This window comes from Propithecus coquereli, unplaced genomic scaffold (genome assembly GCF_000956105.1).
Source record: "Propithecus coquereli isolate 6110/MARCELLA unplaced genomic scaffold, Pcoq_1.0 Scaffold137, whole genome shotgun sequence".
Classification (NCBI taxonomy): Eukaryota; Metazoa; Chordata; class Mammalia; order Primates; family Indriidae; genus Propithecus; species Propithecus coquereli.
Window position 1 is genome coordinate 6,964,027 of NW_012137969.1, and position 137,199 is coordinate 7,101,225.

Here is a 137,199-nt window from a genome sequence, read left to right on the forward strand (position 1 = left end):
GATCGGCATCGCTGGCAGGCCCTGGGGAGGGGTTGCAGGGGGACTGCCAGAGCTTGGGCGGGAGTGGCCAGACCGGTGTGTGGAGCCCCGTGAAATGGGCCCCATGGAGTCCGGGGTGGGTCTGGCAGGAGCCTCTGTGTAGGGCTCACCCCCTCCGACCCCCGCAGCCTTTGTCATTTACAGCTTCCTGAGCCTCTGTTTCCAGTACCTGGGGGGCGAGAGTGCCATCATGGCTGAGATCCGGGGAAAGCCCATCAAGTAAGCCCCTCGCCCCAGGGCCCCCACCAATGCCTTGCACACCCAGGACGGGGCGGCCAGGCTGGCGCCGGGACCACGTCCTCCACGCCCTGCCTCAGGGACTGCCCCACCCTCAGGTCCAGCTGCTTCTACGGCACCTGCTGCCTCCAGGGCATGTCCTACTCCATTGGGTTCCTGCGATTCTGCAAGCAGGTAAGTGGGGCCACCCGCCAGGCCTTCCAGCCCCACCACCCACCAGGGCGGATGGCCACACCTTTGCCCGCCTGCCCAGCGTGCACCGTGCCTGCCCTCACTCCTGCCCCCCATCCCCCAGGCCACGCTGCAGTTCTGCGTTGTGAAGCCCGTCATGGCCTTGGTCACCATCTGCCTCCAGGCATTCGGCAAATACAGTGATGGGGACTTCAGGTAAGGCCGGGTGCAGGAGGAGGGGCCTAGCGGGCCACCCAAGGCGGGGCACAGGCTCCAGCTGAGCAAGGGACCAAGTCCTAATGACAAGGACCCCAATGTCAGCAAAGGCCAAGACCCTGGGCCTCCCCCTCCTCCGGGGAAACTTCAGGGTGAGGCCCTGTCCCAGCGAGCGTGCCAAGGACCCCAGGGCTGCACAGCCCAGGCAGTGACGGCCCCAGACCCCCATGCAGTGGACCCCGAGGAGAACAGGGGTTGGATTTCAGGGTGCACAGCCCAGAGGGCCAAGGTCCACCCTGACCTGCTGGCCGAGCAGGTGGGCAGTGCCCCTGCACAGGAAGGAGCCCTGCACCAGGTGTACACTCTCACACACACACCTGCAGGCATCACACACGCGCATTCATACACATGCACACACGCGTGTGACAGAGGTTGGGGCCGGCTTTCTGACAGGGTGACAGGGGTCACTCCTTAGAGAGGACAGGGTCCTGGCACAAGGAGGGAGAGGGCCGCACAGGGCTCAGCGAGGGCTCCCTGAGGCCCACCTGTGCCCACCTAGCCCCTCAGCCGCTCCCTTGCAGGCCCTGGGGAAGGTCCTGGCTCAGCTGCAGAGGGGCCCAGGCTCAGCGGCTCTGGGGCGAGCAGGGAGCAGAAGGCGCAGGGACACCGGCCACCTGACCACGGCCCCTCCCTGGCCCAGTGTCCACAGCGGCTACCTGTACGTGACCCTCGTCTACAACGCCTCAGTCAGCCTGGCCCTCTACGCCCTGTTCCTCTTCTACTTCGCCACCAGGGAACTCCTGCAGCCCTTCGAGCCCCTCCTGAAGTTCCTCACCATCAAAGCCGTCATCTTCCTGTCTTTCTGGCAGGGTGTGTGGGGCCAGGTGGGGGGGCGGGCCTGCCAAAGCAGGGGCTGGAGTCCAGAGAACCTGCATCCCCAGTTCCTGCGTGCCTTGGTTTCCCCAGCTGTAGTAACACGGCCTTCTCAGTGTGAAGCCAGCAAAGTGCCCGGGCGCAGGGGAAGTGGGGAGGTCCCAACCAGGTTGCGTGGCCCCACAGTCAGTGGAGAGAGGTGCAGAGGGCCACGCCAGCGTCTCCTGAGTCCTCGTCCCCACCAGGCCATGGGCAGCTGGCCCCCATTTGCAGAGGAGGACGACCTCCAGCCGGGAGCTGGGGCCCCCGACTGGGGTCGAGCACAGCCAAGACCCTGCCTGTGGGGATGCCTGCCCTCTGCGCCTCTTCCTCCCCTGCAAACCCCCAAGCCAGCCTTGGTGGAGGCCTTGGTGGGGGTCGGCTCAGCCCAGCCTCCTGTCCAGAGCTGGTGCCTGAGTGGCCACCACTATCCTCAGGGATGCTGCTGGCCATCCTGGAGAGGTGCGGGGTCTTCGCCGAGGTCCAGACCTTGGACGGGAGCACGGTGGGGACCGGCACGCTGGCCGCTGGCTACCAGAACTTCATCATCTGCATCGAGATGCTTTTTGCCTCCATCGCCTTGCGCTACGCCTTCACCTGCCAGGTGTACTCGGAGAAGAAGGAGAACTCACCAGGTATGCTGGGCCCTCCAGCAGGGGCACCTGGAACATCACAGCCCTGCCCTCGGTACCAGGGCTGTGTCCCTCCCACACAGGAGGCCCCGGAATGTCACCGGGCTGGGCAGGGAGACATCCAAGGGCGTTTGGCTCAGGACGGGCACTTCATCTGTGTGTGGCCCAGGCCAGCTAGCAGGGGCCGGGCGGGCAGAGGCTTGAGCCCTGAGTGAGCTGGAGCTCTGGTGGGACAGAGGCCCGAGGGCCCCTCCAGTGGCAGGGGATCAGTGCCCCCAGCTGGGCGTGCCCTGCCCCACACTGACACTGGGACCAGCCCCAGTGGCAGGCAGAGTCTGGTATCCCAGTGATGGACCTTTTGGGGTGGCTGAAGGTTTGCAGGGCTCACCCCGCCCAGCCCAAGGCCCCTTTCTAGCACCTCAGCAACTCCAGGGGGACATGGCCACTGGCAGGGGTCTGGGCAGGGACAGGCCCCAGGGCTAGGGTGGGCGAGATGAGCTGAGGACCACCCTCTGCTGACCTCGGCCAGACCTGGACATGCAGGAGCTGCAGCCCAAGGCCAGTGGGGGCAGATGCACCACGCAGACTGGGGAGACGGGGCCAAGGGGCCATGCCGTGGGATGGGGTGTAGGGGGGTGTTCACATGCTGCCCCCCACCCCAGGCCCCCCAGCGCCCATGCAGAGCATCTCCAGCAGCCTCAGGGAGACCATCAGCCCCCAGGACATCGTGCAAGATGCCATCCACAACTTTTCACCCGCCTACCAGCACTACACGCAGCAGGCCACGCACGAGACTCCCAGGCCCAGCCAGGGTGGGCACCCCTCACCTGGCACCCACCCGGACTCGGCTGGCGGCTCTGGCGGGGGCAGGAAGAGCCGAAACATAGAGAAGCGGATGCTGATCCCCTCAGAGGACCTATAGGAGCCTCAGGGTTGCTGGCACCCAGCTGAGGACCCAGTCTGCCCCCGCCTCTCCCCCAACCCTCCTGCCAAAGGTCAGGCCTCTCCTGAGAGCCCTGCTGGCGAGGCCCATGGAGCTGCTCCCCATCCTACCTCCAGCCTGTGGTCAGGGCGCTCGGTGGCCCTGCCAGGCATCCAGGGTCCACAGCATCCCTGGTGGGCCCGCCGCCCCGGGAGAGGCCCCTGAGCAAAGCGTCAGCTCCAGGTGGCACACCGGCCTCAGGGAGCTGCAGGGCCGCCTGGTTCCATGCGGCTTGAGCAGGCAGACGAAGGACAGACCCCAGCTGTGCAGCTGTGGGGAGGACGGCGGGGCAGAGCTGGGCAGCCCGGTGCAAGGCAGCACACAGTTTGGGCACCGCAGGCTGGGGGTCCACACAGGCTGGCCGGGGCAGGGGTGATGCCAGCTGAGCCTTGGTGTGATCGTGGGCTTGCGGGAGGAGCCCACGCTGCCCACCCCACTCCAGCTGAGGGATAGCCCTGCAAGGCCCCCCTGGGGAGGTGTGCCTGGTGCGGGTCGGGAGGTATGTACCAGGCCTGCCAGCACTCGCTGCCTCCCAGGAGTTGCTCTTATTTATATAAACACCTTGGATTTTCTAATGATTTGCTTGGCTTCCGACCCTGCAGGGCCAGTGCCCTGGGCAGTGGACCACAGTGGGCCACCGGGGAGTGGTCAGAGAAGGCCCCCTGACCTGAGTGGGGCTGGGGGAGGCCAGCTGTTGCTCTGAGCTGCACAGGACACAGAGCTGGGACTTCGAGACCCGATGCCCGAGGCTGTGCCACCCACGAGGCCAGAGCAGCCGCCTCTTGTCTTCAGAGCCTCAGCTTCCTCGTAACATGGGCCTCACGCCAGCCCCACGCGGCAGGTGGACAAGACCACGTGGGCACAGCCCAGAGAGCCAGGGGCACAGAGGGGCACCTGCCCTCTTCCCTTCCTCCTCTTCTTCCTCCGTGTGCCCAGCAGGTCTAGGTTCTGGGAGGGCTGAGTGGGGACAGGCCCTGCCTCAGGAGGCCGGCGGGCAGGGAGCAGCCCGGGGGTGCAGGGCTTCCTGGAGGAACGTGGCTGGGCCCAGGGGTGGAGGCCACTGGGGGGAGGGGGCGTCAGCTCATGTGGTGTCCCCGTGTGCATCTTGGCAGTCCTGCGTGTCTGGCTGCAACACGGTGGTGGGGCTGGGGCTGGGGCAGGTGCAGACACAGGGCCTGGGGCTTTGGGGCTAGGTGTGGGGAGCGGCCCACCAGCCAGCAGGCACAGCAGACAGGAAGGCCGGGCAGGCACCATATGGCCGCAGCTCCCTCCCCTGATACCTGGCCGCCCACTCCCATGGTCCCAGGAAAGGCAGAAAGGAACCCAGGATCTCTGAGAGGCAGTGTGGGCCACTCCCTGGCCTGAGGACACAGGGCACTAGAGTCTGTGGCCTCTGCAGGGCCCAGCTCGGGTGTCTGATAAGACAGGCCAAGCCCCTCCCCATGCTGGGGTGGGAAGACTGCCACCCGCCTTATCGGGCCCTCTGCAGCTGGCGGAGATATAGGGGCCCCATGGCCAGGCCCGAGTCTCCGAGTCTCCGCTCATCAGCGGGTTTGGGACTGGGTGCTCCGTGAGACCTGCTGAGGAGGAGGTGTTCTGGAGGCTGTGGGGGAGCAGGAGGCCGGGCTGCGCTCCTGAGCTAGGGGATGGGGGCCTGGCCAAACCCCGGGCCTGCTCTTTCTCTGCCCTGGAGAGGGCCACCCCTTTGGGGCCTGAGCTGCCTAGAGGGCAAGAACACAAAGGCCCTTCTGGAAGCCCGGATGCCACGTGGGCTCCAGGCTGCAGGGACTGAGATGCCACAGGACAGCCTCATTTGTAGGATGGTGCCTCAGGCCCGTGCTTTGGGGAGGGGAGAAGTTGGCATCGACTGACTGTCCACTGTGTGCGCCGAGGACCGAGCCAGGAACCCGACATGCGCTCGGCTCTCAGGGCAGCCGGGAAGGTGGCCTAGCTGAGAGGTCCAGCAAGTTGCCTGAGGTCACAGCCCAGGGACTTCGACACCACAGGGGGCGGGGAGGGGCTGTCTCCACAGGCCCACTCTCTCCACCCTGCCAGACACCTGTGCCCTGTGGACAAGGCCTTGCTGCCTTCTTTCTAACATTACACCAAAGCTGTGCAGGCTGAGTGCGACACCCAATGCTCCTGCCATGTGCGGATAGAATACGGCTGCGGGGCGGTCCAGGCTGCCGCCTCGCCTCCCCCAGGGGCTGTGGGTGCATGCGAGAGAGGAGGGCTGGAGAGCACAGCTGATGAGGAAGGAGCTCCCCAGGCTCCACCCACGGGCTGAGGAGCAGGCTCCGTGCTCCTGCCAAGTGGTGTAACCTCTCTTGGCCTCGTCTGTGAAATGGCCCAGCAGAAAATCCCCGGCAATCCACACACAAGGGCAAAAGCCCTGAGGGGCCCCAGCCGGAACTTGCGGCAGCTGGGTAGCTGGCCAGGGCAGGGTCTCCTGCAACACGCCCCTGCCTGCCCACAGCCTCCAGGAGCCCAAGGCCGGGCAGGGGTTCTGTGCCCACAGCTCCCCTCAAAGGGCAGGCTGGGACCAGGTCCCCAGGGTTGGCTGCAGGGACGTCTGGCTTAGCTGCGAAAACACCTGTCATTGCCATTGCTGGTGTCACAAGCTCGGGGCACAGCGGCCCCAGCACAGACTCAAACCCCACTCTGCCGAGACGCCTTTTTGTGCACATCACTGCTCACGCAGATGGGAACTTGTGGCTCAGAGAGGAAAGGAACCGGCCCAAGGTCATGCACAGAGTTGGATTTCAGCCCAAGTGGTCTGGCACCAAAGTGCATTCCTGCCCCGGTGAACCCAGGTCTGAGGACAGGGACAGTGGGGTGGGGGTGCTCACCATGAGGGCTAGCAGGGACAGCACGGGTCAAGACAGGCCCTGGCTTTTCAGAAGGGGCCACCACTTAGGCCACTGTTCGAAGCTCTGCTCTCTGCTCCCCAACATACTGTGTCTCTCACTTCCTGAGGGCTCACCTCAGAGCCCCCCAGACAAAGCAGTCAGGGGATGCCGGCCCCCACATCTGCCCGGGAAACCCAGCGGGAAAGGAGAGGCCACATCAGTGGACAGGAGGCTTCTGGATAGAGCAGGTAGGGACACTCAGGAACCCGCTGCCGTGCAAAGTGAGCCCAGGATGCGGAGGCGGCAACAGCCACCTGCGTCTTGCCCGGCCGACCCCGCTCCCACGGCTATCCCGGCATCACAGTCACAAGTGCTGGAAACCCACCCTGAGCCGCCTCTCCAGGTGACATAAGGGGACATGCAGGGGCCCAGCACACCCCAGCAGCCCCCAAGACGGGGGTTCTTAGCCCGAGAAAGCCCCAGCCCAAAGGACCAACATTGCAACGAGAAGGATCTGAAACCAGAAAAATCTTTATTGCAAAGGTACAAAAGCAGTCACAGCAGCAAGATGTACAGCAGTAAATCAGGTGGCAGCCGCGACATGGGGACAGGGCAGGGTTGCGAGTGGGGGCCTGCGCCAGGCGAGGGTCCACACATGTGATCTCTCCTCAATAATTTATATCACGTAAAAAGCAGCACAAAAATAAATATTGAAATGAAACCGCCGAGTAGCACAGAGGCAGGAGAAACTGGGTGAAGATGCGGGAAACGGAGGGTCCCGACCACCTTGGGAGAAGCAAAGACCTGCCTTCTTTGGAAGCCTGAGGCACAGAGACAGAAAACAAACCCACACGACAAAGAGGTCCTTGTCTTTTTTCTTAAATAAAAAAAAAAAATCCATATATTAAATCATGACAATGAAATCTCAATGATCAGAAAAGAGCAGAACGCGTCATCTCAAGTGGGCGGAGCCGAGGGTGGGGCGTCTGCTCCCCAGCCCATGGCCGATGGTCCCCCACCTGCCCACATCCCACAAGACAGGGACACCAAGAACCCCAAGACTGGAGAGAACCTGCAACCCACTGCGGCTCCGAGCACGACACCTGCCGGTGCGGGGCCGGTGCAGCCGCGGAGGACGAGGGGAGGCAGCGGGCACCGGCCTCCCTCTGAGAAGCCAGGAGGGAGGCGACCCGCCCCCGCTCCCGCCGGTCCAACGTCCACCTCAGCTCTGCTCTAATAAAGATTTACAGTATCAAACTGGAAAAGGAAAATCGCTACGAAAAATCTATACGATAAAATGTGTATATAATTTTATATATATATATATATTTTATCTTTCTCTCTTTAAATATTCCCCATGGTCCGTATCGATATCCAATATGGATTACCTGCCATGGCTGTGGCGTCACCACCTTTTATCTGAACACTGGCCTTCTGCACCAGCAGGGCCCAGTGTGCCCTGGCGCCGGCTGGGCCTGCGGCTTCCTGGTCACTCTAACAGCAGACAGAATCGTGTCGCAGCCCTGGGGCTGCCCGTCCTCTGCCCTCCTGCCCAGCTCACACCCCACGGGGGGCGGTGCCACTTGCTGGGGTCTCCCTGGGTGGGCGTGGCTCAGAGGGAACCAGGGGCCGGGTCCTGGCATCACCTCGGCTTCTGGCTAGTGGCTGGGGCGCCATCTCGCCGGCTCACTCCAGGCGGGGGCCCCAGGCCCACCACCCGCTCGCATGCACAGGCACAGGAGCCCTCAGGGCTCCCTGGGAAAGGAAGCCCAAGGACGGCCGAGACACAGCCACTGCGAGCTCCAGGAAGAAGGCACAAGGTGGCAGAACCTGCCTCCTGCCAGAGCTGCCAAGGCACTCCTGGCCCAGTGTCCGGCCCCTCCCCTCCCTTCACGCCCTTGGACCCTCCCTGCGTCCCAAGCCCACCTCTCATGTTCCTGGACACTGCTCCCACCTCCTCCCCCACTCCACACAGGACGTCCCCCTGCCACCTCTACATCCACCGGCATCCCTCAGGCCACAGCCCCCACCTGGGCCGCAGCAGCCCTGCCCCCCTAGGCCACAGAAAGACCCTCATACTCTCCCCTGTGCCCACCACAGCTGGCAAGAGGCAGCTCCAGGGAAAACGGCCTGAGACCTGCCTGTCTGCACTGAGACCCAGGAATGGCCCACGGGGTCGTGACCGAGTGGGCTGGCTCCTGTGGGCAGGTGGCTACTGCACCTACACAGGCGACACAGGACGACAACATACATACACCTCCCCCGCCCACGTACCCATAGGCCCTCCCCACGTGACCAGCTGCTCTTCCAAGCCCCCCCGAGCTGCCGGCACACGGGTGCAGTGTAGCAGGCAGGCCTGTACACATACATGCAGGTGCACACGTGTGCACCTGTGCATACACACATACACACACACCAGCCCGCGCGGGCAGCCCTCCCATCCGTGCCAGAGTGGCAGAGGCCGCGTGCTCAGGGCTGAAGTATGTCACAGTGCATCTCAACAGGGATGGCTGGAAGACCAATGGGCCAATCGCCTTCCATCCACTCCCCTCTCGGGGCAGCCAGAGCTCGGTCAGGGCAGCGGGGCGGCCCACAGGGCGTGGAAGACAAGCCCCCACCAGCTAGGCCGCAGGGGCAGCTGCTGCTTCTGGCAGCCCCTGCAGGGGACATCAGCACCTTCCTTCCCAGGACTTTCCCGCCGTACATCCTAACTCCCGTGGGTGCAAGACACCAACTCCCAAAACCAGACACATACGCCGGGGAGAAGGTGCAGGGCGTGTGAGTGTGTGTGCACGCGTGTGCGCATGAGTGTGGGTGGCATGTGGCAGGGGGTCCCCAGAGCCTGCTCCACATCCTGCACCTGCAACCTCGACCTGGCGCGAGCTGCCGTGAACTTGGGCGGGGGGGTGGGGGGGACCACACTTTGACTTGGATGTTGACAGTCTGGGTTCCAAGGACCCTCTGACAGGCACGCGGGAGGCGCCTGCCCACTGCCCCCCACACAGCCCCAGCAGGCACTAGGACGCGGCAGAGAAGGGCACGGAGGGGGCGATCTCCGCGGACTTCACGATGGTGATGACGCTGGTGGTGGCCACCTTGGTGGGCGCGACGGGCCCGCGGGCCACGGTGCGTGCGAAGGTCTGCAGGGCCTCGTACTTGGAGCGCAGGGCGTCCAGCTCCAGCCGCATGCTGCTGTTCTCGCGCGCCAGCTTCTCCACCTCCTGCTGCAGCTCCACGCGCTGCCGCTCCAGCTCCTCCTTCTGCGTCACCCGCTTGATGCGGCAGCTAGCCGCGTAGCCGCGGTTCTTGAGCGTGCGCCGGCGCTGCTTCAGGCGGGTCACCTCCTCCTTGGTGAGGCCCCGCAGGTGCTGGTTCAGCTCGCGCACCGACATGGACACCAGCTCATCATCGCTGAGCACCGGGGCGTTCTCGCCCGCCTCCTTCTTGACCTGCGGGCCAGAGAGCTGGTTACCACGGGGAGGGCCAGGTCTGGGGATGGCTCACCAGCCGTGGGGACGCCCAACACGGTAGTCAGGAGCCCGGCGTCCAGGGCAGAAAGCCTTGGCTTTGACCTTCTGCACGCTGCCTGACATCATGCCCCAGGTGGCCCCTGGGACATCTGCCACCATCACACGACCCTCTTGGAACAGGGTAGACTTTAGGGCTGTCCCCGTAGGAGGGCGGCAGTGATGTCGGTCAACCCTGGTTACTGTCCACAAGTGTGTCCTGTGCTGCCAGCAACACCGACAGGGCCAGGAGGCAGCAAGCACCAGCACAGACAGAACCAGAGAGCCCCAGTCACCAGAGGCCACACTGCCACCCAATGCCAGGTAACAAGGTTGGGCAGAAACAGGGCCTGGGGACTCGCGGATGCAGCCCCAGCAGGCAGGCACCCAACCTGCCACCCCTCCAGCCTGTCATCTCCCTGGACGTCAGGGCCAGGGTCTCCCAGGGCCAGAGTTCTCACTTCTGTCACCCCCCTCTCCCACTGACACCTCCTAGCCGAAAGTGCCTCCCAGTCCTGGTGACAGGGAGGCCCTTGTCACACCCTGAGGGCAGCCTGGGAAGGAAGCGGCTCCAGGGTTGGGAGAACCTTTCCCAGGCCTGTGTCTGGGACAGTGACAGCTCTGCCCAGAGCAGCCGCCCAGCGCCTTACCTTTAATGCCTTGTTCGGTTTGGGATTAGTCGTCATAACCTGGATACGGTCACCAGGACGGAACTGCTTGGAAATCGTAACTAGAAAGACACAAAAGAGCACACGGAAGCGAGCGCGGTTAGGTACTGGCAGGCTGGGGACCGGTGGCTCCTCTCTCAGCAGGGATGCCACAAGGAGACTCAGCGCCTCAGCCGGTGCCGTCCGGTCACAGCACCCGGAAAACAAGACAGGGCATTGCCATACCGCAGCCCTGCGAGGGGCTCCTGGACACACCTCACTCCAGCATCAGCGTGGGCCCACAAAGCAGCTCGGCCCCCGCCCAGGGCCTGGCAGCCACACGCTGCCCCTTGCTGCCCTCCTCCATGCTGGAGCTGCAAGGGCTGCAGGGTGGACGCCAGGTGTCAGCAATTGTTGCTTCCTCCTGTGAGTCCCCTCCTGAACTCAGATGAGACACCTGTACCCGAGAGGCTCAAGGTGCTCTGTCCTGGATATCCAAGCGTCCAGCAGCGAGGCCTCCCAGGAACAGCCTGCTCAGCACCTAGGGGCACAGCTGGCCCTGCTGGATGGTGGCCCTGCCTGGCAGAGTGCCTGTCACTCCACACCCAGCTGGCTTCTGAGAGGGGAGCCCCTGCCCTCACAGAGCCTCACCCCCAAAGATCGGGCAGAGCACCTGCCGCCCCCCAGCCCCACCCTCTCTGCAGCCCGAGGGACACCTACCACGGCCAAGGGCACTGCAGCTGTGACATCACCACCTCCACGAAAGCAGCCCCCGCACCAGGACCCTGCGGCCTGAGGGGTGGGCGGGGGCTCCTGGGGGACAGGAGGTCTAGAGGCCGTGGCCAGAGGTGGGGAGCCGCCACCGCCTCACCAGCTAACGGGCTATCTGGCGGGAGCTGTCCCCGCCACCCCCGCCCGCGGCGCCCGCCCTGCCCAGTCTCCGTCTGCATTGTGTCACACATTCTAATCATTCATGAAAAACCCAGCCAAACCATCCCAAGCATGATTCCCCTCTGATAGTTGCCATGGCGACCTTGGGAAGTGGCCAGCCCCCCCACGGTCGTCATGGAAACGGAGAAGCCCAAAAGCAATGAGGACTTTGGGTCAGGCCTGTTCGCAGACATCACCAGGCATCAGGCAGTAAACAAACACAGGTGCCCCCGCTCACGGGGAAGGGGCTGCAGAGGACACCAGATGGTCGTGGGTGGGTCCACACCACCCCCACCGCCCACTTCCCACACTCCAAATGCAGGACGAGATGAGCCAAGCAGAGGGGACATCAGAGAAACACGCGGAGAGGGGTCCTCAGGTCCGGAAGGCAGCCCTCAGCGAAGCGTCTCCCCCAGCGCAACTGCACCCGCTGCACACCCAGGACCCAGGGCCTGCGCTGGTGAGCACTAGCCTGGACCTCCCCGCCCTCTGGCCCTGCCTCTGCTGGGGGCCCCTGGGCTGTGTCCCCAAAGCCCTCTCACTGCCCACGACCAAAGGACTACAAACGAAGACAGGGTCCCTGCCCTCTCGCGGCACTGGCGGCAGAGCAGGACTCCGGGGAAGGCCTCTGGTGGGCTCTGGGCTCCTGGGCAGGAGGGACCGGGCACTCTCCACAGGGACCCTGAGGGGCAGCAAGCAGTGGTCTGGGGTGACCCTCACAGGGAGGGAGAGAGCTGCAGTGAACCCCGTCATTTGGGAGGGACCCAACAAGCAAGTGCCCCATGGGCCTGACCCTCCCACCCTAGGCTGGGGTGAAGCCGACACTTGGGGGGCTGGGCCTTGGCCGGCTCCTGACACCCGCGAAGGCCTGGCGAGGCAGGCCTCGGAGCAGCAGAAGGTCTCTGTGTCGGAAAGGGAGGGCCGTGGGCTCTTCCAGCTCACACTCAGAGCACGTCAGTGCACAGGGCCCAGCGGCCAGTGACATAGCTATGCGGTGAGTCACCAGCTGTTTACAGAGCCGGAGCTCACATTCCCACACACCCCAGGCCCCTCCCACCCAGCGAGGACCCGCTCCCTGGGGCCCATGGGGCCACCGCCTGCCTTGCAAAGCTGAGCGGAAAAGGGAGGTCCAGTGAAGGGGCCCGCTGGCCGGACCCACGGGTGACATCCTGAGCTTGGCTGGACACCCAGGGCAAAGTTCAGTGCAGGGATCTTTTCATTAAGGATGTGGGACACCGAGGTGACCAGGAAGCTAGGACAGGGCTCAGGCCCCCCAGGTGACCCCATTGAGGGTCAGCTGACCACTTTCACGAGCTTAAGGTCACTGGGCACTTGGGGCTGCTGGACGATGCCTGCGCTCCCCCATGCCCCCAGTGCCCAGGTGCACCTGCACCACAGCCCGAGAACCAGACACCTGTAAGCTCAGAAAGGTGAGGCAGGACGGCCCCAGCCAAGTTGGGGCCCAGATGTCCCAGACCAGGGTCCCACCCTTCAGGCTGGTGCCAGCTGCAGAGGGCAGGCCGGGCACGGTGCTGCTTCTGTGAACTCAGTGCGTGGAAAGGTGGACACGGGCACTAACCTCTACCCAAAACACACAACATGAACCCACGTGGTCCTGACCTAAAGTCGCTTCCAATACCAAAGGCAAGAAAAATGATAGCTTGCTTTTGGAAAGAGATTCAGAGAAGAGTTTTGCATATGTGAGAAAGTTTGTAAAGCAACTCATTTAAAAACAGCTGCTTTAAAAGGAGTTTTATAAATCGCCAGACATCCGGCAACCTCGATGCCACCAGAGTGCCCACAAAGGACCCTGCTCCAAGCTGAGCTGGAGAAGCAGCCTTAGAAGGCCGAGGGCAGCAGCGCACACCTCTGTCACAGAACACCCGAGAAGGTGCCTCCCAGCTCCTGTGCGCCCAGAGAGCACTGCTGCCCTGGCAGCCAGTCGGCTCCACAGAGCCCACTTGGCACACGCCTCACCCATCAATGAACAGAGCTCAGCGAGGCCTTTCATGGGACCCAATGCCCTATGAGGTCCCCTGAATTTCAGTAAAGTCACCAGAGAGGTTTAGCGGCCAGTGCCAAGGCTGGGATCCTGCAATAGCTGGTCTGAATCTCTGCGGTGCACAGTCACCGATCTGCATGAGACAACAGCGTCATGTCCCGCATCCCTGAACACACGCTGCCCCGGAGTGGCCTCAGTCAGCACCTGTAACTTGGAACACCCACTAAGTGACTGTTTTTCTAATTGAAGACATAGGGTTTTCAGCCCAAAGCCAGAAACGTCAATGGGATGTCCCTCTAAACAAGGCTCAATAAGAAAACCATTTCCTCTAGAACAGGCAGCACACACACCAGCAGCCTCATGGAGTCAACTCTGCATCCGCCGTGTGGGAGAAACCTGGGAGCCGGTGCTGCCGGGGCCCACAAGGCGCAGGGCCCATGAGGCACAGGGCAGGGCTGCTCTGCCCAGGGAGGGCGTGGCAGGAACTCAGAATCCGGTGCCTGGGCACCCCGGAGGGCAGGGCATGTAGCTGGCGTCAACAATCCAGAAATCGCCCTTTCACAAGGCAGGTGAGCCAGAGGCTTGTTTTTCCCTTTTTAAATCCCACCAAATATTCCCTGTCACCTGCTGTTCTGACTGAGCTCATTGGGGCGTTTACAGCCTCCAACATCTCTCCATGTGCTGGCACACAACAAGAAAGACCCTTCTGGGCCCAGGAGGGGACCTCTTCTGCACAAAGACAGGTGCGGAGCTGGCCAGAGCCCACGTGGATGCTGCAGGGATGGATTACCCAGGAGAGAGGAGATCTCACAGTTTCAAAGGGCTCTAATTCCCTCCTAGGTAAGTGACTGACCCAGACCACCCATCCCATCCTCTGAAGCTAGCACAGGTGGGCTCCCCTTGAGGCACCAGTTCTTGGGGACTGTGACGCCACATCCCCACCACCTCTAGCCCTCCCGGGAGCACCCCTTCCCACTCCTGTTCCCACAGGTGACGTCAGATACGGGAAAATGGAGCAGTGGTGGGAGGAAGACGGAAGTTCTGTCCAACAGGAGCAGGTTCAAAAATCCAGGCAGCGGCCGGGCGCGGTGGCTCACGCCTGTAATCCTAGCACTCTGGGAGGCTGAGGCGGGCGGATTGTTTGAGCTCAGGAGTTCGAAACCAGCCTGAGCAAGAGCGAGACCCCGTCTCTACTAAAAATAGAAAGAAATTAATCGGACAACTAAAAACATATAGAAAAAAATTAGCCGGGCATGGTGGCGCATGCCTGTAGTCCCAGCTACTCGGGAGGCTGAGGCAGGAGGATTGCTTGAGCCCAGGACTTTGAGGTTGCTGTGAGCTAGGCTGACGCCATGGCACTCACTCTAGCCCGGGCAAAAGAGTGACACTCTGTCTCAAAAAAAAAAAAAAAATCCAGGTAGCGAGGCAGCAACTGCCCTCCTCGCAGCAACTCCTGTCACGGATGCAAATCCACAAAACCAGAAACCGCCAAGGACATGGCTGCTTCTGCTGGGAGGCTTTTGACAAGGGACACAAACCAGGTGCCCCTCCTTTGGGCCCGGAAGGTGGGTGGGGCCGAGGTGGCACTGGTACCCAGAGGGCACTCCCAAACTGGTCCCCAAGAAGGGCCGATGACTCATCCTACTGAGGAGATGTCCCAGACCAGGAAGGCTCCCCACCGCCCCTCCCACCCCTGGATGTGGCCCCTCAGTGTGCAGGATGCATCCTACAGCACCCCACTGGACACCCCCCAGCCCGGGCCACACCAGCCTGCAGCCTGGCCCTGGCCAGCCACCCTCCGGGAAGCTACAACTGTCTGCCCTGCTTGGAGGACGTCTGGTCACCTTGCATTTGCAGTCCGAGGAAGCTGTGTCATCCCAGCTACATCCAGAGGTGACTCAGGCAGCTGCTGTGGCTGACAGCAAGCTGCAGATCACACCCCGCAACTCCCAGCACCCCACCCTGGTTCTTCCACCCCACCCCTCCCCATGCCCCAGCTCGCTAAGTGGTCCCTCTGCCTGAGGCTCCCATCAGGGCTAAGGGCTCTGTTCTACCCCCAGCTCCAGCCTCCACATCCAGCAGGGACATCCCCTGGAAAAGCCCAGAGACCCAGACACTCCCCATCCTTCCCTCTGAGTCTGGAACTCAGGTGACCATCACCTCCCGCTACACCACTCACGCACCATCACCCCAAGCCCTCATCTCTCCGTCTCGTCCACTCATCCAGCTTCTCCTGTCTGGACCACAGCTTTGGCCGAACCAGATGCCCTCACTCTGGTCTTGGTGCCTCAATCTTGGCCCCACAGGTGGGCGGAAGTCTCAGTCCCTCCTGAGCCACTCTTCCCTGCCCCCTGTTGCCATTCCAGGCTTCTATGCTGGGCATGTCCTTCTTGTGGAAAGCAAGTGCCCTCTACCAAGACCTGATTCTAGATCCTTCTGTGGACAGGTGGCACCTCACTGCATGGTGAGCTCCTGGCAAGCAGGGAATGTGTCTTCCCTACACCGGCTCCTGCTGCCTAACACAGAAGCCAGTCCAGCACTGGGGTGGGGGAAGCTGGGTGGGGGGCGGGAGAGCCACTCCCACCCCAGCACCTCGCTAGACGGCAGGCGCTGGGCCAGACCCTGACTTCCAGCCACTACCTCTGCAACCTCAGGCCTGGTGAGTGAACCCTTAGGACCTCAGTTTCCCCACGTAACACGGGCAGTCAGGGTGGACTGTGTGACCACTCAGGTTTTCCACCTGCTCTGAAATTCTACGATTTTAAGGTGACACTTTCAATTCCCTGAAACTGTAAGAAAGCGGAAACATGACAAGTCTGTGACTTATAAAAAGCAAAAGTAAATACCGGAGCGACGCATCTTCCACTCGCAGGGAACAGGGAGGGTGGGGAGCAGAGCGGTGAGTCACTGTTTACTGCTCCGAGGAGCCACACAGAGAATTCTCCCAGCTGGCCGGATTTCCATTTCCCGTGTGGACTGGACCCGAAACCCAGAAAGTCCACTCCTGAAACCTTTAGACTCAGAAACGACTGGGACAGAAACAGGCATAACTTCTTCTAGGGCCGGATGGCAAACAGCTCTGAGACTGTAAACAAACCCTCCGGGACCGTCACGGATTCCCGAGACCGAAAGCACACACCTCAGAGGACAAGGAATGGCCAGGCAAACGTCTTACTCAACAGCGGCCTCTCGGGGGCTGGAGAAAGGGCTGGACCCTCGTAGGAGCCGCCTTCCACAAGTCCCCTCTTCCAACTCCTGATTCTAGCAACCACCTGGGGAGTAAACAGTACTAAACTTGGAACCAGTCCCTCCAAGCCCAGGCTAAGTTCAAGTACAAATGGTAACTGTGCTCCAGAGAAGCTGGGTTTGGTTTTCGCTTTAATAAATGTTTTATTCTGGAATAATGAGAGGTCTCATTTTAAGTTATAAAAGTTGACTCCCTCTAAAAGGTCAAACTCCCAGACATTCCTATTGGGTTACCTAAGGAGGGAAGTTCTCATAAATAGTGTTGGATGCCCACAACGTAATGGGCTGTAGCTGTGTCCGACGCACCTGCACAGCCCACCTACACCTTTCCAGACCCCACCCACCTGCTTAGACTAACACCTTTTCTAAAGTTCCACGTCCGTGGAAACACTGGGCTTGCTGAGCACAGCTCCAGAGGCACCGCAGCCCAGGCCTGCACGGTATGGAGATAGCTTTGCAGCGCTGCTGTCACAGCAAAGCCTCCCCAGTCGAGAGATTCCCAAAGCCCAAACTGGTCAACCAAAGGGGAGGGGAGAGCTAAGCCTAAGCCAGAGCCCACCAATTTCTATCAGGCATGTCATGTGGCAGTTTCATGCCTCTGGAGCATCCTGCAGCCAGGGGCCTGGCAGAACGGAGGGGTTGTCTGTCGGTCCATCGCAGAATGAATGGTTAGTGGATCCGATTCTGCCTGGGCTACAAGAGTGCGTGGAGAGTAAGCACCACCCTAATCATTAACAGAGACACAAAGAGGCTGCTCCACGGACTGGGGGAGTCTGGCAGTTCTCAGAAGACCCTGCGACACGTGGGCAGGGCAGGACCACCTCCTTCTCCCAAAGTGGACTCAAGTCAGAGCCAGGAGCACGAGTGGTCCCTCCCCTGGCTCCAGAGACTGTGCAGAAACACACCTCGCGCGTTTCCTGAACTTGACAGAGCTCAGAGAAACGACACGGTCAGAGCTGGAGGAGCCCTCACCCTGGCCGCACGTGAGCCAAGTGACACGGACCGCCAAGACTGTCACCTGCCGCCTCCCCACCCACGGCTTCCGGTGCCCGCGCAGCTCGGCCCCGCGGGACGCAGGACCCTGACCCCGGCCCCTCGCCTCCGAGGAGGCCGCGCGAACCCGCTCGTCCCGTGGCGCACCGTGGACCCTGCCCTCGGCGGGAGCGGCGCCCGTCACGGCGGGACGCAGGAGGGCAGGCCCGGCTCCGCCGCGGAAACGCGGGGCGGAAGCGGCGAGGTGCAGATGGCCCGAGCTCCTTCGCGCTCCCCGCACGTGGCGCCGCGCCCCGCACTCCCAGCCGCGGGTCTGGGGTGGGTGGCTGGCGGGCCGCGCCGCACGTTCAGGGGCGGGGCGAGAGAACCCCGGCGCGGCCCACCTGGGCAGGTACGCGGCGGGGGGCGGGGGTCCCAGGCGGGCCGACCCCGCCCGGCCCCGCGCCCAGGCGGCCGTGACTCAGCGGCCCCGCGGCCCCGGCCCAGGCGGACCGCTGCTCACCTGGCGTCGCGCGTGGGGCGCGGGCGCGCGCGGCGGCTCCTCGCGGGCACTCGCTTTCCTCGCGCTCGCGCTCACCTTCGCGCTACTCCTGGGCCGCCGCCGCCGCCTGGCGCTCGGGCTCCGACTTCGCGAAGAACAACAAGTCCCCCCGCCCGCCAGCGCGCCCGCCGGGCTCCCCAGCATCTGACTCCGCTTCCGGGATCGCGTCGGCGCGCGTCACGCCGGCCCCGCCCCCGCCCCCGGCAACGCCACGCCCACGCCTGGGGCCACGCCCTCACCGCCGGCCCGTCACGCCCACGCCGCCAGCCATGCCCCGCCCCCGGTCCACGCCCCGCCCACCCGGCAGGCCATGTCGGTCACGCCCCCTCCCCGCCTCCGCCGCGCCCGTCCCACCGCCGCCGGCCACGCCCTCTGTGCGGTCTCGCCCCCGCCCCGCCCCTCGGCTGGGCTCCGCCCCTTCCCGGCCGGGCGGGGCCGGTGCCCGCCGCGCGCACCTGTAAAGACGCGAAACCTGCACCTGGGCTTGGGACTACGCAGGTGTCGGGAGGGGCCGCGTGCTGGGCTCACCGGGGGCACCCGTGCCTGCGCCCCACGCTGCGCGGGCCACACGCCAGCCGAGGCCGCGTCTTCCGCGGCGATCCCAGGGTGTCTGCTGGGACAGACATTTTGGAGATGGAAATTGGTGATGGTTGTACAACAATATGAATGTGCTAAATGCCACTGAACCAGACACTTAAAAATGATTAAAATGGTAAATTTTACATTATGTGTATTTTACCACAATAAAAAATAAAATTTATGGCCAAGCACAGTGGCTCATGCCTGAATCTTAGCACTCTGGGAGGCTGAGGCAGGAGGATCTCTTGAGCCCAGGAGTTTGAGGTTACAGTGAGCTATGATTGTGCCACTGTACTCCAGCCTGGGTGACAGAGCAAGACCTTATCTCTAAAAAAAGTAGGTTTTGACACAGCCTCTTTCCCCATCCCGCCACGTGAGGGTTCAGTAAGAAGGTGCAACCTACAAAAAACAGGCCCTTACCCGGCAACAAATCTGCTGGCACCTTGATCTTGGACTTCCCAGCCTCCAGGACTGTAAGCAATAAACTTCTTTTGTTTATAAATTACCCAGTTTAAAGTACTTTGTTACAGCAGCCTGGATGCCCGAGATACCCTCCACCCCGGGGTGGTGTCTGGTCACCCCAGCCTGCCTTCAGCAAGGGTCCTGTTAGGTCAGTTCAGCCAGAACTCCACCTGGCCCCAGATGTTTCCTCTTGGCCATTTTCCATCCACTGCTCCCCACCTGCTCCTAGGCTGTGAATTCTACTTGCTCATGCTGTGTTCGGGGTAGAGTTGAGCCTGATCTCTCCCCCTCACTACAAAACCCCACTGCATTAGTCCCCTGTGTACCTACTGAGATAGACCCCCCCCTGAGTGAAGTCTGCCTTCCCATCTTTAACGAGCATCATTGAATAATTTTTATTTTCTTTGCAGGGAGTTGCTACCGGCATGTGGTAGTAGGTGGAGGCCAGGGATGCGGCTGAACACAGTGCAATGCCCAGGACAGCCCCAACAACAAAGAACTGCCCAATCAAGTGCTGTGGTTGAAACACCTACTCCAGGAAAATGCAAGTCACAGTGTGACAGCCATCCTGCCCCTCATCCCCAACAACAGCAGCCTGGAGACTAATAGCGGCCAACATTGCGTTGCTTTTCTGTGCCGGTCACTGGGTCAGTGCTTCACACGCGTTCATTAGACTCCCGTGGAGCACTCAGTGACAGCTTTGTCTCCTTGTTAAGGGGGATGAGAGAACCAAAACAATGGCCTGCATCTGTGTACGCAGGTGACATCAGGTCTAAATGAAAGACGTGTACACAAATATTTACTCTGGCCTCATTCATAATCACCCCAAACTGAAACAGCCCATATGTCCAGCAGCTGGTTATGGGGCTTGTCCCCAGATGTCTGTGGTCCAGAGTCTGGCTGTAGCCAAGTCACCATTTCACGATGGCAGCACGTCACGTTTTCCAGAGATGGTTGTAATAGTCTCTCTGTCCCTCCTGTCCTCACTGCAGTGTGACCTCACCACGCCTCCAAGGGCGGGGTCTGGGTCCTCTCCCTGTGAACCTGGGCAGACCTTTATGGCAGCCTTGGCCAACAGAGGACAATAAAAGTGATGTCATGGGACGTCCACGCCAGGTCATGAAAGGCAATTGCTTGGTTTTTCCAAACACCAACAGTATTCGTCAGAGTTCTCCAGGAAAACAGAAGCAGTAGGATGTATAGAGAAGTATATGGGGAGGTTCACTAGGAGGAATTGACTCACAGGATTAGGCAGCTCGCCCTTCTGCAGGCGGGAGACCCAGGAAGGCTGGTGGGTGGCTCAGCTGAGTCCGAGCCTGAGAAGCAGCGGAGCTGATGGTGGAGACCTCAGCCTTGGGCTGGAGCCTGAGATCTGGGAGGACGTGGAGGGGACACTGGTGCAAGTCCTGGAATCCAGAGGCCTGAGAACTGGCAGCTGTAACGTCCATGGGCAGGGAGGGTGGACGTCCCAGCTCAAGGAGAGAGAAAACACTCACCCTTCTGCTGCATTTGTTCCAGGCGGGCCCACCATGGATGGGACGCTGCCCACCACAGGGGGAGGGCAGATCTTCTTCACTAAGTCCACCAATTCACGCGTTAATCTCTTCCAGAAACACCTTCACAGATGCACCCAGACATAATAGTTGACCATCTATCTGAGTATCCCTTAGCCCAGGCAAGTTGACACATAAAATTAACTATCACAGCAACCAATTCTCCAAGTCTCAGACACCAACTGGGTGTCCTGTGATTCAATTCTGACACTAACTTCCCAGAGTCGGTGTAGAACCCCCAGGTTGAGAGCTTGGTCCCACAAGATTGTCCTCACTTTGGATGCCAGCCACAAATGGGGTCCCCAGGTACTCAGGATGTGGCACCTAGATAGCTTCGGGATGGGGGCTGACGACCGATGTGGGCTTCCCACGGCCTGCCCACGCAGGTTTGACAATTCACTATGATAGAATAGTTCGCAGACATTCCCTGTGCCAGGAACCCAGGACAAAGACCACATGTGTATGTATTTATTGTTTGTGTTACACAGCAGTACGGCTTCTGCCCAGCTCTGTCTCCCAGGCCTCTTGCTCTGGTACCCCAGCACCATGTAGTAAGGAAGTCCACACCATGCATGGACCCTCGCTGAGGTCCAGCCTGCAGGCAGCACTAAGCACAGTGTGAGGCAGGAAGCCTGGAGGCACTGCCAGCCCCGCCACATCTGTCTGCAGCTGCACAGTAGAGCCCCCCTAGAACAGATTTGCCCTTGATGTCAAAACACCAGGAGAGTCGACTCTCTTCTCCCTCTCTGGTCTTTCCTCAGCCTGAGAAAGTCACACTGGACCAACCCAACCTGGGAGAATTTGTCCCTGAGTAATTTCTGAGCCAAGGGTCAGGATATGTGGTCTGGTGTGAGTTTGTGGCAGGACTTCTCAGTGAAAGAAACACCATCTGGGAACTTTGTTGCGATTGGGATATGGGTTGGAATTTCTGGGACATTTCTTTGCTTTTCTTGTTGTTTTTTTTTAAAAAAAAATTTCATGAGGTTATTTTTCTCATTGCAAACATAGTATATGCTCTTTGCAGAAAACTTGAACAAGCCCAAACCAGGGCACAAAATCCTGTGTAACGCCCTGACAGCATTTGGGACATTTTGATGATTTGGGAGACAGAGACAGAGAGCGTAGAATCAGGACTGCCCTGGACAGGGCACTCAGGATGAGGTGCCCCCCCAACTAGCACCCTGCCCAGGCTCCCCGTGGCCCCCACAGTCTCCCCAGGCCCCTCCCAGCCCCCTCCTAGCCCCACCCCAGAACACCCAGCCCCCTCCAGCCCCCACCAGCCCTAAGCGGGGTGGAGCTAAGGCTCTTGCCCTTTGTCCCCAGAGGAAACGCTATGCCTGGCACCCTGTGTTGGCTGTGACCCATGGGCCACCCAGGCCACACCCTTGACCTCTGCCCTCCTCTGTCCAGCAAAGCCAACTGATCACAAGGTGCCTTGGGGCTTCCACCTGCCACCAAAACAGAAAACAGCCTCTCCTCTTGGCTACGGCTCAGCCTTTCCAGGGAGACCCTTGGAATCTGGAAGAGGTGCCAGGCCTGTGGGATCGGGACGCAGGATTCCCTGCTCCTCAGTCCTCTCTGCTCTGTCCTGGTTCTCAGACTATGTTCCCTGGAACTCTGGGTTCTGTGGAGGTGGGCTGGGCAGGGGGTCTGGGTCCCGCATTCCAGGAGCACCCAGCTTTGATCTGCCCCGCACTTTGTGATTGATGAAAATGTTCGGCACCTTCGTGATTTTTCAAAGATGGGGAAATGTTAGAACAAGGTTGAATGCATTTTTCTTCTCCCCTAAAGTCCATGCATGGGCAGCGCAAACGTAGCCTCGGCCCAGCCGGAAGCAACACCAAGCCTGGGTCCTAGAGGTGTCGCACTCAGTGTAGGGGTCTTCAGTGCGGGGACTGCTCTTCTTTTTTAGAGACACGGTCTAGCTCCGTCTTGCAGGCTGGAGTGTGGCGAAACAGTCACAGCTCACTGCAGCTCGAACTCCTGGGTTTGAGTGATCCTCCTGGCTGGGACCACAGTCGTACCTGTCCCAGAGCGGGAATCCTGGACACCAGAACATGGCAGGCCTCCCAGAGCAGCTTGCCTGACCCCCATAAAACACACAGGGAAACTGAGGCCTAGAGAGGGGAACCATTGTTGGATGGGACCAGAATGTCTCCCCCCGGCCAGTCCTTTGCCCAACACACCCAAGGCCTGGGGAGGAGGCCCTCTTCCCCAGCAGCCACTTCCTCCTGGTGGCTCGCTTGGAACAAGGTGCCTGCACCCGCCCTACCTTCTCGGCGACATCCCCAGAAACATGGGATGCCAGGGGCTGGGAGACTGGTGCACTCGGGGCCTCTCAGGTCAGAGGCCTTGGATCCCCTCCCTGCCTGACACTCTTCCCTCTTGTATGCCCCCTCCCCGTGACGGGGACTCATTTCCTCGTGAGCCCGCCGTTCTATTTTCAGACAATTGTTGGAAAGCGCTTCCCTGTCTCCAGCCAGAGGCGGCCTCCCTGGAGCTTCCACTCACTGGCCAGGGTTTGCCCGGGCTGGGAGGCTCAAATATCAGCCCCCAACAGGCCGCTCAGGCCCTGGGCCACAGGAGTGCCAGCTCGATGGCCCTGGCCAATGGGGGCCACTTGTCACCTCCTCCGGAGCCGCTGGTGGGCCTCTCTGGAATGCTGGCAGGGTCTGTACAGGGATGTCCTTATGCAGAGGAAGTTCTCGAAGCCTCCACTGGAGCATAAACAGGGTTCTAAGCTGCCCCCTCCGCACGGGCACCTCAGTCCTAATAATGCTGACTCACGGCTTTGAGCCAGTCACCAGGCTGGTGGGGCTTCCAGTGTGGGTGGAGCAGTTGCTAAATTTAGTGGGCAGGGTAGTAGGGAAGTGGCCAGCCCCCAGGGCACCCTGTGGTCCCTCCATGGAGTAGCTAATCTCTGTATCCCTGGCTCTCACCCACAGCGATGGTGGCAGGCGCTTCCTTGGCCATGCCAGGACCGAACGAAGTTCACGTGCAGCTTGCATTAAGGCCCCTCAGGAGCCCCAGCAGCCAGGACCTCTGTGTGTCCATTTTCCAGATACGTAAACCAAGGCTCTAAGAGGGAGCCTGCCTGACATCCCACAGCCCATAAAGTGTGAGCAGAACTCAAAACCCAGTATCCCTGGGCCTCTCCACTGCATCACACGAGCCCTGAGGGCCAGACCCCATCCTGGTTAACTCCTTGGCACTGGGCATAGCCATCCCCCCACTGCCTGAGTTTCCTCACTTGCAAAATGTAAAAAGAGCCGGGCTGTGGCAAGGTTAGCATGTGCCTTGAAGGGCCCAGTGGCAGCGTGGACCAGGATGCACAGGGAGGGCTGCCCAGATCGAGTGGCAGGACAGAGTGGAGAAACTTGACCAACCTGCCATGGTGGGGAGGAGGCTGACCCTGGACAGGCGTGGTTCAGGCCAGACCCCTGCCACACAAGGATGGCGCCTATGTGCCCAGCTTGCAGTCCTAGATGGGAGTGGGAAGCCGTGAGAGGAGCAGGCGCGAGTGCAGCTTCACTCTTATCCAGTTTCACGTTCCTTGCGTTGTCCCAGATGAGGGTCAGGCAGCAGCTGGACGCAGAGTCTGAGCTCAGAGAGGCCTCGGCTGAGACATGACACCGGGTGTCAGAGAAGGTGGCTGCAGTAACAGTTCGGACTGAGGCCACTTGGGAGAGGACAGGCTCCAGAGGGACTCAGGCCACTGAGGGCCACCAAGTTCAAGGGCCAGAAAGAAGAGGAAGCCAGCGAGGGGGATGAGCCAGGAGGAGGGGTAGAGCTGTTTAAATACTCCTCCCCAGGGTCTGCTGCCCTGACTTGGGGCACTCTGGACCGGCTCATGACCTGCTTGCAGCAACAGGTGCAGCTCAGGTGATGCCGTGAGTCTTCTGGGGCTGGGCAGGGGACGATGCTGGTGCCCTGAGGCCACCATGCTCTGAGCAAGCCCAAGCTGCGGGGAGAGGCCAGGCCAGGCCTAGGCGCTCTGGCAGGCGGCTCCAGACATGCGAGCAAAAACACCTCTCCCTGATTCCAGCTGCCAGCCGTGGCCCAGGCATCACGGAGAAGAGACAGTGATGGCCGGGACCAGAGTCAGGCAGCCAGGTGCGCAGGGTGCAGAATGAAGGAGGCGTCCCTCTCAGCTTGAGCTAGTGCAGGGTCAGCCCTCAGACAGGGGCTTCCTCAGACTCGGCGCCTGGTGCCCACTCGCCCCACCCAGGTCCCCAGGGCAAGTAGTCAGCTGGTTGTTACACACCAACTTCTGTTTCCCTGCAGGAGGTGCCTGGATCAGCCGCGTTGTGGAAACCAAAGGCCCAAAGCGCTGGAGGCATCAGTGTGGCCCCCAGGACCAGACACTCCAAAGGTAAAGTGAGGCCACCTGCCCATAGCTGCTGGCTTTGAGCCTGGTGGTCACCGGCATCCTTAGGTCAGTCTCCGGAGCCGCGGATGGTGGGGAGGCAGAGACCACCCAGAGACGATCCCTGGGGCGTTGGACACTGGAGGGAAGCTGCAGTGGGGGAGGCGTGTTTGTGTTATAGGGGAGACTCGAGTGGGCCCCAGCGGCTGCGAAGGCAAGACCAGAGGAGGAGATGGAAGGCAGAGGTGTGAGCAGGGGGCTCCTGAGGACAGAGGAGGGCGGGGTCCTCCACAGGAGAGACAGTGAGGGGCCAAGGTCTGTAGCAGGGCCTGGGGACATTATTGGGGTTTGGGCACCCTGGCTTTCTCTGACATCTCACCTCACCGTGAGCAGCCTGGAGCAAGGGGGGGCCGGGGCTGGTCCCACCCTGGAAGCCAAAGGATCTGGGACCCCCCAGCTGCACCAGCTGTCCCAAGTCTTGGCACAGTGACCTGTTCTTGGCCTGTTCTGGCCTCCAATGGCATGGGGACGTGGTCTGCCCGTGGCACCCCGCCATCTGTGAGCCCCATGCAGGGTTAGGGTTTCCAGCCAGGGATGGTAGAGACAGTGAGTGCCAGGTCCCCAGGAGGGGGGCTGGCCCTGGGGGTCAGGAAGGAGGGCTGGGGGGGCTTCGGCCGGGCTCCAGGATGGGGGAACTCGAGGAAAATGACAGATGCCCCAAAAGGGCCCTGTGAGTGACGGGAAGCGCCAGGCCTGGTCTTCACCCTAGGGGAGACCCTGAGTCCCCGGGAGACTCTGCCCAGTCCAGGCGCAGGCTGCACGGATGGTGGCAGCTGCTTCCTGGCACAGAGGCAGTTAAACCACAGGCGGCTCAGGCCTGCTCGCTGCTGGTGGTCTGGCCCCAGGTCTCTGCTCCCCTCTCCCCCTGTCCTCCCAGCACCTCCAGCCCCAGTTCAGGTGGACCACCTGGGGCTGCCCCATCAGCTCTGCCGCAGTGGTCCTCGGAGGTCACGCCCCACCAGGCAGTCACCAGGCCAGGTCCTGGTGGAGGTCATGCCCCACCGGGCAGTCACCAGGCCAGGTCCTGGTGGGGTCGGGTTGTCTTTGGCCCTCATCACGCTTCGGGATCACAGCAAAAAGGGCCCCAGCATGATGGGGGTTGGGTGGCTTCACAGCATCCCCCCCATGCAGAGGCCCAGCTCTCATAACAGTTACAGTGTTGGGACTGGCCCTTCCTCTGCACCAGGGAGTTCACACCCCGCTCAGCCATCCCACCAATGGTGTGAACACAGTGTGTGGCCCCCGGATCCCGCAGGGGACCAGGCAGCAATGGTGGTAGCTCAAGATCAGGCCCGGAGAGAGGTAATGAGGACAGAGACAGACGGACAGTGTGACTACAGGGGACGGCGAGTATTAGGGAGACACTAAGGTGGCGGCAGGTCCGGGGGGCCTGGGGCCTGTGTAACAGAGGCCAGGGAAGGAGCCACATGAGCAAAGACCAGAATAAGGTGGAGGGGCCACGGGGCCACCTGCGGACACACCCGACTCAAGAATCAGCACCTGCAGGGCTGAGGCAGGGGCGGGGCTGGCGCCTTCCAGACACCGGAAGGAGGCTGAGGTGCTGCCAGATCCCACAGACCTGGCGGTCCTTGGTGTGGAGGTTCCTGGGGTGAATGCACGCCCACCGGAACCTCGGACTGGGAGCTTCTTTGAAAACAGGCTCTTTGCAGATATGCTCAAGGTAGGACCTTGGGAGCAAACCATCCAGGATTGGGGTGGCCCTGAACCAGTGGCCAGTGTCCTTACGAGGGACAGAAGAGAAGGTGCAGAGAGACACAGACAGAAAGTAGCTGAGGGAAGACAGAGGCGGAGATTGGAGCAGTGTGGCCACAAGCTCAGGGACACCTGGGGCCACAGGAGCTGGACGAGGAGGAAGGACCCTGCCCTGGAGCCCTCGCAGGATGCAGCCCCACCCACACCTGGATTTCGGACTCTGGTCTTCAGAACCGCGGGACAATAAATGTCTGTGGTTTTAAGTGGTCAGGTTTATGGCAATTCCAGCAGTCACAGGAAACTATCCAGGGGTGTTTGCTTTTAGGGGGTGAACAGCCATTGGAGAGTTCTGAGCAGGAGAGGAGCGTTGGGTGAACATTTAAAAAGTTCTCTTGCTCCTGTGGGGAAGAAGCCTGGGGTCTGGCCTGGCGGCTGGTGCAGCGGCCCGGGGTGGGGGGGCTTGTCCTAGGCGGAGCAGAGCTGGTGGTGAGGGGTGGTTGGACTTGACCATCTTGTGGTGGTAGCTGGTGGGACCTGCAGACTGATTAGACGTGGGAAGGAAGGGAGAGGGAAGATCTTAGTAACAGGGAAGAAATCCAACAAAAAAGGAGCAAGCAATTTGAGCAGACGCTTCGCCAAAGAAGATACACGGGTGGCAAATAAACACATGAAAAATGCTCAACACCGTGAGTCATCAGGGAGATGCAAAGGAACCCGTGGTGAAACGGCCCTGCCCGCCTCCCAGGGCTCGCGCAGGGCCTGTCGGCAGGTGATCGGGCAATGGCACCAAGGTGCAGCCCAGCCACACCGGGAACACGACCCAGCCACACGTGGAAAGGAGCTGTCGATGCACAGGGGGCGTGGGTGGATCTCAGAGTAATTATGCTGAACGGAAACAGCCAGACAGATGAGACAGAACATACCCTGTGTGATCCCTTTACACACAACTCTAGAAAAGCAAACCACGTGTCTCTAGTGACAGACGGTGGATCCGTGGCTGCTGGGGCAGGGCGGGGGGCTTGTGGGAGGGATGGTGTCCCAGCTGTGTGCCTGTGTGGACACGCATCAGCCTACGCCTTTAAATATCTGCAGTTTATTGGACGTCATTATAATCCATAAAGCTGTTTTTAAAAAGAGACGGGGGAGGAGGAAGAGCAGGAGAGGAGGAACTCAGAGTTGGCTCCTGGGTTTGGGGCTGGGGGTGGGGTGAGGGCCTCTGCTGGAGGCACAGGGCCCACGTGCAGAGGACGGTGGCCCCAGTGGGGAGCTGGGAGATGCAGGCCCAGGGTGCGGGGAGAGGCCGGAGGAGGTCCCGTGCAGGCTGCTCCGGTTCCCAGGGTGGCAGGGAGGAGGCATAGTCTCCCATTCTCCCCCTAGCCTTTCAGGTTACTCCGAGAATACAGGTTAAGGGACACGCTGCTGTCTGGCATAAGCTCCCCCCATCTTCCTGCTGCGGGGCACTGCTCATGCATCCCAGGTCGCAGGACGCTTGGGCCCTGGGGTCACTGGGCACCCTGGCTGACTGCGAAGCAGTGGGAAGAGAATGTGGTGGGTCACATGCGGGTTCCAGCACCGCATCCTGGGAGTCGCACACATTGCCGCATTTGGCCACATTTTGTGGCCACGTGTGAATGGCCAGGCATTACTTCAGAGGTGACAGGGGACCCCTGCCCTACCTGGAAGGGGGTGATGGGGGTATGGACAGACAGCGCTCAGAACTGCCTTGGTGGCAGGGGCAGGATCGAATCCAGTGCCCTGCCAGGGACACATCTTCAAGACGTGGTTAAGTGAGAAAAGCCAGGCACAGAAAATAAGAATAATACGCTACATGTAGGGTGGCAAAGCGAAGAAAACCCTCACATGGAATTGCCTGAGAATATGGGAACATGCCAGGAAGACGGGCACGAAACCAGACGGGGTGGACTCTCGGGAAGGTGCTGGGTGCAGTGGGGGAGACCTTGGACTGGACCAACCTTCGTACGTTTGGTTTTTGGTTTTCACTCTCGTCTGTGTTTTATCTATTCAAAAAAAGGGAGATCCTAAATGCAAAAATAATCAAATCTCCAGCCTTTCGCTGCCCAGGTACCGGCTGCCCACTGGGGGTGGGCAGGGCGGTGGCTGCTCTCGGGGCGCCCAGCAGTGGGAGTGGACTCCACAGAAGGATCTGGAGTTCCCTCTTCACCTGGAGCAGCACAGCTCCCTGCCCGAGTTGGAACGGTCTGGGCTGGGTCCTGGTTCTGGTGCTGGCCCTGGAAGGTGGGCTGGCTGTGAGGCAGGTCCCAGGACACCCAAATCAATCATCCACTGCCCAGCAGATGGGGACAATGTGGTCTGTGAGGGGGACACTGCCCGAGCCACCCCACCGCCCACCTCATGGCCAGCGGGGCCTCCCCGAGGGCGACCTTCCTCATCCCATGATGGAGCCTCCGCTGCGTGCCAGGGTTTCAATAGTGTCAGGAACTTCCAGAGTGAGACACCACTGGCCAGGTGGGCCCCAACCCCCTCCCTCCACACAGGTAAGTGGGACTGGGCTCCCTTTGAAACCCCAGCTCTGACATTGGGTGACTACAGTGGATGAACTGTGTCCTCCCAAATGCATGTGCTGAAGCCCTAACCCCAGGACCTTGGAATGTGGCTATATTTGGAGACAGGGCCTTTAAAAAGGCAATCAAGTTAGAATGAGGTCACAAGAGTGGCCCTAGTCCCATGTGACTGGTGTCCTTATAAGGCGAGGATACTAGGGCACAGGCACACAGAGGACTGTCGCGGGAAGACACTGGGAGAAGATGCTGTCTATAAGCTGGGGAGAGAGGACTCAGGAGAAGACAACTCTGCCCACGCCTGGCCTTGAACTCCCGGACTCCAGGACTGAGGAATGAACTTCTGTCGCAGAAGTCACCCCGTCTGTGGGGTTGTTATGGCAGCCTGAGCTAAGACAGGCCTTAAGGGAGGCCGGGAGACACAGCACCAGCAACCGCCGGGAGCCTGTGGGATGCAGCTTCCCAGGCCGCCCCAGTGTTCTGGGGGTGGGGCTGCCCTGTGGCCCCCCATGAAATCTGCAGCTGCAGAGGCACTGGTGGGTGCTGTTTTGGGCTTGGTCCCCAGCACACACCTGGCTCCTCCCCTGCTGCCCCCACCCCATCCCCACACAGACAGGTGGGGGGCTCTGTCCACCTGACCCCACGACCTCCAACCTCTGTGACCCCTGACCCCAGCATCTCAGGCTTCACCAGCTGGCAGTGCCCAGAATGTTTCGGGCAAGCAGTCCTTGGTCTCCACACCAAGGGCCAGGCACTGTCCCAGGGAGGCCCTGCCCACCAGCACCTGTAGCCCAAATGTGCAAACTGTTGGGCTACAGCACCTGCAGGATCTGCCTGTCCTGTCGGTTCATCACAGCAGGGTTGGCGGTCCCTTTGCAGCAGCCACTGCCTGCCCTGGGGAGGGGGAAACCTGAGGGCTTCCTGGAGGAAGGGGCAGAGCTAGGAGGCTGAGTTTTGAAGGAGGAAAAGCAGGTTGTCAAGTGAGAAGGAGAGAATGGGAAGAACATTCCAAGGAGGGGGAACAGCTGGGCAGAGACCTCAGGGCTGGAACGCACGCTCTGTCCTGGGCAGGGGAGCCACTGCAGGGGCAGTGGAGCTGGGTGCCGGGCCAGGCAGAGCTGGGGAGGTGCCAGCAACCTCCGCAGGGGACATTCTGGGAAGTGAGGAAACTGGGCATCCCCTGGGCACATGGACTCTTCATTTTTTTTTTTTTTTCGAGACAGAGTCTCGTTCTGTCACCCGGGCTAGAGTGAGTGCCGTGGCGTCAGCCTAGCTCACAGCAACCTCAAACTCCTGGGCTCAAGCGATCCTCCTGCCCCAGTCTCCCGAGTAGCTGGGACTACAGGCATGAGCCACCATGCCCAGCTAATTTTTCTATATATTTTTAGTTGTCCGGCTAATTTCTTTCTATTTTTAGTAGAGACGGGGTCTCGCTCTTGCTCAGGCTGGTTTCGAACTCCTGAGCTCAAACAATCCACCCGCCTCGGCCTCCCAGAGAGCTAGGATTACAGGCGTGAGCCACCGCCCCCAGCCGACTCTCCATTTTTTAACAGAAACGTTTGAGGTTTTCTCTGGGACATAACTGCAAAATTAAAGCAACACACAGAGTAGGTGGCTTGCCATCCCCACCTGCCCTGTCACTGTGGGTGACCATTTTGGTCTTCCTCTCCAGACCTTTCCTACTTTGGGACACCCGTGGTCCTTTCATCCTCGCTGGTCCGTGACTGTTTTCCTGGCACCTGCCTATGGTGTTGTCATTGCAGCAGGGTGGGGTGGGTCCCTCTGCAGCAGCTTCTGAGAATTATGTGGTTTGGATGACCGGTGGCTTCACCCTCCTGTCCCCACTGCTGGACAACACTGAGCCATTTTCCCTTCTGCAGGGAACAGATTGACAGGGCTCGAGGTGGTGCCTGCATTTCTGCAGGTTTGGGACCGAATCCTAGGAGTGGAACGACTGGGTCAGAGGTCAGCTCAGTTCACATTCTGCGGGCTCCTGCCAGATGTCCCCATGGAAGCCTGCGGACATAGACAGGCCTGGGGCAGGGTTTCTGCTGGGCCTGGTTGTGAGAGCTCCCTTCCTACTGTCTTTCCAGAACCTGCTGTCTGCAACAGCGGCAGCCCAGCTTCACCCACCCCGCAGGAAGGCTTGGGACAAGGTCTTCTCCAGCACTACTGGGGCACCATCTGGTGGGACAGGCTGGGGTTTGGTGCAGACAGAAAAGGCATCTCTTTATGTGCCCACACAAACCTGTCCCCAGGCCACCCACCCCTCCTCCATCCCCCCCACCTCTCCTCCCACTCCCATGCACTCACCCAGCCCACCCATCTTCCCCTCTTGGGGTGAGTAGCACCCAGCCATGCCCTCTCCACCCTGTCCTCCTGTCCTCCCACTCTCCACCTGCTCACCCATCCCCCTACCCGGCCACCTGTACCAGGTGTTCATTACTGCGTAACAAGTAACCTCAACGCTTAGTGGCTTAAAAAAAAGCAAGGAAAGGGGAAAAAAGTGAGCAAATATCGAAAGGATGGTGGGGACATGACAAAAGAAGACAGAAGGCAGCTTGAATGCACTCCCACCAACCAGATCTAGGACAATTTGAGCAGCAATACAAATGATAGCACAGGATTATAATCCACTGAATAAAGTGAGAATCCATGAGTCCGTATGATGGAGATGAGAAAATGAATGAGTCCCGACACGAGAGAGCCAGCAAACAGATGCGGAAGGGAGGGAAGGAGGGAAGGTCCTTCTGCCACTCCGCACGAATCTCAAGTGTAAAAACTAGCAAGAGCTTGTGGGGTAACGGGGTATTTACCTGGTCTCGGCGTATACTACGCTCATTTCTTATATATGCACTAATTACTAAGGGGGAATTGGTAACCTTAGAATGGAGAAATCTGGCAGGCATCACCTTAACCAAGTGATCCAATTAACTTTGCCAGTAATGGGATGAATCAAAATTAAATTGCTATTGTGTATTGTGTACCTCCTGATGTCACACACTGAGAACACAGCGCCACTGTGGTCTTCCGGCCGGAAGTGCACAACCCAAACAAACGTAACCCTGAGGAAAAAACCCAAACAGAGGGCAAGCCCACAAAACACTTCCAAACTGTCATGGTCCCAAACTACAAAGGAACACGCAGGAATTGTGCGAGGCCGGAGGGTCCCAGAGAGGTACGGCAGGGAAATGCAACACAGGACCGTGACTGTGTCCTGCTGGATGAGATATTTTTGGAACAATAGATAAAGTCTTGTTAAGGCCTTAGCTTAGCAAACAGTATTGTTTCAGAGTTAGAGTCTTGATGTTGATGATCGTACTATTGTCATATAAGAGAATTCCTGGTTTTTAGAAAACACACACCGGAGCGTGCAGGGATAAAGGGAATCTGCAACTTAATCTTGAATGGTTAGGAAGAAAAGCATGAATGGAGACAAAAGGAGAAGGCAAAGGCAGTAGACCGTTACATTTGGCAACGCTGGGTCCAGGAATTTACATTATTCTTGCAAATTTTCTATGAAGCTTGAAGTTACGTCAAAATTTAAAAATGTTTTAAATAAAACCTTAGTGACTTAAAATAACAATTGTCATTTTGCTCATGAATCTGCAATCTGGGCAGGGCTCTGTGGAGACAGCTTGTCTCTGCCGCGTGGCCTGAGTGGGGGTGTGTTGGGGCTGGTGCAGCGTGGTGGGCCCGGGTTGTCTCTGGTAGCTCAGGGAGCTGTGGGCCGCCCTCGGTTCCTCTCCACAGGATGTCCTGGGCTTCCTCACAGCACAGTGCTGGGCTCCACGGTTCCTCTCCACAGGATGTCCTGGGCTTCCTCACAGCACAGTGCTGGGCTCCACGTGGGAGCATCCCAAGAGACAGGAAGTGGAAGCTGCCAGTTTCTCGAGTCCCAAGCCCAGAAACTGCCAGCATGACATCTTCTGTGTACGCAGCCACGGAGACCAGATGAAAAGGGAGGTATCAGAGACCCCACCTGTTGAGGCCAGGAGCGCCACAGAATTTTGCAGCTGTGATTTAAAACTACATATCACCCATCCACTCTTTTTCTTCAATTAACATCTTTATTGAGACAGAACTCATCTACCATGAAGTCCACCCTTTTAAAGTGTACAATTCAGTGGCTTTTAGTATATTCAGAGTTAGGCATCCATCACCACTATAGCATTCTACAACATTTTCATCACCCAAAATGAACTCCCGCGAACCCTTTAGCGGTCACGCCCCACTGTCCCTCCCTCAGCCCCTACAACCACTAACCTACTTTCCACCTCTATGGATTTGCCTCTCTCGGACATTTCAAATAAAAGGCAATCATACAATATGTAGCCTTCCGTGACTTTTTCTTGTATTTTGCATAATGTTTTCAAGGCTCGTTGGTGTTGTAGCACGCATCAGCACTTCCTTCCTCTTCATGGCTGAGTAACATTCAGTTGTACGGATACACACGTGCCACATTTTATCCACCAGCCGGTGACATTTGTTTCCACCCTTTAGCCACTGTAAAGGTGCGGCTGTGAGCATTTGTGTACAGGTGTTTGCTTGGACACCTGTTTCTTTGGGGCGTACCTAGAAGCAGAATGGGTGGGTTGCGTGGTGTGTCTATGTTTGCCCGTGAGAGTTGCTGTTGGCTGTTCTCCCAGCAGTTGCACATCCCCCACCCCCACCACACTGTTGCCAGCACCTTGCCTGTCTTCTTGGCTGTGGCCATCCACTTCTAGCTGCTCAGGGAACACAGGTCTTCTGAGCACTTTCTCCGTACCTGGCCCTGAAGACCTGGAAGTGGCTCCTCTCTGTCCCCCAAGACCTCATGCACCAGTGGAATGTGGGGGTCTTTCACTCGTCAGCCCAGCCCTGGAGTCACAAGTGCCCTAGTAGGTGGGGGCCACAGGGTGGATGGGGGACAAGGATCCTTGTGCATCCTGGGCTGCAGACAGGCATGGCCTGAGCTCATTGACCAAGTCTTGGTGGCTGGAAAGTGCCAAGGCCACCTGCCCTAACACCTCCTGCCCCCACCCACAGCCCACAAGGGCAGATGAGTTGCCGGCTGGCGGCTGGGTCTAAGGCAGGGTCTAAAGGCATTAGCCATCTTGGCCTCTCTTCTCTGTGGCTGAGCTGCAGTCCCTCCTGCTCTTGGCTCCAGGGCTCCAACAACAGCCTAGAAGGGGCACAGAGGCAGATGGCCGGGGCTCTGGGCAGACCTGGACTCAGCTTTGCACCCAAGGGCAGATGAGTCCAAGCACTTGAGCTCTGAGGAAGCAGAAGAGAGAGCCAGGCCTTCCTTCCTCCAGCTCCCTCCCTCAATGAGCACTGTCCTCCGCCCCCAGTTGAGAGCAGGGATTGGGCCACAGTCTCCCAGGACCTCCTATCCTGCTTCCTGGGGGCCCGCGGTGCTGAGCTTTGGGAACAATCAGATAGTATGGGCAGCCCATGTGTGCAGAGGGCCCAAAGCATCAGGCATTTCACAGGGATTTTCTGACTTAGATCCTTACACTGCCCCCAGCGCCCCCCAGACGGGACAAGGCGGACCCCCACCCGCACCGGGGAGGGCAGCGACTCCACATCCTACCAGGGAGGGCAGCCAGCTCTGAGTGACGCTCCTGTGTGCCGGGTGCCCCTCCTCAGACCGCTGGGGCCTTTCCTGTCCTCACCCCAGGGCTGCCCAACCTCGGCCCAACTTCCAGCGGGAGCCCCTGGAATCCCTGGGATCCTTTGCTCGGAGAGCGGACACGCAGCGGTGCTGTCGCAGGGCCGAGCCTGCTCGCTGGGGGCCGTGGGAAGCACGAACTCGGGCGGGGACTCCCCACTCAAACCGTGCCCGGCGTCCAGAAGAACGTGCTCCCGATCAGGACACCGACGACAGGGTCCCGAGCCCCTTCTTACAGCATTTACTTTTAAAAAAGCCTGCAGTCGTGATCCTTCCTCTGCCCTAGGCGCAAACGTGGTTTGCGGCAGTCCGGGGTCTTTCTCGGCACCTGAGGCCGCTCCGGTGACAGCCGTGGTCGGAGCAGCGCCGGGTCCCCGTGGACAGTCTGAGGCCCCGCGGCCTGTCTGGGCACCTGAGCCCTCGCCCGGCCCCTCCTTCCCGCCGTCCCGCCGCGGCCACACGCCCCTCGCTAGCAGAGAGCGGCCATCAAGCCCCGGGACCCGGGCAGGACTGGCCCCCGAGCCTCCCGACCCCCCCCCGCCGGCCCCCGGGAGCGCGGCTCGGAGCCCCAACCCAGCCGCCCGGCCCAGCGCCCGCCGGCCCCCGCCACCAGGGGGCGTTGCAGGCACCGCAGGCCCCCTCGCCTTCCAGCCTCCCGTCGCGCTGTTTTGCTTCCTGTGATTCCGGAAGTCGGCCCTCTGAGAGTTATGAGATCTGCTTCCGGTTCCGGGTGACCGTGGATGCGGCGGGCATCCCGCCGCGACGGGCAGGAGGTGAGTGGGGCGTGGCGCTGGGCGCCTAGCTCCGGGACTCCCCGGGTTCTGCGCCCCGCCGTCCGTGCCGTCTGCTGCGGCCTGGCCGAGCCCTTCCCGGCGGGCCGGAGTCGGGCCGTGCACCCCCCGCAGAGCCGCCCGCGGGGTAGGCTCACGCGTCCCTGGGCGCCAGGCGCCTGCGGTAGGGGAGCAAATGAGTGAATGGATGACTTCGTGCTGACCACCTCTTCAGGTGACACATCAGCAGCTGGACACGCGAGGGGAAGGGGCAGGATGAACCGGGCCAAGCCCACCACCGTCCGGAGGCCCAGCGCCGCGGCCAAGCCTTCAGGTGCGTCGCTTCTCCCCGTTCTTGCGCTGGGGGTCCTCAGGGTTTCTCGGCTGCCGGAACCTGCCTTGCAGCTTAGTCGTTCAGCAGCAAAGGCTATTTCCAGGAATGGGGTTTGGAGAAACAGCCCTTGGTCCTAAGCGGCTCTAGGAGTCCCTGGGAGAGTTGGGACAGCTGCGATTTCTTGGGGACACTAGTTATCTGGCTTCAGACTGAGCGTCGGAGGCAGCAGATAGTAGTGGGAGGACCTCCTGTGCCAGGAGGCAGGAGGCAGCACAATATAGTGGTTAGAAGGATAGAGTCTGGAGCCAGACTGCCTCAGTTCAAATCCTGGCTTTGCCACCCACCTGCTCAGACACGTAACCCACTTGATGTCTCTGTAAAGTGAGAACAATAGTACCCATCTCAGAAACTTGTTGAGGATTAAGCAAAGTAGCACGTGTCAATTGGAGACGGCCTGATTCATAGCAAGCACCGTCAAACTGTCAGCCGTCACTCGTGTCAACATCCTCCCAGTCCCAGCTCTGCTGTTGACTTACTGAGTAACCTCAGGCCTGTTTCTTGCCTCCTCCGACCCTTGTTTAATCCCCTCGGAAATAACGGGACAGTGGAGTCAGTCTTTTTCCACCTTGGGTGTTGCAAATGTGCTGGTTTTTTTCTCTCCCTTCTTTGCAGGGCACCCTCCCCCAGGAGACTTCATTGCCCTGGGCTCAAAGGGTCAGGCTAATGAGTCGAAAACGGCGTCCACCTTGCTGAAGCCAGCTCCTTCCGGCCTGCCTTCGGAGCGCAAGCGGGATGCTGCGGCTGCTTTGTCTGGTGCCTCCGCTCTGACTGGCCTCACCAAACGCCCCAAACTCTCCTCCACACCCCCTCTGAGTGCCCTGGGGCGCCTGGCCGAGGCTGCAGTGGCAGAAAAACGAGCCATTTCTCCCTCGATTAAAGAACCATCTGTGGTACCTATTGAAGGTAAAGTCAGTTGGTGGACTTCCCCAGAGAATGTCTCCCACACCCTGTCAGTCCACTAGGTGTTCAGTAAAGGCCACCTGCAGGCCTCATGCCATCTGGTTGGCATAGGTCCTGGGGGATAAAGGGTGTCTGTAAATTTGTTCTCATGTGGGTGCCTTTACTCCACTTGCACTTTTGAATTCTGGACTGCCAGTAGCCATCCTTTGAGAACTGGTTCACTCCCTTGTGTACCCGACGTGTCCGTTGAGCCACTGCCTTTGTGGCAGGTGCTTTTCTGAGCCCTGGTGGCGATAAGGATGATAAGGATGTAGAGGCATCCTTATTCTCAAGGTTGTGTATTCTAGTGTATTTATGAACCTGAGAGGTGATTTGCACTGTTTATCCTTTTTTCCTAGTTATTAGCAGTGAAGAGTTTATTCCCTCTTTTTCTCAGTCGAAAGGCAGCCAAGTCATCAAAGGGAAATCTAAGCTTCATCCATGATCCCGTTGCTCACGCAAATCCTTTTAATTTGGCATCTGTCTAAAATTGGCCCTGCTTTTCTACAGCATTTTGCCAGTGATCATTTTTAATGGCTCATTGTTAGCTTGTAGAGTAGACCTGTTTACTGTCAAATCAGTGCAGCTGTTGAGCATATAGGGCAAACCTTCTTTGTATATTTTTTGTGTCGGAGCATTTCTTTAGGGTAATTACTTTGCATGAGTCAAAAAAGAACAAGCGTCCTGATGACTTTGGTAATGATTTATCTATTAAAGTTAGGCAGCCACTTGTTCAGTCTTGTCATATGCAAGGCCCAGAGGGTTTGTGGCCTGTGGCCTTTGCCCTCCGGGAGCTCAGAGACTCTAAGTGAAAGACTCAGGGAGGGACCAGCTTAGCGTAATGCAAGCTTGGGAGTGATTCCAGTGAAGACTTTAGAAACAGGGCTCCCTGACTGTCCTGGGAGGAAGGAGGATTATCAGGGAGTCACACTGTGAGATTGGGCCTGGAAGCACAGATACGACTTTGTCAGACAGGAGTGGACGTTGCTGAGCAGAGCAGGAAGTGGAACGGTACCAGGGAACGAAGGCTAGGTCTGGGTGGGCAGTACCCAGTGGTGAGACCTGAGGCTGGGCATTGCGGACAGTGTCCATGCTGGGTTCAGTTGGCGGCAGGAACCTGGGGGGCAGACAGAGCAGGATGACATGGCTGGGGCAGTGCTTTGGAATGTGAGTCCAGCAGCAGCTGTCCCAGATGCCTTGCGAGGGGCCCTCATCTGGGCGGCTAGTGCTGGTGAAGATTGAAAGTAATTACGGGGCCCAAGGGCCAGACTCAGCCATGCTTCTCTCATTCACTAGCTGTACTTTATTTTCTTTATCATCACCTCCCATAAAAGGTGATTTTGAAGATTAACTGAGGTGCAGTTATGAAAAGCATATTCTGAATGATAAAGTACTTTATGATATTGGATATTTTTAGTAAAACAGAGTAAGCTGTGTCCAGCTGTTTCTGGTGTCTGTATTTGGAATCCCTCCATGACCACAGCTCACCTGTCCTGCCTGCTGTGTCTAGAGTGCCAGTAGATACTCTTGACCCCTGTCCTTGGTGCAGTTAAGTTAGAAATCAGTCAAAGCACTTCCCTCCGTATGTTTGTGTATTTAAAAACATAACCCTAAAAATCTCTTGGGTAAAAGAAGAAATCACAACAACAGCTGGAAAATAGCTGGAACTGAACAGTGGCAAATACCACATTAGAAAAGCTGTGATGGACCCAAAGCTTTTGAGAGGGACATCGGGAGAAGCAGGTGCTTGTTGTGAAGGAAGGTTGCCAAGCTGAGCACCCAGCGAAAGGGGTGCAGAAGCACACAGGGTGGAAAGGAAGAGGTGCTAGACGCGGGCAGGAGGTAGGGCGTAGAGAAGAGAGGGCCGCTGCTAAGGCAGAGAGGCTTCTGGCAGGGCAGATGTGGGGCGGGCGAAGAGAGAGAGAGAGAGAAGGCACAATGAACAGCATCAGATAACCAGAGGTAGAGCCACAATTAAGAGAAAAGTGAGGCTACAAATCGGTCAATTTGTAGAAAAAATTGTGTCTTGTGAATAGGCAACTCCAGGGAAGCCATGTGGGATGCAGGGGAGAGAGGGCTGGGTTGATGGCTAGGGCAGCACCCCAAAGTCATGGTGTGCGGCCTGTGGTCTCAAGGGGGCATCTCTGCCCTGCGCCCCTCAGGTGCTGCCACTGTCCCTCACGTGGGAAGCTGGTCTGCTGCAGGGCCTGACCCTGAGGCTCGCCTGCTGGGTTTCTGCTGGTCGGTTTGTCTGGTGTCCCTGTGGCCTTTGGGTAACCTCTGCTTTGAGCTCTAACTGGACCGTCTTGCTTTGCCCAGTCCTGCCCACAGTGTTGTTGGACGAGATAGAGGCTGCCGAGCTGGAGGGGAATGACGACAGGATTGAGGGGGTGCTGTGCGGGGCCGTGAAGCAGCTGAAAGTCACCCGGGCCAAGCCGGACAGCACCCTGTACCTGAGCCTGATGTACCTGGCCAAGATCAAGCCCAACATCTTTGCCACAGAGGGCGTCATCGAGGTGGGAGTGGGTGTCCATTCCTCTGTGGGAGGGGCGGGCATGCCAGGTGCTTGGCTGCCGTCTCTCCTCACGTTCTCCCTCCCAGCTTGCCCCGCCTGGAACCGCTGCCTTTGCCTTCACGTGCAGGTCTGCATGCAGGTTTGCACACAGGCGAGGCCCTCAGGTGACACGCCCTCTCTTGCAGGCTCTGTGCAGTCTCCTGCGGCGGGACGCCTCCATCAACTTCAAGGCCAAGGGGAACAGCCTGGTGTCCGTGCTGGCCTGTAACCTCCTCATGGCCGCATACGAGGAGGATGAAAACTGGCCCGAGATCTTTGTCAAGGTGAGGCGCCTCTCCCTAGGGCTCCCGAGGTCGCTGCCCCCGAGGTGGAAAGAGCAGAGTGCCACGGGGGAGGGTGGCCACCAGAGACCCCAGCAGGCAAGACGCAAACTGAGTGTGTTCTCCCCAGAAGGGGTATCTGATGGCCTCGGGGTGTCATACCATTGTCCCTTCTGCACTGAGTAGTTGGTGATGGCCTCCTGGGCCCCTGCCCAACTGGACAGCAAGTGGGCATTTGGGGATGCACTCGAGCAGTCGGGCAGGCAGGACAGCGCAGCCAGCCTGGCCTGAGCTGTGCCTCTCGGTGCAGGTATATATCGAAGACTCGCTGGGGGAGCGGGTCTGGGTGGACAGCCTGCACTGCAGGACCTTTGTGGACAACATCCAGACGGCGTTTAACACCAAGATGCCCCCCAAGAGCATGCTGCTGCAGGGGGAGGTGGGACGCGGTGGTGGGGACCTCAGCTCTGGTAAGAGTCAACCAGGGGCTGGGCTGGGCCAGGGATCAGGACGTCCAGCCCAAGGGGCGGGGCTCAGGTCACCTCCCTCCATGGAACCTGGGTTTGGGGGGGTAGGTGCTGGCAGGAGGGGGCGGAGAGAACACTCCTTGGGGCCCTCTTGTGGTCTGTGCAGGGAGCAGCCCACACCCCTCGCTCACAGAGGAGGAAGACAGCCAGTCGGAGCTGCTGATTGCTGAGGAGAAGCTGAGCCCCGAGCAGGAGGGCCAGCTGATGCCCAGGTAGGTGTGCCATGCAGCCCCAGCCTCTTGGGGTGTGGCAGGGAGGCAAGCGGGGTGGGGCGCCTCGAGGACAGCCTTCCTCCCTTCCTTCCTTCCCCCCTCTGGCCTAGGTACGATGACCTGGCAGAGAGCGTGGAAGAGTATGTTCTTGACATGCTCCGAGACCAGCTCAACCGCCGTCAGCCCATCGACAACGTCTCCAGGAACCTCCTGCGGCTTCTCACCTCCACCTGTGGCTACAAGGAGGTGCGGCTGATGACAGTGCAGAAGCTGGAGATGTGGCTGCAGAACCCCAAGGTGAGCGTGGTGGGATGCTGCAGAACCCCAGGGTGGTAGGAGGCACCCTCCAGAGCGGGCCATGCAGGTGCCGCTGCCTGCTGGGTCCTGTGGCCCCGAGATAGATGGGTTCTCTGGCCTCCCTGCAGCTGACCAGGCCAGCCCAGGACCTGCTGATGTCTGTCTGCATGAACTGCAACACGCACGGTTCTGAGGACATGGACGTCATCTCCCACCTGATCAAAATTCGACTCAAGCCCAAAGTTCTCCTCAACCACTACATGCTCTGTGTCAGGTATGCCACAGGCAGGAGCGGGTGGGTGGTACGGTGGGTTCCCCGCCCCCTGTACCCCCTGCCCACTGTCTACTTGCTTGGCTCTCTGGTCCAGGGAGCTGCTGAACGCTCACAAGGACAACCTGGGCACCACCATCAAGTTTGTGATTTTCAACGAACTTTCCAACGCCCGGAACCCAAACAACATGCAGATCCTGTACACCGTGCTGCAGCACAGCTCAGAGCTGGCGCCTAAGGTGGGGGCCCCCTGGACGCTGGCAGCTCTTCTGCGCGGCAGGTGCTCCCTGGGAGCGTGGCGCAGCTTGGTGTGTGGGACGGGGCAGTCCCCGGTCCTGGGCCTCAAGCCTGACTGCTCCTCTCCACACCAGGCAGGGGGCTCCGGCTAGGGGGCATGTGGCATCGCCTGTCACTCTGGGCGTCTGCGAGGAGCCAGGTGATTTGGTGGTGCTGCTGGGAGAGTGCTCTGCCCCCCGGGGTCTGCAGGGGGTGAGGGCTTCTGAAACTCCCTGGAGTTTGACTTTCAGCCAGTTCCAGAGTGGGAACTGGTCTTTCTTGCAAACTAAAACTCAGTGTCCGGGAGGGAGCAGTCCTGAGCCTTAAAAAGTCACCAGAGTTTCCTAGCTGAGAGCCAGTCCCGCCTTCCTGAGCAGTGGTTTTCCCCCTACCCTCTGGGCACTGGCCTTTTTGGGTCCTGGCTATAGGGGCTGCTGACCTGCTGGGTTGGATTCAGGAGTCTCCTTCGAAGGGAAAACCTCTCACATTGTGAACACGTTAGGCTTCTTTTGGGCTCAGTTGTGTATAAGACATCAATGTGGGCTGAGTGCCAGTTCTGACGACCAGGTCTGTCATCGTTGCAGCAGCATTTTAAGAAAAGTGCAGGATCATTGAAGCTCTTGGGTTTCTGTTGTTCAGTGTGAGGTTCAGGGTGGGGCTGAGATCGCACGTTTATCCGTGGCTGTGCTGCCTCAGCACCCACCAGTGTCTCATCCAGCGTGGACTAGCTCCCCTGCGCTAGTTGCCAAGGTTGTTAAATAAGATGTAGTCCCTGCTCTTGGGGAGCTCTCAGCTGGGGCAAAGGCAGCTGTCACCTCAGCACAAGTCCCCTCTGTGAGATGCTGTGCCGCCTTCACATGCCGACCTGCCTGGCTGTGTGCAGGAAGGCAGGTGGGCGCGTTCTGGAGCAGGGCTGGGATGGGAAGGTGCTGGTGGGGAGTGCACCACCTGCAGCCCCCCTTTTGGCCTCTCTCTGCCCCAGTTTCTGGCCATGGTGTTCCAGGACCTGCTGACCAACAAGGACGATTACCTCCGGGCCTCGCGGGCCCTGCTTCGTGAAATCATCAAGCAGACGAAGCATGAGATCAACTTCCAGGCCTTCTGCCTCGGGCTCATGCAGGAGCGCAAGGAGCCCCAGTACCTGGACATGGAGTTCAAGGTGCCTCGGTTTCCTCTGTGTGCTATGGGTGTCGTGGCCTTCCTGGCTGATGGGCTGGAGTGCTTGCTCTTCTCTCACTCCAGGCCCCACGCACAGCTGCTGCCAGTCGTGGGTCTGCCTGTGCCCCCTGCCCTGTTTGGTGCTCTGCTGGGGGGGAGGTGTAGGGAGGAGTGAGGGCCACTTGCTATTGTGTGTCCCAGAGGGAAGCATAGGCTGCATCTCATGGGAGGGCTGACAAAACGCAGGGACATCGGCATCCCCGGGCTGGGTGTGGACAGAACTGTAGCCTCAGGGCTGAGGATGGTGTGAGCAGGGAGACAGGGCACGGCAGGGTCTGCCCGGGCCAGGTTTAAGAGTGCATGACTGACACTGCGGGGGGCCGCTGGTGTGCAGCAAGTGGGCAGCCAACCTGTGGGTTGGTCCACTCTTTGGGACAGAGGCTCTGTCCAGCTCTCTTGGCCCAACCTCCCTCCAGTGACCTGACTAGGGCCTTGCTGCTCACCACTCTTGGGCCATAAGACCTCCTGCCACGGTGGTCCCTGGGGTTTCTGGATCCCTGCTTGTGCCTGTGCGCATGGAGCGAAGCTCTTAGGCCCTTCCAGAACTCAAACCCTACTGTCCTGTGCTTGCAGGAGCGGTTTGTGGTTCACATAACGGATGTGCTGGCCGTGTCCATGATGCTGGGCATCACGGCTCAGGTGAAGGAGGCTGGCGTTGCCTGGGACAAAGGAGAGAAGCGGAGTAAGGACATGAGGGTCTCGGGTCAGGCGGGGTCCAGGCTGGCGACAGGCAGCACTCCTGTGGCTGCAGGCTGTTCCCTAAGCAGCGTGGGAGAGGGCGGTCCCACAGTGCGTCCACTTGAGGGGACTAATGGGACTCCTGGCAGCTGTTGTGTTACTGCCCGTCTGGACACCAGCTCCAGCTCAGGGCCTGTTCATTGTGTGTGTCATTTGCACACTCAAGTTCTGGTGTCCACTGTGGGGGCATTTCAGCCAAGAGCAGGAGGGAGAGACGGGGGTTGGGGGCGCGATCTTTAAGTCTGCCCGGCTTGTTTCATTGTTAATCCTGCTGGAAGGTTTGGCCGCAGAGGCCCCATAAGTGTTGGGCTGGTGTGAAATCGTCTGAACTTGAGGATCCTGTTACCCACGCTTTCCTGGGCTCTCGCCAGGGTTGCCAGACGCTCCCTGGAGCGTTATTCCAGCCGAGGCAGCTTCCACCTGTGTGACCTGTAGGTGGTCCGGAAGCTGGGATGCCCTGAGTCACTGCCTCGTAACATCCAGCCTCCATCCTCGTGCTGGCCTCAAACGGCGGTGGCTGGTCCATGCAGCAGACCAGCCATGAAACCTACTTGTCTATTTCAGACCTTGAGGTGCTGCGTTCATTCCAGAACCAGATTGCCGCTATCCAGCGGGATGCTGTCTGGTGGCTTCACACCGTCGTCCCTTCCATCAGCAAGCTCGCCCCCAAGGACTACGTGCACTGGTAAGGATAGCCATGGCAGCCCCGCCCTGGTCTCTGCCTCGGCTTCTGCCCATTGTCTAGGGACACACAATGGCTCCACATGGGAATCTGTCGCTCCTGGCGCAGGCAGTGGCAGTGGACACGGGCGTCCTGTGTGTGCTGGGCCTTCACCTGGGCCTCTGCCCCGGGGTGGGTGGGGCCTGTCTGGTTGGAGCCGAGATTGTCCTTCAGTGATTTTGTGAGCAGCGCCCGGTGGCTGCCGGCCTGACCTCACGGGTGGTCGTGGTGGGTTCTCTGGCGTGTGCAGCGAGAAGGTGCCACGCTGAGCAGTCAGCAGCCCCTGCCTCCGAGCACGTTCCCATCGACAGCTTTTGCCTGAGTTGGGCCCGTGGGAGATGAGGATCCCTTTCCTGGAACTGACGGGGTGGAGCGGGTCCCCTAGCACCAACTTCCAGACTGGTGGGTCTTCTCTGCCCCGCAGCCTCCACAAGGTGCTGTTCACAGAGCAGCCAGAGACCTACTACAAGTGGGACAACTGGCCTCCCGAGAGTGACCGCAAGTGAGTGAGCCTGTGGGGCTGGGGCTCCTGTGCGCTCAGAGCCGTCTGCCGCGGGAAGATCCCATCAGGGTCTGGGGCCAGCTGTGTGTTCTTAGCGGCTACCATCCCATCCCTCCTCGTGGCCCTAGGTGCTGCTCTTCTCCCGCGTTGCTGTCTCTGAAGTCACCTTCACTCGGGATGCAGCAATCACTGTGTCCACGTGACTCCCACACTCCCAGGACACCCACACCCACCTCACCCTCACGCACATCCACACACTGCCTGCCCCTCCTTGCTCCCCAACAGCTGCACACTCCATCCTTCCTCACCCGAGTGTTCTAGAACCATGCTACCCTCAGCCCTCCTGGGCTCCATCTCCAGCCCATCTGCCTCAGGCGCTTCTGTTACATGCTGCGGAGTTGTGTGTGGTCTCTCTCTGCCCACCCAGCTCTGAGCTCCTCAAGAGCGAGAACTGTCTCGACGTTCTCTGTGGAACAGCACAGTCTCTCCTGTGTTGGCAGTAGGAACAAGTGACCACGCACATGGCTGCTAAGGCCATGAGAAAGGCAGGGTAGCTTCCCACTCCACGACGAGACGTGAGTGGGTGGACAGCCCCTCCTCTGCCGGCTGTGGTGCTTTGCTGCAGGGAGTCTGGCCCTCGTCCTCAGCCCCACGCAGGGTCCTGCAGGCTTGGAGGTGGCCCCTACCAAATCAGTCCTCCCTCCACCTACAGCTTCTTCCTGCGCCTCTGCTCAGAGGTGCCCATCCTAGAGGACACCCTGATGCGTATCCTGGTCATTGGGCTGTCCCGTGAGCTGCCGCTCGGCCCTGCGGATGCCATGGAACTTGCTGACCACTTGGTGAAGCGAGCCGCGGCCGTGCAGGCGGATGGTGAGGGTCCCTTGGGGCTCTGCTGCGGGCTTTGTCCTGGACCCCTCTCGGTGACAGTGCTGGCCTCTGCTGCCTCATGACTGCAGAAGCTGTCTGTGTGCTGGGGCCTCAGCAGTATCTGCCTCCCCTCGAGGAAACCGCGTTTCAGCTGAGCCTTGTGCCCCTCTACTCAGCCATAAATGGGCTGTTCCCTGGGAGACTCAGCCCTGGTACTGAGCACTGAGAAGTGTGCTTGTGTCTTTGGCAACCGTGTAGTCCTTGCACCATTCTGGGATTTGCCTTGGAATTTACGCTCCTTCCCAGCGTGATTGAACCACAGCAGGAGCCTTTGTCTCTCTCCTTTTCTCTCCTCCCCTTTAAGGTGATCTGAAATCTAGCACTGCCACCAGGCTCTGAAGCCTGCTGCGAGAGCCAAGGGCTTACTAGTCCCTGCCCTGGTCACGCCCTGCGTCCTCACCTCTGCTCCCCACGTCCCATCCTGCCTCCCACCGCCACCCCAGCCCGTCCTTGTGCTGCTCCAGCAGTGCCCTGTCTTCTTGCTCTCTGACACCCCAAGGCCAGACCCTGTGCCTTGGCTATCTGGGGAGTGAACGCAAATTCTGGGGCCTGTGTGGCTCTTGGTTCTAGATGTGGAAGTGCTGAAGGTGGAGAGAATCCAGCTGATCGACGCAGTGTTGAACTTGTGCACCTACCACCATCCCGAGAACATCCAGCTCCCGCCCGGGTAAGATCTGAGCACCCTCAGCCTGGTGGGTCAGGCACCCCTGCAGTCCCCACAGCACCCCTGTGGCTGGGCTGCAGCCACCTACTCTCCCTCTGGGGCCTCTCCCGCCCCCCAGCTCCCCAAGAGGTGAGTTCTTGGTGGGCTATTCTCAGAGGCCTGTGAGGCTAAAGTGGGCGTTGAATGACACACACCTGTTTCCCCACTGTTGGCTGGTGTGAGTGATTCACTTCCCTGTTATCTTCTCTTTGGTGTCTCCAACTCATTTATATTTTTTCTTTATGATTATTAACATGTGTGCTTTATTTTTTACACAGCAATAAGCTTGTGCTCTATTTTTTAACAGCTTTATTGAGATATAACTCATATATATTTCATCTATCCAAAGTTTCCAATTCAATGTTTTTTAGTGTATTCACAGGAGGTATAGTCTTCACTATAATTTTAGAACTTTTTCTCCCCTAAAAGGAACCCGTACCCACCCATTAGATGTCACTCCCCATCTCCCCGTTACCCCATCCCCCCACCCTCAGTGGCCCCTAATCTGCTCTCATTTCTGTGGACATTCCATATAAATGCATCATACAGTATGTGGTCTTTGTGGCTGGCTTCCTTCTCTGAGCACATTGTTTTCAGGACATCATGTTGTAGCAGGTATGGGTGCTTCATTCCTTTCTGTGGCTGAATAACATTCCACCGTATAGCTAGACCACGTCACATAGCTTGCTTCATCCACTCACCAGCTGGTGGACGTTGCAGTGTGTCCACCGTTTGGCTGTTTTGAGCAGTGCTGCTGGGCACGTGTGTGTACAAGTCTCTGTGGATGTGCGATTTCAGTTCTCTTGAGTGGATGGGTGACCAGGAGCGGAATTGCTGGGTTATGTTTATCTGTTTGAGGAACCACCAGACTTTTCCACAACAACTGCTTCATCTTGTATTCCAGTTTCTCTGTGTTGTCACCAACACTTACCGCCCATTTTTCTTGTCCACATCCAGGTGGATATGAGGCGGTATCGCATTTTGGTTTGGGTTTGCATTTTTCTAATCACTGATGATATTAAACATCTATTTGTGTGCTGATTGGCCATTTACATGTCTACTTTGGAGAAATGCGTATTCAGGTTCTTTGCTGAGGTTTTTTTTTAATTTTTAATTTTTTTTAGAGACAGGGTCTCACCGTATCAAGCAGGCTATAGTGCAGTGGTGTCATCATAGCTCACTGCAGCCTTGAGCTTCTGGGCTCCAGGGATCCTCCTGCCTCAGCCTCCCGAGTAGCTGGAACTACAGGTGCCACCACACCCAGCTAATTTTTCTATTTTTAGCAGAGACGGGGTCTCACTCTTGCTCAGGCTGGTCTGGAACTCCTGAGCTCAAGCGATCCTCCCGCCTCAGCCTCCCAGAGTGCTAGGATTAGAGATGTGAGCCACTGTGCCCAGCCAATGCTTTGTAAATATCTTCTCCCATTTTATAGGTTGTCTTTTCACTTTCTTGATAGTGTCTTCTGACACAAAAGTTCTCAATTTTGATGAAGCCCAATTTATCTTTTCGGGGGCTTTTCTGTGCTTTTGTATGATATCTGAGAAACTGTTGCCTGGTCCGGGGTCACAAAGATTTAATCCTGTATTTTCTTCCAAGGGTTTTATAGTCTCAGCTCTTGCATTTAGGTCTTTAGTCAATTTTGAGTTAGTTTTATTTATGATGTAAGGCAGAGGTCCAACTTCATTCTTTTACGTGGGAATGTCCAGTTGGCCCAGCATTATTGGTTGAAAGGCTGCTCTTTCTCTCGTTAAGTGATGTTGGCACTTGGTCAGAAATCACACACGTGGGTGTGTTTGTGAGCGCCCGACTCTTCCATTGACTCACTTCCGTGGTCTGATGAAATCCAGCTTATTTTTTTGTTGCTGCTGTGGCCTGTGTATCGCCTAGCCACGCTCATGAAGGTTTAGTCCTGTTTTTGCCTAAGAATTTTATAGTTTTAGCTCTTAATGTTTAGGTCTACTATGCATTTTTTACACGGTGTTTGTGGGGCCCAACTTCATGTTTTGCCCGTTGATGTCCAGTTGTCCCGACACTGTTGTTGAAAAGACTGTCCCTTCTCCACTGAATGGTCTTGGCACCTTGTCAGTAATCAATCGAGCGTAAATGTGAAGTTTCGTTCCTGGGCTCTCAGTTCTGTTCCATGGGTCTGTGCGTCTGTTTTTATGCCTATACTGTCTCCATTACTATAACTTTGTGTTCAGTTTTGAAATTGAGGAGTGTGAGTCTTCCAGCTTTGTTCCTTTTTAAAATTGTCTTGGCTATTCTGAGTTCTTGCACTAATGTGGATTTTAGGGTCAGCTCATCAATTTCTGCAAAAAAGCCAACTGGGATTTTGCAGGGATTGCGTTCCTGCTGTGTTTATGATACCAGATCTCAACTCGTGCACGTGGGTTGTATTTCCATTTGTCTAGAGCTGTAGTTTCTTTCGGCAGTGTTGTGTAGTTTTCGTTGTAGAAGTCTTGAAATTCTCCTGTTCAGTTTATGCCTGAGCATCACGTTCTCCATGATGCCGCTGCTGGCGGGTTTTCTGTGTCTTTCATGGGTTGCTGGTGTGTGCTCTCCCTTCTGACAGGGTCTCTTCCACTCGACGGCAGACACACCGCTGTAAGTCGTTGTCTCACCTCACTCCGTTCTTTCTAGAGGCTGTAATCTTTCACCGCCTGAAAGGACTGTACTTTAATGATGATTCCATTATGTGTGACCTTTAAATGCTATTACAATTACGCATTGATGGATACCAAAGTTGTTTCTTATTTTCTGATGTAAAGAATAAGAATGATGATGAACATTTATTCAGCATTTATTACTGTACCAGTGTTCACAGTTTATAGATGGGAAACTGAGGCTTAGAGAGGTAAGTAACTGCGCAGGGAGAGAGCTGGAGTTTGGACCTGGACTCTGAGCAGTGCAGCACCGCACGTGTGCCTGGGCAGGTGTTGCTGCAGGACAGTGCCAGGGCGGGGCGGGGGAGGGCTTTGAGGCACCAGCGTGGACAGTGCAGTCATTAAGCAGGTGCCGCCTGGCTCCTTGTGTCTCAGGTATCAGCCCCCAAACCTCGCCATCTCCACCCTGTACTGGAAGGCCTGGCCACTCCTGCTGGTCGTCGCTGCCTTCAACCCCGAGAACATCGGTGAGCCCTTCTGGCCAGAGCACAGGCGTGTGGCATGCATTGATGCTTTCCCTTTGGGGCAGCTTATTCATCAGGACTTGGGATCCAGCCCAGCTGGGGCCTGATGAGGACGTGGGTAAGGGTGGGGTCGCGCCTGGTGCCTGTGGGAGAGCCCGGCCAGCCCATCTGCTTTCACCTTGTGCCCTAGGCCTGGCCGCCTGGGAGGAGTACCCGACCCTCAAGATGCTCATGGAAATGGTGATGACCAAGTGAGTCTGTGTGTCTTCTCAGTAGGACCAGGGCTGGGGTGCGGGGAGGGCAGGGCCATGTCTTGTTTACGCTCATCCCTGGTTTCGGTTTACCTGTGGACTGGAGGTTTTGGATCTGAGTCTGTTGCATTTGGTATCTTTTTCCCTTGCTGGGGGCTGGGGGGGTGTGGATTGAGGTGCCATGGAAGCCCGTGAGGAGGCCTCCAGGCCCATGACCTGCCCAGCAGCACTCTTGCCACTGGAGTGGGACGGTGCAGGCTGGGGCGCAGGCTGGTGGACGGTGTGACGCTGGGAGGATGTGGGGGAAGAATTGGGAGCCAGGGGTGATGTAGAACCTCAAGGGGCTTCAAGGGGCAGAATAAGCGTCCTGGTGGGCTTTACCAAGACCCCTGCTTGGGACTAGCAGCAGGTGAGCTGCACCAGTCAGTTCCACGCAGGTGGGTGCTGGACTCGGCACAGCCTGAGTGTGAGAGGTTGGGGGCTGTTGTGACTGCAGCTTCCCGTGAGCTGCGCCCTAGTGTGTTGGTGCCCAGACAGGGTGAGGGCGCAGTGTGCTATGGGGCCAGGTGTCTGGTCCAGCCAGTGAGGGCATCTCACAGAGGGTGGCAGCCAGGATAGAGCAGAGCCTAAAGCCGTGGCACGTGGGGACCTAATGTGTGTGTAGCTGTGGCTTGTGGGGACCTGGCCTGTCTGTGGCCTAAGACCAGGAGACACAGCTGCTTCCTTCACGTTTCCCAAGGGCTGTCAGGTGGCTGAAGGAGCACACTGACTTTATGGGGCCTTAGGGACAGAACCCAGATGAGGGACACCATAGGGAGACAGATTCTGGAATGTATAAAAGGAGATGGACTGTTAGTGTGTCCCAGAAAGCTGCCTGTGCCTTGGGGCGCAGCGAGTCCCTGCCCCTGGAGGACCCCCAGGGTAGGTGGAGGCCTGTCTGGGTCCGTTGCACCAGACAGGCCTCCCAGCACGTGTGGCGTGGAAGAGGTGGCATCCTGGGAAGAGGCTCTGGGGCTCTGACACTGGCTGGACTGGTCCTGACGGGGGCTGTCATGCCGTGTGGGAGAGGGAATACTTGGGCTGGGTTCTTTGGAAAATACTGAGGCGGCTTCTCCGCGAGGTCTCAGCTTTGACAAGCTTTGGGGACAGCCCCACCAGGGCACCCCCGACACTCCTGACGGCTCACGCTGTGGGCCAGGCAGCGGCGTCGTTGTGAGTTTTGACCCTGTTTGACCTTGAGTGCTGTCTGACAGGAGTGGGCTTTTGACGGGGGCAGGTAACAAGTCCTCCCTGTCTGGCCCAGCAATTACTCCTACCCGCCGTGCACCCTGACGGACGAGGAGACCCGCACAGAGATGATTAATCGGGAACTGCAGATCTCCCAGCGGGAGAAGCAGGAGATCCTGGCCTTCGAGGGGCACCTGGCAGCTGCGTCCACCAAGCAGACCATCACCGAGAGCAGCAGCCTCCTCCTGTCCCAGCTCACCAGCCTGGACCCCCAGTACGTACCGGCCGTGCCCGCACACAGCCCGAGTGTGGGCTGGCAGGGGGTTGGTGTGGGTGGGATAGAGCCCAAGGAGCATGTGAGGCCGACCCTAACTAAGATGCCTACCCCACCCGGTCCCCACATCACTGACTTAGTCCTCTGTGGAGCCAGGCCCTGGGTGCAGTTGAGGTCAGGAAGTGTCCTCAGTGACAGGAAGTGCTGCCTTGGCTGGGGGTAAGCAGCACATGGCTCTCTAACACACTCACGTCCTCTGTGACCCCCAGAGGGCCCCCGCGGAGGCCCCCCCCTCACGTCCTGGATCAGGTGAAAGGCCTCAACCAGTCCCTCCGCCTCGGGCACCTGCTGTGTCGGAGTCGCAGCCCCGACTTTCTCCTCAACATCATCCAGAGGCAGGTGCGTTCTGCCTCGGGGCTCCTAGGGGAGAGACGGAGGTCTAGGGGGTGGGCCTGGAATGTTCCGAAGGCTTCGGTGGGCTTTGGCATTAAGTAGCATCACAGCCAGAAGAGGGCAGAGCACACCTGCATATGGGATGCACACAGGCAGCCCGACGTGCCAGCTCCACGGGGCTCGGCCTGAGCTCGGGGCTGGCAGGAAGGGATGCTGGACAGGGGAGGGTGCTGAGTGTGGGCCACCTGTGTCGTACCCCAGGCCTCCTCGCAGTCCATGCCCTGGCTGGCCGACCTGGTACAGTCCAGCGAGGGCTCCCTGGACGTGCTGCCCGTGCAGTGCCTGTGTGAGTTCCTGCTGCACGACGCCGCTGATGACGCCGCCGCTGCCTCTGGGGAGGAGGAGGACGAGGGCGAAAGCAGAGAGCAAAAGGCCAAGAAGCGGCAGGTGTGTGTCCACCCACGGTCCTGCCCACGGCCCCACCCCATGGCCCCTGAGAGCCTCTCTCGTCCCTACAGAGACAGCAGAAGCAGCGGCAGCTGCTGGGCCGCCTGCAGGACCTGCTGCTGGGCCCGAAGGCTGACGAGCAGACCACGTGCGAGGTGCTCGACTACTTCCTGCGGCGCCTTGGCTCCTCCCAGGTGGCCTCCAGGGTGCTGGCCATGAAGGTGAGGCGTGCGGGTCTTGTGTGCGTACCCTCTTTTCTTGTGTTTAAATGATTGCTTAGTCCACCCAGGCTTTTTTCTAACTGATTTTCATGCATAGAAAGGATGCCACTGGTAAAGTTCGAAAGCACCAAAGCTCTGTCACTTGTCTGCTATCCCTTCCCTGGGTGGCAATGGGAGGTATTTCGAGAGTGACTTAATGAACTGGTACGTGCAGAATCTTAAAAGGTGTTGAACAGAAGCTTTTTAGAAAAAGCAGTTCTTGCTCCTTTTCCCCAGCTGTCATTGTGATCACTCTGATGGGGAACCAGCAAGTCTTCCTTGCCTGGGCAGCTCTGCGTTCTCTACACAGGGCTTTGAGGGCACGCGCTTGTCCCCTTAGTTCAGGGGTGGGCCCCTGCCCCTGCGTTGGTGGCAGCTAGGCCCAGCCCCGCATGTCTGCTTACAGGGTCTGTCGCTGGTGCTGTCGGAGGGCAGCCTGCGGGACGGAGAGGAGAGGGAGCACCCCATGGAGGAAGATTCGGGAGATGCAGACCTGCTGCAGGGCTACCAGTGGCTGCTGCGGGACCTGCCCAGGCTGCCGCTGTTTGACAGCGTCCGGAGCACCACCGCCCTGGCGCTGCAGCAGGTGAGGGCACCGGGGCAGGGCTGTGGGACAGACTGGGCAGCGGAGTAGCAGCACTGCCCTGAGGAGCCACACAGAGCACCACCCTCCCTCCCAGGCCATCCACATGGAGACTGACCCGCAGACCATCAGCGCATACCTGGTGTACCTGTCACAGCACACGCCGGTGGAGGAGCAAGGCCAGCACAGCGACCTGGCTCTGGTGAGGGCGTTTCAGGGGCAATGGTGCCATGCCCTGGGCTGGAGGCTCCTTGTGCCGAGGGAGGTGGGGAGGGTGGGAGTGCAGCAATGCACAGGGCTTCGCCATCTGTGTCCCTTCCTTAGTCACTGCTGATTCCATGGAGCATTTCTCCCTAGACCACCAGGTATTGTGGGGCTAGGAGACCTAGGTGGCCTTTGAGGCCTTCGTCCTCAGAGTTTTGTGCCAGTGAACAGCCTGGGAGTTCTCACCGGGGTCCTTGTCAGTATCATTGCAAATTTCTGGGTGGTTTATGATGGCCTTTTCCATCTGGTCTTGAAAAGTACATGTTTCTGATGCTTGTGGGACAATGTGGGCCGGTTTCCTCCTTCCTCTCTGCGGGCAGAGGGCAACGGCATCTGCTTTCGGGGCATGGGCACTGTCCTTGGCTGTGAGAGCTGTGTGCTCTCCCGAGGTTGTAAAGGCCTCACATGCTCTCTGCAGCGCTGCCGTCTGCGTGAGGGTCTGCGGCAGTGAGGGGCTCCACAGCCCTGCACAAATGTGCTGGGACAGTAGTGCTCCTGACGGTTCGTGGTCCAAGAGCATGGCCTGGGTCGTGGTGAGCCTTGCGATGAGCTGTGTCTGCCGAGGCCCTGGGGAGCCTCTGACGGTTCTGCCCTTCCTCACCAGGACGTGGCGCGGCTGGTCGTGGAGCGCTCCACCATCATGTCCCATCTCTTCTCGAAGCTCTCCTCCAGTGCCGCGTCGGACGCTGTGCTGGGCGCCCTGCTGTCCATCTTCTCACGCTACGTAAGGCGCATGCGCCAGAGCAAGGAGGGCGAGGAGGTCTACAGCTGGGTAAGGCAGCTGCTCAGCGCCTGGGCCCTGGGGTCCCCGTAGTCCCCGATAGCCCCCATTTCTTTCTCCTCTCCCCGTAGTCGGAGTCTCAGGACCAGGTGTTCCTGCGCTGGACCAGTGGGGAGACGGCCACCATGCACATCCTCGTGGTCCACGCCATGGTCATCCTGCTGACACTCGGCCCACCCCGAAGTGAGTGGCAGCCAGGCAGGCAGCCCCTGCGGGGTCTGCGCAGACAGGTCACGCCCCTGCACCGGAGGTGCTCCTCTTCTGGGCAGGAAGTTGCAGGGTGGGAGGACTCACCCTGCTGGCCCAAGGCTTCGGGTAGCTCCCCTTCAGCACTGTGCCTTGGTTTCTTGTTTTTTAAAGTGTGGGTTAAAGTACGTCTCCGCTTGTCTCAGTGCTTTGTGGAAGCGCATGAGACCTGCACGTGGCAGGCCCTGCCCAGCCCAGGTGCTCGCAGTCACCCTTGGTGCCAGGGGGCTGAGCTAGGGCGCCGTCCTTGTTCTTGCCACCAAGCGACAAGCTCTGGGTCTCTCAGCACATGACCACAGCACACGGCTTCCCAGATGGGCCTCAGGTCCAAGCTCCAGAGCCCCAAGTGTGTGGCCCTGAGGACTTGCTGGCCAGGCCGGCGTCCAGAGCCTGGTGAGCCCAGGCCAGCTGAGTCCTCTTTGCCTAGGGGCCTGCCATCCCCTCCCCCTGGCTGACTGCTGGGGGCAGCTTTGCACTGACCCGATGGTTGAGGGAGTGGGGGAGGGGACGGAATCCCCTGCTAGAGTGGTGACCCCTGTCCAGGGAGGCGGAGGTGGTAGCCACCAGGTGTGTGGTCACAGGCGCTGCCCTTGGGAGGGCAGTAGGAGCAGGCTATTGGGTTTCCTGCTGGGTTTCCCATTGGCTTTGTGGAGCCAGAGAGCTGAAAGGGAGCTGGTCCAACCAGGCAGACTGGAGCCCACAGGGCAGCGCTTGCCTGTGGTCACATAAGTCCTCTGGGGCAAGTGGCTCCATCTTGAGGTTCCGTCCCTCAGCTGCCCACCTCTCATGGTGGTTGCAAGCACTAAGTACTTCAGTTTATGCAAAGCACCTGGCACGTAGTAAGTACTTGTGCAGCACTTGTCTGCCCCATTCCTCCGAAGCCCCGATTTCCACCCCTATGAAGGGAGGACTTGCACCAAGTGATGTCTGGGTTTCTCTGGCCTTGGCACTGGGCTGTTCTGGGGTCCTGGGCCTTGTTGGGTGATGAGGCTTGGAAGGCTGCTCACCCTGTTGTCTTCTCCAAGCCGGTGATGGTGAGTTCCAGGCACTGCTGGACATCTGGTTCCCGGAGAAGAAGCCCCTGCCCACCGCCTTTCTGGTGGACACGTCCGAGGAGGCACTGTTGCTGCCTGACTGGCTGAAGCTGCGCATGATCCGCTCAGAGGTCCCTCGCCTGGTGGACGCGGGTACGGACCCAGGCTGGGCTCGGGAGAGAAGGGAGGGCCTGGCGCGTGAGCCTGGGTGTGCTCCAACTGTTGCAGATGAGCGAGGACAGGCTGGTGGCTTCTCGGACCTCTGGGAGGCTCTTAGGCACCCCTGTATCCTGCAGGTGCTTCCTCAGTCCTGGCCATGCCAGGCCCTATGCCGGGCTCTGGGAGGAGACCCAGTGCAGCTTGTGCCCACCCCGCTGAGAGTGGTCTGTGGTCTGGTAGTCAGGCCCAGGGGCCTGCGGTCGGGGGCAGAAAGGAGATAAAGTGGTCGGGGGTAGTGGGGCAGGTGGTGGGAGCCTCTGAGTTAGTTCTTGGAGGACTTGGGGATTTGGAGTGAACTGCCCAAGTGAGGGGCTGGACTGGGGGCCTGAGCGAGCACGGGTCAGCAGCATTGGCACCTGGGCAGGGAAGGGGGACCTCAGTTTGGTGAGTGGGTGGTGTTGGCATGGGAAGTCCAGTGAAGGATGTACACTGAGGAGTCTGGACCCCCATATGCCATAGGGAGCCATCGATGACTTCATTGGGTCATTGTGTGGCAGCTGAGCACCAAGAGGAGAGCGCACAGTGCCTTGCATGCAGCTGTGGGGTGGCGAGTGTGCCTTGCTGGCCAGGCTCCTGCTCTCTCGGGGTTCCTGCCTCCGCAGCGCTGCCGTGAGCCTTCCCAAGCATCCACCCACCCTCCAAATTGCTGTCTGGGGTGCAGGCCGGGCTCCAGGGCAGGCCCAAGTTGATCCTGAGCCCCTGCTACCCTCCTGCTGGCCCAGGATCTCTGGGTGGGGCGCTGCCAAGCAAGTGCCACCCCAGGTTTGCAGGGCCACTGAGCAAGCGCCACCCTCAGCTCTGCAGGACCTGGAGCCGCAGCAGCTGCTGCTGTTTGTGCAATCTTTCGGCATCCCCGTGTCCAGCATGAGTAAGCTCCTCCAGTACCTGGACCAGGCGGTGGCCCACGACCCCCAGACCCTGGAGCAGAACATCATGGACAAGAGTGAGAGCCAGGACTCTGTCCTATCTGGCAACACATCCTGACCAAGTGCCTGTGTCGCCAGGCGGCCAGGCCCTTGTGCTGGGTTGGGAGCCGAGGTCAGGTGTGGGTGTGGGTGGCACTCATGGGTGGGAGGGTCAGTGCCAGGTACCCTGCTTGGACTTGTCTTGAGTCCTGAGGGGCTAGAGGGGCCTCTCGATACTGACTGATCCTTGCCGGGGGGTCCTGTATCTCAGCTTCTGCTGTCTTGGGAAGTTCTGTTGGACAGGAGCATCCTAGTTCCAGTTCCTGTGGGAAAGGGAAGTGTTTTCTCCCCCCAGCCCAGGTGTTGCTAACCCCTGGCTGCTGTCTTGCAGATTACATGGCTCACCTGGTTGAGGTCCAGCACGAGAGAGGTGCCTCTGGTGGCCAGACGTTCCACTCCCTGCTCACAGCCTCCCTGGCCCCCCGGCGAGGTACAGCGCACTCCTAACGCACAACACCCATGCCCAGGGGTCCCCGGGGCCCAGAGACTCCTGGCTCTTTCCTTGGTCAGCCTTTGCCTCTGGCCAGGGTGTGGGCTCCTGTTCAAAGTCAGTCCTCCTCATGGGCCTGAGTGAGGCCTGGGGTCCCCAGGGAGTACAGACTGTCTGTGGGGCCCAGGAGCCAGCTCTTCTTTCTGGTGATGGCACTGGGCAGGACTGGGCTTGGTTTGCGCAGTGCCCGCTCTGGGAGCTGGTCAGCATCCAGCCACAACGGTTCCCTTTCTCTGCAGACAGTACAGAGGCACCGAAACCAAAGAGCAGCCCGGAGCAGCCGCCAGGCCAGGGGAGGGCCCGTGCAGGGACACAGATCCGGGTGCTTGGCCCTGAGGATGACCTGGCCGGCTTGTTCCTACAGGTACCGACAGCGCTTGCGTGGATCTCGCGGGCGTGCACCTCTTGTACACGTGTGTTATTCCCCACCTTGCACACACAGCAGCCTTTATGCATGTGCCTACCTGATGCTGGCACACTGTGCTCACATGTGCAAACCCCCCACATTCTCTGAGGGGTTTCTCAGGGCGCAGGCCCGTGTGGAGGAAACGGAGGGCGCCCTCCCTGCCGTCCTTGCATGCCCCTCTGCGCTCGGTGTCCTGTTTTGTGTGTGCGGAAGTCAAAGTCTGCAGAGCTCCCTGCGGCCCCCAGCCCATGTCCTTTCTACAGTAAGGCCTGGTGAGCACCTGGCTGGCTCGGGATGCCTTTGTCCACCGTGCAGCTCCCAGCACAGGTCTCAAGGGCCCTGGGCCTGTCAGTCCACACGGTTGGGGCCACAGATGAACAGGGACCTGACAGGGGACATGGTCCTATCACAGGAGCCATATGAGGGACATGCAGCCTCCTGATGCCACACCTGCTCTGTTCCAGATCTTCCCACTCAGCCCAGACCCACGCTGGCAGAGCTCCGGTCCCCGGCCTGCAGCCCTCGCCCTGCAGCAGGCCCTGGGCCGGGAGCTGGCCCGTGTCCTCCAGGGGGACCCCGAGGTGCCGGGCATCACGGTGCGCTTCCTGCAGGCCATGGCCACCCTGCTCAGCTCCCCGCATGGCGGCGCCCTGGTGCTGTCCATGCACCGCAGCCACTTCCTCGCCTGCCCGCTGATGCGTCAGCTCTACCAGTACCAGGTGCTCGGTCATGGCGGGAACCGAGGAGAGAGAATAGGGTGGAGGGTCGAGGGCTTAGCCCCCCAGGAGGGCCCCAAGTGTCCTGAGGCTGCCCCGTGGGCCTTGGTTCTTAGTTCCTGCATGAGGAGCAGCGTGGACGCTGTCCGGCAAACAGGGTGCAGGGCTGGCTCGGGCCTTGCTGTGTGTGTACAACCACCTGGGCTCAGCAATCTTGCCCCGTCCACCTTGTCTCCCTGCGCTGATGTGTGACTTTTATTTATTATATTTGTCTTTCTTCATGTTTATCCCTGAACCGTAGGAAAATAAGCTGCCAGGGCTCGGACAACTCAGCAGCCGCGGGGCTTTGAAAGGGCCTCTGCAGGGTTGTCTGGCCATGTGCTGGGGAGGCAGATGGGAAGGGGTGGGCCCTGCTGCCAGTCACTGTGGGCCCCACCCCAGCCTCCTGGCCCCTTCTCTGAGATTCGGGTACCTGGTTCCCAGTTCCTCTGAGACTGGCGGGTGAGGAGTCTGGGATCCTTGCTGTGCAGGACTGCAGCTATCTCTGATGAGCGTAGCCCATGTTCTGCTGGCTGTCCCCACAGCGCTGCGTGCCCCAGGACACCGGCTTCTCCTCCCTTTTCCTCAAAGTGCTCATGCAGATGCTGCAGTGGCTGGACAGCCCTGCCGTGGAGGACGGGCCCCTCAAGGCCCAGCTCAAGCTGTTTGCCACCCAGTACTCCGCGAGGCGCAGGATCAGCGACGGTGAGGGCAGGGCCAGGGTGGCATGCGGGGTGGGGCCAGTTGGCACCTGCAGGGGATCCCGGGCACTGGGCTGGCATTCACAGCAAGTGGCCAGGCAGCTTGGTGCCTAGAGGCCTGGGGGTGATATGGGCTCCTTCGGGGGGAAGATGCCCACGTGGATCAGGGGGAGTCTTTCTGCTTTGGGGCCTCCCGGGATGGGGCATGCTCGGAGGAGCTAGGGTGAAGCCACAGCCGACAGTGGTCACACAAGCTCTCCCACAGTGCGAAGCGGGCTCCTGCACCTGGCCGAGGCCCTGACCTTCCGCCGGGACCTGGAGGTGGTCAGCTCTGCCGTCCGGGCTGTCATTGCCACCCTGAGGTCTGGGGAGAAGTGCAGCGTGGAGCCAGAGCTCCTCAGCAAAGGTGCTGTCCCTGTGGAGACCCCCAGCCTGGAGACAGGCACCTTCTGGCCGCCTGGTGGGGGGCGGGCAGTGGCCACTCCATGCCGTCCCCTCAAGGTGCCCACAGAGGTCCTCTCCTGGCCAAGAGGGGACATGGGCCCCTCTTGGGAATGTGCTGGAGCGTCCCCCTCAGGGATCCCCACCACTGCCGTGGCAGAGCAGGACGTGCCCTGCTATACTCCCCGGCTGAGCACAGTGTTGGGATCCACAGCCAGCACTGGGGAGCTCAGTCCCACTCGGGAGCCTCCTAGACCTGGCAGTGACCCAGGATGTCCTTCTGTCCCTTGCACAGTCCTCCGGGGGCTGATTGAGGTGAGGTCCCCTCACCTGGAAGAGCTGCTGGCAGCGCTCTGTTCTGCCACCACGGAGGCTGCCTCTCCATTTCCGGCCTCAAAGCCCATCATGGTGGTGAGCTCCCTGCTGCTGCAGGAGGAGGAGCCCCCGGCCCCAGGGAAGCAGGGCACCGACAGCGGCAGGTGAGCTGGGGAGCCACAGCGGGCCCAGGTGAGTGACCTGGCAGCCCTCCCCTGACCCCCCTCCATCCCTGCAGCCTGGAAGCCGTGCAGCTGGGACCCTCATCTGGGCTCCTCGTGGACTGGCTGGAGATGCTGGACCCTGAGGTGGTCAGTAGCTGCCCTGACCTACAGCAGAGGCTGCTCTTCTCCCGGAGGAAGGTGAGGTTTGCACTCGGCTCTCAGGACAAGGAAGTGGCCCTGGCCTGGGGCAGGGCTCACGGTGGCCATGCCACCCCTGCCACTCTCAGACCTTCTGCCCACTTGGCAGCCAAGAGGAAGAGTGGGGTCTCCCCACTGGCCCAACAGAGTCCAGGCCTGAGTCACCTGCCCCTCGGCCAACTCTGACTGCCCAGATGTGGTTGTGGGCCAGGCGGGGTGGACTGAGCCGTGGTCATCCCGAGGGTGGGACTGTGGTGAACAGTAGGCAGAGCGAGTGCAGGGCACCAGCCCAGGGGAGACGGGGCCCTTCAGGGAGGGGCTGGGTGAAGCCTCAGGGGCTTCTGCTGCATGTGGCAGCTCCTGTGTGGAAGTGCGAGGAAATGTGAGCGGCCACCTAGAGCCGCCCTGGGTGACATGGGCGAGGCACAGGCTCCTTCCTGGGAAGGCTGCCCATCAGGCTGGAAACGCGCCCCATGCCTCTCTACTGGACATTGTCGGCTTCCCTTACCCAACAGACCTCCCGCCTCCTCCCTTCCCAGGGCAAAGGTGCTGCCAGCACCCAGGTGCCATCATTCCGCCCCTACCTACTGGCGCTCTTCACGCACCAGTCCAGCTGGTCCACGCTGCACCGGTGCATCCGCGTCCTGCTGGGCAAGAGCCGGGAGCAGAGGTAGGTACCCTCCCTGCCTGTCCGTGTGCTCACAGGGTGGCCACCCCCTCAGCCTTGCTGCAGCATGGCATGATGGCCGTGGGGTGTGTGTGCCTGTGCTGGGAGCTGCTGGCTCTGTTCTGTGGCCACAGACGTCCAGTCTTGCTTTGGGTGGTCATGATAAACACTGAGCTCAGGATAAACGACCTCAGCATCGAGGGGCCTGGGGGCATCTGACCCTCCACCACACCACTGCTGTTGGAGACCCCTCAGCCTGTGCAGGTCTCCTGGCATCCTCAACACTGTGGCAGTGGTTCGGTGGCTCCTTCTGCCCAGAGATGGCAGGTGCCCAGGCTGACTGAGGCCCTTACTTGCCCCAGTGCCCCAGGAAGGTGGCCAGCAGGCTGCAGGGGCCCTGCAGGGGTGTCACCTCCTTGGGGGCCCAGACCCTTCCCTGGCCTACCCTGCTCAGCGTCACTGGCTCCCACACAGGGGTCCCTGCTCTGGCTGGCCCCATCCCCCACACCACGAAGAGAAGCAGTCATGAGAGTGGAGTTGTCACGGGCTGTGGCCTCTCCATGTGTCCGAGGGGAGCCCAGCATTGCTGTCCACGCTGTGCCGTGCGTGCCAGAGGAGAGAGTGAGGTGTCCCCGAGGCAGCACTGCCGGGCACTGAGGCTCCAGGCCCAGTGGTCCCTCAGCTTGGATGGGCCGCAGAGGGGCAGGGCCAGTGTCCGTCCTCCCTCCATGGGGTGCAATTGGGAGACTTGCCCAAGACACCCGGGAGGACAGGGCGGGACCTCTCAGGGTGGCTTCAGTGGCCTTACCCCAAGAATGCCCTTCCCGGGAACCTGCTTCCTCCCACACTCAGACAGACGCCTCCATGTGCTCAGGCGGAACTCCCGCTTCCTTCCAGATTTGACCCCTCTGCCTCCCTGGACTTCCTCTGGGCCTGTATCCATGTTCCTCGCATCTGGCAGGGCAGGGACCAGCGCACGCCGCAGGCAAGTCTTTGGGGGTGGCCCGCCCCCAAGAGGGCTGGCACGTCCTGGGGCTGACCAGTGGATGCCTCGTTGCAGAAGCGGCGGGAGGAGCTGGCGCTCCGGGTCCAGGCTCCGGAGCTCATCAGCCTGGTGGAGCTGATCCTGGCTGAGGCGGAGACCAGGAGCCAGGATGGGGATGCCGCCGCCTGCAGCCTCATCCAGGCCCGGCTGCCTCTGCTGCTCAGCTGCTGCCGCGGGGACGATGAAGGTGTCAAGAGAGTCTCCGAGCACCTGACGGGCTGCATCCAGCAGCGAGGGGACAGGTGATTAGGGCCCCATCCCCCTGGGGTACTGCCCTCATGTGAGGTCTGCGGGAGGAGTCCTGGCCTGGGCAGGACAGCTCCCTTCAGTGGCGTCCCGCCTGTGGCTCAGAGTAGCTCACAGCAGACAGCCTGGCCCCCACCCCGTACACCCAGCAAGCCCTGCCTCTCTCTTCCAGCGTGCTGGGCAGACGCTGCCGAGACTTGCTCCTACAGCTCTACCTGCAGCGGCCAGAGCTCCGGGTGCCTGTGCCTGAGGTCCTGCTGCACAGTGAGGCCGCCACTGGCAGCAGCATCTGCAAGGTGAGGATGCAGCTCTGCCTGCTGCACGCCAGATGTCCTGTGTGCCCTGGCTGGGGAGAGGGCGGGAGGGTGGAAGCCACCAGCCTGACAGGCCGCCTTCCCCGGGGCAGCCGGGCCCCTCCATGAGGACTGGCTCTCGAGGCTCTGGAGGTACAGGTGGCCATGGCCATCCCTCCTGTGTTGGCAGGGTGATAGACACCCAAACCAGGACATGGAGGAATGCGTTTTCTCAGATTTTAAAAAAATGGGATGTGGTGAGCAGCGGTGGTGTGTGAGTGGCCCTGCCTGCCCTCCCTCTTCTTAGGGCAGAGTCTGCTCCGCCACGCACTCCTGCTGCAACCTCTGGGGGCCCAGAGGGAATCTCTCTCCTTAGAGAAATCCTGTGGGCTGTGGAGCAGGGACGAGCATGGCATTGCTAACCTACAGGAGGCTACACGTGTGTAGTGGCCAGTTTGTTAGGTGTTGCCATAGGTGCACCCACGAGACCCTCGCCACAGACAAGGTGGTTCACCTGCTACCCCAGGAGGGTCCTGGGCCCTGCGGGTGCCCCCCAGCCCACTACTGCTCTGCTGTCACTGTGGATTTATTTGCATTTTCTAGAGTTTTGAGTCAGTGCAACTGCAATGGGTGCTGTTGGGCCTCAGCAGAGTTGAGGTCCACTGTGTTGCAGCGGGCACATCTCATTGCCGAGTGGTATCCACATGTGGACAGGCGGGTCGGTTTATCCACTTACCTGGTGGACATTTGGGTCGTTTCCAGTTTGGGCCAAGGACGGCTGCTATGAGGGCTCGTGCACAAGCGTCCACTTCTTTCGAGTGCGCCCCAGGGACTGGAGGGCCAGCGCTCCTATGCCCACTCCGTCACTGGCCATGCAGTGGGTCTGCAGCCTGCCCTCTGCTCTGCGTGACCAAGGGAAAATTGGCTTTTTTCCATTTCTCCTGTCTTTTTCCACTTACGGATTGCTTTACAGGGTTGAAATCATACTTCATAGGCAATTTTGGCTTTTTTTCCCACTCAACATGTCATTTGGCATTTGGTATTGAAAGGCTAATTTCCAGTACTGTTTGTTTGAGCATGTCTGGAGCCGACTGTGGCCTAAGCTCTCGAGGTGTTTGGGAGGCTGGGAGGGAGCAATCCCTCTGGGTGCGGCGTCACACTGTCAGGGCCAGCAGCCAGGCTGGGTGTGGGGCAGACGGCCCCGGGCCTCAGATCTCCCTTCCTCCCAGCTGGACGGCCTCATCCACCGTGTCATCACCCTCCTTGCGGACACCAGTGACTCCCGCTCGTCCGAGAACCGAGGGGCAGATGCCAACATGGCCTGCCGGAAGCTGGCCGTGGCCCACCCCATCCTGCTGCTCAGGTACCTCTCAGCCTGACTCAGCCACCTGCAGCCCGGGGGAACCTAGGGTCTGACCTTGCGCCGGCCTTGCCCTTCCCTGCTCCCAAATCCGAGCAGGTGCTCCTGCGGGTGTTCCGAGTCCTGTCCCTACTCCAGATGTTAGTTTACAAGAGGGTTCTGTGGCTAGAACCTAACGTGGGCAAACCAGAGCCCCTGCCTGGGGTGCGGCAGCTGGGGCAGGTCAACTGCTGGCCTTTGGCTGAGCCCAGGTGGGAGGAGCCAGGCAGACCCCAGTGGGGCAGGCCAGAGGAGCCCCCTTCTCCCAGACCACCCAGCACCTGGGGTGGGGTGGGTGAAGGGTGAGGATAGCATGGTGCCAGGCCCTGGCTCCCCAGCTGCTCCCAGACCCACAGTGCTGGAGCTCGGTAAGCCGTGTCAGTGGGTGCCCTCCCAGGGCTGTGTGTGTGAGCTGGGGGCCTGGGTGTGGTCACCTTGCCCGGTGTCTCATCCCCAGACACCTGCCTATGGTCGCTGCCCTTCTGCACGGCCGCACCCACCTCAACTTCCAGGAGTTCCGGCAGCAGAACCACCTGACCTTCTTCCTGCACGTGCTGGGGCTGCTAGAGCTGCTGCAGCCCCTGGTGTTCCAGGGCGAGCACCAGAGGGCGCTGTGGGACTGTCTGCGCTCCTTCGTGCGCCTGCTGCTGGTGCGTGCCTGTGCCCTGCCTGAGCGTTCTGGGTCCCTCCGCCCCTCTGCTGCCTCAGCCCCCACAGCCCTACCAGGTCTGTCTTTCCAGCCGGGACTGGAAGGGCTCCCACAGGAGAGCCGAGCCCTTTAGCCAGGGCCAGGCTGCCTGTCCCATAGTTTGTGCTTCCCCTGCTCGACTGGGGACCAGCTCTCACCCCAGGAAGTCCCCTGCCCTCCAACCTCATGTGCCTGGGAGCCTCACGTTCCCAAGAAGCCCGGCTCAGACCTCAAGACTGCTTTCTGCATGCCGTTCGGGCCGTGATGATCCCATAACCCATCTTGTCTCATGCTCCAGCTGGGCACCTGTGCATCTGCGCCACGAACCCACGAGGGGGAGGGCCGTGGCTGAGCACCTCTGGGACTGCCGTGGTCGGCAGAGGTGGGTGTGGTGACCGTGTCGAAGGTGCTCGGCTTCCCCTTTGCAGAACTATAGGAAGTCCTCCCGCCAGCTGGCCGCCTTCATCAGCAAGTTCGTGCAGTTCATCCACAAGTACATCACCTGCAATGCCCCCGCAGCGGTGTCCTTCCTGCAGAAGCATGCCGAGCCGCTCCAGTGAGTGCCTGCCCAGCCCGTGCAGGCTCCCGGGAAGCCTGGGCCTCTGCTGGGGTCCTGCCAGAGGATGAGGGGCGGAGGTTCCGGGAAAGGAGCTCCCGAGCAGCTGAGCAGAAATGCTGTCTGTGGTGCTTGGGCTCAGGCCTTGTCGAGCTGCTTAGGTCTGGATACAGAGCCGTGGTGGCAGGCGCTCCGCTCTGCACCGGGGCCCTCTGAAGTCTGAATCGTTCCCTGTGGCCCTCTGCCCCACTTCACACACACGCGGCCTCCTGCCTGCCCCTCCCCAAGTGTCCTGCTTCTCTCCCACGTCTGCCCTGCTGACCTCCAGCCTCTGCCTGCGTCTTCCTCCTGGGTGAAAATGTTGTCTTCTCCCCAGCGACCTGTCCTTTGACAACAGTGACCTGGCGATGCTGAAGTCCCTCCTTGCAGGGCTCAGCCTTCCCACCAGGGCCAGCAGAGCCGACCGGGGCCTAGAGGAGGAGGGCGAGGGTGAGTGGGGCCTCGGGTCCACAGGGAGAGGCAGCAGGGCCAGCCTGGAGGGTCTGGTCTTCCCAGACAGCACGGCTAACCCTGGATCGTCCATGGTGTCCCTGTGGCGGCTTCGTGGGCCCCGGGACCTCACTGGTCCCCGGTCCGTTTCATGCATGTAAAGTACTGACCGGTGTGTGGTCGGTGTAGCTCAGCAGCAATGTCCCTGCCCCTGGGGTCCCACTGGCAGGTGTCAGCTCCCCAGGAAGCTTTCTGGGCCCTCCTGGGCAGGGCTTGCCCTCAGTTGCCCACTCACATCCCCATCTCAGCCCATGGCTCTTACCCGCCTGCTGGTGACGTGGGGGCTGGGCAGTTGCTGGTTGTTACGGCTGTTGGGCAACCTGGTTCCACCAAATTATTTTGAGTGTAACTCTTTGGCATTCCGTGGAAACAGGGCACATAAGCACCTTCGTAGAGCACGTGCCAGGCCTCAGGCTGCAGAGGGAACAGCTCCCGCCTCGCGGTGCTGCTCCAGGGACAAGGGAGGACGCCCTCTCCAGTTGGTCGTGTCAGGTGCCATGAGGAGCAGAGCCGAGTCTCCAAAGGCTGCTCCCAGTGGGGTCCTTGTGCCACCACACTTAGTGCCTGCCACGTGCTTGGCCCTGGGCCGTGGCTGGGGTGCTCCTGGGGAGGGCGGCTCTGGTGCCTGGTCCGTGGCTCCAGCCTCCCCGGCACTGACTTGCTCACCCTGCAGACGAGAGCGCAGCCGGCTCCCTGCCCCTGCTCAGCGTGTCCCTCTTCACTCCTCTGACCACGGCCGAGATGGCCCCCTACATGAAGAGGCTTTCCCGGGGCCAGACTGTCGAGGGTGAGTCGAGGGGCCTGGTGTCACCCACACGAGGTCAGTGCCTGTTTGGCCACCAGTGTCCTGGGTCCCACGGAGGCTGCAGGCAGCAGCCATCCGGCCACTGACTTCAGGGACATGCAGGGAACAGGATGGCCCCACCCAGCCATGGAAGGGGTGGGCTGTTTCCATGAGGGGCGTCTCCCCTCAGAGAGCATGTTAGAGGAAATTCAGGGAGCCAAGTGGCTACTCTGCCCCAGACAAAGCAGGATACCAAGGAGCCCACTGAAATGTCTGGGTACTTCAGAGGAAAGGCCAGGGGGTGGCGGCGGGGTGGGGGGGCAGTTGGTTGAATTCCAGAGGAGAGCCAGGGGTGGGCAGCAGGCAGAGTTGGGCTGTGGGGCTCGGAGTGACCCATCTGCAAGTCAGGTCCCCTTGCTGGAGGCCAGCACTTGGGGGCTGGACAGGCGTCTGGTGGGTGGGACTAATGCAGGTCTTAGCGAGGGGTAGCGTGCCTGGGAAAGCTTCCTGGAGCCCACACTGGGTGTCGCTGACCTGGGGGTTGGGAAGCCAGCAGCACTTTCCTGAGGTGCGTGGGGACATGCCCCCTGCCTCTGGCTTGCTTGGGTGGAGTGGACAGGGGTCCTTCCCGGCCCCAGCAGCTGTGGCCTATCCCAGCCTGGCCCTCTGTGCCTGTCTTAGACCTGTTGGAGGTTCTGAGCGACATAGACGAGATGTCCCGGCGGAGACCTGAGATCCTGAACTTCTTCTCGGTGAGCAGGGGCGGGCCAGGGAGAGCTGGGAGCAGCTGCTCCAATGGGAACGCCCGCTAGGGCAGCCTTCCCCAACACCCTCGCTCCTGCCCTGAGCCCCACAGAGCCCTCCGTGGGCCAGGCCCTGGCCCAGATGCTGACAGCACAGCAGGCGCCAAGGCAGGCCCCGGCTCTGCCCCAGGCAGGAAGTGGCCACCACTGAGTGCTTCCAGCTGTCCAGTGGGGAGCTTAGGCAACAGTCCCCTATCATTGCCCCTGACCACCACAAAGCTGAGAGGCTGAGAAGTGAGGGTTTGGGCCCTCGATGGGGGATCACCGTGGTAACACCCTCCACCCTGCCCTGGCCAGACAAGCCTGCAGCGGCTGATGAGCTCGGCTGAGGAGTCCTGCCGCAACCTGGCCTTCAGCCTGGCCCTGCGCTCCATCCAGAACAGCCCCAGGTGAGCCCGGCATTGCCCCAGAGGGCTGAGGGTCCGGCCTCCTGACCGGGCCCTCTGACACTCCTGCGGACGTCACTGCTGGCCCATGCAGTGGTCAGGCAGGCTTCTAGGCAGATCAGCTCGCCTCATCCAGCCAGGACCTGGCCTGGGCTCTGGGGCTGGGGGAGGTGCCCACCGAAGCACGTGGCTCTTTCAGCATCGCAGCCGACTTCCTGCCCACGTTCATGTACTGCCTGGGTAGCCGGGACTTCGAGGTGGTGCAGACGGCCCTCCGGAACCTGCCTGAATACACCCTTCTCTGCCAAGGTAAGCCACCATCCCCATGATCGGCTCTCAGGAAAGCCCTGGGGGCGCATCTGCCACGAGCTGCCTGACCACCGTTGTTGGGAACCCTGAGGTCTGGTCTCGTGGCCAGTGTGGCTTTGCAGGGCCTGTTTCCCCACAGAGCACGCTGCCGTGCTGCTGCACCGGGCCTTCCTCGTGGGCATGTACGGCCAGATGGACCCCAGCGCCCAGATTTCCGAGGCCCTGAGGATCCTGCACATGGAGGCCGTGATGTGAGCCCGTGAAGCCGACCTGCACAGCAGCCTCGGGCCCCAGCATGGCGGCTGGCGTGCCCAGGGCCAAGCCCCAGAGGGCCGGTCCTGCTGGTGGTCTCGCCTGGGCTGAGCGGAGGGCGCTGAGCCCTGAGGCTGGGCAGGGCCTGGGACCAGCTGCCCACATGGGGGGCTCCTCTCTGCTGAGGCCGTGACACCTCTCAGGTCTTGGCCCTGCTGTGAGCAGTGGGGGGACATGGCCCAGCACAAGGGGAGGCCAGTGTCCCGGCCAAGCATGGCAAGGGGCTGGTTGTGAATGAAACATTCTGGATTCTTTGTGTGCTGTCTGGTGTGTTATGTCCCCACCGGGGGCACCAGGGGCTTGAACAGGATCCTGGGAGGTGGGGGCCGAGGACAGGCCGAGATCCTCAGCTGTGGGCATCTCTTTCTGGGAGCTGAGGGAGCCCATTCTGAAACAATACAGCCAGGGGTGCTGCCTGGGCTTGCCTTCCCAAGCAGGGGCTGAGGGAAGAGGGTAAGAGCAGTTCCCCTCTGCAGAGGACTGAGAAGGGAGCCCGGAGTGGAGTCAGCCAGCGTCCCCAGGGTGAAGCTGTGCCTGGCAGGAGCCCTGCCATTACCGAGGGGTGGGCGGCTGTGCCCACATTTGCAGGGTACAGGACGCTGATGGGCCTGGGCCACACCGGGCTTTTCTCCCTTCCAGCCCCCGTCTTCCCCTTTCAGTTGGGGTTAGAGCTGTCCCTTCCCCTCTGTCCTCACAGCGGAGAGGTCATCTTTCCCCACACAGAAGTGACCTGCCAGGCAGGGTCCAGCCACTCGGGCCTCCAGGCGACACTCTGACTAGAAAAGCCAGCCCAGGCCCCTACCAAAAGCCCCTGGGACAGGCCTGGGGCCGGTGGTCCTTAGAGTTGCTTTGGCCTCTGGAGGTGCCTGACAGATACCCCTTAAGTGGGAGGCTATGGCTCTAGGCCCCCAGCCCTGCCCCGCCCAGCCATTGGGGCCAGCCCTCCTGCTGCATCCACCTTCCTGAGGGCCTCATGCCAGCCACTCCTGCGCCCACCCACCTGCCCTCCCAGAATCTCCTGAGGCTACAAGGGTCTGGGGCAGAAGGCTGCCCTGGAAGTGACTCGAAGGCCAGCTGGCCAGAAAGTGAACAGTAGGAACCGTCCCCAGGTGGCCAAGGGCCACTGAGCAGCTCCTGTGCCCAGCTGTGCAGGACAGCGCTGCCCCACTTTGGCCCTCTGCCCTAGCCACATCCTCAGTGGGGACAGTAGTGGCACCCTCCACGTGGGGAGCACCCAGCATGGCCCTGAGCACAGGGCCAGCCCGTCCTGGCTCCCACAGCTCCAGCAAGCTGCCCCTAGCACCTGCTGCAGTGCACGCTCGGGCCTCATCCAAGTTCTGCCTGTCCCCACCTGCCTCCTCCAGGAAGCTCCAGGGCGCCCCCGGCCCTCGTTCTTGGCTGTCAGGCCTCACTGTGTGGCCTGCAGTGCCTGGCATAGGGGTTAGAAGGCCAGGCCCTACCACCTTGCCCGTCGCCGGTGCCGAGTCTGGCTGCTGGGAGTCGCCATGTCCAGGATGCCACCGTTTGCACCACATCATCTCACACAAAGCCGCCTGCCCTCCAGGCTCTGGTAAGAGCCACCAGCCCGTCCTCATACCGTCACATGCTGCCACCTCAACCCAGACCACCTGGCAGGGAGCGTGGCCTGTTCCCATCTCACGGCTAGGGAGACAGGTCCCCAGAAATGCAGGAAGGTGCAGGGACTCGGTGGTGAGGGAGGAGTGGGGCTGGAGCCCACACCCGTCCCAGTCACACTGTCTCGTTCTTCATGCAGCAGAGAAAAGGGGACAGCAAAGGGCTCATCAGTGTATCAGGAGAGGCTCAGCCTCACTCAGGGGAGAAATGAGATGGTGACAGCCCAGGCTGCGTTCCCACCTTTGGATTGGCAAATTGAGACATTTGGTGACCAGCTCTGCCAGGGTGTGGGGAGGCAGGTGGCAGCATGGATGGCTCAGTCACACAGAGGGGTGGTCTGGCAGCGGCCACCAAAATTCACACCCAATCCCACTTGGAGGGGTTTATCCGCATATGTCCCCAGATGCCAGGCCCTACAGGAGGTGTCAGCGTGACCCTGGAGGGGACTGGACAGGCCCAGCATGGCTTTCCCGGGGCAATATTGGGCCACCATGGAACCAGCAGGGGGCCCTCCGTGTCAGGGCGCCTTGCCGAGGGGCTACATGTGCACGTCGTGTGGCAGCAGGCTCAGGCGCTCACAAGATGTTCCCTGCAGTGTGCTGAGCGCCAGCCCTCATGACTGTCACGAGGAGACGAGCTCAGAGAGGTAGAGCCAGTAGTGGGGCAAACAGCTCCCAGAATTCACACCAAGCCGATGGCTTCTGCAGCCCGTGGAGGGTGGCACCAGCACTGTTGCATCCCAGAGGACAGCCATGGGGGGGGCATGGCCGGCTTTGACACTGGCAGAGGTGGAGCCAAGACTAGGCCTGGGTACCATGTCCCAGTGGGTGAGAGCCCCCAAGGCCCGTGCCGGGGAAGACTGAGCTGGGCAAATACATAGGTGGATTTGGAATCTGTGTGCGTGAGGGGGTGTCTGGCAGGGTGGGCAGGACCACGAGAGCAAAGGGATGATAGTGCCGGCGCTGGGACAGAGGAGCAGGATGTGGATGGACCAAGGGCCAGTGGAGTCTGGCCACAATCCCTGCCTGGCCTCCCCCCTTCCCTGACACCCCTTGCTCCTCACCCATGGCCACCCCACAGGGACCCTGGGGACTGGCTCTGGGGGCACATGGCAGGCCCCTGTGTCACTGGTAGCTGTGCGCAGGCCCCTGCCGTCTGTTCTGGTGGCGGCTGTGGCAGTGGGCTGCCCTTTACAGGGTGACCCCTGGAGCGCAGGCAGCCCTGGGAGCCCACGGGGGTCTGGGCCCAGCCCTGCAGTCCCCTTCATTCTGGGGAGAAAAGGGAGACCCAGGGGAGGTTGCTGAGCCAGGTCCAGACAGGGTCAAAGGGCAGCGTTCCAAGGCCTTCCTATGGCCTCTGACCGGTCCCTGGGCTTCCTTCACCAGAGTGGGCGGGGAAGGTTGCCACAGTGAGGAGCTCATATGCTCCCTCACAGCCTAAAAACAAACACTTGCTGGTTTCATTCTCAGTTCTGGGTGGAGACGGCCCCTACCTTCAAACAGGCAGACAGAGGCCACTGAGCAAGGCCCGCGAAGGTGTGGGCAGCCTCTGCCCCAAGCTGCTGGAGCAGGCGCAGCCCAGGTCTCACCCACACTCAGCCAGGAGGCCAGCCCCACCTCGCAGATGAGGGCAGAGAGGCCCACAGTGGCCCATGGTCATGTGGCTGTCCCCAGAGGCTGCTCAGGGGACCTGGGCCCAGACACACCCCCAGCCCCAGCTTCCTTCCTCAGAGCGACTTAGATCTCTGAGCCAGTTAGACCCAGGCAGTGGCAGGGTCACTTTAGGTGTCTAGGAAGGGGAGGACGTGACAGACGGCAGCTCCTTCCCTTGTGGGAGGAGACCTGCTAAGGGCTCTGGGGAGGATAGGCAGGCAGAGCTGGGAGTCCCAGTTATCTCCCCTGACACCCTCATGGGTCCAGACCCAAAAGGACACCCTTCCAATGCCGGGCCCGCCTGGCTCACAGAAGATCCAGCCTGGGCACTCACTGGAGGCACCATTCTGCCCAGGGAAGTCGGGAAGGGGCTGTTCAGAGAAGGTGGCATGTCAGTGGGTTTTGAGGGATGAATAGGAGTTTTCCAGGCGAGATCCTTCAGCTCATGAACTTGCTGTTGGGGGCACAGGGCTCTCACTGGGTGGGGGGTAATGAGCCCACAACCCTGGTTTTCTCACCTGGTGCCCTCCTGGTCTGGCCTGGAGGGGACTGCAGGGCTTGGTGAAGCCCAAGGAGTGGGCCTGGTACGTAGAGGGTTCCTGGGGCGCTGTTCCAGTGGTAGGGAGACCAGAGTGCTGGGAGGGGAGCGTGTCAGGGAGCAGTCACACCCCCTCCCTACGGTGGGAAACATGGGGAGGGGATCTGCTTGGGGCAGAACTTCAGGCTGCAGAGCCCAGGGCCCCGCTGACCACCATCTGCTTTGCACACCTGGGCCACTGCTGGCACCTGCCTCCTGGGGCCATAGGGTCCCAAGGGCCTCTGGGGCTGGGGTGCTGTGGAGGGGCTACTGGGTCCCAAAGATCCCTTAGGCCCGCTTAATCCCTGGTCAGCATCCCCGCAGGACCCCAGGAGAGCCTTTGGGATGACAAAGCCATCCCAGAGCTGCAGGGCTGACAGGTGGCCTGGTCGGAGGCCAGAGCAGGGTCGGGACCGACACCAGAGTGCCAAGCCCTGCTCCCCGGCTGTGGCCTTGAGTCAATTGCTTCCCCTCTCTGAGCCTATTCCCCCATCTGCAAAATAGGCATGAAATAACGCCCGAGGCTCCGGGTGGCCATGAGGATTGTGTGTGAGCACATAGAAGGTGCTTGGTGCTGGGCATCTGCCACTGTTATCTCTGTTCTGTGAACAGAGAGGTGCTGTGATCTGGCAAGGACACACAGCAATCAGGAGCAAGCTGAGTCTCTTCCGTCTGCCCAGGTCCTGGCGCCTGGCGCCCCGTCAGCCTGTGTGCGAGCTGTTTACTGGGGGGGCCCATTACAAGGAGTTCCTATAAATGGCATGAGGAGGATTAATAATGTATTTATAACACATCGTCGTGGTAGCCGAAAATGATCTATAAATGTGCAGTAAATGTTTTATAATGTTTTTGTAACCCGTTATAAATGATAAATGGCAGACTATAGATGCTGGATCAAATATTTATAACGCATTGTGTGCGACGTTGGGCTGCTACAGTTCAGGAAAGCCATTAATAATAAAGTGAATGGAAATGTAAAAGTTACAGACATGCCCAGCAAAGCCATTTATAATGAAATGTAAAATTTGGCTGTTGGAAGCAACCCACGAGCCCGCCGAAGCCCTGGCCAGGTTCTCCTGGAGGCCGAGGAAGGAGCAGGGTCGTGAATTATTTGTGAGATGTTCAGAGAGCGTGTATACCATCCATAGCACGCCATATAAATGCTATTAATATGCCCAAGGTGGCATGCATTATTCATTGGGCCTAATTAATTAATGGGTGGCCCCTTAAAATGGGGTGTCACAGCTTCCCACTGGTTCTCCTGCCTGGGGCTGCAGGGATGGTGTTGGCGTCCACCGTGGCCTGAGTGAGCTGTTTGCTGACCGTGGTCTGGGGATGGGGGAGGAGGCAACATCCTTTGGATGCTCTGCAGTGAGGCCAGTGTGACACCCCCACTATCGCCAGGGTCCTGTGAGCAAGTCGGTTTGGGAACCTGTGCGGTGCCACTCCCTCTCCACAGCGCAGGTCAGGGGTGAAGGCTTGACGGCTCCGAGGGGGCACCACATGCCCAGGACACCCCCCATTCTCTCTGTCATGGTTTCTGCCCCAAGGCTCAAGGGACTGATTCTGCTCTGGCTTGGTCCATCAGCCTTGATCGGATCAGGTATTTGGGGTTGAATTTACAGGCCCCACCCACCCTCCAAGCCTGGTGCCTGAGCCCCCGACTGCAGCCCGTCCCGGGTGCCCAGCCACCAGCTGTCCTCCAGGAGCTAAGCTGGCCCGCAGGCAGAGCTGGATTTTGGGATTGAAAGGAGCAGTGAGTCCCTTGGCCCCTGTCCCTCCCTGGGCCCTAGCACTGTCCCTGCCACCCGATGGGCTGAGATACCCCTTACGTGGAGGCAGGAAGGGGGGAAACTGAGACTGGCCTGGAAACCCTGTCCAGGGTGGCCACGTGGGTAGGACACCAGCTGGGCCGACCTGCTTCCCGGGGCCTGGGCTGCTGCCTGGCTGATAAGATGGTCTTGTCTCCTCTCAGAACCTCAGTTTTTTGAGCTGCAGAACAGGCAGAGCCACTTCTGTTCAGATGACAAATGGCAAGACAGGGTCTCACTATGTTGCCCAGGCTGGGGTGCAGTGGCCATTCACAGGCACGATCATAGCTCACTGCAGCTTCCAACTCCTGGCCTTAAGTGATCCTCCCACCTCAGCCTCCCGAGTAGCTGGGACTATGGGCGTGTGCCACCATGCACAGCTACTTTTTAAATTTCTCTGTAGAGACGGGTTCTCACTATGTTGCCCTGGCTGGTCTCAAACTCCTTGCCTCAAGCCATCCTCCCGCCTCAGCCTCCTGAGCAGCTGGGACTGCAGGTGTGTGCCACCATACCCAGCTGGGAGCCACTCTAAACGGTGGCTGTAAGTATCAAGAGAAAATGGGTGTGGAAATTGATAGAAGAGGCTGGGGTAGGGCCTGCTGAACCGTGCCGAGCATCACCCCCCACCCCTCCCTGCCCTTTCTTCTGCAGCTGCCCATCCTCTGCTCCAGCCACACCAGCTTCTGGTCACATGCTCCTCCATGCCTGCATTGCTACTGCAGGCCTTTGCACATTCTGCCCCTCTGCCCTCGGTTCCCCTGCCCCCACCCTCCAGAAAGCCATTGCTCTCTGCAGGGTCCCCTGCACTCTCCCTTCTGGGAGCCACTGGAGCCTTTCAGGGCCGCTCTGTTCCTCCGTTGGGCCCTGGCTCCCCATCTGGCCTGCTCCCGCCCCTGTGCTGCTTTGAGGAGTCTTCACCCACACGAGCCTCTCTGGGGGACCCACCGCCTTCCTGCCTGCTCTTGCAACGACCTTCTCTCTCAGCCTCCGTTTCCTCATGGGCAAAGGGACATCATATTCTCCCCCCACAAGGGTTACTCCACAGCCAGGCACACAGTAGGCACTCGATAAATGCAACTGTCTTGTGCTCACACTTGAGCCCCAGGGCAAGGAACAGGTAAGAGCTGGGTGAGCTAAACAGGCCCCCGGGAGGGGGCTCCAGACCCCAGGCCCTTCAGAAAGCTGGGTATCCCAGCTGAGACGGGCTGGGCAGCGGCTCCGAAGGCCCCCCAGGGTGGGCGTGGCCAGGGAGAGGCGGGCGCCTGAATAGGGCTGGGAGGCCTGATAAGGACCGGACTTTATTCACACAGGGGCCAGGGAGGCTTCCAGCAGGGGAAGTACTAGGCCAGATTGGCTTTCTAGAAAGATCCCTTGAGCTTCGGGGATGGGGGGGGTGTGGTGACTGGAGGGGCAGGAGGTGGCCCAGGGAGGCTGGCATGGCAGGCAGGGGCCGGATGGCCATGGTCTGGAGGGAGAGGTGGCAGGGCGGGATGGGTCTCAAACGTGCAGCTGTAACCCCTAAGAGTTGACCCCAGGCCACCCCCTAGGCTGCTCCCTCCGAGGGAGGTGGGTGAGCCCAAACCGCTGCCTGCCCCTCCTCCACCCCCCACTTCTTGATCTTTACCTTCCCTACCAGCTTTTCCGGTTCTCCTAACCTGACCGCTGCCCTGGGGGTCGAGAGAAAACCGGTGCCAGGACCAGGTGCCAGGACCAGTACCTGCTGAACCAGCATGACATCACCAGTTGTCCCCTTGCTGGGAGCTCTCCTGGCAATCAGGGACTGCAGCAGAGCATTGTCATAGTCAGTGACAACCCCAGGCCACAGGGGGCTCCTTGCCTGGCACCTGCTTGCATGCTCCCCATGACAGCTCACCACCTACACAGGCTTTGCTTGCACTGTTGGGCAGCAGGCCCACCAGGGGCTCTCTTCAGCGCCCTGGCTCAGGAAAGAGCTGCAACACCACAAGTGCCTTGGGTTGGGAAACCTTGGGTACTGCTCTTTCCAACGGGCACAGCAAAGCCGCCCCAAGTCCTTGCCAGGGGCCACTTGTGGGAAAACACTTTCCTTCTGCGAGCCTTGCCTGGACAAGCCCTGGGCCCTGGTGGAGGGGAGGGTGAGGCCATCTCACATTTCTGGCCTCATCCAGCCACGTGGCCACAGACAAGAAGAGAAGAATGGAGAGGGGCTGGCCTGGGTGATTTTCCTTAATTACACAAGAGGGACTTTTCCTTATTGCGTGAGTCACAGATTCTCAGAGTGGAAAACTGGGAACCACTCCCCCAAAGAGGGCACTCGGGTAGGAACTCCTTGTGCAGCCTGGCACCACGGCTCCTTTCCCAGCCTCAGTTTCCCCTTCAGCATGCACCAGGCAAAGGACCGCTGTTCCAGCCTCAGTTTCCCCATTTGTCAACAGGCCTTTCCTTCCACTTCTCCATGAGGGTGGGGTGGAGGTGGTGGTCGGGTGGGACGGAGAAAGAAAGAATGTTCCGAGGTTCTTGTAGGCGGCCGGCCGGCCGGCAGGCCAGGGCCCCAGGTCACCCGCTCTCCCTTCCCGGGTCCGGAACTGCGGCCGGCTGGGGCGGGGGCGGGGCCGGCCCGCGGCTGGGGGCGTGGTCTGGGCGAGAGTTGGGGCGTGGTCTGGCAGCGGGTGGGGCGGGGCGGCCGGGCGGGAGCCTATGCCGGAGTCCGGCTGCGTGGGGGCGGGGCCGTGCGGGGGCGGGGCCGGCGGGAACGCGGCCTGCGGGCGGCTCTGCCGCGCTCCGGATCGGCGGCGGCGGTGGCTGTCTGTCCTCCAGCGTCCGCCGTCCTCCCGCGCCCCGCCGTCCTCCCGCGCCCCGCCGTCCTTCCGCGCCCGCCGCCCTCCCACGCCCGCCGTCCTCCCACGCCCCGGGGCGCTGGGCGGCCGGCCCGCGTCCCCGCGGGTGCGGGCGCTGCCCATGGCGGCACTCCGGGCGCTGCAGCAGTGGTGCCGGCAGCAGTGCGAGGGCTACCGCGACGTTAGCATCACCAACATGACCACGTCGTTCCGCGACGGCCTGGCCTTCTGCGCCATCCTGCACCGCCACCGGCCCGACCTCCTGTGAGTGCCCCGCGGCGTCCGCGCCCTTTGACCCCTCTGCAGGGCAGCGGGCGGCAACTCGGGCGGGGAAACTGAGGCCTGGGCCTGCTCCGGGCTCGGGCGATGGGGAGCGGGGTCGGAACTCCCCGGCCGCGGGCCCCTGAGGTGGCCGGTGTGGGGCTGGGCAGAGCCGGGTCCTGCAGGCACAGCCCACCCGGCCCCCCGAAGACCCCCGGTTGCCTCAGTTTGCCTGTCCACCGAGTGGAGCTGGGCCCAGGCCAGGATATCCGCCGCCCCCGCTGGCTTAGTCAGTCCGTGACTCAGGGCAGTGTCCTGGGCTCTGGCTACAGCCCCCCCACCTCCACTCCCTGGGAAAGGGCCAGCAAGCTGCTTCTCTAGGCCCTCCGAGACCCTCTCTGTCCTGGGCTGCACCACCAAGTCGGGTCACTCGGGGTTCTAGTGTGGGCTGTGCCACTCTTCCCCGTGTCTGGGCACCCTTGGGAGTGCAGCCCAGGGCTGCTGTGGGGGAGGGCCCAGGTGCCACTGGCCAGGCCTCTGCACACTACGTGATAGGGGATGAGGTGGAGAATGGACCCTATCCCTGGAGCTGCCGCAGGGGGCAGGGGCTGGGGGCTAGGCCATCTTCCCCCAGGAGGATCATGGCGTGGGTGGCTGGAAGGCTGGCCATGCCTTGCTCCTGATTCTTGGCCTGAGCCTGGATCTGCTCCATCAGTTATTCACTCAGCAAACGCACTTTGCCTGAATGACTGGGACCAGGCTTACTGGGTTAGAGATCTGTGCACCTGGGCTGGGTGGCAGAGGTTCAGGAACGGGGTCCTCAGAAGGCCACCTGCAGCCCAGGCACCTTCATTCTGAGAAGCTGTGGCTGGAGCCAAAGCTGGGGTAGGGGGGTGTGTTTGCTAGGAAGGTATCGGGGGAAACTGAGCCCAGAGAGGAGGGGTCCTTGTTCAGGCCACATGGCACATCAAGCAGAGCCTGGGCTGGCACCAGGGCCCCTCCCCTGTACCCCCAAGCATTGCCCCCAAGACCACTCTCCATGGGGAGCTGGAGTCTTGAGCAAGAGGCCTCAGCTCTGGGGCTCTGGCCCCAAGGTTGTGAAATGTGTTCCTGGAGCTGCCTGGGGGCCTCCATGTGTTCAGGCAGCAGCTTCTGCTCCGCCCCCTCCCCCGGGGATGTGCCTCAGTCACCCTTGGAGGCAGAAGACCTTGGGCGCAATGTGCTTCCACATGAAAGCCTAAAGCTGAGCTTTGACCTGGGACTGGGAGAAGGACCGCAGTGGGGAGGTTGGAGTCCCGGGTCCTGGGTGAGGCTGAATGGTGGCCAAGCCCAGGCGGGGCCAGCTTGAAGTCTTCAAGTGGAGGGAGAGGTGGTGCTACGGACTACCGGCCCAGCAGCTTCCTAGTGAGCAGGTGTCACTGGGGATTTAGGTCCTTCCCAGCCCTGGGGAACTTCCACCTGCTCCCAGCTGTGCTGGGGTCAGAGGCCGGGGTGTGCACGTGGCACCTGGCCCAGCACACATTGCTCCCGGAGGAGCACAGGTGCACACACAAGTGTATGTGTGCTGGCACAAGCAGGCATCATAGATCCGTTCACTTAACTGATAGTTATTGGGCGCCTGCTGTATACCCAGAACTGTGTAGCGTATAAGATCCCCGCAGCCCCCAAAGGCAGGAGCAACATTCTGGTCTCAGAGACAGACAGTGAGCAGGTAAATGAATCAAAGCTCAAGGTGACTCCCAACAGTGGAGGGGCCACCCCTGCAGCAACACGTGCGTATGACTGACGGACTACTGACTTGGTTACTGTCTGTCTGTCCCTCTGGACTGAGCTCCAGGGCTAGGGGTGTCGGTTTTGTTCTCTGCCGTATCCACAGTGTCTGGCACCGAGCTTGGCACGTGGTGTGGGAGGACATGGTGGGTGCTTGGCAGGTGCCCGTGTGCAGAGGGAGCGGGAGGCCGTGTGCCCACGCAGGCAGAGGTTGGGGTGATGCAGCCTCAGCCAAGGGGCACCTGGGACTGGAAGAGCAGCCCCGGAGCCTCTGGCGGGAGCGCGGCCCTGCCCACACGTTGGTGTCAGACTTCTGGCCTCCAGAACTGCGAGTGGACAAATTCCTGTTGTTTGAAGCCTCCCAGTTTGTGGTGATTTGTTAGAGGAGCCGTAGAAACAAGTACAGGTCTCCACAGGTGCCAGGCGTGACAGGGGCTCGTAGATGTGTCAGCTGCGTACCTGGGGAGGGTGCCGGGAGTGTGGGAACACGCGCCTGCGGTGCCTGCTCCTGGGCCGTAAATACCCACCTCCTGTGCCCATTACGCCTGCTCCCTGCCGCAAGAGGGGAGGAACCCTGGGGAAGGATAGGCGTGGGGTGCTCTCCTCTGCAGGGAGCCCTAAGGCCAGACCCAGGGTGAGACCCTGGCCTACGGGCCCCAGCGCCCAGCGCCCCATCCCCCTCTCCTTCCAGTGAAGCCCCTCTGGCAGCAGAGTGGACCTCCTGTCTGTGTCCCTAGCTTTGCCACCAGGAAGTCCTTCCCTTTGGTCTCAGTCCTTCCTGCTGCGTGCTGAGCGCATTTCCGCTTGGCCCTCAGTGGAGAGCAGCTGTGAAGGAACAGCCTGGCGCTCAGCCAGCCAGGTGGGGCTGCTTGTTCTGCCTTCGCCCCGACAGCCAAGGGGACAGAGGGGGCGGGTATCTGGGAGTTCACGTGTCCTGTCCCTGCTTTTCGAGGCATGTGTGACCGCATTGGAGAGCCCCACGGGGACCTGGAGGTGTGTAATTGCCACTTTCCCATCAGGAAACAGGCTCACCTGGCCACGCGCACCAGGAGGTAGCAGGGGACGTTGCCCTGCCTGGTTACCCTGCCCCTGCCACCCATCCGCTCCACCCATAGCTGGGGTTTCTGCAGGTGGCTTCAGGGTGCTGCCCCAGGGTCTGTTTCCTCACTGACGCCATGCCACGGTGAGCCCGGTGAGCTCTGGAACCACCCAGAACAAACAGCCACCTCCTGTTTGGGGCGGTCAGCCTGTGGCACCAGCGGCTCAGGGTGGGGCGGCTCCTTCTCCTTCTGGGCCCGATCCACGGCCCGCAGGCAGGTGGGGCGGGGGCTGCAGCTCTCTAGCAGGCAGAAGCACTGGGGGGCAGGTCATGGACTTGTGGAGGGTCTGGGAGGTGTCATGAGTTGGGGTTCTGCCGATGCCCCACCTCAGTCCCCCCAGCTCTAGAGGCAGCTCAGGGCAGGTTGGCTGACATGCCCTTGCCGGTGGCTCCCCGACTGTGGCAGGGCTCCCAAGACTCGCCCAGCACTGGGGGTCACCCCAGTGGGTCACCCGCGGAGGCCCCCACCCAGAAGCTCCAGAGGCGGTGCTCTGCCTTCCTGGGCCAGAGCAGAGGGAGGGCTGAAGCTGGGCTGGCCTGACCTCCCCTCCCACGCCGGGCTGGGTCAGCAGGAAGCTGCCTGGGGACAGAGGCCTTCTGTTCCTGGCCTGAGAGCCTGCGCCCAGACCCCTGCTGCGCCTTCCTGCCGGCCAGAGTGCCCGGGAGGGGCCCTGGAGGGACTGCCAACCCACCTACGGGACAGGGCAGCCCAGGGCCCAACACTTTCCTTCCAGAGGCCCAGCATGGAAGGTGGGGCCCTGGTCCTCCCCTTCTCTGGCCCCCCCTCCACTCCCCAGATGTCTGGTTGTGTCTGTCTTGGTGTCTCTGTGGCTTTGCTGTCCCCGACTCCCTCTCTCCTGTCTCCTCTGGACCTTTTGGTACCTGTTTCTCTCATGTCTCCCTCATCCCTTCTGTGTCTCTGCCATCTGTCTGTCTCTTCTTGTCTCCCCTCCTGGTGGGATTCACTCCAGAGGAGCTGCAGGGGCCTGAGAAAGGCTTGGCCGGGTGCTCTCCCTTCCCAGCCTGGCGCCCACCCGCGTGGCTGCACTTTGTTCCAGGAAATAAACAGCGTGAGGTCAGCCACCCAGGAATTTGGAAGGGGGTGCACAAGCCTGGAGCCCCCAGGGGCGCGGGGGCAGGCGGCAGCTTGGCTCCAAGAGCTGAGGCCAACAGTCTGGGGGCTCAGCAGGGCCTGGTGGGGGCAGGCGGTGGCCTGGCCAGGGCTGGGCGCACGCTGGCCGACAGCTGACCAGTGAACGACTGCGTGACCCACACTCGACGAATTCATTCATTCAGCCAAAGTTGAAAGAATAAGTTAAAGCCACAAAAATCCCACTCAGCAAGCACTGAATTATTTCATCCACAAGCATTTATAGAACACCAGCTGTGTATGTGGCCCCACGGTAGGTGCCTTGGAGTTGTACCAGAATGTACCCGATTTTAATTGTGAAAATTCAAATTAAAACATGGTCCAACTCTGCAGGGTGCCTGGCCTGGCCCACTCGGAGGGCAGGTTCTCAGGCAGCGGTGGCCTCCCCTGTCTGCTCACCGCCGAGCAAGGGTGACGGTGATGCATTTCTGCCCAGCAAAGCCTTATACTCGAGCTGCCCACCTCCCTGGGGTCAGCCAGAGCCAGGGGTGTCAGTAACAGAGAACCCCAGAGACCAGGCAGCCTAACCAATGACTCCCCTCACCGCTGGGGAGGCTGGAAGGCCCAGACCCCGGTGTCAGCAGGACAGGGCTGTGTGGGAGACCATCTTTCCTGGTGTCTTCACACCCTCCTACCTGTCTGTGTGTTCCTGTGTCACTGGATTAGGGCCACCTTAAAGACCCTGTTTAAACTCCATCACCCTGTGAAGACCCTGTCTCAGATGAGGTCTCGTGCAGAATCCTAGAGGACAGGGCTCCAACATGTCATTTTTGGGGGGCACAGTTCAGCCTGTAGCACTGGGGTCCCCTGCTGGTGGAAAGCTGGCCCTGGCAGGCTTCCTGGAGGGGTGGGTGGCGTCTCCACTGGTGCTCTCACGTTCGCAAGGTGGCTCTGACTGGTATAGCCACAGAGCTCAGCTCAGGGACGCAGCTCCACTGTGTGCCGCTGCGGGGTCTTGGGCTCAGGGCCTGCCCAGAGCATCAGGCAGAGCTGGGACAGTGTGTCCGCAGCAGGGAATGCGGGGCCTGGGGGAGGTGGTAGGGCTGTGGGGCTGTGGGACTGGCAGGGGTGGTCCAGCCCAGTTGCAGAGGCCTCGAAGGCCCAGGGCAGCAGCTTGGACTTGGTGCTGAGGGCTGGTGGTGCTTGAACTTGCGGCCCGGACCTACACAACATGCCCTGTGCTGCGGGTGCTGGCACTGCTGTTTGGGGGGCACCTGGAAGGCTCTGGGGTGCCCTCCTCTGCCTGGAGCTCGCTCACTCAGGGTCTGGGGACAAGATGGCCCTACAGGGGCAACTGGCCGCTCTCAAGTCCAGAGGAGGGAGCGGCCACAGCCCCCAGGTGGGTGAGGCCAGGGCAGGAGGCAGACGGCCTCCCCCTTCCACTTTGTTTGGAGACAAAGCAGGACTTGTTACCCTGCCCTCCCGATGGCTGGGGCGTCTTTGCCAGGACGCGGCCCTTTCAGTCAGTGGCCCTGGGGAAGGTTTGGAGAAGAGGCCGGGCTCACAAAGGCTGGGGAGCGGGGAGAGGGCTCTGTGCCTCCGAGGCGAGGAGAGTTCGGGCATTGGCCAGAGGTGGCCACCCACGTGCTCTTGGGCACTCCTGGGGTCTCGCTGCATCTAGGGACAAACCTAGGCGGACACAGGCTTCTGCCCAGGCCTGAGGGGGCCGATATTCGCCTTTCCTGCTCCCTGAACTTGGGCTGGGGTCTCCTTCTTATCATCTCTCCACCGGGGACAAATCTGCACACCTTCTTGCCGTGTGCACAGAGCTCTCTCTGCGCCATTGGGGTGGTCTTGGCATCTGGAATGCGTTAGCTGGGAGGTGGTCCATGCCGGAAATCTTGGGGGCGTCCTGAGGAGCTGGGCAGATCGATGGCTGGCAGGGCTGGAGGCGGACAGGGAGGCCTCTTGAGGAGGGACAGGATGAACTGCAGCCCCATCCCCCTGCCCCATTCCACTGCGGGGCCTCGGACAGGCGCTGCCCCTGGCCTCACTTTGCACATCCGTAAAATAGGATCCCAGTCCAGACCTCTGCCTGACTCCCTTTCCTGTGCCAGGGGGCTTCCAGAACAGTCCAGTTCGTGCTGCCATTGCAACAGCTGCTGTCTGGGACCCCACAGACAGCAGCGTGGACAGATCATTTGTTTTCTTTTTGAGACGGGATCTCATTGTACTTCCTGGGCCAGTCTTGAACTCCTGGGCTCAAGCGATCCTCCCACCTCAGCCTCCCGAGCAGCTGGGACCAAGGTGTCAGCCACTGCGCCGGCTTCCAGGTCACTGTTCAACCAACCCTCCCAGGAGCAGCAGCCCGTGCTTGGAGCCTGGTGGTCTTTGTCGATGTCTGGGACTGGGCTGGGGCTGCCTGTGTGTCACCCAGGTGTGTTTGCCACTCAAAGCGGCCTTTGCGGGGTGCAGTGGACCGCAGTGTGCCCATGCCAGGTATGGGCATGGAGTCCGGCCACAGCTTGGAGTGTGTAGGGCTGTGCTCTTGGCCTCTCCAGGATGGCCCTGCTGTCCGGGCTGGCCTGGGACCCCTGCGTCCCTGTGATCTAGCGTGTGCACGTGGGGGGCTGAGCATGCGGCGGGTGCTTAGTGACGCCACTCCACGGAGGAAAGAAAGAGCCGTGGGACCTCAAATGCCGGGACTCCAGACCCAGGGCCCAGCTCTGACCGCTGTTTCCCTGCTGTGTAGCTTCCAGCAAGTCGGTGCCTCAGTTTCCCCATCTGTGAGATGTGGACACGATGGGTGCCTGCCCTGCAGGTTGGGTGTGAGCCTTAAGGGAGTTGGTGTTTGTGAAGAGCTGAGAGTGGCACCCTCACGGGAGCGAGGGTCTACATGAATGATGGGTCAGACAGGCGGGTGCAGGGGCCCGTCCTGCTCCCCGGGGCAGCATGGCCGGCCTCAGGCTGTCCTTCACTCCCTGTGTGTTGGTGCCACCCCGGCCTGGGAGCCTCTCACGTCCACCCGTGTTGTCCTCTGGGTGCTATAGGGCCCAGCTGTGGGCTGTTGGACGTCCAGGCATCTGGAGGGGACGGTGGCCTTCTGGTGCAGGTAGCATTGTTGTGACCGGGGCGAGAGCTGGCCTGCTCTCCGCGTATTCCCGGTGGGGCCTCATTCCTTCATAGCCCCCCATGGCCTCTGTTTCCCTAGTTGGGCAAGGTGACCTCTGAGGTCAGCCCCTCCTCTCTTGGAAGAACTACTTTGGACGTTGGTGTTTCTGTCTTCCAGAGACTTCGATGCTCTCAGGAAAGAAAACATTTATGAAAACAACAAGCTGGTAAGTCCCCCCACGTCCTGCCTTCCAGCTCCGGCCTCAGAGCTGGCTCGGTGGCCTGCCCTGCCCCCACCTGTGTCTGCGGGGCCCTGGGGAGTGGGGAGTCCTGCCCCTGAGGCTGGGGCTCTCTGCCTGGTGTTCTAGAAAGAGCTCTGGTCCTGCAGCCCAGGCCTCCCCACCCAGTACCCCTTCCTCACTGGGGAGGGCAGGGACCTGGGAATGTCCTGGGGGGGCCAGCTGCCGACCTCACCCAAGGTACCTGGCCCCACCTGCATGAGCCCCTTCCCCATGCCTAGCCTCAGTTTCCCTGCTGCACAGTGAGCTCCATCTCCCTTGTGGGCTGATGCATAGGCCAGATCATCGCTGCTTGGTGCGTGGGCAATTTAAATTTAACTTAATTAAAATGAAATTAAATTAACAATTCAGTTCCTCGCGCATGCTGGCCACATTTCAAACACTCACAGCCACACGTGGCCAGTGGCCGCCGTGATGGATGGTGCAGCATGGAACGCATCCTTCTCAGAAAGTTCTGGGCTGTGCTGAAACGATGTAGCATTTTTGTTGGGCGGGAATGAGTGATATGGAGACGAATGGAGAAAGAAGGCGGCGGGGTGTGGGGGCAACCGTGTGCAGTTTCCGGGGGACTCAGGTAGGCATCCCAGGGCACAGCCCTGACGGAGGTGAGGGAGCCCTGTGGACACCCGGGGAACGTGGCTGGGGGCTGCGGCTCAAAGGCCCTGAGGCTGGAGCGAGAGTACCAGCTTGTAGGGGAATAACCCGGGGCTTGGGGGCAGGAGGAGGACATGGGCAGGCGTGGCAGTGCCTGAGGGGCTCTGGCTTCCATCGAGTGGGACTGGACCCTTGGAGGCGTCGGCTGGGAGCTGCGCTGCCTCACGGGATCTGTGCAGGGAGAGGGCTGGGTGACAGGGTGACAGGGGCGGTGGGGCAGAGGGGGCAGTGCCCGGCCCACCGTGGTGGCTGTGGAAGGGGCCAGGTTCTGGATGTGTTTGAAGAGGGGTCAGAGGCAGTACCCGGCCTTGGGGGGCAGGACTCACTTGGGCTGTGGGTCTGGGACGGGCCCAGGAGCCCCATCTTGGACACCCTCACACATACCCGTGGGGTGCTGCAGGCAGTGGAGACGCAAGCCTGGCGTTTAAGGAAAGGACAGACGTGGGGGTCATCAGGCCATACATGGGGTGTTTAAAGGCAAGAGACTGACCGGACTTGCCCAGGGCAGGACAGGGAAGAGGACAGACGGAGCTGGGACTGCAAGTTCATCAGGGACGGGGAAGGGGTGGCACAGCAGACTGGTCCCTGGGCTCAGGCTGGCATGAAGCTGGGAGATACAGGGGGTTGAAGCAGCAAATATACGTATATATGCGCCATGTTTGGAGGAGTTTTGCTGTAGGAGGAGCTGGAACGAGGGGCTGTGGTCAGCAGAAGTGGAGGCCACAGGCAATTTCTTTTCCATAGGGAAGTGTCGGCACTTCTGGAAGGCGGGTGGAGTGGCCCAGAGGGGACTCAGGCAGAAGAGAGAGCAGGGTCGCCGGGGATGGAGGAAAGGGGCTTCCTGCCAGTGTGGCCACGGGAGGGAGGTCTGGGCTGGGGGCCTGGGGTGAGGTGGCCCCGGGCAGCACTCAGGCCCCTGAAGGTCTCTGCCCTGGATGAAGTGAGGCCAGCGGGCCCCGTGGAACTTCTGTGCCATGCTTGGGGGCTGGGCGCCAGCCCTAGTGGGAGGGATCCGTCTGCCACCCCCACCGGGATCTTTCTAAGTGGGTACAGCAGTCGGAGGGGGGTGTGCGTCGGGGGACATGGGATGGGCCCAGGAAGAAGGGAGGCCGGGTGAGGGGCAGGACAATGTGGGTCTGTGGTTAGAGCCCCGCGGGGTCAGTGGACTGAGGGCTGCGTGCCAGCGGAGGGAGTGGTTGGCAGGCGGAGCTGGAGGGGGGCGCGAGGCTGAGATCCGCCATCCGGCATGCAGTGGGTCCTCTGTGAGTGCAGCTTTCCTGGCCCTCCCCAGCTGCCAAGGCGCCTACCCCCGGCGCTGTGGCTCCCAGGACACAGGCCACCTCTGTGTTCCTTCTTGGACCCTGGAGGGCTCGGCAGGCTGGCGTGTGTCAGCCGCTGGGAGAGGTGCTCCTAGAGGGATGAATCTGGAGTGTGCGCTCGGGTTTGGGGGAGCCCAAGGCACCTCCAGAATGAGGTGGCCCAGGGGGGCAGGGCAGGGCCTCTGGAGCCCCCTGGGACCGGCTCCTGGAGCACCTTCAGCCCTGCATGGTCGGGACTGAGCCCCAATGTACAGATAGGTAAGCTGAGGCTCAGGCAGCCATGCGGGCAGAGTGAAGCATGAGCCCTGAACCCAGTCCTCTCTGGGCCCACAGCCCATGCCTGGGGCCTGCCCGGGGGAAGAGGGGTCTGGCCTAGGAGTAGGGGTCTCCCAGCCTGCCCCTCTGACCCGTACCCCTCCCCCAGGCCTTCCGCGTGGCTGAGGAGAAGCTGGGCATCCCGGCCTTGCTGGAGGCCGAGGACATGGTGGCCCTGAAGGTGCCTGACCGGCTGAGCATCCTGACCTACGTGTCCCAGTATTACAACTACTTCCATGGCCGGTCCCCCAGTGAGTCTGCCATGCCACACCACGTGGCCGCCCTCCCAGCCCCTCAAGCCAGGCACCAGCATTGCCCCTTGTGAAGCAGGGAGGGGGCCTTTCTGGCACCGGGTGGGTGGGGGCCCTAGTGCTCTGTCTTCCTCCGAGGGACCTGGGCCCTCCCCCTGCTTCGAGTGATGTGCGGGGTCCCCGCTCTCTAAGCCCCCAACCCGCCCCCGCCTGGGCAGGCTCCACTGCCCCCACCCTGTCCTCAGGGGAGCACGGCCTGCTCCCACCCTAGGCCTTGCCTCGCCCTGATTCAGGCCCTTGTGGACACTGGGCTGGCTGGGCAGGACGGATGTGGTCTTCATCCCGCGCTTTGTGCGCAGCTGCCTGGCTCCTCCCCACCCCACAGCCCTCTTCTGGCTTCAGAAATCCCCAGAATCACGCCGGGCGCACGGCCAGCCCCGCCTGGTGGACAGAGAAGTCCCTTTTCCCTGACCCCGTGAGGGCGCCAGAGTGGGGCGGGCAGGGTGTGGGCCAGACCAGCTGTGCTGGGAAGATCGTGCCCTCGGGCTGCTCTCCCCAGCCGGCACCCCCAGAGGCAGGAGCCTCTGGAGTCCACACCAGCCCCGGGCTGGGCCCCAGGACCTCTGGGAGCCCCAGACCCCTTCAGAGCCAGGGTGCAGGGCTGGGCTGGGCTCCTCCGACACCTGCTTGTCTCGTGCCAGTCGGGGGCATGGCCGGCGTGAAGAGACTCTCGTCGAACTTCGAGGAGGAGCCGTCTGGGAAGAAGGCCCCGGCCCAGCCGCCCTCACCCGCCCCAGCCAGGACAGACCCCGTTGTCCAGAGGAGGGGTGGGGCCACGGAGGAACCAGTCCCAACAGCCGTGAGTGCCATCCCTGCCACCCTCTGCTTTCTTGGGATGTCCACCAGCTCGCACTGTGTGGGCTTGGGGGGCAGGTGTAGCCCCTAAACCACGGGGCTGAAGTGGGCCCAGGCCCAGGCACGGCCTCAGCAGCTGTGTCTGGAGCTGCCCAGGACTGGTGACCCTGGACTCCATCCCCACTGTACAGATGGGTAAGCTGAGGCCAAGGCAGGTCACGCAGGTGGGGCAGAGCTTGAACTCAGACGGACTGAGCACCTCCCTCCCGGGGCCCGGGGGGTGTTGGGCTGGACCCCGGACCAGGCTGGCACCCCCACTTCCCAGAAGTGGGGCCGGTGGGAGGAGGACCTGTGACTGGGCACCCCTGCTGCCGTGGGCTGGCACTGCAGCCTTTCAGGAGCTGGAGTCAAACAGCGCCGAGAAGGTGGGAACTGGACAGCTCTGTCCCCAGGGCCACTGACTCAGGCCCCAACTCGCTCCCCAGGCCCAGGCTGCAGGCCCTGAACTTGGGGTCCAGCCTGGGTATGGGCCCTGATGGGTGCCCTGCTAGCTGCTCCTCTCTGGCCTCAGTTCTCCCATCTGTAAAATGGGACCATCTGGCCCGCCTATGGGGCAGCTGTCAGGAGGGAGGGCCAGGTTGGACCACAGCCCAGAGAGGTCAACTGGCATCTCCCCCAAGGCCCTAGCGTCAGTGGGCAGCTCGGTCAGCAGCACCTGCGGGGTCTGCGGCAAGCACGTGCACCTGGTGCAGCGGCACCTGGCTGACGGGAAGCTCTACCACCGGAGCTGCTTTAGGTAAGGCCCCTCCCCATGCGCCTGTGTGCACCTGCCCTGATCAGACACCTCCTGAGGCTCCCATTGTGTCCCCCTGGCCATGTCCTGGGCTGGGCTGTTGCCGACAGCCCAGGATACTGAGCAGGTTCCTGGACACCCCAGGGCCAGACGCCCTCCTGGCTGGCCTTCCAGACACACTGACTCGGTCTCCTTCCTCTGCCTCAGCCATTTGTGCTAGGGCTTCTCCCTCTGTGACCATCTGCAGCCCCCACCCCCTCCGCCTCCCACTGTGGGTTCCCAGAGGACGAGCACAGGGCCTGCCTTGCTATGTCCACGACACTGCAGGCTGGGGCGGGCCAGCCCCACAGTGGGGCTCAGGGTGGCCTGTGTGTGTGCGTGTGTGTGTGCACATGCGTGCATCTGCTGACATGCACGAGCGCTTTCTGAGGTGTCCCCTCTACAATAAGCCTCCTGCGTGTGACTCAAAATGGTTAAGGACTGTGAGAAGAGGCATTTGTTGAATGACTCAGTGACCCCACAAACAACTGAATGCCAGCCTGGTGCTCCCTGGTGACTTTCTCCCCCAGGTGTAAGCAGTGCTCCAACACGCTGCACTCAGGAGCCTACAGGGCCACGGGGGAGCCGGGGGTCTTCGTCTGCACCAGCCACCACCCCACAGCTGCCTCTGCAAGCCCCAAGTTGCCGGGTCTGGCCCCCAGACAGCCTGGGGCCGGCCCCATGGACTCCAGGCCTGCCGGACCCCTGAGGAAGGCCCATGAGGCAAACGGGCCCCAGGCCAGGCTGCCCGCCCGAGAGCCTGCCACAGGCAACTCAACTGCCAGAGGTTTTGTTCCGGCTGCACGTGACACTCCGGCCACCACCTCCGCCAATGTCCACGTGGGGAGCCCAGCCAGGCCCCTCTTCGAGAGCCGAGGGACTTCCACCCCTGTAGGGGACACATCCCGCACACGTGTGACCAACAGCTCCCAGGCAGGGTCATCATTGCCTGCCCAGGGCACAGCGGTGCCCCGCTCCCATCCTGCTGTGCCCACAGGTGCCCTGGACCCTGGCCTGCCCACGCCACCAGGCCTGGGGGCCCCCCACGTGGCTCCCCAGACCAAGCACAGTTCCAGTTCAACGTCTCCAGGCCCAACAGACCCCCTGGCCTGGACCCCATCTGCCTCCAAGACCCAGCAGGCCCGGGAGAAGTTCTTCCAGACACCGGGGGCGTCTGCCGGCAGTGGCACTGCTGGCAGGGCCCCAGGCCCAGCGGGAGCTCCTGCAGGGGACAGCAGCAAGGAGCAGGCGCTGAGCTTCCTTAGGAAGACCCTCCCAGCAATTGGGGCAACCGGCACTCAGGCACCTGGCAGGTGGGTGCAGGGGGCTTGGGGCAGCTGGGGGGGTCTGGCTGTGTAACCGTGGTGGGGATGGCACTTCCCCCAGCCTCAGTTTCCACACCTGGGAGTGAGGTACAGTGGTGCCTGGCAGTCAGGGTGGCAGGAGACTGGTTATTACAGAAGAGCTGTCTGCACGGCTCAGGGTGTCATGGGTACGGTGACACTGCCACCCTGGGGCCCGTGGTGCCACACGCACTCACTGGCCTCGGAGGACCCTGTATCCGTTTTTGCAGACGAGGAACAGGTTGTGAGTGGGTCGCCATGTGGGCTGGGTGGGGGCTGCCCCGAGCTGGGCTCTGAGCCCTCCCTGCCTCGCCCCCACACCTGTCCGGTGCCTTGCGCGTGCCGGGTGCAAACAGGTGCACTGGCGGGCAGGGGAGAGGGCAGGGCGCGTCTCCACGGCAGCACTCTCGGGGCACCTCACGTAGCAGAAATTGCCTGCTGGAGGCTGCAAGTCTGGCGTCAAGATGTGGACAGGGCCACGCTCACCCTGAGGGCTCTAGGGGAGGGTCCTTCCCTGTCTCTTCCAGGTCCCGGCGGCCCCAGGTGTTCCCGGCTGTGGCCGGACCACTCCGATCTCTGCCTCTGGCGTCATGTGGCCTCTCTGTTTGTCTCTTCTCCTATGTCTTGTGAGGACACCTGAACTGGGATTGGGTCCACCCTCCCGCGGTGTGGGCACGTCTTAGCGCTAATTCCAAACAAGGTCACACTCTGGGCTTCCTGGTGGATGTGAACTTTAGGGGGACACCCGCCAAGCACGGTCACCTCGCAAGTGAGGAGGATGCATCATGTCTCCCCTCACTGCAGTGGGCGCATCCCCTCTCAGAGCTGCCTGTCCCCCACCGGCTCCAGGTGTCACAGGGAGCGGGGAGTGCAAGTACCCTCTGTCCCCTGGGACTGGCGGTGCCCAGGGTATCCTGGGGATGAGGATGTGGGGTGCTCTGGGAGTGCTCCCTGGGGGTGAAGATGTGGGATACTCTGGGAGTGCTCCCTGGAGGTGAGGATGTGGGGTGCTCTGGGGAATGCTCCCTGGGGGGGCTGAGGATGTGGGGTGCTTTGGGGAGTGCTCCCTGGGGGGGCTGAGGATGTGGGGTGCTTTGGGGAGTGCTCCCTGGGGGGTGTATCTGGCTGAGACGGGCCTGGCTCTTCCTGGGAACACAGCCCAGTCACCCCAGAACCCAGAATAGCGGGAAGAAAGGGGGAAGTGAGTTGTACGGGGTGCAGGGGACGGAGGGGAGGTGCCTGCTCCCACCTAGGCGCCTCAGGCCCTGCCTGTGTGCTGTGCCTGAGGGGCGCAGGCCGGCCCAGGGTTCTGGGGAAGTCCCTGGTGCTTCCGGCCCTGGGCATGCTGTGTCTGGGGTACTTTAATCTCAGCCCGCGCCAGAGTTAACAGCAGGGTGAAATCAGTCACCAGCGTGTGCTGGTGCCAAAGGGAGATGCCCGTGGCCCATCCCTCTCGGGGCGGTACCCCTCCTGTGGGAACTGGCTGCAGGGGAGGCTGTGGGGCTTCTGCCGGGGGGGTGATGGCCAGAGGGCTGCTGGACCCACCCGTGCCTGACGCCTGCTTTCTTACCCCCAGGCCCTCCCCAGCCGCCTCCCCGGCTCCCACTGCTCATGCCACAACCCAAGGGCCACAGGCACATTCCTCAGCTGGGCCGTCACAGTCCACGTCTCTCCGGGCCCTCAACCCCCCGACAAGGATGGAGCGACCGGCACCCCCGAGCGTGGGCAGTGCCTCGCAGGCATCCGCGTCGCCCCAGGTGGGCAGGAGGAGCTCAGCTGTGTCCTCGTGGGTCAGCAGGGTGGGCGCTGACTCCAGGCTGAAGCCACAGGCCCCGACGGCAGAGGGTAAGAGCCCCCTTGACGTGGTGCGGGTGAGAGGCCTGCGTGCTGGAGGCTGCAGGGTCTGCAGCTCCAGGACCCTCTGCCAGGGCCCTGCTCGGTGGCATTTGCTGACTCGCAGCTGCCCTGACTGTCCTCTGTGCCGTGTGCTCACAGCCTCCTGGGTCCTGGTGCTCTGCCCTGCGTGGGGGCAGCAGGTGTCCCCAGGGCCATACTATTTGATGGCTCCCGTGGCCTCCTACTCCCTGTCTATGCTCCTCCTGCTCTCGGTCTGCCCAGTGGTGACACTTGTCAGCTCACAGCGGCCGGGCTTTGCCCTGGTCTCTGGCGTCTCCAGTTCTCCCATGGGGTTTTGCGTTGTTGTGTGACGATGTTGTGCTGCTGTGACAGAAGCAGTCTGTGCTCTGAGGGTGCTGCTGACCCTGTCATCTGGGCCCTCCCGGAGGCTTCCTGAACCCTAGGTCCTGTTTTACAGCCTCTCACTTTTTTTTTTTTTGAGACAGAGTCTCACTGTGTTGCCCGGGCTAGAGTGAGTGCCGTGGCGTCAGCCTAGCTCACAGCAACCTCAAACTCCTGGGCTCAAGCGATCCTCCTGCCTCAGCCTCCCAAGTAGCTGGGACTACAGGCATGCGCCACCATGCCTGGCTAATTTTTTCTATATATTTTTAGTTGTCCAATTAATTTCTTTCTATTTTTAGTAGAGACGGGGTCTCGCTCTTGCTCAGGCTGTTTTTGAACTCCTGAGCTCAAACAATCCACCCGCCTCGGCCTCCCAGAGAGCTAGGATTACAGGCGTGAGCCACCGCGCCCGGCCACGGCCTCTCACTTTTCTGCAAACTGCGGAGTTGGAGTTTTCTAGGCACCTGGGGCAATCTTAAGTAACCCGTGGCGTTATCAAACCGGGTTCAGAGAACAAGCTGAGCTGCAAAGCATTTTTCCAGCTCGTTCCCTCTGGCTGAGCCCCCGCCTTTAAAGCCACTCTCAGGTTGGAGCCAAGAAAGCCCACAGATGGGCAGCAGTGGCGCGGGTGTTCACCTTGCACAGGTGGACGGAGAATCAGGGCCCAGAGGGTTCACCCTGTCACGTCGCCACCCACTGGGCAGAAGGGGCAGTTGAAGCCCAGAGACAGGGAGCAATCTCCTCAGGGACACACAGCACAGGCAGTCAGGCTGGAAATCCCATCTCCTGCCTCCCAGCCCGGGGTTCCTTCCTGTGTGCCTGCTGGCCGTGGGGGTATCTAAGGGCCGTGCAGTGCAGGGAGGTGGCACAGGGTGAGGCCTGACCGTTCCTGGCAGACACCCGCCTTTTAGCACTCCATCCTTATGATCTGTCCTCTGTCCCCTTGCTTTTGCCCAGGCCCGAGTGCCAGCCCCCAGAAAGGCCAAGAGGACGGGCCGGCAGGATGGAGGGCCCGCCTGAAGCCCGTGGATAAGAAAAGCCCTGCTGAGAGGTGAGGAGCTGAGGGGGCTTGGTGGGGCGGCCTCACTCCGACCACACCTGTCCTGTGGGTGCACCCAGACCCTGAGCTGCATCTCAGGGCAGGCACAGGGCCTGGCACACAGTAGGTGCTTAACACGTGCTTAGGTGCGCAACAGCACACATGCCAACCCACGGACACACCCGTCCAGGGATGCGTGCACATTCTTGCACATTTAAGTCACACGTGGCACCTGCCTGAGCGATGTGAGCGACCACTCTCAACAGCCCGAGGTGTAGCAGGTGTGGCCGGTTCACACACACGCCCAGAGCTGGGCGGGGTGTCTGCCCTGGGCACGTGCTCACACCCGTGGAGGTGGGCTCACAGGACGGCGTCTGGGGTGAGCACACCTGTGCGCTATGGGAGGGTCCAAACAGGTGCAGGTGGCCAGGTCCACCGCGTCCTGGTGTGGTCTGAGCACACTTTAGGATCCCCGGGTGGTCCTAGGCCTGGGGCTGGGGTCCGGGGCTGACCTCGCGCCTTCTGCCCAGGACTCTGGAGCTCAAGGAGCCACCGGCCCTGGCAGAGCCGAGGGTCGGGGAGGCTCTCAGGAAGGTCTCCGGCAACTTCTCAGGGGGCGTCCACATCACCCCGACCCCTGTGGGGCCTGACAGGACACCGCGCCCAACCAGCCCCAGGCCCAACCTCTCAGGTACTGCCGGACAGAGCCCAGGAACTCCAGCTCTGGGGGTAGGGGTCCCAGGGTGGGGTCCAGGTGTTGGGGGAGGGGCAGTGGCTCTGCTTAGCCACAGGAGTCAGTAGTCTTGGGTGGGCATGTACATGCATGTGTGTATGCATGTGTGTTCATGCATGTAACGTGCACGTGCACATGTGTGTGCATGTTTGTTCCCAACACTTATATTCACCGCTGGATCCATATCTGGCTCTCATGCCACTTCCTAGGTGACCTTGAGCGTCACCAACGCACTAGAACAGTCTCCCTGATGCCAGCAGGCATCATCAGGGTTCTGCCCTCCCTGGGTGGGTGTGGTCAGTCTGGGCAGGATGGGGGTGATGGCTATTTGGGGACAGACCCCAGGCTCCCGTGGGCCCTGGCTCACAGGAGGGTTCTGGGCCTGCCGGCCTGACACACGGCTCTGTCTCCACACCTGGGGGCAGCTGCATCCCCCTCCCCATCCCGCCGCAGGAAACTGGCTGTCCCTGCCAGCCTGGACGTTTCTGATGACTGGCTTCGGTCTGAGCCCTTGGGGCGGGGGGACCTGGCCCAGAGCTGGAAGAAGGAGAAGCCCCATCCTCAGGGCAAACCAGGTCAGCCCCAGAGATGCCTTTTCTGTTAGGGACATGGAGGGAGGCTTCCTTTGAGGAGGAGATGCCTGCTGGGGCTTTGGAGGATGTATAGGAGCTCGTTGGGCCTTGAATAGAGGGAGGTCCCATTCCCTGTGCCCAGGCCCTCCCTCATGAAGAGACCACAGTGGCTTCATAGCACCTCGTCCCGACACCTGGTGAGGGTGGAGTGTCCCCTCCTGGCACTGGATGGACTGGTTGGCTGGCACGCCTCAGAGGGTGTGTCCGTGTGAGCTCTTGCTCTGTGGCATGCTGGGGCTACCCAGGTGCCTGCGGGCAGGGGCAAGGCAGCCAGGTGGGGGTGCAAGGGACATGGGGGAGGCAGGGGCCATGTCTGGACCACACTGAGTCTGACGCCTGAGGCCCAGACGCTCACCCTGCCCTTCTACAGGGAGGCCCTTGGGCTCGGCCAGTGTCCCTGCTCTGCCTGGCAAGACAGTGACCTCCCCGGTTAGGGTGAGTAGGCGTGTGTGGGGGGAGGGGGCAAGACCACAGCCCTTGGGGTCCCTCTCACCACCCTTTGTCCCCCAGCTGCACCCCGACTACGTGCTCCAGGAGGAGATTCAGAGGCAGGTGCAGAGCATCGAGCAGCAGCTGGACGCCCTGGAGCTCCGGGGCGTGGAGCTGGAGAAGCGTCTGCGGGCGGCCGAGGGAGGTGAGCCCAGGCTAGCCCGGTCCCCCACTGGCTGCGGGCTGGCCCCAAGCTCCCCGGGCCAGGCCAGCTCCCACCTGAGTGCCTTGGCCTGGTTGTCAAGGCTTGACCCTGGGCCCTAGCGCAGGCCTGACACCCTGGGGGCTCACCCTGCCCCCAGCCAGCTCCAGTTGGCTTCTCCCCCTAGATGACTCGGAGGACGGCCTCATGGTGGAGTGGTTCCAGCTCATCCACGAGAAGCAGCTGCTGCTGCGGCAGGAGTCGGAGCTGATGTACAAGTGAGCGGCTGTCGCCGAGCTGCCCGCGGGGCCTCCTGGAAGGCCAGACCCCCAGTGGGGCCAGGCCCAGGCGGGGAGGCCAGCCCAGCCAGGCCAGGCCTCAGACTGTGTCTGCCACGGCAGGTCCAAGGACCAGCACCTGGAGGAGCAGCAGCTGGGCCTGGAGGGGCAGCTGCGCCGGCTGATGGCCAAACCCGGTGCGTCCCCCTACCGCCTGGGAGGGGTGGCATGGGGGACTGCTTGCTGTCCTGGCCAATGGTGTCCTGGTGATGGGGCCTGCTCTGGAGCCAGACAGACCTGGGGTCAAGTTCCAGCTGTTCCACTTCCTGGCTGTGTGTCCTCAGCCTAGTCACTTAACCTCTCTGTGCCTGGACATCATCCTCTCTAAAGTGAGAACAATCATAGCTCCCACCTCACATAGCTGTCCTGAGGATTAAATGTGTCACTATGCGTCAGGCGCTTAGCACAGCGCCAGGCAGGTAGAAGCTCGGTAAGCGTGAGCTGTTGGCATTTTGTGTTGGCGATCAGTGCCCAGCGCCCCAGCTTGTGGGCTCAGGTCCCAGCAATGCCGCCTCTGCCCTTGCCGTGCTGCGGGGCTGGGACGCGGCACCCTGGGCCTCCGTTCCCGCAGCTCTGCCATGGGCAGCGTGTGCGTGGGGTGATCGGGGAGGGTCAGGCCAGCTGACGCCCGGGTGCCCGAGACCTGCCTTGCCCCTCCAGTGGAGGAGCCTGGCACATGGGCAGCAGGACGTTTTGTCCGGGAACAGGGTGGGGCCAGGCCCCGCTGACGGCAGGCTGTCCCCACAGAGGTTCTGAAGTCGCCGCAGGAGCGGCAGCGGGAGCAGGAGCTGCTGGCACAGTACGTGAGCACCGTGGACGACCGCAGCCAGATCGTCGATCTGCTGGACGAGGACCGGCTCAGGTGCGCAAGGCCACCAGGGAGGGCCCAGCGCCGGGCAGGAGCAGGGCCCACCCTGTGCATGTCGCGGGGTGGGGTGGGGACAGGCCCAGGCCAGGCAGCCGGCTTGGGGGCTCTTGGCCGCAGGGCCCCTTCCTGTCTGCTGTTCCCGCCTTTGGGGTCAGCACTGTCCCCTGGAAACTTTCTTGTGATGGAAACATCCTGTTGTCTGTCCTGCCCAGTGTGGCAGCCGCTGGCCACGCATGGCCACTGGGTACTTGGACTGTGGCCCCTGCAACCGAGGAGCCAAGTTGTAAACACATTGACTCCACATTAGAAAAAAAATTTTTCCCTGGGGCCACAGTATTTTATTAAAACAAAACAATCCTTTCTAATTTGTTATTTTTTCTTGTTTTCTGTGCGTGAGTCATATGCAACACAATCCATGTTTTTAGAATTAAATTGTCAATATTAATTGCAACGGTAAGAACAGCAACAAGTAAGATTTTCACGAACCAACTGCAGGGTTTTGCTTCACGAAGCCCCAGGCTCAAAACCAGCCTGAGTTAAATACAACAACTCACATGGCAGTCAGTGTGTTAAAATCTTATTTTTAACTTAAATTGACATGGCCACCTGTGTCTCCAGGCTGCTGTGGTGAGTGGCAGCTGTGTGACTGTCCCCCAAAGAGCTTCCTGTCCCATGTTTCATGAAGGGTCCTGTGTAGGGCCCCCAGGCTTGGCACCTGAGGTCAGCCTCAAATGTGACCTCTGTGAGCTCGAAGGGGCCTTGGCACAGGTCAGCCCAGGCCCTCCCGTCCCCAGGGCCCCAAGTCACTGGCGTGGTCAGCCAGGCCCTCCCGTCCCCAGGGCATTGGTGTGGTCAGCCTGGGGCCTTCCTGTCCCCAGGCTACTGGTGTGGTCAGCCCAGGCCCTCCCATCCCCAGGTCACTGTTGAGGCAGGCCTTGGGGGGGGGGACCTGCCAGGGAGAGGAGGGGGTGCCAGGTGTGGCCTGGCATCAGGTGGGAGGGCAGGTAGAGGGGTGTCGGGTGGGGCACGGAACTCAGGTGAGGTGGGCTGGAGACAGTCCAGGCCCTGCCCGGCACATGCTGCCGCTCAGGACGACTCGTCCGTTCCAGGGAGCAGGAGGAGGACCAGGTGCTGCAGAACATGATCCAGTCGCTGGGTAACTCGGGGCCGGGGGCGTGGAGGAGGGGCAGGCGGGCTCTGTGGCCTGGGACCTCCTGCAGCGGGTGCTGGACCCCAGCAGGCAGCTCACCCTGAGGGCGCAAGCTCCCCATCAGCCCAGGGAGCCAAGGAGTGGCCGATGACCACGTGGTCAGGGTGTGGGGAGCAGGTAGCTGTGGGGAGTGGGTGGCAGGGCCTTGCGTCCGCCCTGAAGGCGGGCATGTGGGGGGGCATGTGGGGGGCGCATCAGCCCCCTGCAGGCTGTGGGGGCCCAGGGAGGACTCCGGCCTGTGGAGGGGAAGGGCGTTCCCGGCAGGGGACCTGCGTGGGCCGTGGGCGCAGCCTCACCATCCATCCCTCCCCGTCAGCCCGCCAGAGGAAAAAGTCCAAGTTCCGCTTGTCCAGGATCTGGTCCCTGAAGAGCAAAGGCGACACCCCTGAGTGAGCCGCCCAGTGGGGGCCGCAGGCTGGCCCAGCCCTGCCACTCACACTCAGGACGGGATCGGTGCTACGGCCTGGAAGGGCACTCAGGACAGCCTGTGCCTGTGCCACCCTCTCGGGGTCCGAGACCCTCAATAAAGAAACTGCCTGCCTGGCCTGCTGGCTCTTGTGTCTGCCTGCGTGCTCCCTGGTGACCCGACACCTGGCCCAGAGGCCTCGCCTGAGCCCCGGCTCTGTACCCAGCATGGATGCGCTCTGTGGCCTTGGGCAGGTGCTGACCCTCTCTGGGCCTGGACAAGGCCCACTGAGGTGGGCACTTTAGCCACTTCCTGGCTACACAGATGGGCCGGACATGAGCCCCAGAGGAGATGGGGGGTTGGATGGTGTCTGTGCAAACTGGGACCTCAGGTGTTGGCCCTGTGAGGGGATTGTGACATCTCAGTGGCCAAAGACCCGTGACCTTGGTCTCTGGGGCTGAGGCTGTCTCAGGCATGGGTGGGCCGTGCCTGGGATGGAGGGATCTGAGCCCTGGGCCTGCGCCAGGGCCGCAGGAGACTGACTGGCTGACTGCTGCTGGAGAGCGGGTGCCGTGGGTGGAGGTCCAGGAGGTCTGGGCCAGGTCCCCGCTGCCTCTCTGAGCTGGGAGAGTGACTTCCCCCACAGGCCTCTGTCTCCATGTCTGTGGGGATGGGCGGGCTTGTGACTGCATCTTGCTGCGCTGTTTTCAGCTGCCCCAGAAGCCTGTCTGCGGTGGTCTTGGTGGACCCTCAGCAGTGGCAAAGCACCAATATGCCCACCTGGGGGCAGGCGGGGTCAGGAGGCCCCTGGTTCCCAGCAGGACCTGCGCAAGGACAGAGCCCAGAGTCCTTGGCTGTGTGCGTGGGCCCACGTGGCTCGCGCCGGCTGGGCACCATGCGTCCCGCTGCCTTCATGGGGCATTGGAGGGTCTCGGCTAGGCTCCTGGGATGGGAGGTGCTGTCAGTGCAGGGTCAGAGCTGCCCAGCAGCTGTGTGGCCTAGGGCTGGGGCATGGCCCTCTCTGAGCCTTTGGTGACAATGGTTGCGTGGGGCTGGGTAAGGCTGGGCGGGGTCCATGGTGGATGTGGACCCACAGTGAGGGTGGGGAGCTCAGGGGCCACCTTCTTGCTCTCTGGCGATGGCAAGGGCCCTGCTGCCTCCCTGGGACATCTGCTCCCTCCAGCTGTTCAGCACCCGGGCGGAGCGAAGGGGCCACAGGGGTGAGGCCACTCCCCATGCACACGGCAGCGATGGGTAGTGGGGTCCCTGCTCTGCCTGGCCTGAGGCTGCTGGGACCGACTGTTGCCGTGGAAACCACCTGCCAAGGACAGGGAGGCGACAGCAGCCAGCGCTGGGATCTCCAATGCCCTGGGGGCTGCGCCAGGGAAGTCTCACCTGGGTGTGGGGGGCTCCCTTGGTGGACGGGAAGGAACACAGGGGTAGGGATCTGGGAGCGAGAAGATGGGTGGGGGTGGGGAGCATCGGCAGCAGGGCTGGGCTGAGGGGCTTGGGCAGGTGCGGCAGGGAGGCCGGGCTTTCCCCGGTGTCGTGGGGTGGGCAGTTCCGAGCAGAGGCCCTGTGGCCTCTTGTGTGTCAGGAGTGTGAATACCTGAGGGGCAGCCTTGCCCTGGGGGTGAGCCTGGGGTCCCTCTGAGTCCCCAGGGCCTGACCCACTGGAGACACCTGTAACTTGGCCTCATCGCCACCAGGGGGCGGCAGAGTGCCACTCAGCATGCAGGGGCCGCCTGAGCGCTGCAGGTGATCTCCACTTTAGTGATGAGGAAACCGAGGCTCAGAGGGTGCTGTGGCCCCCTGAAGTCACACAGCAAGGTAGGTAAGGTCAGGGACTGGGACCTGGGGGTCCACTCTAGGGCTCCTGGGCAGCCGCGGGGGTGCCGGGGTGAGGGGTCCTGGCTGGGCACGTGGTTGGTGCTGGATAGATCGAGCCCCTGAAAGTCATCAGGTCCCGGCAGGAGGCCAGCCCAGTGAGATGTCTGTGCTGTCTGCAGAGCCTGGCACTGTCTGGGCGGGATGGCAGGGACGCATCCTTGGGGCCACGGGCATTGACCAGGCCCTGCGACCTGGAGGCAAGAGGCAGAGCAGGATGGGCTTAGGGGACCTGTGGGGCATCCCCGGGGCCCAGGTGGGTCTGGCTGCCCCGCTGCCTGGCCCTGTAGAGGCTGCCTGGCCCCACCCACCTGGGCGACCCCAGACAGCTGCAAGGCACACAGCCACCCATTGGCCCAGCCGGACGTGAGCCCACATGTGCAGGGAGTTCCCAGGGCCATCCCCTCCTGCCCGTGCTTGCAGGAGGCGCTCGATGCACGTCAGAGGCTTTCTCCAACAAGCAGTACTCACAAATAGATGTGGGGGTGGGGACATTAGGAGAGGGTCTGGTCCCTGAACATGCTGGGCCTCAGCCCTGTGGCCCCCAGGGCCTGAGGGACAAAGGCCAGATTTGGGAATGTCCAGCATGGGCTGAGGCCTGGCCGCCAGGGCCGTTGGGATGCTCCGGGGTGGCGAGTGGACGGACACTGGGCAGACCCGTGTGGCTGCAGCAGGAGGCGTGGGGGCAGGGTCTGCACTGGGAAGCTCAGGATTTGGACTTGAAGCCAGAGGCCTGGGCTCGGGGTCAGCTCTGGCCCTCACAGGGCACTGGTGGTAGGGAGGAAGCCAGGGGACCCCCATCCAATCCTTGGGAAGCCTGTGGCAGGGCTTGGGCTGGCTTCCAGAAGTTCCTCCATGCTCCCCTCCTCCCTCTCGCCCTCCCCTGCACTGTGACCTCTGTGCCACGGGGCCTTTGCACTTGCTGCTCTCTGCCTATCCCTGCGCTCCACGAGCCTCGCTCCTATGTCCTTGCTTAACTCGGCCCTCCTCAGAGAGGCTCCCCAGAGTCCCTCCTCTCTGCCTCTCACCCTCGTTTATTTTCAGCTGTCCAAAGTCACCTTCTATATTGAGATGTTTGTTGTGTCTTCCTCTCTCCCTAGATGGAGGCGCCCGTGGCGCAGCTCATCTGTCCTCCCAGGGCTGTGTCCTCAGTGCCTGGAACAGTGCCTGGCACGTGGCAGGAGCCTAACAAATACTTGTTGAGTGAGTGAGTGAGTGACTGAGTGAGTGAATGAATGACACGTGGGCTCAGCCGGCCTGGGCCGCATTCCTCTCACCTGTCAGGGGGCCAGCGATGTTGCCTGTGTCCATGGCCCATGGAGACAGACCCTGCCTGAGCCCAGCCAGTCTCACACTTGGGGGACCCGGGGAGCTGCCCCTGCCCTGCCCAGGGCCGAGGATTGAGTTAGGTCACTTGGGTGGTCAAACACTCAACGAGTGGGCACAGCTTGGGGACCTCTTCCCCCCGGGCCTGAGCTGAGCAGGGGAGAGATGAGGGAGGCCTTGGGCAGAGGGCTCAGGTCTCAGGGAATTTTCTGGGGCATCTCAGAGCTGGGGGCTTTCCCCGGGGGCCCAGAGAGGGAGCTCAGCCCCGAGTGGCAAGGATGCTGGCCGGGCCCAGGGACTGACCTGAGTGTGCGTGACAATGGGCTCACGGTGACCGCCATCCGAAGCTACCCTGCAGGAGTGGGGGATTAGCGTGCGGGAAAGACCCCAGCAGCTTCCGTGGCCTCGCTCCCCCACCAGGGCCCCCTTGCACTGCACTCCCCGTGGGCTCTGCCACACCCTCCTTCAGCCCCGGCCCGATGGACAGGGGAGTGCACGGGTCGGGGGGCTCAGTACCGGATGGGGGAGCTGGCTCGACCCTCCCCATGGACCCTCCCCTAGCCCTAACCCTCGGCTTGCCCCAACCCCTTTTGGAGGAGGGCGTGGAGGCCCAGAGTGGAGAGGGGCCTTCTGGTCATCAGCCCACCCAAGTGAGGCCGGCAGGGGTCTCGGGGGGATGGTTGCGCCCCATGCCATGTAGCCCCTCACAAAACCTGGGGAGTTGGAGGTAGCACTCTGTCCCCTTGACAAGAGGGTAAACTGAGTCACAAGTGCCTAGAGTCACATGACAGGAGTGGGTGGGGCCTGGGCGTATGTGCCTGGTCTCCACCCAGCAGGGTGCAGGGCGCGGATCCTAGACACTCTGGCAAGGGCTCTCCTGGGCAGGGTCGTGTGTGGGAACCCACAGCTGCCCTGGCGGAGATCGCGTGGCCTGTGCCCCGCCTCCCAGGCTCCTTCCCACCTGGAGCCTGCCTTTCAGGCTTCCCGTGAAGAAAGATCTCTCCCCAGGATTCCTCTGAACGCCACTCTGCATCCCTCCTGGGCCTTGTTGGAGCCCAACTCACGGTGGAGTCACCAAGAGGACCCTGGGGGCCGGGTGGGGTCTGCTCGCCCACCAGGTACCACAGGGCCCTGCCCAGCAGAATGTGGGGCCCAGAGACGTTGGCTGGTGCTCCGTGTCCCCCAGCCATTCCCTGCCAGGCCACCCTAATGTCTGTGGGGCCCAAGGCAAGGACTGAGCCCCCAGCCCGCCCCATTCCCCCTACCAGGGCCGTTACCTTGGGAGGGAGGGCCTCCGTGGTGGACACTCTGCCCACACCCCCTGGGCCTAGGGCTTCCCCCAGGGGCGGGCAGGGCAGGGGGTCGCAGGGATGTGGCTCAGGGGATTCTGGAGTCCAGGGACCTGAGCATGAGGTGGGCATGAGCTCGGGGGTCGTGTCCGCTCTACCCTGCAGACCCTAACACCTCCAGAAGAGGCACAGCCAGAGGCTGGGCTCCCAGACCCTCCTTCTGCTACAGACCTGGCTCTTCCTGGCGCTGTCTCCTGCCACTGGGGCCCCCTCGCCCCGAGGCTGCTTTGGCTCTTACTTGCCCGCTGGGCTGGAGCTTGGACTCCTGGGCCCGCTCCCTGCGCTTCCCTCCCCTGCCGCCCGGGGACCCCTCCCAGCGCAGGCCTTTGAGCAGGCGGCTGTGGCAGGGCCTGGGAGCCCACCTGTCTGCCTGTGCACCCAGGTGTTCCCTGAGGAACGACAGCCTCCGTCCCGGCCAGAGCTCCGGGGCTGCGCTAAGGAGGTCTCCTGGGTGGGCCGGGAGCGCTGACGATGACAGATGCGTGAACGCCGGCCCGTTACGTTGTTAATAAAGAATATCACACACACCTTCATCCGCAGCCTGCCCGGCACTTTATAAAGCACATTAGGATGTAATCCAATTGAAACTGCAATATCGAGAGCATCTTATCTTATCACAAATTGAAATTATATCATATTCCTCTTTTCTTAAATTAAAAAGCTAAGACCCTTTCCTTCGCTCTCAACACGGTTGTGTAAAACTTAATCAGCGGTTTTAACAACATTATATTTCCATATGGGCCATTTCTATTCTCATTTATTTACGAAGGAGAATTTTCCGGAAAGGGGCGATCGGGTTTGTGAGTGGATGCAGCGGGCACTTGGGCAGGTGCCCGGTGAGAGGTACTTGTCCTCGCCCGCACGCTCTGGGTGTCTGGGGTCAGGGTCCGAGGATGCCCGGGGGGCGGAGGAGCGATTTTAGTGTGTGCGTGTTAACGTTTTAAGCGCTGACGATGGGAATGCCAGGCGTTGGTTACACAAGTGACGGACAGGTGGCAAAGCCAGCGAGAGCGCAGGCTGGCCGTCGCAGGAAGCTGCCCTCGGGGCTGGACGGACGGAGGCCGGGCCACTGGGCAAAGCGCGGGTGGCCACGGGAAACGCCGAGGACAGGGACTCAGGCCTGCTGGGGCCGTCTGGGAAGCAAGAGATTCTCCGTTTCAGCTTTGAGCTACGGCAAAGCCCCTCCCCTGGCGGTCGAGGGCAGCCGGCTGGGCTTTCGAGATGAAAAGAGGCGTCGGGTTGCCAACCTCCGATGGGGAATTGGGATCCTGTAGGGCCGAGCTGCACGCTACAGTGGCCCCTGGCCACGCGCGGCAACTGAGCACTGAAACGTGGCCAGTCAAATGGAGGTGGCCAGAGTGGGAGGTGCACACGGGCTTTCGAAACAGTCCACGAAAAGGAGATGAAATATCGTTGATAACATTTTATGTTGATTATGTATTGAAGTGGTAATATTTTAGACATATTGGGTTAAATAAAATATAAAGGACATTAATGTCATCTTTTTCTTTGTACTGATTTTTTTAATGTGGCTACTAGAAAATTCAAAATTACACACGTGGCCCCTGCGTTTGGGACCCAGGTTCCGTGTCTGGTGGACAGGGCTGTTCAGACACACTCGGACGGCTCCCCAGGTCCTCGTTACCATTTGGGGTGTCCACCTGGTGTCCCTCGGGTGGCCACGGTCACCCCGCACCCAGTCTGTTTCCGGAGTCTGAGCTTCCCCTCATTCCAGGCCGCGTATCTGGACTCCGGGTCTCCCTCCCTCCCTCCCTGCCCCGCCCAGGCGAGTCAAGTGTTTCCGTCCCTCCTGCAGAAACCCGCTGGGGTCTCCGCGTCACTGTTACACCTGAGGGTAAGTCCAGCTGCACACCGAGACCCTGCCCTGCCAGGCCCACATGCCGCCCTGTGGACCAGCTGTGGGATGCTTGTCGTGGGAGGTTTTGTCCTGTGAACACTATTCACAGACACATCACAGGGGGAAGGTGGGCAGCGGGGCCACTGTCAGTGATCTCCCTAAAATGTTTGTTTGTTTGATTGTTTGTTTGTTCGAGACAGAGTCTTGCTCTGTCACTCAGACTGGGGTGCAGTGGTGCAACCACAGCTCACAGCAACCTCAAACTCCTGGGCTCAAGCGATCCTCCTGCCTCAGCCTCCCGAGTAGCTGGGACAACAGGCATGCGTCACAACGTCTCGCTGGGGTTTTTTCTTTTTTCTTTTGGTGGAAATGGGGTCTTGCTCTTGCTAAGGCTGGTCTCGAACTCCTGACCTCAAGTGATCCTCCATCCTTAGTCTTCCGGAATGCTGATGTGAGCCACTGTACCTGGTCCCCAGTCGTCTCTGAAGCTCACGCTGGCTGTGGAGTGCAGAGTGGGCAGCGTGGGCAGGACACACATTTGAGGACCCATGACCCCCCTTGACCAGCATTCAGGGCCTCCTGGGGGTGTCCTGCTCTCTCCTCCTTGGCCAGAACTTAGTCGCATGGCCGTGCCAGGCTGCACAGGACACTGGTGGACATAGTCTCTCCCTGGGCTCCCTGGTGGTGGCTGAGGGAGGAGGGAGGATGGATGTGGGCTGTGTGAGTGTCCTGGGGCCCCAGGGACAAAGTACCAGATAAGGAAGCCTATTTTCTCCCAGCTCTGGAGGCAGGTGTCTGAGACCAAGGTGTGGGCAGGACCCCGCTCCCTCCAGAGGCTCCTTCCTGCCTTTTCCAGCTCCTGGTGGCTCCAGGCATCCCTTGGCTTGTGGCCACATCACTTCAGTCTCTGTCTCCATTGTCACATGGCCTCCCCTGTGTCCCTGTGTTCAGATGTCCCCCGCTTTGTGCGAGGACATCAGTCACTGGGTCACAGCCCACCTTAGATCCAGGATGATCTCAAGCTCCTCAACGTAGTACGTCTGCGAAGACCCTATTTCCAAATAGGCTGCAATCTGAGGTTCTGGGTGACACGAAGGTTCGGGGGTGCTAATCAGCCCACTCATATGGGGTAAGAGTCCCCTTTGTTTAAACTGTCACTAGGGTTTTCTGATCTTTGTAGATGAAAACATCCTGCCCGCTAGGGAATCTGGTTCCAGGAGTAGGCACCGCGGGTAACAAGCTAAGACGGGAACTGTCTCAGTGCGGTCCCGGCCCTGGGCAGCAAGGGCCCCACCCACTGGGAAGTGGCCTGACATTGTGACAGGCTCAGGCACAGCTGTTCCCTATGGTACCTTGGTCCCGGACGGGGTGTTCTTCAAGGCTGGGGAAATAGTAGAAAAATATTCAGAATGTTGGCATTAGTTGACTACTTCCCGAGGCTTTCAGTAAGGTCTTAACGAGAGAGGTGAGTTTGGACTAAAGATAGCCAATCTGAACGCTCGAGAAAGGAAATTGGGGGTTTGCTAAGAGAGCACTTCTGCCTGAGCTCAGACTCCTACACTGATTACGAGTTCCACGAGTCGGCGCTTCACTGTGGCGAGAAGCCGGTTCTTACAGTCTGAGCCAAAGCTGGTGTCAAGAAGATGAGAAAGGCCAAAGTTTAGCAGGAGAGAGCCTCAAGGTTCTAGGTCTCCCTGGAAACCGCCTGTTAAGAAAATAGTACATGCTGGGCATGGTGGCACCTGTGGTCCCAGCTATGTGGGAGGCTGGGGCAGAAGATCCCTGGAGCCCAGGAGTTCAAGGCTGCAGTGAGCTACGATCACTCCACTGCATCCCAGCCCGGGCAACAGAGTGAGACCCCCTTTTAAAAGAAATCTAAAAAGAAAAGACTATGACTATGTGAGAGATACAGCCCCATCTTTGCTGGGTGCCACCTGATACTTGGGGTGCCGTGGTGGGACTTGGGACTCCCGGTGCCACAGCAGCCATCTTGGGGCCACGAGAGATGGTGTGGCTGCAGGAGAGACTAGTGGGGCAGAAACAGAGAAGGCTCCTGGCCTTCACTGATGTCCCGTTGGTGTCGCTGAACCCTGAATTAGCCAATCGAGAGCCATCTTACAGGTAGACTCCTCGCTGGAGGGGTAATAACCCCAGGATTGCTGGAGCCTCTTTGACTTGGTTTCCCAACAGCCCAGTTGGCTACCCTGATGATTCCACCTGCATCGTGCCGACAGCTGGGCTGTCCCCAGGCTCCCCCTGTCATCTGAGCTGGGGGGCCTGGGGGTCATGTAGCCCCACCCACTCCCTTGAAGCTGGGGAAGCCGAGGCTCAGGGGGCAGAGCCGCCCCTCCAACCTGTCCAGGACCGTGCCTGGGCCAGGCCTCCTGGACCCTCCTGCTCCTTGGTCCTGCCCCAGGGTCTACATTGGGTCTGCGGCCACTTCCCTGTCGTGTAACCTTTTGCAGGGGCCTGGTTAACTCGGAAGTGAGGACAACAGTGATGATGGTATGCCTGGTGTGTGGGGCCTTCCCCCCTCTCTCCTGGACTGGGTCTGCCTGCCTCCCAGGTGGGTGGGTAGGATGGCACCTTAGGGCTTTCCTTGGAGAGGGCTGGCTACTGGGGAGTGTCTCCAAATACGTCCCACCAAAGACCTTCAGGAGCCCATACCTGACCTCCCTCCCTCTCTCCCTCCCTCTGTCTCCCTCCCTCTCCCTCCCTCTCCCTCTCTCTCACAATTTCCCTGTCATTCTTTGCTATGTGGGCTCATGCATTTTGGCTTCCAGCAGGCCCAGGAAGTTCTACTACTTATCTCACCACTGCAGAAGGCTGGGATGCTGCCAGGTGCCACTTCACCCCTTGGGCGGGGATGCGGGGCTTAGGCTGACCTTGGTGTGACCCCAGACCGGAGCTCTCAGGCAGGCTCGGATCGGGCTGTCACTGCTTCGAGGAGGAGCGGAGCGGGCAGAGCAGCTAGCAGCCTTGGCGAGGCTCCAGGCAGCAGCCAGGTAGCCGGCTGTGCTCCTCCCTCCCCTGGAAGTGGGGGGACCCCCGGGGGACCCCTGTGTCACGTGACCCGTCAGCTGACAAAACAGGATGACTCAGCCGGCAGCTGTCGGCCCCCGAAATAATGACAAAAACAATTAGCAATCCAAGCAGTAGCCTCTCCTTAATTATCTCCTCCGAGTTTAATTAACTAGCTAAATTATCAGCAGTAATGTAGGCATTAATTATGTCAAATTACAGTGTAAAACTCACAAAGTGTGGAAAATGTCAATTCAGCTCGGCTCACCTGCCAAGCGGGGGTGGCAGCATGCGCGTACCTGTGCACGTACCTGTGCGCGGACCTGTCTGTGCCAGGGGCCCTGTGGTGCCACCAGGCCGGGGGCAGGCTGGGGCCAGCAGCCACGGGGCTGGATGGCGGGGAAGGCGCAGGGGGACATGGTGCGGGGCCCGGGGACATGCCGGGCTGGTGGGGGGCTTTGGCTCGGACGGGTGGAGGGAAGGGAGCTGCTCCCGGACCAGATGGCCAGGGTGCTGAATTATTAAATTATGAATATTAATACAAATCAGACACAAAAGAGGTAATAATTTTGCTGCCCTACAGAAATAATTAACATAATTTTGATAAATTACATGATAAGAGAATCTCAAAATTGAGGTAGATTTATCTTAATTAATATCTTGGACCCGCTCCGAAAGGTAAATTGTTCCTCGGGGGTGGGGCAGGGTGAGGCCAGGGTGGGATTAGGCCCCTGGCCAGGTCCAGGTTTCTTTCTGTCCCAGACGCCGGGGCTGGGGGTGTGGGGTGGGGAGCTCTGGGGACCCAGCCTGACCCGGACGCACTGCAGCATCTTAGGTGAGGGGCAGGCCTTCTCCATCATGCCTCAGTTTCCCTTTCTTGGACTGGCTGGGATGCGTTGGCTTTGGCCAAGCTCTCCCACCAAAACACTCTGGCTGTGCCTGGGGACACCTGCCCACCAGGTGAGCCAAACACCTGCCTAGCTACCTGTGCACACCTGGCCAGGGAGCCAGGGGACCCAAGAGCTGGTCCCAGCAACTTGCCCCGAGTTTCTGAAGGATCTGAGGTGGCTGTATCTTCTCTGAGCCTCAGTTTCCCCTTGTACAATGGGAGTTGGGCTGCACAGACCCAGGAGACTGTTGGCTGCCCCTGGGCCCCGCCTTGCACACCCCCAGCTCTCCGCAGGTGTCAGCCTGTCGCGTGCTGTGGGGGCACTGACCGATCCAGAGCACCTCCAGGTGGTAGACCAGCCTCGAGCAGTGGCACCAGGATGCCCAGGGCCCCAGCCCTGGCCGGCGCTCAGACTCTGCGGCCTGGCCTTCCTGGGGCCAGGGGTGTCCCATCGAGGAGCCTGCCACCCGGGAGCACAGGCTGTCAGGGCACATGGCACCCATGAGGCATCAAGGCCTGCGCTCTGCCCTCCACCCCAGGCGCCCCCTGCTCCTCACTCTGCCGCAGCCGTGCTGGCCTCAAACAGCCCACGTGTCCCTGCCTCGGGCCTTTGCGCTGCCGGTCCTGCCGCCTGGAATGTCCCTTTCCGGAGCAGCCACCTGGCTCCTCACCTGCTGAGGGGCCTCCCTGACCCCCCCAACTTCCCGTCCCCTCCCGCTCCTGTACTTTTCTCCATGCGTGATCACCTCCAGCCGTCACGTTAGATGCCTGCTGGCCCAGTGTCGCCCCCCTCACAGGACGGAGTCCCGCAAGGACAGGGATGTCATCTGTGCATTCCCTGCTGTAGCCTCAGGGCCTGGCGCATGGTAGGGGTCGGGTTGACTTGCTGATGAATATGACGTCCCTCAGGTTCTGTCCGTCACATCCGATGCGTCAGACACGGTGCTTGGCACACACCAACTGCACGGCACACACATCTGCGTTGCGGGTCCTGCCCCAAGTGCTGGCCACGCGCTCTGTGTTGAGTGCTGCACGCCCTCCATGCCCAGCTGTCACACGTGGGACATGAGATGCCACGGAGCACGAAGCATGTTTCCTATGTGTATCAGGCTGCATCTCGCTGTGACTCCTGGCACAGAACACCCATGGGACATGTGTCACACACCCGTCACATCACATACATGTGCATTATAAGCAATGGAGACCTGCTCAGGACTTGGGTCACCCCCCAGCCCTGGTGTGTGTGCACACTCATGATTATGTGTGTGTGTACACTCACACACGTGTGTTCATGCGAGTGGATTTTTGTGAGTGCCAATGTATGTGCATGTGCGTGCCTTTACTAGAGACAGAGACAGGCTAACATTGAGTGGTCTCAGACGCCCTCTGCTCTCTGGCCCTCGGTTTCCCTGCAGTACTGACTGCAGTCCCCATCCGGGAGGAGCCTTGGGTCATTGTCTGTCCCCAGCCTGTAAAGCCTGTAAAGCAGGGTCACGGCGATGTCCCTGGACCACGTCCTCCCAGCTCAGGGACTCCTCCAGACTGGGGCTGGGGACACAGGGGCCTCCACTGTATGGAGGACGAAACTGAGGCTCAGAGAGCTGAAGGGACCCTCCAAGGTCACATGGAGCAGGAGTGTGGAGGCAGCCGAGGAGAGCCAGGTTGGGCCAGGCAGGGAGCGGCTGCCCAGGAGCCTACTGGCCACAGCTCCTGGCTCTGCAGCTGGGGTCAGGCCTGGAGGGCTGAGGCCAAGGCCTGGTCCTGCTGGCAGAAGAGGGGCACAGGTTGGGCAGGTGTCAGCCCTGCCAAAGCCTCACTCCTGGCCTGCTGCAGACAGAGGTCTCCTGTTCCCCTGTGCTCACCCCCAACAATGGTTTCTCCTGAGAACGAGGTGCTCACTACTCCCCAAGGTGGCTCCAAACAGGTGCAGCAGTGGAGACCACAGACCACACCATCTTGGTCCACTCGGCAATATAGTAAACTTCCATCCTAGTGGTGGACGGACGACGGACAAGGACACATGAACACAGAGCGTGCAGTGCCAGGTACTGCGACAGGCTCCCAGACAAGCCGAGCAGGGCAGGATGATGCCATGCATACCTGGCAGGGTACTTACCAGCAGGTGCAAAGGCCCCAGGGCGACCAGAGTGGTGAAGGGACAGCAAGGCGGCCGAAGTGGCCAGAGGGAGCGAGGAGAAGGGCACCCACGAGGTGGAGAGATATCCAGACCGGAGCACGAAGCACCTTGAGTGTCAGCTCCACCCAGGCAGGACACACTGGCCGGACTGTTGGTTTCTGGAATAGTTTACAGGTGGGAAACCAGGGATGAGTGGAGACAATGCCGGCTCGCGAGGCTAATGCTCTGAACTCCCGTCCAGGCCCCTCAGTTTACTGGGCAGGTGCGTTAGCTCCCTCTGAGAAGCCTCAGTTTCCCCACCTGTGCAATGGGAGAGCAGCACCCGCCTCACAACTGGCCCCAGCTCTGGCCTGGGGGTGGGGACAGCTTTCCAAACACCAGCTGATGTCTGGTGAGGCAAACTGTGGTGATCCCTCCCTCCCGACACCCGGCCTGCAGGAGCCATGGACTGGGAGGGCCCTGGCTCTGTGAGACCTCAGAGGGCAGGGTGGGGGCCTCCTTGTGACCTGTCGCTGGGTAGGAATTCTGGACTTGATCCTAAGGCTGAGCCTTTGGAGAGTGTCAGGCGGGGGAGACATATTAGATCTGGGTTTACTTTTTCTTAAATGTTTAATTCTGACACATTCCAAACAGAAAAGCAGAGAAAACGGTAGAACAGACACCCATTTACCCGCCACCAAGATTAAACAGATGTGAACATCTTGCCACATTTGGATCAGAGCTCTTGCGCACGCTCTTCTACAAATACCCTTTCGATGTTAGAATATTTGGATTCACAGAAAAGTGCAGCGTGGGGGGTTCCTGCACACACACACTTTCCCCTGTTAACATCGACGTTACTCGGGGACATTTGTCACACAGCTAGGAAGCCGCCGTCCGTGCACTGCCAGGGACTGAACACCGCGCTTTATCCAGACCTGCTGCTCTCTCGACGCCCTGCTCCTGGTCCAGGTGCACATCCAGGGGCCACATGACGCTTCATCGTCGTGTCTCCTTGAGATCCTCTGTTACGAGACTTTCCCTGCTTGCGATGAGCTCGATGGTTCTGCAGAGCGCCGGTCAGGTATTTTGCAGAATGTCCCCTGATTTGGGTTTGGCTTTTCTCATGGTTGGACTGAGGCTCTGGGTCCAGGGAGGTGGGAGGGTGCTGGGCACGTCCTGGCACCGTCAGGCGGTGGGATGGACAGGACTCGTTGAGGGACTGGTGGGGGAGGGGTGTCAGGTTTGGAGCTCATGAGGTTTGAGTCCAGATTGGTTGGGGGGGGCAGATGTGGGAGGAGGCCGTGGCAGGGGCGGGGCTGGCGGTGGAAGCTGGACCTGCCCCCCCCCCACGCCTTGCACCCAGCACGTCCCCCCCACAGGAAGGCTCAGGGCCACCCTTCCACATACCGTGAGGTGCACACCCGAGGGTCTGGCATCCCCGTAATTAATTCATCAGGCACCATGCTGGGATGTCTGAAGATGCTCAGTGTTTAATTACAAACTTCTACACAACCATGCGCTTTAATTACCTCGGGCTGTGGGAATCCATGGGCCTCTTCCCCCCTTGTGCCCAGCTCGCGTTGTCAGGGGGGCTCTCTGGAGAGCTGGGTGGGGCAGCTGGGTCCCCAAGGCCACCAAAGCCAGAGGTGAGGGGTGGGGGGCAGTGGGGGAGCTGCAGGTGGAAGCCCCAGTGGGGACTGCAGGGCAGGCGCCCCCCACGAGCCTTCTCTGGGCGGTGCCTGAGCCTGGGCTGTCTGAGCCCAGGACCCCATCTGGGGTCTCCGAGGGTCTGTGTGGCTCCAGTGTGCTGGCACCTCTGTGCCACCTCTGCCAGGCAGGTGCATCTGTGAAGACAGGGTTCTGGGCTCCACTGAGAGCTCGCTGTGTGACCCTGCACTGGGTGCTTCCTACCTCCTGCCTCAGTTTCCTCATCTGTAAAATAGGGCTTATAGCAGGCCTTAGAGTAACCCATCTCCACTACGAAACAATGGGGGCACGTATTGGTGCACTAGTCTCTCTTCGGTTCTGTTTCTCTGCTCATCCACCCACCCACCCATGCGGCCGTCTATCCATCCATCCATCCATCCCTATCCAACAACTGCAGTGGACACTTGTGGGGTTATATCGGCTGCCCAGCATCTGAACATACAAAAGTCGGTACATGAGACACACCTGCCCAAGACAGGGTGGGTGGGAAGATGTCAGCCTGGGCACACCTGTGCGTGTGTGAGGGGGCGTCAGGCAAATGGTTATAGCCTGAAGGGGCATTACAGTCAGTTTGGCGCCCCTTGGTCTCGGGCATCACCCCGGGAAGAGCTGAGAGTTGAACTGCAGGGAGGGTCTGACACTGGCCCCCCGACACCCCAAGGACAGAGGAAAGCAGGTCCTGACTCCTTTGCTTCTGTTATCTGTGACCCCAGGGGGTGTGCGAGTGTGGGGGTGTGACTGTGGGTGCCACGTGGGGTGTGGTGGCAGGTTAGGATGGCTGCCCCCACCATGGTGTCCGGCCTGCTGTGGTCCTCAGAGGCACGCACACTTCCAGCTGCCCCAGCCCCACCTCAGACGTGGGCTGCCTGTTTGGAAAGCAAATCAAAGGGCCCAGTTGTGCCACTCCCTGGGAGTAGGGACCCGATTCCAAGCATCTGTGAAGTGTCTCAGCTTGCTTCCTCCAGGGACCTGAAGGTCCAGGGGCCCCAGATACTGGGGGGATCCCCTGACTGGGGGGATCCCCTGGCTGAGGGGATCCCTGGGCCTGAGGATGGATGTGATTGGTCCACTTCTAGCTCTGCTTACGGCTGGCTTGTGGCTTGGAAACCCATTTCCATCTGCTTTGGTAGGAAAATGACATCACCTCTTGGAGCCTCAATTTTCCCAGCTTTAAAATGGGTCTGATGCAGGCATTTGGCCTGTCAGGCTGGTTGTGAGGATGGAACGAAACAGCAACATGCCATCCAACGCAGCGCCAGCCAGCATGCTGTGAGCCTCCTGCGGCCCTGCTGTGTCAGGCTCAGGGCTGCAGATCAGCCCATTTTCCAGATGAGATTAATGAGGCCCAGAGAGGGGCAGCAACGGTTGCACAGCCAGCCGGTGGCACAGCTGGGGTGTGACTGGGTCCTGGGCTAGAAGGAGAGCCTGGCAGGGACCTGGGGGGCCAGGAGAGAAGGGGCCAGGTGAAGGTGGGGGGGGACTTGCTCGAGGTCACGCTTGTCAGTGACATTGCTGAGCCAGGTACATCCCTCCACCGCCACCCCAGGATCCCCCCGCAAGGTCTCCCTGCCCACCAGGTGCAGCCCGAATGCAGGGCCTGCCGCTGCGCTTGGCGGAGGCTCTCGACAGCAGCAGGTTCTGCCTGGCTAGTCCGGCATGGGCTCTTGCTGGGTTGGCACCCGGGGCCAACGCCATCTGTCCCTGGCAGGCCCTACCCTCAGCCCAAGACGCCTCCCCTCGGACTGAGATGCCAGAGAGGGGCCGGGTTATGGCTGAGATCCCGGCAGTGGTCGGCAGAGGCACTTGACTTCCCACCAGTGACAGCCACAGGCGCTGGAAGGACCCGCACAGGCCTGGCACCAGCCCAGGCCTTTGGGGACGCCTGGACTGCACTGTCTGGGGTTGGGGGAGGAACCTGAGAAAAGAGGTATTCTGGCTCCCACCCCACTCCCCCACGTTATACAGATGGGGAAACTGAGGCCCACAGGGGTCAAGGACTTGCTGAAGCTACCCAGTGAGTCTTACTGTGACCCAGGGCCCTGCTCCCAGCCGTGCCCAGGGGTGACTGCCCACTCCACTTCTGTCTCCCGACTCTGCCCTGAAATCCCAAGAATCCTCTCCTCTACTCGGAATCCCTGGCCAGGTAAGGCGCTGCCGACAGCTCAGACCGCTGGGGTCGAGTCACTTCCTGGACGCACCTCCTAGATACCTACCGCACGGGCTGTAAGGGTTAAATGGGCTTATGCTCGTAAATGACTATTCGTTAACATGTAAACATGGATTTACCAGGAGCTGGAGGTGGCCGTTGAGTGCACAGGGCTGCACCCAGGCTGCGGGGCCCAAAGCCCGCTTTGCCACATTCTCCTCGGTCACCTAGGGCAGGTTGCACAACTGCTGTCCTCTCAGTTTCCTCATCTGTAAAATGGAGCCGTGCAATAGGAGCAAGAGGTGACAGGTGCTCTTACTACACTCCTGGTGCGCGTTTAATGTTCGCAGCTGTCCCCACTTTTCACCCAGCCAAGACCAGCTGCCCGCCCCTCCTAGGCAGGGTCGGGTCGGGGTCCAGTACCTGCGCCCGGCCACACCCACAGAGGGCGGGGCCGCGGTCTCGGGGCGGAGCCTTAGGAGGGGCGGGGCTCGGGTCGGGGTGGGGCTGCGGCCTCCGCCGAGGTGGGCGCGTGAGGCCGGCAGGTGGCGCTGCGGCGTTTTCTGAGCGCGCTGGGCCGGCAGGTGCCCAGGTGTACGCGGACGCGGTGCGCCCCGACGGCAGGTGCGCCCGACCGGGCTCACACGAGCCGCATGTCTGCGCATCCATCGCACACATGCACACGCGCCCGGACCCGCGCAGACCCCGGTCACGCGGGCTCCCGTACCCAGACCCCTGGGCCAGGCTGTCTCCCAGCTTTGCACCCTGTGTCGCCACCTGGCACGCCGCCTCCAGCCCTGCAGCCTGGGGCTGGAGCCACCCTCCGCCCAGCCCTCAGCAGACCTGGCTGCTGGTTTTCTTTCTTCAGGGGTACCTCAGGCGCAGAGTCGCACGTCCCCCAGCCTGAAGGGGGCAGGTTTGTTTGAAACGCAGGCAGCCAGGCAGGCCCTGGCGGTGGTGGCCTCTCCTGCCAGTCTGATATGACAGGGTTCTGCGCTGTGCCCTGCACACTGCAGCCCGCCTCGGGGCAGTGGGCTCGCTGGCCCTGGAGCTGCGACAACGGCAGCCTGAGCACCTGCCCTGCTGGGTGCCTGCATGGTGCTCCCTTAGTTCCCAGGGGAGGTCACTGAGGTCGGAGGGGGGTGGGTACTTGCCAAGGTCACCCACAGGTGGGGCAGGACCCCAGGTCCCGGGGCCTCCAAAGCCACCCTAGACAGCTAGTTACCTCAGACCGAAAGACACTCCACCTTGGTCCCATCCAGGCTTAAGTGACTCCCAAAAAAGAGTCCCCAGGGTGTGGCTTGGAGGGTCCAGGAAGGGGCTAGCTCTGCCCCCAACCCCCTGTGCGCCCTCTCTGGGCCTCGGTTTCCCTGTGTCTCCAGTGGGAGGACAGTTCTCATCCCGGTCTCCCCCAAGGACCCAAGGACGGACTGCAGGCTCTATGCCTGTGTCATTACCCGAGGCCCGCAGAGCCTCCAGATGTGGGTTTATCTGGCCCCAATGGCTGCTCAGCGGCCCCTGAGCTCCTCCCCTTGCACTTGTGTCCTCACTGGGCACCAGAGGCCCCAGCCCCCCATGTGAGCTGTGGCGCACACACTGGGACAGAGCCGCGAGACGAGCACCTGTATGCTGCGTCTACCCAGAAGTGCACACAAAAAATTGCTGCCCTGGCAAGCACCCCCCAGCGAAGATGCCCACACTACCAGCCCACAGGAGTGGCCACGCAGACCATGCCTGGAGTCCCAGCAGAAAAGAACAGCCCGTGCGCACCCCTCCCCGCACACCACCCCCGAAACCTCTGCAAGCACAGTTTATCTGCGCAGGTCAACAGCTTGCATTGTCTGCTCGGTGGAATTGTTCGAACACCCCGGATACGCAGAGAACACTCCTTAATTAGATTCTGCAGAACCTTGACACACAAACAAAAGATATTAATATCAAGCCGCGCAGCATCAATTGCAGTTTACACAGATCAGAGAACATTTTGGGTGCAAAGAGGTTGTGCGTGTGACAGGTTGTTACTTTACAAGTTGGGGGTGTGGGCGCGTGACGGGTGTGACTGCCGCGGCTCTGAGAGGGGTCTGGGTGGCCTCGGGGCTGGAGGACAGAGGATCAGAGCCGAGGGCCAGGCCGGGCAGCTGGGAGAAAGGCCTGGTGGTTCAGGAGGGAGAGACGGAGACACAGGCCAGGGATACTATCGTGGCTGTTCTCTCGGACGTTATCTGAGTGTTTATTACCCAAGCTGAGAGCGGCCAGGGCCTCCCCTTGCAGACCTCTGTGCGGTCAGAGAGTAGATTCGGACTCAGTGCTCCCTGCAATGGAGTCTGTTTTCTGTCTCTTTTTATATTTCATTGCTTAAATTTTTTTTTAAAAAAAACAACAGCTTTATTGGGATATCATTCACACAATATGGGCTGAAATGTGTCCCCCAAAAGATATGTTGAAGTCCTCACCCTGGTAGCTGTGACTGTGGCCTTATTTGGAAACAGGGTCCATGCAGATGTGATCAAGTTACTATCAGGTCATTAGGGTGGGCCCTCGACCATTACGACTGGTGTCCTTATGAAAAGAGGAAAATGCTGCGTGCGGACAGAGACACGGGGAGAAGGCGGCCACATGAAGGCCGACGCAGCGACTGGAGAGATGCAGCCACGAGCCACATGCACCTGGGACTCCAGCAGCAGCAGAACAGCCCAGGAATAGACACTCTCCCAGAGCGTTTGAGGGACATGGCCCGTCCAACACCTTGATTTGGGACTTCCAGCCTCCAGAACTGGGAAACTACAAATTTCCATTATGTCAAAGCCCCTCCAGTTTGTGGTGCTTTGTTCTGGCAGCCCTGGGACACTAATCCAAAATGCCACACAACGCAGCTTTTAAAGTGTGCAGTTTGGCAGTTTGTAGTATATTTGCAGGATTGTGCGACCTCCACCACTGTGTAATTTCAGAATGTTTTCATTACCCCAAAAGAAACCCCGTACCCAGTAGCACTCACTGCCCATCCCCTCCCACCCGCAGCCCTCTCTGTTCCTGGGGATCTATCTGCCTATTCCAGACGCTCCGAGTGGCGGGATCGTACATGTGGCCTTTGTGTCTGGCTTCTTTCACTGAGCATAACGTTACAGCGTGTGCCGGTGCGTCATCCATTTATGTGGCCGAGAAACTTCCACGGTACGGACAGACCACACTGTAGTACCCATTCCCCCCTGGCGGACTTTCGGGCTGTCTTCTGGGCTATTATGAGTAATGCTGCTATGAATATTTGTGTACAGGTTTTTTAAAAAACTTTTTTTAGAGACAGGGTTTCCTCTGTTGCCCAGGCTGGAGTGCAGTGCTGAGATCACAGCTTGGTGCAGCCTCCAACTCCTGGCCTCCGGCAATCCTCCCGCCTTGGCCTCCCAGAGTGCTGGGATTACAGGCGTGAGCCGCCATGCCTGGCCCTTGTGTACAGATTTTTGTGGGGACATATGTCTTCAGTTTTATTGCATCTACACCTAGAAGTACTTAAAACACTTTTAAAAAGAAAGTAATACAAGTACATGGTAAAAAAAAAAAAAAACAATTTTGGACAGAACAAAAAGTATGAGCTGGAAGGTAAGTTTCCTTGCACTGCAACCCCAGGCTGGCAGTCCTGTGGCCACTGTTGCTGCCAGTTTCCTGTGTACCCAGAAGTGTCCCATGTCTGTAGGACTGAGGAAGACCTGTCATCCTTCCCCTGCAGTGGCAGCAGGTGCGCGCGTTGCCCTGCGTCCGGCTGCTTTAGCCAATACACCTGACCGTCCCTCGTTGGCGTGTGGCACTGCACCACTCTTTGTACAGCTGCACTCTTTGTACCCCCGGCACGGGGGTACACGCGTGTGTTTTCTACCCAACCCCCTCTTTTGGACATGAGTGGTCTCCAGGCATTTGCTGTCGTACGCAGCGTGTACGACACCCCGATGGAGAGCTAGTCTGCATCTGGCCCGGCCCCGCTCCGTGTGGCCGCAAGTGGCCTCCCTCTCTGGGCCTCAGTTTCCTCTTCTACACTCAGGGGTAGGAACTCCCATCTCAGCCCCAGTAGGGTGACGGGTGTCAGGCAGGGCTGCCCCCAGGGCTGGGCACCCACATGTTCAGGGACCCTGCCGGCTGCGGCACTCCTTTGGTTCCCATGAATTAACTGTGCTTCCTCTTTCTCAGAATAGCGGATGCTCTGACATCTGGGCCTTGCCCTGCAGGGTGCCCCTCCCAGGCTGGCCAGGCCCTAGAGAGAGCAAAGGAACCATCCGAAACCCACATCCCAGCCGCCTCCTCTGTGGGCTCTCACATTTGGGGCCACAGGGCCAGCTCTCCAGTCCTGAGTCACGTGGCCTGGCCTCTTTCTCCTCAGGGAGACCACAGCACAGCACGGCCCCCTCACCCTCTGTCCTCCCAACCCCCGGCCCTTGCCTCCGAGCCTCCTGACTGGCCCTGGTGCTCCCCAGGTGCCCGTGTGTCCTGCCTTCTGTTTCCAGGGGCCTGTGAGTATCATAAAAACTTCTTCCCCATGGCACTGTTTCCACGTCTGTGTGCCTTATCACACCTGGTTAAAACAAATCCCGGGTACCCTTAAAACACCATGTCTGGGGAGCCCGCACTGTGGGCTGAGCAGGTGCTCCAGGTGGGGAAGATGAGGTGGGGACACTCCTCGTGGCACCACTTTCCAGGCATGATCTCGTTGCATCAGCCCTTTGAAGCAGAGGCTCAGAGAGGTTAGGCATCTCATTGAAGGTCACACAGCGAGCCCCTAGTGAACAGATTTCAAAGCCTCCTGTGCCCCCCGTGGGCCTCAGGCCTCAGCGGCCTGGGCGATCCGGAAGCCCCTCTCCTCCTCTCGGGCCTGCATGTTCTCATGTGACCCCCAACCCCAGTTATTGGGGGAGAGCGGCCCCATTGCTGGGGAAGGGAAAACATGATTGTTTAAAAGAAACTGCCTCTGATGTATTCAATTATATGTAATTTATATAATGGCTACTGGAGTTTCCAGCCAAAAAATAATAATAATAATAATCGCATGATTTTCCTTCCAGGGCCCCAGAGACAAATTAAAATAATGTAAAGTGAGTTCCTAATTGGTGTGGGCTGCGGGAGCCTGGGCAGCCTCCAGGTGTGTGCCTGACACGCAGCGGCCCGGCTCCCCGCGGCCGGCCTGCCCTGCCCCCACCGCCACCCGGGCCCAGCAGCCGAGAGCAGGGAGTGTGCCCACGTGTCGTACGCCGGGGCCGTCCACATCACAGAAGCCCCGCATCGGGCTGGAGGCCCAGGGGTGGCCAGGGTGGGGAACATGACGGAGGGCCCGGTGTGGCGCAGGCAGCCCCGCCTGTTCTCCATCCCCTGCCACCCTTGCTGCCCCGCCCCAGCCGGCCTCTGGGACTCCCCCGCTCAGGGAGTAGAAAGCTCCTTGGAGCTCTTGTTGGAGCAAAACAATCCTTTTTTTCCTGTTGGGAAATAAAATCCTGTAGCAACATCGGAAGGTGACGCCCTGGCATTCGGGAGCAGACGGAGAGGCCTGCGCCAGCCGTGTCATCCTGAGCAGCGCGCCCCCCTCCAGCCCTGCCTCACTCTCCCCATCTGTAGCATGCAGCCAGGGCTGGGCCTGAGAGTTTGACCCACAGGTGTCACAGGCTGTGACACAGAGGTGGGCACTGTCCCATCCCCCGCCATGAGGCCCCGACCCTGTGGCCCGTGGCTCGGGTGGCCTTCGGTGGAGCAGGGCTCTCCTGGCCTTGAAGACCCTGAGCCTCTGTTTCCCCAAAAGCAGGGCCGTGATCGCGCCATTGCGCAGGTTTCACAGCAGAGGCCCTGGGAGTTCAGGACCGGCTCTGGCACCGGGCTGGGGTTAGGGGCGGCCCCTGTAACCCAGGCTGGGGATCTGATTGGCAGCCCACACCTCCCTGCGGGACTCCGAGGCCACTTGTGCTCACAGGAATGGGGGCACCTGGGCTGCGGTGCAGTGGTGGGGCTCGGGGTCCCCCAAACCCTCCCCATGGCTCCTCCGGCAACCTGAGCGTCAGCCACCCAACTCCCCACACGGCCCATCCACGTCCTGCCCCCTGCGAAGCTGCCTCCAGGGCTCTCCTCGGACCCTTCCCCGATCGTGTCCCCGGCTCCAGGGTCACCAGCACCCTCAGTGCCACATGGCACACAGGAGCACTCTCCGCAAGGTCAAGGACAGTGGCCGGGACCCCGAGGTGTCTGCAGGAGTGGTGCCCACCGCAAGGGGAGCAGCTGTGGCCGGGGTTAACGAAGCAGCAGCACCTGGCTTCCTGTTTGGAGGGAGGAAGGAACTAGGTATGTTTTAAATGGATCGTAAGAAACAAATGGACAAATAAACGCGACGAATAAACGTGTATGTAAGGGAAGAAACACACTCAGGGACATGAGGAACCTGAGCGGGGCGAGGCTCCCTCGAGGCAGCAAGAGGGCGGCGGGCTTGAGGGCTGAGGGCGGCACTGCGTCCTGGCCCCCACCGCCCTGCCCCTCTCCAGGCAGAATCAGTGGCTGGGAGCTGAATTAACAGAATGTGCCCTTCACTTATGAGGCTGAGCTACTGCAGGGGTCTGGTGGGCGTCCCATCCACAGGGCGTCCTGGGTCTCCCTGCCTGCCTGGGCCATGTGCCCAGGGGCGGCTGCCCCAGCCCCTATTGGCACCGACTGTGTACAGCTCTGCAGCTGCTCTTCACACCTGGGCTCCGGTTCATTGCCCAGCCAGGCAGACTGTGCCCCCATTCTGCAGATGGGCCTGGACAGTAGAGGTGCCGTGGAGGTGCCCCGGAGGTGGCATGGCCTGCGGGGTTGGGGGAGGTCCCCTGGGCCACCACTGGGTGGCCCCCTGAGAGACTGGAGGTCCAGCCACTTCTGCTGCTCTGGCATCCTCGGGTCACTGGCCTGCTCTGACTTGGTGCCCGGGCCCGGTCCCCCTCCCAGTGTCCCCCACCGCCCCTCTCTTCCCCTCCCCCTCCTCACCCCTCTCCTGTCTGTAGCTGCAATTACAGCTAATCAGATACCTGAGCTGCTGGCGAAGCTATTAGCAGCTCTCCCTGCCCGGTGGGAAATCAGCCGGCTGGACAATTAGCTTTTTAGTTGCAACTGGATTCTGATGCAAGCAGTAAACAACTCGTACTGCTCCCTGCCCCCACTGCCTTCACCTCCCCCCTCCTTCCCTTTCCCTCTTCCTCCTCCCCTTCCTGCTCCTCTTTCCCTGGTCACCCCCAGATGCCCGGCAGGCTGGGGGAGCCCTCTAGCCTCCTCCCTGCCTGGCCCAGTCCAGCCACTGAACCCTTGCCTAGAGCGGGCAGATCCTGTGTTTGGGCTGTCGGAGCCCCTAGGAAGCTGCGGCCTGGACATGCTGTCCACTGTGGGTTCAGAACAATGGTGGGGGGACGCTGCAGGATCTGGGGTCCCCACTACCCCCAGGCTGGCCCGGGCTGGGGGCCCCAGCCTGCTGAATCTTGCCCTGTGCGTGTGTGCGTGTGCGGGTGTGCGTGTGTGCACCCGCGCCTGTTTGTAATTAAGCAGTTAATTGCGCCGGGTTCTTGATTAGCTTTGGGGGATGGTAATGTTCTAGTGAGATGAGGTGTTGTGTACAGTTCAGAATCATTTAGAGAAATTGGAGCTAATTTTGCTGTCTGCGCTTATTACTGCATTAATTTAATTTGGGTTGCTTTTAGCTCATTAACACATCTAATTAATTCGTTGACATCACTATTAAGATGTCTCTTTGAAATTGGCGTCTCCAGATACTCAGGATGGAGAGGCTGACACACCAGGCGCGGAGCTGCCTGGGAACACGGAGGAGGGGAGGGAGGACCAGGCGACTAATGAATTTCCCGTCAGAGTCGCACAGTTTGTCAGAGGAGGTGCACGGCGGGCGGAGGGGAGCTGCGGAGACAAAGGAAGGGGGAGCCCGAGAGCTCCCAGCAGCGGCTGGCCGGGTCTTAAATATTGAATTGCTTATGAAAACAAACAGACCTCCCGCCCGGCGCCGCTCTCATCGGCTCCGCTGGCCTCCGGATGCTTCCGGGGAGGACGCTGGATGCAGCCTGGCCAACGCCAGTGTCTGTCGGGCAGAGGCCTAAGGGGCAATGGGGGAGAGAGGGGCGCACCTGCCACGGGGGTGCCTTAGCTAGGGGGGAGTCGAGAGGTGTGGGGAAACTGAGGCCCAGAGACAGGAGTGGTGCTGCCCTAGGTCACAGGATGTCTGGGGACATTTGGGGAGCAGCCACACAGGGGTGATAGAGGGACCAGAGGGCCACCCACAACCACACCCCTTCAGGCTCCTGGAAGCACAGGGCAGTGAGGCTGGGAGCCCGTGGGGGAGCTGGGGCTGCCATGGCGGGGGTGCTGGCAGTTTCTGAGCTTGGCATCTGCCAGGGTGGGGCCTCCTGGGGACCCTGGAAGGCCCTCACATCTCTGCCTTCCAGTCCTGTCCCCATAGCCTCATTCCCTCTGGAAAGACTTCCCTTCCCTCATCTAGGGTAGGGTACACCTACCTGTGCATCAAAGAGAGTTCACAGGCGTGTCCCCTCCTCCGGGAAGCCCTCCTAGATTTCCCATTTAATTCTGTGGATGGCAGGAGCCTCAGGCAGGGTGATGACTGGCTATGTTCTCCTTACATTTGAGAAGTGAGGGCTTCTCAGAGACTTGGCTCAGTTCCACTGGGTAGACCACTTGTGCAGTCAACAAACACTGATAAAGCCCTTACTGTGTGTGTGAGCCTATGCCAAGTGCTGGGGCACAGAGACGAACAGGGTTCCCAGGGGCTCAAAGTTTCCTTGGGAGACCTCACAGTGCCCTGTCACATGTATTTTAGGGGCCTACAGTGACAAATAAGAGCCTACCCAAGGGACTTAGGTCAGGCCGTGTGGCGGGCTTACTGCTCTCCTTGGGAGTTGAGTCAGGGAAGCCTTCGGGGAGGAGGTGACTCCTGAGCTGGGCTTTGAAGGATGAATAGAAGTTTGTGTCGTCATGTTTGAAGGTGCCTCACAATTCCCAGCCCATGGCAGGCCTAGTCAATGCCCATCTGCCCCTGGAAGCAGTTGGCGCTCAGCAGGCAGGTGTGTGCCAGCTGATGGGCTGCCTGCTGGTGGGGTGGGAGTGAAAGGCCTGCAGGACACATGGCTGCACTCCAGGTCCGAGGTGTTGAGACAGGGTCTGGCGTCCTTGAAGGGCTCCCCACTCAGCCGCCTCCAGTGCAGCCAGGCCTAGGGTGCTGGGCCCAGGAGTCTGGGTGGACTCAACTGCGTAGCTTTGTCCCCCAGCCCCCAAAGTGACAGGTGGGAGCTAGGCCCATGTGAGTGTCCGGGGGCTGCTTAACAAAGCACACAATTGCTGGATAATAAACCACCCCAAAATTAGTGGCTTAAAACAACAGCAAACATTGACTTCGCCCTTGAATGTGCGATTTGGACGGGCTCTGCCGGTGGCTCCGCAGGTGGCTGGAAGGTCCACTTTCAAGCCAGCTCACCCCCATGACCTCTGGCTGCCACTCGGCCGGGCTGTGGCCTGGGGTCTTGGTTCCTCCACGTGGGTCTCTGCATCGCTGCTTGGGCTTCCTGGCAGCATGGCAGGGGCCCGAGGGCAAGTGTCCCAAGAGAGTGGGACAGAAGTGTCTGCATTTTTGTGACCTATCCCTGGAAGTCACTTCAGCCATTGGTCAAGCCAGTCACCGAGGTCTGCCCATGTTCCAGGGGAGGAACCTGGATACCACTTAGCAGGGAAGGTTCTGGAAGAGCTTGTGAGGTGGCAGGTGCGGCTGCAGCTGTCCTAGGAAAATGCAGTCTGCCGCCTTGGTCTCCTCTCCTCTGCTCTTGCCTGCTTACGGGCTGCATCGTGTTCCCCCAGGTTCGCACGCTGAGTAACCCCCAGGACCCCAGAATGAGACTGTATTTAGAGACAGGGTTTTTAGAGAGGTAAATAAGTTAAAATGAAGTCATTAGGGTGGCCGTAGTCCCACGTGGTCAGGATCCTTACAAGGAGAGGTGATCAGGACACAGACATGCACAGAGGGACGACCACGTGAGGAGACGCTGTCTGTCTGCAGGCCACAGAGAGGCCCGGGACGAGCCAGCCCTGCTCCAGCTCTGGCCTCTGCACAAGAGACTTCAGTTGCTGAAGCCCCCGGTCGGCGGCGTCTGCTCCTGGGGCCTGAGCGGCTCACGCAGAGACCTCGCCCAGGCTGGACTCTGCCCCCTATGTGATGACCCTGGATGGCCACCCCCAGTGGCCTCTCCCGGGGCTCCAGATTCTCGGGGTGATGGCTCTCGTGGCCTCTCCACCCCCAGCCTGACTGGCAGTTCAACACATCGGAACCCCCAAACCTCCCACCCCCCAAAACCAGCTCTGCTCCAGCCACCTCATCTCAACTGGCAGTGAGTCCACCCTGCTGCCGCTCAGACCAGACCTGGCATCGGTCTTTGACCCCCCTTTGCTACCCCCTGGTGCATCCGGGAACCCCCAGGCCCTGCCATCAAATGTACCCGAGTCCCTGCACGTCATTCCTGCTCCGCAGTCTCCCACGGCCCCTTCCTCACTTGGCACAAAGGCCCCACGTGGTCCAAACCCGCCACCTACACCCCTTCCACGGGCTGCTTTGGCCACACTGGTCACCCTGGGACTCTGCTCCTGTGCTCCCTGCCTGGGGGGCTCCCTCTTCCTCACCTGCCCACCTCCTGCCCTTCCCAGCTGCCCCTGCGAGGAGCTGTCGGACCCTCTGATGAGGTGGGGTCTCTGGTTTGTGCTGGGGCCTGGGGCCTCCCCTGGCCAGCCCCCGTGAGTGTGGTCTCAGCTGCTATAGGGCCAATGCGGGGTGCAGTGTGGCCCAGCCTCACCTGGTCGTCAGCCACCTGGGCGCTGTTTACACCCGCAGGTGGAGATGTGCTTCCACAGGTGTAGCGTATCTCTGGCCGGACCCGTAGCAAACCATGACACTGACATCATCTGTCAGGGGGCAGCGAGGTGGCTGTGGACAGAATGGGGGAAGGATTTTTCTCCGTAAACCCTTCTCTAACTAAAAAAAGGCAAGTGAACATTGTGGGAGTAGCGCATGCCTTCCAGAAAGTGGCCTAAATGAGAGTACCTGGCAGCTCCATGAATTTCGAAAAGTGAACACGCGCGGGTGACCAGCCCCACCAAGAGAGAACATTGCCAGGCCCTGCAGGCTCCCTTGGCCTCTCCCAGCCCACGAGCCCCACCTGAGAGCACCGCTCTCCTGGGACATTGATCCATGATCACATTTTGGGTCCCAAACTTTCTCCATGGGGTCACAGTGTGTTCTCGTCTGAGCCAGGCTGTCTCACAAAGGATCCCGTCTCTGAGATTCACCCACATGGGTGTGTATCCCAGGGTCGCTCTTTTTCACTGCTATGTAGTATTCAACTTTGGGAACAGATGAGCTGTTTGACAAATAAATAAGTGGACACATGGTAATGTGGCGGCCAGGCCAGGTCTGGCATGGGCCCAGGATATGCTTCCGTGGGTCAGGCCGGTCCGGGAAGCCAGCACTGGAGGAGTGTCTGGTGGGGCATGGGCCGCAGTGCAGCACAAGGACTCGGGGCTGAGTCACCCCTGCCACCCGCAGATGCAGCAAGGGCTGAAGGGCACCCCCTGATGGGGCGGGGTCCCGGGCAGCCACCCTCCCGATCCCAGAGGCAGCCTGAACGAGGGTGCTGGGCCGCAGCCCTCAGCCACATGGCACCTGCAGGCCAGCGCTCATCTGCAGGGGTGACAAACCAGAGCTCGGGGCTCCTGTGCCCTCTCCCTGGGTTTGGGGGTGTCCCACAGCTCAGGGAGGACCACTCTTCTTCCATTAATCGGTTCTTGGAGTGCTTGTTGGAAGCGGCCTCTTTAGCACTTCATTAAACACTTTAGTTTTAACAACCTCAGGGGAGCCCCGCCCGAAGTCGTGTGGGCCGGAGCAAGCAGCTGCATCAATTAACCCGGCTCTCTCCGGGGTGCAGTTAGATGCGAGAGCCCCTCGGAAAGTGCACGTCGCTGCAATTAGACTCCAAACGCGGCAGGTTGATCACCCCGAGATCGGTGCCCCCATCGATCGGACTGGCTGGCGTTTGCTGCCAGCAAGTCTTGTGTGCTCATTAATAAATTGGGCCCTGCTCGGAACTGTCCTCCTGAGGGGGTGTGAACAAGGGTGGGGCTGGGGCTGGGCAGTGCCCCCTGTACTGTCCCTGGTGGTCCCGGATGTCCTGGTGCTCCAGAGTGTGGCGTGGCCTGGCGTGGCATCCCAGGTGCTCCTGGCCCCTCCCGGCCTCTTCCTGCACCCGCTGTTTCCTAGGTTCGAGCATCCATGTCCTTGCACCCCAAGTGCCTTCTCCATGCCCCCCATCACCAAGCACCCCACCTGGGGAGAAAAGAAGAGGGCTGGACAGGCCAGGCTGGAGGTGGCCCCACTCCCACTCATTGCATGACCTTGGGCAAGCCCCCCGAGGCAGGCAGATGCCAGGGATTCCCCCCAATCCCCACTTCCTGGAGTTCACACCCAGGATGAGACCAGAGACTTGCTCTCAAGCAAGAGAACGTGGCGCAGTGGGCGGGTGTCTCTCCCAGGATTGGGGTGTGTGTGTAGGACTCTGTCTGCCAGATGCACTCCACGAGACATCTCCCTCGCTGGCTGTTTAAGAAGTAGCCTCTGTGTCATGAGAGGCCACTTGACAGGGACCTGGGACAGCCTTCAGCAAAGAAGCCGGGTCTCCCACCCTGCGCCTGCCAGGAAACTTGGGCTGCCACATCCGGGGCAAACTTAGAAGCAGATTCTGCCACAGTCGAGCCTGCGGATGAGAGCACAGCCCAGCACCGCACCTGCAGCCCTGTGGTCCTCAGCAGATGGCCTGGTGAGGCCGAGCCAGACTCCTGGCCCACAGGGACCAAGAGTTAATAGTTATGTGTGGCTTTGGGTGGCCAAGCTGTGCAGCACACTCCTCGTCCCTCTGAGCCAGTCACTTCTTTTCTCTCATCTGTGAAATAGGCTGCCTACAGGGAACACACGGTGCCTGTGACTGTTGGTCCTCTCCTCTCAGACCCTGCTCAAGTCACTTCCTGGAGGAAGTCTTCCCAGATTGCCCCATCCTGGTGAGGGCGAGTGCCCAGGGTTCCTTGAGGGCAACACAGGCCTGACCCACCCACATCTCTGGGCCAGCGCAGGACTTGGCACCCACCGGGGGCTGCAACCCTTGGGTCTGCACAACGTTCCCTGGAGCCCTGAGTCTCGGCCAGCAAATGGCAGATTGAAGGGGAGAGCATCCTCCACGTGGACCCCGGGCTGCTCCGGCAACTGCCGGCCTGCATCCCCGCCCCAGCCCTCGGGGCGCCCCTTTAGTCAGCCCCTCCCACCTGCTGCAAGTCCACACCTGGAACAGATTTTGTGCCCAGGTGTTCCCAGGACCCCAGGAGGAGGTGGAGATAGGCCGCGTCTATCCTGGCTGCTGCTCTCTGCCCCATGTCAGGACCCTCCCCTGCCCCACCCTCTCTACCCCCCTACGACCAGTTTCCCGCTGGACGGCTTTGCCTGTGCATGGGTGCCAGCCCTCGGGTAAGGCCGTGGTGCTCGGGCTGGGAGCCACACGAGGGGGTTATCGTGGAGAAGAACCAGCCCAGTTGTGGGGCATCCGCTCCCAGTGCGCAGGAGGGCGGCCGCCTCAGAGCCCACTCAGGTCTGTTCTGCCCCTCCAGGCCTGGTTTGTGGTGGGGCAGCCTGGCTCTGTCCCCATGGTCCCCACATGGAGGGCACAATTGTTCTTCCCAGGACAGTGGCACCATGGGCTGTGCAGGGGCCTGGTTACAATGGTTGTGGCCAGGAGAGGGCAAACCGCCCACTACTCTTACTGCACCAGGCAGCGAATGCAGGCGCCCGCTGTTCCTGCGGTTGCCCCACGGGCTCACTCACTGCGGTTCTGTAGACGGGGTGGGTGGAGGCTGAGAAGTTGTCCCCAGGTTGCCACCTGGGAGCAGGACAAGACGCAGGCCCTCATGGGGGCTGGACACCAGACCAGCTTTCAGGACCTGGGCCTGTGAAGCCCAAGGGAGAGATGGCTCCAGGGACCCTGCCTCCGACCTTTGCGCCTGCGCAGCCCCTGCCACCTACTGACACAGGGCAGGCCGTGGGGCCTTCAGAACCTTTCAGCGATAATCAATGTTTATGTTGTTTTCGGCCAGTATGTTTGGGTACTGCTTGTTAGGCAGCACTAGCTAACTAGTACACAATGTTTACTGAGCACCTAGTTCATGGTGAATTCATCCCCCAGCAATGTGGCCAAGTATTGGAATTATTTTTTAATAGTTGAGGGAAACTCAGGTTCAGAGAAGGTAAGTGGCTTTACTGAAGACACACAGCGGGGCCAAGACTTGAAGTCTGATCTGCCGGACCCCAAATCCTGGGCCTGTCTTCCTGCCCCTCCCTGACTCCCTCCGTGCTGCGGGCCCCAGGGGCTCGGGGCCTCTAGCTGGGGGCCCATTCCCCCCTAATAGGCTCAAGCGGAGGGAAATTTCAATCCAATAAGACAAAGCTGCAATAACTGTTATAATTAATTTATACAAAAGACATTATAAAATTACACTGTGCATTCCAATCCCATCCACGAAGCACACCCGCTTCCCAGTTAAGCTATGGGGCCTCATGAAGACAGACGGGAAAGAGGTATTTCAATATTTCTTATAATTTTATATTCTCTCTAATATCTCTCATGCTAATTTCATTATGCAACACAGTCGGCACGGTGATGTAATTATTGAAAAGTAATTTTGCAATAAATGGATTTAAATGTGTTAGAGTCCATTGTAAATTCAATCTCGCAGTGAGGGTGGTGGGTGCAGACAGCAGGCGGCGAGGGGGCTGGGTCCAGGCTGGAATCCGAGAAGTCCTGTGTGGCCCTGGCTAGGAGTCTCCTTACACCTGCTAACGACATCCATCTGGAGGTGCTGAGACGCCATCGTCCCCGGCCCCTCCCTTCCCCACCCACAGTTTGGCCCACCTGGGCCTGCACAGCCTCCCCCGTGACAGCGGAGACTCTCCCCGTGGGCCCCCCGTGCCCCTTCGCAAACCCAGGCCATGCCCCCCACCCCTAGCCTAGGACCCCAGAGTAACACCTAGACCCCGTCTTGTCTCCTCAGGGTCACCCTCTCTCTGGTCCACTCACCAGCATGCCACGACATCCCCCCATCCCGCCTGGGGCCTTTGCCCAGGCTGTCCCCTCAGCTAGGACCACTCTCCCGATGCCCAACAGGGGTGCAGGGCGAGGGCCAGGGAAGTGCTGGCAGGATGGCGGTGTGCAGAGCCGGGGGTCCGTGCTCAAGTCCAGCTGCCCTTGCTGGGCCTGGTGCCCTGGCCTAGAAAGTGGGGTCCCCCGTGTGAAGTGTGAAGGATGGTGTGTATACAGCAGGTGCTCAGTAAAGGCCCCACTTACCCCATGATAGCCAGGGAGGACAGCGGTCCCATCTCCTCAGCCCACGCACACATGGCCGCATTCCACACCGTGTGGGGAGGTTCTGCTTGGTGGTCCTGCTGCCTCTTGCCTGCCTCTGGAGAGACTCATAACCGCTGTGGCCAGCAGAGAGGCCACTGCTGGGGACAGCTAATGGCAGCCTCAGCGTCCCACATCCACCACACACACATCAGTGGAGCTGGCGGGGCAGGCACCCCAGCACAGGTGAGAACTCACTCACTCATTCACCCACAGCACATGCGGCAGGCCTCCCCACCACACCACCGTGGGGCAGAGGCGAGGGGAGGGCCCCAGTGCCCCCTCACTCCGGAACTCTCCTCACCACCCCCCAGGCTGGCACCAGCGCCCTCCCCGTCTTGGCCAAACCAAACCGAATCTGTAATTTGTTCTTGGGCGATGTGTAAATTGGCATCTCATTGATTATTAATGAAGTGCTAATTGCTCTTTGAAACCAATTTTGATGCAAATGCAGCTGGAGCTGTTTGTGCAATTTCTCCAGTGGGCTTCCACAGCTGCTGAGACCCAGGGCAGCGGCCAGGGAGCGGCCGCAGGGCCCTTTGCAGTCTGCAAGGCCCCTCCCCACCCCGAGCCTGAAGGAGGCCGGGCAGGCGGCGTGGGCACCGGCTCACAGAGGGACCACAGGCAGAGCAAGAGAGCCACACCGGAGCCCACTGGTCCTTGGAGAGGGAAGGCAAGGCCCCCAGGGCCAACTGAGGCAGCCCTGGACACCAGGCCCAGCAGGGGTCTGGCCTGGTCCTCTGACCAGGCCATTCTTGTCCCATTGCTTGAGTGCCTCAGGCCCGTCTGGGCTGGAAACATCCTGAGGCCTGTGCGGGGTGCCACCAGCACATCCCCACTGGACTACAGCCCGGGCATCTGGCTGCTGGAAGGACGGAGGGTCCACACTGGCCCCAGGTGCCACGGGCGGGAGGGCTGGCTGGGCCCCGATGTGGTGGGACCCCCAGGGCTCAGGCCAGACTGGAGCTGGCGGTTGCCTGGTGGCACCAGGTGGTTGCCTGGCAACTGGGCTGGGGGGCCATCCCCATCAGAGAGGGAGCTTCTGGGGACCAGCTCCCTGGGCTTCAGGGAAGGAAGCATTGTCTGGCTGTGACTCTGGTGGCTAGGAGAGAAGCTTCACGGAGCAGCCAACAGCCTGGTCATTCCCGAGTGGCTGCAGGACCCCCAGGAAGTCTCCTGCATCCCTAAGTCCAGCGTCAGAGCCACACATCTGCCTGAAGACTTGGCTCCTAGGCCCCAGAGGGGGCTGTCACGGTGCCCCGTGCAGCCCGCCAGCTCCCCGGGAGGTGGTATGAGGGCAGAGGTGGGGCGCAGGCGGAGGCTGGGGTGAGGACCGATCCTGGAGTTTCTAGCCCAGAATGGGTGGGGGTCACTGAGACCCCCACTTCCTCTGACTCCCAGGTCCTGGGCACTGGGGGGCTCTGAGTGGCAACCTGCCACATTCTGGAGGCTGCAGGGCATTCTGGGAAAATCCTTGGGTTCACATCCCCGGGGTAGGAGTGGGAGGTCTATGCAGGCCCTGGGGCATAGACCCCTCCCTCGTCAGGGGTGGAGAGCCCATCGCCCTGTCCTATAGCCTGACAAATGGGCCACACAGCTGAATGGCAATGAAATGTCTGCTGGGGTATGAGAGGTGGAGGCCCTCAAACCCCGACCACATGGCCCAGCCATGGTGCTGAGTCTGGGGGTGGGCTGCGGTGTGGGGAGAGGAGCAGGAGGCTCCCACAGCCTGCCCCGGCTCCTGGCAGGGGGATGCAGGTTGGTAGGGGTGGGTGGGTGCAGCCTTGTCACTGTGCTGGCTTCCTGGCTCAGCCCGCCCCCCTCTGCCTGTGATGGGTGGGTGGGCCCGGGGTCTCCTCCCAGTCTGAGGAGGGTCATTGGCCCATTGCTCATTTCTCACAGGCAAGCTGGGTGGGACTGGAACAGACAGCTGGGGCCGGGGTGGGCTGGGGCCAGGGAGGAGTCTCGCCTCCCCCAGGAGACCCCACCCCAACATGACCCCCACCCCCAGCCTCCCATCTGCAGGGCCCTTCCTGGGGTGCCACTGCCAGGTTGCCAGTGCCCCGGGGCCTGCCACAGCCAGACCCACTGTCCAAGGGTGTCCATGCATGAGCTCACCGGCTGGGGACGAGACCCAGGGAGCTAGGGGCCCAGAGGTGGGTCTGGTGGGAGTCACTGTCTTCCTCCGGGGCTGGGCATGTCGTATCTCCCGCCAGATCTTCGGTTTCTCTGCCTGCGAAAGGAAAATGGTGGCTCCCCAGTCGCTGGGCTGCAATGGGAAGTGATGAGATGATGCTCGAAGCAGGGAAGCGGAAGGAAGAGGTCAGTGCACTTGGTGGGCCCCGCCCTGAGCTCCTGGGGACTCAGAGAAGAGAGGGGGAAAGACACAGAGACAGAGACAGAAAGAGAGCCAGAGACGGGGAGACAGGGAGGGAGAGGCAGAGCCTGAACAGGAGAGGCCAGCGTGGTTGGAACAGGCCGGCCACTGCCGTGTCCCACTGGGCGGTGCCACCATCTAGGGTGCACCTGCCACACAACCAGCCCTGACCCGCTGCCTCCCTGGCTTCTGCAGGAGGCCCCACCTGGCTGCCAGCCCTGCACCTGCTCCGGGCTCAGCAGGGGTCGCTCAGTAGGCCGGACGGTGGTAAGTTGGTGAAGCCCATGCCCCGTCACGGAGGCAGCACCGCTTTGTCCGATATTTAAAGTGCCCACGATCAATACAAAAGTCCGTGACAAGCAAAATATCAAAATGCTCGACAAAGACAGGGCCAGGGCTGCACTGGGTGAGCCTCCAGCCCTGCGGAGCCAAGGGTCCGGCATTGGAAGCAGCGAGAGCCACCCCCAGCCCCACCCCAGCAGGTCCCAGGCTCCGGCAGAGGCCCGGAGGTGGGCGGCAGGTGACACCAGCCGAGAAAGGGATGACAAAAGAGGGCATTTGGGGGACTGTGCGTCTGGGGCAGACAGTGGGGCAGAGGCCGTCCCCGCTGGGGCAGGCGGAGGGGACAGCAGCAGAGAAGGACTGAGCAGAGCTGAGCACCCGTCTGTGCGGGGCTTCCCAACGGGGGACCCCATTGCCCTCCAGGTCAACCCCACCGGGGAGGTAGTTGTCTGGGCTTCCAGGGGCAGGGGCTGAGGCTGCCCCAAAGATGCCTTTCTGAAGGTTTGAGCCAAGCCCTATTGTCACACATGAGAAGAGTCTGGAGGAAAACACACCTGCCTGGGTCACCGTCCGAGAGCTGGCGGGTCCTGGCGCGTGGTGCGTGGAATCCCTCAGGGTGGGGCCCAAGGCGTCCGCCCGTGGGCTGTGCTTCCTCACTGCTGCGTGGGACTCACCACGTCACTCGCCTGCTCCCCAGTGAGTGGGTGTTTGGGTCGTCCCTGTGGGCGGTGCAGCTGAGAACGCTCCGGTCACAGCTTCGGTGCACACATACTGCGAACACGAGTGCTGCCGTGATGCGATTCCTGCCCCGAGGGCTGTGCTCAGGCTCCTCTGCCCCAGCGGCCATGGGTGGAGGTGTCTCCTGTCCTCCTGGGGGCTGGCTCACTGGATGGTCCTGCTGGCCCGTCCCTGCTGTCCGGGGGACCCAGCCTCCCCTGTTTAAAGCTGTGCCGTGGATCCCGCCTGTGTCACCACTGTAGCAGCCGCTCTCTCGGTGCTGGTGTCTCACCTGACGTCTCTGCCCTCGCTCTTTCCTTTAACCTTCCTGTTTATTACTTTCGTAATCAGAAAAATGTTTTCATAGCGGCTGCGGGGGGTGGGGTGCAGGGGAGGAAAGCGGGGGACATGAGGCCTCACCCTGGCGGGAAGTGGCCTGGGAGGGCTCTGTGTTTCCACAGCACATGGGACACGCCACACGCCTCCCAGCCCCCGCAGCCCCCACTGAGTCCTCAGGACGTGTCCCTGCAGGTCACTGGGGCGATGGAGGGGTGGAGCGGTTTGGGGGTTTCCCCCGGGAGGTGAGCACCTGGGGCCCCGCTCAGTGGCCATTGGCACAGGACCGATTAGCAGCTGGACGTGGAGGTCAGAGCCGGGAGCTGCCCAGGAACCAGAGGCCAGGAGGCAGAAGAGAGCTCTGGTCTGCACCCTGCGACGTGTCTTTGGGGCCTGTGTTCCTTTTCAGCCCCCACAGGACTGTCTGTCCCCTAGGCCCTCCCCTGGCCATCCCCCCTCCCCTTGCTCAGGGTTTCTCTCTCCTGCTCGCCTCCTACATCCCATTATCAACCTCGTTTCTGCGCCTCGTGGTTTCGGAGAGGTGGGAAGGGGCATCCCAAGTTTGGACCCTAGGGGGCCGGGAGAGGGTGGTAGTGGGGGGTGAATGTGTATTAAATACAAAGGATACCAAAAACGGAATAAATATTTAATTTTATTTTATTAAATACCAACCTGGTGACGGCTGACACTTTATTAAAGTGTCAAAGTGAGTGTTCGTACACTCTAATTACTGAGAGTCTAACAAGGCGGGGAGGCCGGCACGGCGGCTCTGGGTGTGCGGGAGGTGCGCGTGCCCCCGTCAAGTAACACCTATTAAACCGTTATTTGCACCTAGAGGCATCTCATTAATACCTCGACTAGTGCTGCCGCGCGCCTCCCCGGGCTGACCCCGGGCTGGGAGAGAAGAGGCGGCGCCCGATTTCACCCCTGGCGCAGCCTCCTCCGACCAGCAAAGCCTATAAAATTAATAACGACTCTCCCACCTAATTGAATTCCTGACAAATGGAGCCTCCTGCTGCCGCAGGCTCGGTGCATCCCGGGATGGGGGGCAGAGCCTCGGACCTTGTACCCGGGGCTGGGCACAGACCCCGAGAGCTGCCCCAGGCGGGCAGGGGCCTCCGGTGCACCTCTGGCTCCATCCCCAGCCCCCTCTCGAGAGTGACCTGCCCCTTCACGCCCCTCAAGCCTCCCTGTTTTGGGAAGAGGTTGGGACTGCCCACCCCCACAGGGGCTGTGTGAGCTACAGCTAGTCTCAGGGCTTCTCTGTGCCTCTTCTAGGAGTGGGACCGTGACTCCGTGTGGGCAGCTGAATGATGGCCCTCCAGAGATGTCCGTGTCCAAATCCTAGAACCTGTGGACATGTCACCCTACATGGCCAAAGGGGCTTTGCGGATGTGACTAAGGATGGTGAGACGAGAGGTGCCCGGATGGTGCAGGCAGGCCCTGTGTCATCATGGAGGCCAGGGCATGAGCATCTCTGACCCCACCGACGCGCATCTCCAACGCGTCTTCCAGGAAGGCCACGCCAGCTTATGTCCCATCAGCTGTGCAGACAGCGTGACCATTTCCCCAATACGGGATTTATCATTTCCAAACGTTGTCAGATTGACAGGCAACATTGGTGTGCTACTGTTCCTTCCACGTGCATTTCTTTGATAACGCCAAAAATCAAGGTTCTACAGAACAGACAGGTGCAGGTTGGGGTGCCTGGAGAAACCCCGGTGATGGAGGGTCCTACAAACTTCAGGCTGAGGGTTCCAGGGGCAGCAGGTAAGCAGAGCCTGGCTGTCCACTGTCCCTGGCAGAGCAGGTTGGAGACACCAGCTTCCCCTTAGGGGCTGAACACCCCGTAGACCTGAGGTTGAGCTGGCCTCGGCCTGGGGGCTGCCTCTGAGTGGACCTTTGGATGAATTTGGACATTCAGTCCATCTCTAATTTATCCACTTTCTGTCTTCCATCTCGTTTTTCCTTTCATTCATTTAATGAGCATTTCCTGAGTTCCTACCATACGCCAGGCCCTGTGCCAGGCACAGTTCCTGCCCTCCTGGGTGGAGTTCCTGGTCCACGCAGGGAGCAGATGACAGCTAAAAAAAAAAATCAATGAACATCCAGTTGGAAACTCTCATCTGTGCCAGGAATGACACCCCAGGACACCCTCTCTCCTGGCTCCAACGAGGAAACCAGCTTGGAGGCTCCCACTAGGAAAGGATGTCCTTCTCATCTGGCTTTTGTACTGAACATGAAAAAAATCATCACCTTATCACAAACTTAAAACCACCACTGCAGAGTGGCTTAAAAATAACAAGCACCAGTTGGAAAACCAGAGGTGATCATGCAACAACAAGCAACAAATGCTCAGGGATAGAATTCTCATGTTTCTGCACGACAGAGTCAGTAGGACCAGTGTCCCCGGGCCACCACCCTGCCCAGAGAGTGTCAAATGGAGAGATTCCATGGTTGGGGAAAAGCGTGCCTGCATACTGCACAGCTTTTTAAAAATCCTGGATTCTGACTGGACGCAAATGGTTCACACCTGTAATCCCAGCACTTTGGGAGGCTGAGGCGGAAGGATCACTTGAGACCAGGAGTTTGAGACCAGCCTGAGCAACAGCAAGACCCCATCTCTACCAAAACAATTTTTTTTTTTTTTGAGACAGAGTCTCACTGTGTTGCCCAGACTAGAGTGAGTGCCGTGGCGTCAGCCTAGCTCACAGCAACCTCAAACTCCTGGGCTCAAGCGATCCTCCTGCCTCAGCCTCCCGAGTAGCTGGGACTACAGGCATGCACCACCATGCCCGGCTGATTTTTTCTATATATTTTTAGTTGTCCAATTAATTTCTTTCTATTTTTAGTAGAGACGGGGTCTCGCTCTTGCTCAGGCTGGTTTCGAACTCCTGAGCTCAAACAATCCGCCCGCTTCGGCCTCCCAGAGAGCTAGGATTACAGGCGTAAGCCACCGCGCCCGGCCCCAAAACAATTTTTAAAAAATTAGCCGGGTGTGGTAGTGTGCACCTGTAGTCCCAGCTACTCGGGAGGCTGAGGCAGGAGGATCGCTTGAGCCCAGGAGGTGGAGGCTGCAGTGGCTGTGATGACGCCACTGCACTCCAGCCCGGGTAACGTGGAGCACAATCTCATCTCAAAAAAGAACAACAAAGAAAAGAAAATCCTGGATCCTGGTTGTGTCCTGTTGCATCCTATCCCATGGAGGTGACCTTGGGCATCTCCAGTTGATCTCTCAAAGCAAAACTAGACCTTTTTTCTTTGTCTTCTGGGCGCCCAGGTAGACTACACTGGCCAGCCTCCTGTGCAGTTAGATGCAGAAACACGCCTGGGTTGTGGCCAGTGAGATGTGAGCAGAAGTGATGTAAGCCCCTCTGGCCTGGTTCTGGGGGTCTCCAAGGGAGCTTCTCCTCCCTCCCCTGGCCCAGCGGGTCCCCAGGCCTTGAGGAACAGCAGATCCCTAGGCCTGGAGGAGCTCGGGTCCCGCAATCCCCACGAGTGCACCGACGGGCACACACCTACCTGGACTTGCCGTGAGCGCCTAATAAACTTCTGCTTTGTTAAGTCGTTGACATTTAATGGGGGCTTGTTTGTCATAGCAGTAGCGTTATTTATCCTAATATATGGGACGGTGACAGAATCTATTTTGTAGGGTTGCTGTAAACATTCCATGAGCCGATCCATGAACAGCCCTTCACTTAGCACACGCTGAGCACTGGACAAGCGTTAGTGGGTGTTATAATATTGTAAGGCCCTTCCCTTCCCTTGGTCCACCGGACACCCATGTACCCTGCTCAGGAATGCTTATTAAAGACAACAGACTTTTCTTAGGGACAGTAAACCCTTCGAACCCAGGGTTCTTTTGGTTGCTAGTAACAGAAAACTCAATTCAAAGTGGCTTAAGCAAAAGAAGGAATCTGTCATCTCATTTGTGTGAAAATTCAAGGGCGCCAGATTCATGAGCAGCCGCACAGGATTCCATGTGATGTCACCACACCCTGGTCTCCTTCAGGTCTGTTTTCTGTTTCCGAGCCCCTGGTGATGGCAACATGGCTGCCAAGGCTCCAGGCAGCATCGAGACCAGAAGAAAGGGGCTTGCCTTGCTGTCACCGATGACCCTCCCTGGCCTAAACTGGGTCACGTGATCACCCCAAACCCATCATGTGGCCAAGGCAGAG

At 60.6% G+C, this 137,199-nt stretch overlaps 4 protein-coding genes across 6 annotated transcripts in view; 3 read left to right on the forward strand and 1 right to left on the reverse strand.

Moving 5' to 3' along the window:
• The window catches only part of TMEM184A (transmembrane protein 184A), a 7,465-nt gene extending 4,222 nt beyond the window's left edge, over positions 1-3,243 (forward strand). The window contains exons 4-9 of the mRNA XM_012638924.1: positions 168-258; positions 375-450; positions 572-663; positions 1,364-1,533; positions 2,013-2,210; positions 2,870-3,243. Coding sequence (XP_012494378.1) covers positions 168-258; positions 375-450; positions 572-663; positions 1,364-1,533; positions 2,013-2,210; positions 2,870-3,129 — 887 coding nt within the window. The 3' untranslated portion in view covers positions 3,130-3,243. The remainder of the gene's footprint in view (positions 1-167; positions 259-374; positions 451-571; positions 664-1,363; positions 1,534-2,012; positions 2,211-2,869) is intronic.
• A 5,786-nt stretch (positions 3,244-9,029) lies between these two features.
• Positions 9,030-18,045, reverse strand: MAFK (v-maf avian musculoaponeurotic fibrosarcoma oncogene homolog K). 3 transcript variants are annotated; one of them, XM_012639155.1, is made up of 3 exons: positions 17,865-18,045; positions 10,195-10,274; positions 9,030-9,487 (listed from the first exon to the last, which is right to left on the reverse strand). In XM_012639155.1, exons 2-3 carry the CDS (start codon positions 10,228-10,230, stop codon positions 9,056-9,058), a joined length of 468 nt encoding a protein of 155 aa, XP_012494609.1. In that variant the 5' UTR covers positions 10,231-10,274; positions 17,865-18,045; the 3' UTR covers positions 9,030-9,055. The 3 variants fall into 3 exon arrangements, with proteins under 3 accessions (XP_012494609.1, XP_012494611.1, XP_012494610.1); XM_012639157.1 differs by having other exon boundaries at positions 17,940-18,020; XM_012639156.1 differs by lacking the exon at positions 17,865-18,045 and adding an exon at positions 10,912-11,039.
• A 17,536-nt stretch (positions 18,046-35,581) lies between these two features.
• On the forward strand, positions 35,582-67,967 carry INTS1 (integrator complex subunit 1). The gene is made up of 48 exons (XM_012639073.1): positions 35,582-35,602; positions 35,835-35,933; positions 36,606-36,896; positions 39,252-39,448; positions 39,633-39,770; positions 40,078-40,237; positions 40,401-40,506; positions 40,617-40,803; positions 40,932-41,077; positions 41,172-41,313; positions 42,333-42,509; positions 43,142-43,250; positions 43,871-43,991; positions 44,452-44,529; positions 45,242-45,399; positions 46,027-46,123; positions 49,198-49,289; positions 49,477-49,537; positions 50,841-51,038; positions 51,308-51,437; positions 51,693-51,878; positions 51,950-52,099; positions 52,545-52,724; positions 52,819-52,923; positions 53,590-53,757; positions 53,838-53,949; positions 55,038-55,199; positions 56,062-56,208; positions 56,562-56,660; positions 56,960-57,084; positions 57,591-57,845; positions 58,427-58,586; positions 58,848-58,988; positions 59,319-59,502; positions 59,577-59,700; positions 60,240-60,370; positions 61,265-61,352; positions 61,428-61,654; positions 61,831-61,954; positions 63,181-63,314; positions 63,808-64,000; positions 64,467-64,594; positions 64,971-65,083; positions 65,817-65,930; positions 66,609-66,679; positions 67,028-67,119; positions 67,316-67,425; positions 67,565-67,967. Exons 2-48 carry the CDS (start codon positions 35,876-35,878, stop codon positions 67,678-67,680), a joined length of 6,585 nt encoding a protein of 2,194 aa, XP_012494527.1. The 5' UTR covers positions 35,582-35,602; positions 35,835-35,875; the 3' UTR covers positions 67,681-67,967.
• Positions 67,968-76,349: 8,382 nt separating this feature from the next.
• Positions 76,350-97,624, forward strand: MICALL2 (MICAL-like 2). Its single transcript, XM_012639074.1, has 17 exons — positions 76,350-76,492; positions 83,738-83,786; positions 86,256-86,397; positions 87,099-87,256; positions 87,933-88,048; positions 88,615-89,397; positions 91,004-91,272; positions 92,623-92,716; positions 93,235-93,395; positions 93,863-94,012; positions 94,440-94,504; positions 94,580-94,703; positions 94,888-94,978; positions 95,102-95,175; positions 95,786-95,900; positions 97,016-97,062; positions 97,433-97,624. The coding sequence occupies exons 1-17, from the start codon at positions 76,350-76,352 to the stop codon at positions 97,507-97,509; spliced, it is 2,658 nt and encodes an 885-aa protein (XP_012494528.1). The 3' UTR covers positions 97,510-97,624.
• Positions 97,625-137,199: the final 39,575 nt, after the last annotated feature.

Coding starts and splice junctions, on each gene's coding strand:
- INTS1 (XM_012639073.1), top strand. CDS start 35,876: ATGAACCGGGCCAAGCCCACCACCGTCCGGAGGCCCAGCGCCGCGGCC. Junction 41,078..41,171: donor CACTACATGCTCTGTGTCAG/GTATGCCACAGG, acceptor TCTCTGGTCCAG/GGAGCTGCTGAACGCTCACA. Junction 66,680..67,027: donor AGATCCTGAACTTCTTCTCG/GTGAGCAGGGGC, acceptor TGCCCTGGCCAG/ACAAGCCTGCAGCGGCTGAT.
- MAFK (XM_012639155.1), bottom strand. CDS start 10,230: ATGACGACTAATCCCAAACCGAACAAGGCATTAAAG. Junction 9,488..10,194: donor AACCGAACAAGGCATTAAAG/GTAAGGCGCTGG, acceptor TCTGGCCCGCAG/GTCAAGAAGGAGGCGGGCGA.
- MICALL2 (XM_012639074.1), top strand. CDS start 76,350: ATGGCGGCACTCCGGGCGCTGCAGCAGTGGTGCCGGCAGCAGTGCGAG. Junction 83,787..86,255: donor TTTATGAAAACAACAAGCTG/GTAAGTCCCCCC, acceptor CCCCTCCCCCAG/GCCTTCCGCGTGGCTGAGGA. Junction 94,013..94,439: donor CCATCCTCAGGGCAAACCAG/GTCAGCCCCAGA, acceptor GCCCTTCTACAG/GGAGGCCCTTGGGCTCGGCC.